The following is a 144,179-nucleotide window of genomic DNA, read 5'->3' on the forward strand; positions in this document are numbered from 1 at the left end:
TTCCACTAAGTAACAAACACTGTGGTCAGCTGACAATCCGAAGGCATCTTTATTCCTTGCTATTTCGTTTCCACTTAACAGTGGAATCAAGTACTGAAGAAGGGCATTTTGGTGGTTTTAGAATAGGTCTGTTTCTTATATTCTACTCATGTTGTGTTAGGAAGTGTTTAGGTCATGGACTCAATTTCAACAATCTAGCTTTTCTTTAGGTTTTCCTTACATGTTTTTAGAGAATTGGGAGGTTTTCTACTTAACCAATGATTTAGCAGGGTAGATTCAAATCACTTGCAGATGGATCTGAAAGGCTATTATAATGTATAGTGTATTGTTCTGCTGTTCTGATGCCTCTTCTGTATACGGTGCATTAAAAAAGCCATCTCTGTACACAAACCCATTTTGTCAGGCTCCTCAAATGGCTGCAAGGAAACCTTCCCCAGTGCAGGTGCAGGTATTGCTAGAGAATATTCCGTCTGAATCTGTCCTAAAACAGCAGAATGGGTATCTGATAAAAGAAAACAGATTATGTGTTTCCATTTTTCAATCACAGGACCCAGGACAGACCTTTGAGGGCGCTGGGATCATCTCAAAACAAGCTCTTTGGGGGAAAAAAAAAAATCAGAGAGTGGGCCTCCCAGGAGATTGCCTGAAGTTGCTGTTATTGCCAAAATAATATTTCATCTATATCATTACTGAGGTTCCCTTCCCATTAGTGTCCCAATTTAAGCTTTTGAGACTTCTGTCTCTGGCAGCTTTTTATTTTTTTATATATATATTTGGACACTATCTTGAGGCCTTTGAGCCAATGCTTTTTAACAAAAAATAATGCGTTCCACTCTTACTTAAGGTTGCTTTCCTTTTTGTATCCGTGGCGTTAAAAAATTGGCGTGAGGATTCGGGTTAGGGATGCGGTCAGGGTTTGGATTAGGGTTGGGGTGAAGATTAGGGTTAGGATTGGGGTTAAGGTTAGGGGTTAAGGTTAAGGTTAGGGTTTAGGCTGGTGTTGAACAAATATAAACCAAGGTCTACAGGATGCTGTTTGCTATATGAATCTGCCGTATCCCCTTAAATCTCTCTCTCTCTCTCTCTCTCTCTCTGTCTCTCTCTCCATACCACTACCTCTTTCTCTCTCTCCTTCCCTCCTTCATCAAGAAAAGAAAAACGACATTCTGCAGCAGAGGTAGCTGTTTCTTTCAAAGCAATCATCACAATTGCATGAACTCACAATGAGCCTTCCTATAACAGCTTTTAAGATATTGAAAATACAAAAACCTTTTTTTAAATTTTAATATTAATTTTAATGCATCTCTGTGTAATATCTGTGTTTCAGTAGAATGACTTATCTATATGTGAAATATAGACTGTAAAACTATTAATACAGTCTCACCTTTTCCAGGCAAAAAAACTTTTAATAAATCATTTAGTCATTTAAAATAAGGTCTCTTGATTTATCCGACAGTATGTGCAAAGCTATGTACTCTGTACAAGTCGGAAGCCATTCCAATGTGGATGATTTCTTCTCAGTTTGCTTTTTAAAATGTTTAAGTACAAGCTCTGTATTTTAATGTAAACATAATCTGAGACTGACTGAGGGGCTATTTAAACTTTAATAGAAGCTACATGTACTGTAATTCTGTAACAAAACCAAAACTGCATATGTAGCTTTTGCAGTTTCCTTAACCCATTGTGCCATTGTTCTTATTTGAGGACGGGCTACTTTGTAATTTTTGTTAGCATTTTTAACTGGCATCTACCTGTTATTTAATATTTTCTCTTAAACTATATTTTTATGATAACTTACTAATTTTGTTAATTGCAAAAGTTAAGTCTAAATGTAATATGTCAAGTGACATAAATACAGTTTGTATTCAGATTTTTTCAAAGAACATTTTTATTTAGTAATTAACGGGTTAAATAAAAATAAATAAACATATAGAAAAGCATGGGCATGTCGTAGATCTCATCCATGGTATTTGATGACTATTGTGCATTGTCTTGGTGCTCTGAATAGTACCAAAGCAGTGATTCAGGTTGAAAATGTGATTCTGTAGCCTTCCTAAACTGTCTTTACATGCTTTACGTGTTGTCCTTTCTTGACCTTTGCAGAAACAAACGGGGACGTTAATAAATTGTCTATATAAACCTAAGCGCCTGCTGCGTCCTCATTACTTGCAAACTTGCAATGCATCACAAGTAGAAAATTGGAACCGTACTTAAATTAGCCAATGGAGCTGAAAAATAGTCAGTGCTTACTCAACAAATATTGCACCACAGCAAGAAGAAAATGAAAGCACACACATATATATATATTTACAGATGGCCTATGAGCTATGCGGTGATAACAAGTGATCTATCATACCTGTGGCTCTTATGCATTAATCATTTTCCTGTGTCCCTCCAAGGAATGTTACAGAATGTCACAGCTGGATGCTGTAATATACCCCAAATGGTGTAATAGCTCTATCTCTGGTATCTAATCAGTAAAAGGCTGCATTAAATTATTATGCTTAGCCCCATTAACTTGAACTTTTTAGGGTAATAACCGTCTCTTCATTGCCTTGTGTTTAGCTGTGTGTGTGTGTGTGTTCTTGGGAATTTGCACATGTACCTGTTTAACCTCATAAATGACATAGTGCCATAGCTCCTTGTTTAGTTTCATGGGATGATAAAGCCATACGACTTGCTTGCTCTCTGGAGTAAGTGCTCAACCATGACGTTCTAGGTGGGTCTTTTAGCTGCTAAGGTATTTCAAATTGATTTTGTATTACATGCATTACTGATCATTCCATCATATATATATATTTTTAAATCAGTACAATAAAGTCACGCTACAGCTCTCTGTTTATGAAACATAAATATATTAGATGTCATGCAGAGAATAGTGGATCATGTTTGGATTGGAAATAATGAGTGGGTACACATGAGGCAGGCAGACAGACGGATAGTAGGTGTATTTGCTAGCTGGGATGGCAGAAATATATGCAGTTTTTTCTCTTCCGTCAAAATGAATATTCTACCTCCTACAAGGAAAAGTATAGCATGCCCTTAAGTAGTTGTGTCATTTGGCATTAAGGATTGAAACCCACATTCATTTCAGTGTCATGCTAGCTGGAGTGTGGGACAACTCTATTTCATTTCAATCGTGCAAATGCATGTGCTTTGGTTACCACTGAGAACAATGGAAGTTTCACACTTGGACAAGCGGTGCCATTGTGTGAATGCCCATGCGTCTCTAAGTGATGTAAAAAAAAAAAAAAAAAAAAAAGGCAAGCAATTTCTCCAGCCAACATGTTTTGCTCCAGGCATCAAGAGTCCATTACAGTATAATAATGTTTTCACAGGCTTGAAATGACAAGGTTTCCAAACTACCATCTACTATGCAAAAGGCTGACACAGGCTTCTGGGCCCCCATTTAGACACATATTGGGGGTCTGTGATTAAACCTAACTGTGGCAAAGTGGTTAACAGTGTGCAGGTGCAGGTGATCAATAATCAGACAGAGAACGATAATCCAGGTGCAATGGTGGTTTATTTTTATAATCCAATTGCCTGATGGTGAAACAGCAGCAAACAATAACAGTGTTAACAGGCAATACAGCGGTATGTATTGCTCTGTTTATAACTGGGACCCAGTCGCGAGGCGGAGCCTATAACGACTGCTCGAGAAGTCAGAGGACTTTGTCTTTTCAGGGGCCCGGAGGCCATTAGGGCTAGCCTCGACTCCGTGGGGAAGGCTCTCTCGGTTGGAGTCCGGCCCATCCTTTTCTCTCTCCCTTGTCTAGAGGCCGAGCCTCCAATCCTAAATTGCAAACAACACTCCTTTCCTCTTGCAGCCCTGGCTCCCGCCCCGTGAGACATGATTTAAGCTGACAGGTATCACTTAAAACAGAAAGGAACCTGTTCAAAACATGTTCATTGTATAATGGATATTTAACACATCTCATCACCTGTAATAGTAACAGTTTAATACAGTAGTAGAAAGTGGCTGAAAAAAATCCTAGTAACTATTAATCACGGCACACTAATGATCCAAGCAGAAACTGCAATAGAAAAAATATACAGAACAAATACCATGTCATATTAAATGGTTAAATATTTTGAAAACAGATTCCATGAAGTTGCCATTTAATAAACAGAAATATTGAGATATGTAATGTATTCATACAGGAAGGGTCTGGTTTGCAGATTGGACACAGGAGGATAGCATAGAGATAGAGCAAGATGGAAAGTGGAAATCAAAGAGAGAAGATGCAGTTTCTTAGGCAGAAATGGGACTAGATTTGCAGCGGTAATCAGCAATAAAACAGAATCTCGGAATTTGATATTATTGAATTGCTACTGTGTAATGTAATAACTATACTTGTTGTGGAGAAATGAAATTGAAACAAAGACAATAAGATCATTTATTCACAAAAAAGTTTTTGCAAGTAAAAGATGCCACACTGAATATCACCATGTGTCTCTGCATTAATTTTCAATATGATATTAGATCAAACATTTCCAAAGTGAAAAAAAAACCCTAGAGCTTCCCCGTGCTTGGAAGTTGGAAGTTATTCACAATTTTTCCATCCCAGTTTAAGGACTTAAAAATCTGGTAAAAAAAAAAAATCAATGTTTTTTTCCATTCTTTGCCCTTTATTAACACACTCTCCAGTGAAAGAACAAGAACAGAAAAAATGCAATTCCTGGTATGAGAGCAAAACTAATGATGACCTAATCAAGGATGCGTTCTCAGTGTTATGCATGGCAATAAACTTATTACTTAATAACCTTGAGCTTCTTAAATGCAATATCATTAATTCATCATGGATTTTGAACTGTCTTTGGCAATCCCCTTTAAATTAGTCAAATATAACACTTGCTGACATAGGAGACAGAAAATGATAATTGAAATTGGAGTAGAGTTTAGTAGTTGATACAGTGTGACCAACAGTGACTAAAATTAAAGGTTGAGGCACATCAGATTTGCCTTTATTAAAGTTGTTATTGAAAGATAATTTTGGAAGTAGGCTCCTCTTTTATGAGCAGCATACCAAGTAGCTACCCAGCTCACGCCAAAGATGATCATGTAGTAGAATACACATCAATGAAGCATGGGCTGCTAGTGTGTTTAAGCTAATTGCGTGCTGGTTATGTATGCATTGCACATTCTTCTTATGGAAGTCATGAACGAAGCACAAGCCTTTGCAGACATTTTTTGTACTTAACGAGGAAACACTATTATGCACTTGCTTTCTGTAGTGAAAAAGATAATAGCTAAGAAAGTGTTTTCTGTGTATTATACTGTACAATACATTTTAAAAAGAGTTTATTATCTGCATACAGGTCTGCAGTACTGAAAGAGTTAACTAACATTTTGGAAGATTTCATGTTACTGAACACGCATATGTCATTGCTAGTATATGGCTACTACATGTTCTTTTATCGCCATATGCAGACTTTTAATATTCTAAAGCACTTTTGCATTGACACATTTGTAATTATACATGTTCTTGCATTGCAGCTACACATAATTTTGTGTGATTGCTGTGTTACTATAGTGTAATTACAGTGCAGTTACTGTATTTACTATATGGCTCGAGAACATGTCTGGGTACATCTATTGACAAAGGGACTCACAACATTTCTTGTAGGAAAGGGGCTGAGCTGTGGTCCAGCCTCGGAAAGCCATACAGCTATATGATTAATAGAGGGAACATGAAGCTCGAGACTACACTGTAAATTAACTGGATATAGATAACCTCTGTTAGGGGGATATATTTGTCAAAGTGATAGTGCCCCGCTGCACTGAGAAATCCAATAGGGCAATCCTTGGTCACTGACATCTTCAGGGAAAAATCTTTCGGAAGCTATTGTGAACCGTAGATTAAACCTCTCCCCTCCCTTCATCATACTTTGCCCCCTGACTTGTATGAGGTAAGCAGTATCTGCTCTTGTCCGCTATCATCTTTAATCTCATTTAACAGAGAATATATATATATATATATATATATAATCACACCATCAACCACAAAATCCTAATAAATTCCATCTGATTACCGCAGGAATAACACCTGAATATCTTGTGCGCTTCCTCTGAGTTCTGAACTCTTTCATTTGGACAAGGTTGTTGATAGACATTGCATTGAAAGATCCACGAGACAATCTCATGCCCTTCCTGTCCAGTAATGAGTACTCTCATTAATGTATGCTGGGATTCAATCATCTTCATCCCTGATGCATTCTTTTAATATGCAGGGCATCATTATGTTGCTTAGATATAGCACAGCATCTTATCACAGTCAGCATATGGTGTCATTAAGAAACTTATTAGAAAAACCAAAAACTGGCAAGCAACCAAATTAATATTCACTCAATATGTTTTGTAACATTTAATAAGAAAGCAGAATAAGAAACTACAATTCAGCTAGTTGAATCTGCACCAGTGAGAGGCATGCGTAAAATAACAGCGCAAAACTTCGATATTATGATGCAATTCATACATTTGCATACGAAAGTAGTTTGAAACGAACAGTCGTAACTAAACTACTGCAGCAGGGATAAAACTAAGTTACGGGAGTTAAAATGATCTTAATACATCGCGGGTAGGTCTATGAAGTCACAAAAACCAACGAAAAGTCAAGATACGAAAGAAAAAACAATGTTACATAGAGCCCTATGTATTTACTTATTCTATAATAATCATTAGGTGTTGGTTTTCAGTCATGATAATTGTCAATAATTAACAATGAATGGGTTTCATATGAAATATGTTGATTGCCCAAATACTTTTGTCAAAGTATGAAAAAGGTTTTGCATGTTATGTAATCATTTGTTGTTTTATTATATATCTGAATCTCTACTTTATCTTTCAATATAAATTAACTCCTTTTTTTAACTGCCCCAATACTTTTGTCTGTGACTGCATATATAGGACAATGCACAAAGACAAACTGTAAGCTGAATGACAATTTTAGTGATGATCTGACAAACCTGACAATCAGTTACCAGTGAAAGCGGATCATTCCGTATCTAATGAAAGGTCATATTGTCAATGTCACTGTCTATCGGGAGAGCCTGAGTGCAAAAGAGCTGGAATGATAAGTGTCAAGGAGCCCTACACACAGGACACCATGAAGGATAAGTGCCAAGGGGCCCTACACACAGGCCACCGTGAAGGATAAGTGCCAAGGGGCCCTACACACAGGACACTGAAGGATAAGTGCCAAGGGGCCCTACACACAGGACACCGTGAAGGATAAGTGCCAAGGGGCCCTACACACAGGACACCGTGGCTGTAGATAACGAGACTTGGGAGAAATGTGATCCACTGCTGAGGTTATCTCCCCTTAGCTAATAGTCCCAAAAGAGCCACAGCCAACCCAAATACTGCAGCTCTACTCTGAGAGCATTTAACCCGAGGCTAGTGAGAAACCAAATGAATGATATGGATTTAAGCACTAAGTTTGATCTGTACTTTGCGGATGACTCCTGTTAAGAGGCAGAGATCGCAAACAGTTGTAGAAAATGGATCCTAGATTCAGTGTGCATGCAAAACTGTCTAATATCCTAATATTTGTTATCAAGAAAAAAGGAGAGTACTGTATGAAGATAAGAGGATATTACATTTCTAAGGTCTTCCAGTTTTGATTTAGAGTCAAATTGCTAATGCTCTTAAACACTTTCTACTGTCCCTCTTATTAGCATTCGTACTGTACCATAATTTCTGCTTCCTTTCTCGTTGTTTATTTTATTATATGCAATGTGATTTCTGAGGATAGTCAGTGTAACCCAGTTTGAAAGCCATCTTACTGGCTTAAGGCAAGATCTCTACTGTAGGCGGTGTCTTTTCAAGTTGCATGCAGGAAGGCATAAGGAGTTAATTTGATAAAGTAAGTATATTGTATCTTTAAATACTGCCACAAATGTGCTTTCTTTCTTTAAAAAACAATCGCCCTGGTATTTGGCTCTGCTGTGAAACTGCATTAGCTTTGCTGCGCTGTTTAGTCTAGCAGCGTTATGTGCCAAGGCTTCTGCTTTTACTCTCTCTGTAAACTCAGATCCTTAAGATGGTGGCATTTCCTGAAGCATTCAAGGGGGAAGCTGATGTATCCAGTAAATATCTGCCATGTGTCTCTTTAAAATGCACCTTATTCATGTCAAAGATTTGGAGACCTTTACCTTTGCTAAGGGCTTTAGATACAAGGGCCTGAATTAAATCACAATGTATAGCATTGCAATAGCAATATACAGTACTGATTCAACCCAGGCCAATATCTCAAAATGCATTACATAACTAAAATACATACACAACATGTATCTCACCCACTTACTCGACAAACAACAATAGATAGATAGATAGATAGATAGATAGATAGATAGATAGATAGATTTAATGATTCAGTGTAGCATTTTAATTTAATTAAGTTTGTGCAATACGTTTGTCTTTGCACAGTTTATCGAACGTCACATTTAGAGTTTCATGCTACACACTAAAGACCTGCATTCGCTCTGATTTCTGCAAAGAAGAATTTAAATCAGGTGATTAGTTTTGATTGCAATAATCAATTATAGGAAGTTTCGACAATCAATCTGTCTACCCATCCACCCAGTTCCCTCTGTCCGCTAGCTATCAATCCATTGGGCAATACACCCAGACAGGGATTTGATTTTGTTTGATTTGTGATGGACTGTGATCATCATAGAGTTGTATTACTATTGTGATAAATATGCTGGAAAGGACTGTGGGTAAAAACCTGTGGATAGTTACTTCAAGAACACAGGCTTAGAGAAGATTGGATTATGCTGTGTCGATGTTTTCCTACCTGTAGATCCAAAAAACAAACAATATCATTGACCTTTAAGCCCTCTCACGTTTTTGTTTCTTAGATATATATAGATATATCAAGTATTAGATTGTAACCTTTTTCATTTTTTCCCCTTTGCTGTCTTACACTGAGCAGACTAAATACCAAAAAATCCCATTCATGTTCATCAGGTCACTTAATAAACACACAGTTGAATAGAGATTCACCTGTTTAGCATATATGCTACATTAAAGGTCTGATGACCAATGCTTTATCCCCCAAGTGAGGCAGTAGGAGGTGATGGGGTACCAGGAAGCAGCAGTTTATAATGTAAAAATGATGTGTTTCTTTCACTCACGCTGACAATTTAGAACATTTAACTTAACTTGCAAGGAAGACTGTAGAGATGCCATTACTTTTCAACACACACACACACACGCACACACACACACACACACGCACACACACACACACACACGCACACACACACACACACACACACACACACACACATCCCTCTTGCTATGTATCTGTCCTGCACTTTTTTACACCCTCATTAGCTGCTGACGTGCAGTTATAACTCATTAGCATACAACCACAACATTGCTTCCATAGTCAAAAGTCTTGACAGTTAGTGATCAGCCAGTACCTTGCCTCAAGGCTTTCTCGCAGCCCTACAGAGAAACAACATCATCCAGCACAACACATGACTGCAGCGACTGTGAGCAGATTGAGCAGAGTTCCCATGTAGGTCTTGATTAAAGAGCATCTTTCAGGTATCTATGACATAAATGGTGTGTGTAAACGATGAACTAATACAACAGGCATTTACAGCCACAATAAACCCTAGTTAAGTGACAGGATTGTGATTGGGCTATTGAGACATAATTTAATGAATCTTCTATTAAATTATGCATAAGGTCTCCATTAGTTGACTGCACTGGTAATTGCACAGGTACCTTCATTCACTGCTGGATCACCGTTGTTAGAAGTAGATTTAGCTTTCACATTACACAGTCTATTAAAACAACAGTTTTCTGTGAGAGTGAACATATTAAAACAGATTCAAAAGTGTGAAAGATTTGTTTTGGAAATATCCAATGCACAGAACTAGTGAGTTGCGCTTTGAGCAAGAAGCATAACCATCACATGTTTAAGTGTGCACTTGTATTACAGCTGACTGGAGTGTATGGGGACAGAAACCCAACTGATTGGGCATGTCCTTTATGTTCGGCAACATTGCTAATGAAATGTAGTTAGGCTTTCTAATTTATTATAAGGGAACTGCAGCAAATGCTGTTACTCTGCACCCCAAAGCTTGGCTGAAGCTGCTGAGAGCATTGATTATTGTGTACTGGTCAATGTACTTGCAGGATTTAAAAGGTTTAATTAGAGATAATTATCTCTGCCACACACACTGTAATACATGATTCAGCAAGCTTTCAAACACTTTCTTCTAATTGATTTTCTGGGTTGTGTTCTCACCCCTGCAGGCAAAAGTAAATGAAATGCGGATCAGGGGGAGGGAAATATGCACAAGAAGTTATAAATATGAAACATTTCACAGAATGAGCAGAAATTCTTGCAATACAGGTCCTTTTCTTGCACAAGCACAGCTGCAAGCTGACTAAAGCACTGGCTCTCTTCTGCAGCCTCCAAAGTAACATTTAAAAGTATGGTTTAAACGTCTAACTACATTGATGTGAACGTGTTCCTGGTTTAGGATTTCTTTTTACATTAATTCAGGATATGCATATATTTTAGATACAGCACTACAATTTAATTGCTGCTAGACCACTGAAGTGAGTTACAACACATGGACTTATATTTTCCCCTATGGGCAAATCACAGGCAAATTGCCACCACCATTACCATTGTGTAAATGTGTAACACAGGTATGCGTAAAATCAAGCCCATGAAGTAAATCTATAATAATAATAATAATAATAATAATAATAATAATAATAATAATAATAATAATAGAAGCCACTGTCATTGTAACATCCTAGGAGCATCACAATGTCAGGACAAAATGCATTCATGCAGCATTAAAATAAATTTAAAATTACGTCTGTAGTCAGAGACCAGTTATAATAACATTTTGCCACACCATTGTGAGAGCTAAAAAGCCATTACTCCCCTGCCAATAGATGTGCTTCTTATTTAAAAGCTACAAGGACATGATAAAAGCATTGAAATACCAGTCAGGTCATGCTTATAATGGAAAACACCTCTGGTCATGGAATACAGCCACTGGCTGTCTATTTAAAAGTCTACTAACAAACCTAAAAATGCACTACTTGAGTGCTGTTCTATCTTTGCTATTGAGCCCAAGCGATTCTTGCTTTGCTGCTGCTGTTGCAAAAAAAAAAAACCCTGTCATTCTATTGTTTGGAAAATTGTATTTTACAGAGAAAGCTATCTAGAAGCATTATGAGGCTCTCGCAAAAAAAACAAAAAAACAACTGATCAGTGTTAGAAAACAAATGAATTAAATAAATACCTGTACTGTAAAACGTAAAACATCAGTGGTCCAGACGTATCTGTTTCTTCTTATTTAACTGATGCCTGAAATGTCGTTCTTCTTACAGCTCCAGCACAGAGTTTATGATTGATTGTTTAAAGTTATTGATGTAAAACATACGTTAAACTTGCTTGCAAAATATGCAACGTCTTATAAAATGGATTATTGATGCCTGTGTGACATTACTTCCATTACCAGCAGTTCAATAATTTCATGGGTTGGGAGTATCCAGTGATTGATTTCAAGATTGTTCAACATTTATTAGTCCGCCCAAACTAGACAATAGGTAACGCATTCATTTTCAGAACAGCAATCCGATTCCATGTTGGAGCCAGATTGAATTGTGATCTCAGAGGTGTTCTTCTATAAGTGGATCTAACCCGAGCCTCACAGCCACTTCGAGAGGGGAGAATAAATAACTGCAGCTTATTGATTTAAGAAGACAATGTGTGAATAGCTCAGTGAGATTTCACTTATTCACACATCTGAGCCTCTTGAAATAAGCAAATCTGTAGCTGTGCTTGTGGCAGCTGTGACAGTCCACATGAGCACAGCTTCACTTGTAAACCTTTCCACCTATGCAAATCAATTTTAAAGAATGATTTGGAATAGATTATATTAGTGTCACCAAAGAGTCTTGTAAATGCCCTCCCCTCTCCCCCCATATCTTAATGAACTAATCAGCTACCTGCGACACCAGCTTCAGTCTGGCCCGCTGTTTTGCTAATGCCATTTAAAAGAAACCCCGCTTTGTTTAACAATACATTGCATTTAAAAAAGGATGAAATCAGTTTTAATTATATATACAGCACAAGCTGCTCAGTGGTAAGCCACTGGGTTCAGTCAAGACCCTGGCATGCCCCAGAAACTTGGAAATAGGTACAGAGTCCTTTTAAATTAGTGTTTTAAATTAGGAACAAACAACTTGAACTGAGACCTTTATTTTTGTGACAAATAAAAGCTTTCAAACCAAATTCAACACTTTTTCTACATAGATCAATGTGTGGAAAACAAATATCATAAAACAAAACAAAAAAGATTTTCTGTCCGGTGCAATCTGTTTTATATATATATATATATATATATATATATATATATATATATATATATATATATATATATAAATCTAAGAGCTGCATTTTTACAGCCGATTAATTCTTCACCATGTTTTATGATTGAAATAAGGATTAAGAATAATGATCTGTACCACTGGATACTAATGAAGGGAGTAACACCAAATCTTTAACAAACTTCAAAAGAAAAAATATTCTGCACCAGCATGCTGTAATCACAAGTGCGGGGCTAAGAAAAGATATCTCTATCAGGTCACAGTGACCTGCCCATGAACAAGACTCAGAACCTGGCTCAGAACGCAGAACATCATATTGCACCGCTATTCCCTTCTGTATGCCTGATGCTTTTAGGGAAGAACTGGCAAAGGGTGTTTTTAAAGCAAGGTGTGATTTGCCCATTGAGGTGTCTGAGAAGTCTTCTGTTTCCTTCAGTGTGATGCAATGATTATCCATGAACGGGTGAAGCACCACATAGTTTACTGTCACTGAAACAAAGACAGCCATGTCCTCCTTGCCTTTTTTTCACGATTGAGGGTCCTCATCACATACACCCGCCAGCTGGCTGTGAATTTAGGTACCGTTCTTATTCAGCAAATACGGAAACTCGATGGCTTTGCTCGTGCTGTAAAGCAAAAGTTAATAAAGGAAACAAGACTGGCTATGAATGGAACCAGATTTGACTATGCAGCTTTTGGAAACATTGAGAGTGGCATTACTTTTTTTTGAAGTCATATTTTAAACTGTACATGTGTTTACAGGATCTAAGCATGTTTCTTTGTTAATTCATGCTCAAAGAGACTGGCAGTCCAGGAGACTGAAACCCATCCCAATCTATCCACACACCAGCTATTGCACTGAGAAATTAAATGAGAGATTTCTCCTTGAATGGATTATCAATATAACATCCATTCCGTATAGAAATAGTGTGCAATACACAAACTGCAACAAACATATTACACACCTTCAGAGGACTGTACTCTAGTGTTAGACCTGAGCGATCAACACTTCTGAAACGCATTTTCAGTATTCCAAATGTGCGCTCAGTGACACTTCGAGCAGACGTGATGGCTCTGTTATATCTGTGTTCAGCAGGAGTGATAGGATGTGACATGAGTAGGGCCCTGGAAAATTCACTATGTCACGAATTTCACAGAAACCGTGGTTAGGGCTCTGGACTCTTGACCGGAGGGTTGTGGGTTCAATCCCTGGTGGGGGACACTGCTGCTGTACCCTTGAGCAAGGTACTTCACCTAGATTGCGCCAGTAAAAACCCAACTGTATGAATGGGTAATTGTATGTAAAAATAATGTGATATCTTGTAACAATTGTAAGTCGCCCTGGATAAGGGTGTCTGCTAAGAAATAAATAATAATAATAATAATAGCAGCACAATAGGCTATGGGAATTACATGCCATTTTAAAGGTAACGCTGCCGACACTTTTACAGCTACAGGCAGTCTATTATATGTCTCACTTTTGTTTTCCAGATCTGCCTGCAGTAAGTGACGGATGTCAGTTCCTGTGTTGCTTATTTAATCTCAGCTGCTGATGACATTATCGCTCACAGAGGGTTAAGTATTTGATTATATTTCATGGTACTGTGTTCCAGATTGTTCTGCCTCTCCTACGTCTTTGTATCTGAAAAAGAGGAGATTTTTTAAAATTCATATATGTTTTTAATAATAATATTGTTTAGTTCCTTAAGTTTTAATCGTTTTTTCGTCTTAGGTTCTTTTTTCTTTTCTTTCTTTGATTTCCTCTTTGCCCCACTAAATAAATCTGGCTTCAGCAGGTCTTAACGCAATGCTCAATTGTTTATTTGGGACCCCATTGCGCTGTCATCAGAATCGCTTCGGCAAATATGTTAATAATACCACGCCCCGAAATCTATGCTGACCCGTAGCGATGGAGCAGGCGTTCCATCAAGGCGCAAGACAAGTCTTCAGAATACCATTCGTGCACAGTGTTTTTTTTTATGTCTTTGCTTCATTTATGTGTCACAGAAGGGTTAACACATAAAAATAAACACAATGCTCTTTACAGTACCTCATAGCTTTGTTGTTTCAAGTTTTATTTGTATTATTATTTAGTAACAGAAAAAAGGTGATATTTTATTACGAATAAAATGCAGTTTGGGATTCCTGGAACTGTTCCACACTGCTGCTATCTATATATTCTTTATATAAGATCTATTAGCAGGCTTTGTGTATAGGGCCCGGTATATCATGCAGCACTCTTTACTAACAGTATCACTTTTTGATTTCAAGACGTTGACAAGCAAGCTACAGTCTGTTGCATTGTGTTTGTACTCACCCATTGTTCTACCACTGCAGCAGAGAGAATCACTTTCTGCTTAACACACAGAAAGAACAGCTGCAGGAGTCAAGTTTAATAACCAAGGCAAAATACAAATACAGGGGAAAACATGGATGTGAACCTGCAGTATGGTGATCACATATAGAAGTCAAATTCGACACTACTTGTTGGTACAAACTCACGTCCTGTGCTGTAGGTCAGTTTTACTCCAATAGCAAAGCTGTAATCAGGTCACGTGACCTACCGCGCAGGAAGTGTTCAGTCAAGGAAGTTTTTTTTAGTTTTTTAGTTTTTTTTCACAGCGTAGCACATTAAATAATCTCCAACGAACCATAGGATTGGAAACCTTTGATAATGCTGCTAATGCTTTCTTACAGAAGGCAAGAAAATCAATTTTTCAAACTTTAAGTTTATTCTTGCATTCAACCGTATAATGAGACAGCAGAACTATGGCTGTTAAATTGTAGCTATAGGCAGCAGATGCCAGAGTGTTTGAGGTCATGCTGCAGCTCAGCAACCCAGTCTCTGTGTAATTCAATTCATTTCCAAACTGGACCAATCTGATTCGGCCCAGGCCTGTCTATGGAGATTTCCTAGTATACAGTAGCTATGGAGCTATGGTGGGTGGCATGAATTTAGCTAAGACCTACACAAGATTGCTGCTGGGTTGTCCTATTGTATAATAACTATATAATCACAGCCAGTATGTATATTAAGGTAACCACCTATTTATTTATTGCATTTTTTATTTTATTTTTGCTGACATGCAGGAGAAAGTGATTTTAATATGCCACCCTTTTAGCAATGTGGTAAGTCATGTCTGCCCTGAACAGAAAGGACTATTTTGCCTTGCAAATTGATACCGGGACAAAATTACGGTGCTCAAATCTGTGATGCACAATTTCCATAGACACAAGAAAAGAGGAGAGGTTGATTCATTTTTGTGCAATTCAGAAAAATAAAGAAGACAGGGAAGATGCTATAGCTGTATCTTGCCACAGGAGGGAGGGGATATTCAGTGTGAGAAGAGGAGCTGCTCATTAGCAGAGGGAGCTGAAACCAGTGTAGGCACATAAAGGGTGCTCATAATCCCATAACAAGCGCAAGAGTGAAATGTACTCTGAAACCAATGTAACTTGAATGACTTTGGCTGCTCTCGAGCCTCTACAATATGTTTTGCGCACGCACGTTAAGTGGATAAAGTGGTGATGTCATGTTTTTGGACGACTTGAAGTAAGAAAGCGAATGTGTGCATGTACAGGTTCAAAAGATTCCTATAAAATCCCCAAATTTATCTGATTATTAGGGAGCCCGGGAGGGGACATGAGAGAAAATATATATAGGAAGAACAACAACCTATTCCCAAGTGATGGATATTCATTTGGAGTAAGTAATTTGGCTGTAACTCTGCTGTCGTGATCATTGTTCTAGTCCGTCACAGCTTTTCTCTTAATTAAAAAATAGAATTCCTACTGCTGCTAATACTCCAGCCATCACAGCAAATCAGATGGTTGAAAGGACGTTCCATCTTCAGCCCTGTAGACGTGTTGGGCAAGTCAAATGCATTGGTGGTCACGTTTCTTCTGACTTAAGTAGAACAACATTTTTCTTCTCCATTTATATAAAATGTTGCCTTGGTAATTTTTGTCTCTGCATTTTGGGAAGCTTGCCCAGCTGCATTTTCCCAACAAAGGAGGCTGGATGGACACACAACAAAAGAAAATGGCCTTCAACTGGGCTATTCAGAAAGACAACAGCTAGACCGCTTTAACCCTGGTCCTTTCTCCTAACCCTCAGGTATCTATAACCTTGAACCTAAAAGATCTTTAGGAATAAAAAGCAAGCACTTTCTGAAGGTCGATAACTAACCCCCTCAAAATCTTTCAATCATTTAAGAAAAAGATTTATGTGGTTCTCAACCCCAGTCCTTGGCCACCTCAAACACTGTCGTTAAGGTTTTTGTTTCAACTGGAACCTATTGTAAATATTTGTTTGAAATGTATTGTTATGAGTTCTGCAGTACACTAAAATAACAGCACCTCCAGCCAGCTGGGGCTGGATAATATGATAAAGTCACTGTGCATCCCCACACTATCGTCTGTTCAATGTAAATTGAGCCAGAAGGTGTCCAACAGCAAGAGGCAATCTCACCACACCAGCTTAGGTTTAGCAAAGCTCAGAAATGTATGGATATCAAAATCAATTTGTGAAACTTCTTCTACTTTTTTTACATTTTTACAATTAACACTTGTTCAGTAAAAAACTAAAGTCTTCATTAACAGTTTGCCAAAATATTCAGCGTAAAATTATTGCCTGTACAAAAGCTTTTCTCATTAGCAAAAAAAACCCCAAAACTTAAAAGCTTCATCTGTTTATGAATATGCAGTTTCACTCTTTGTTAACATTTTTTAAATGATGACACTTTGTGCAAAGTTCAAATTACTTGTTCTTTGAATTACAGTACCAATGACCAATGAAGTGGCATTATTTAAAATTGTCTGTAACATAGTCATCGACGTAAAAATATTTGTATAGCCTTCCATTAGCACCTCAGTCACACACTCAGTCACACACTCAGTCACACACTGAATGATGTATCCGTTGTTCAGCGCTCTTTGATTTTGTAGAAATGATGGTTAAAGAAGGCAACTAGGCCCTTGTTGGAAACAGGGGGCTCCAGAGCTAAATTGTATTTTAAAAAACTAGCTTGGAGATTTCCTGCACACAGATTGGCTGCTAACATTCCAATACCATAAGAGTACAACCTATGGTTCAGATCAAATTTTATTCCGATCAGTAAAATCACAGTTTCAAAATACTAAAGAGACATTTTATAAGCCTAGTAACACACTTGTATATAACTGACTTATCCTGTTGCTGAAGTAACTCAACTGTGCCTTGGGTCACACAATTCACCTGAAGCGTGGTCTGCATCAGCACGGCCTACACATCCTAATGTGTTATTGCTTGCTTTTCCCACCATGTGGATGTTCGAATGCAAAATGATCTTCCTTGAATCAATGGCCAGCTTGTGAGAAGACAGCAACTTCGACGGGCGAATCAAAACATTACAAAACGTCGCTGAGAATCATTTATTTTTATTTTTAACTTTTGTAGGAGGATGGAGAAATAATCATGCTTTGATGATCACCGCAATCTTTAACTAATGCCAACATTTCAAATTCTCCGGCTCAGCGTACGCATTGCAGTATACAGCTCAGCATATCCTTCTCAGCGCAATTGCTTCTCGAATGCTGTACCAGTTAAGTATCCAGAATGTTTTTGTTGCTGATTTAATTTAAAGGTTGTTTTTATTTTAATGGCGTGCTACAATGTGAAATCTGCCTGACTGGTCTCTGGTAACCTGCTGGTTTTACCACCACAGCACAACTGTAAATGAGTCTCATGAATCTCAATGAGCTTTTCTTTCCCTTCTAGAAACTGAACAAATATAAAAATAAATACAGGGGGATTCAGACTCGAATCGAAGAATTACATGTGCACGCAATTTAAAATAATGCTTAGCTACAGGAGATTTTGCTAACAGTTTATTTGTTTCTCCCACACTATCCTGCTTAACTCCTGGTTCTGGTCTATACTGCTTTTTCACTACCTACAGTCGCATGCAAATTTATTACAACACCTTGAGATTAGTCATTTATATCCTTTATATACAAACCTGCATGAAAACCTCTGGGTGTGAGAATTTCAATTTCCAGTCATTAATCAGTGATATAGAAACAATAGGCACTCGTGTGAAAATGTTACACCGCTTTGTGCTTTAATTAGGCATCTTAAACAACTTCTAAAAAGTCTCCTGCATTTGACCATTTGTGGCTATCCTTTTCTCTTACTATTTGAAATTCATTGCATGTTTGGCCTATTAAAGTCATCAATTAAATTAGGCAATCACTTATATGCCTATTTTGACAAGTGGACACATTTTTTTTGTTTCAGTGGTTTCATATTCACAACAAATCAAAACCACAGACACAATGAGGTGTTTTAATACCTGTGCACACTACTGTACATGCCTCAAGCGTCCAGTTATTGTGAATGATAAACAGGGTGGCATAGGCTCCTACTCTTTTCAAACCTTCCCTTATACACATTTAATATTATCCCAATAATGTTGCAGTTCTATATGCTTTTCCCATGGCTTGTACAATGCATTTTGTTTTTGACCATGTTTTGCCATACGTTTACAGATATGTTCTTGAAAGCGAGTTTGTATATGTTTGGCAGTCTAATAAACACTATCAGCTTCTAATCAGCTCATACTTCTCAGTGATTTACCTTGCCTGCCTCTTCTTCACCATGCTTTTATAATGCTTTGCTACTGTAATTTGTTACCGTGGTATATAACAGTCAACTTTTATTAGGGACATACCTTCCTTTTTCTTTTTTTTTATGAATTTGTCACACAAAGGAAGACCCGATATGATACAACCGACTGGGCTTTTTCAGTTGTGCATGTGTGTCACTTTAGGAAGTCATGCACACAGTTTGGCTAGTGCCTCAGTCAGTGTAAATGTCTGATTTAATGTCTGATTCTGGAAATGTTGAGACTTGGGCACGTACCAGCGTCTCTCTCTGCTTTTCTTCCTCTGCATTAGTTAGTAGCATACATTTTGATGTCTGATTTGGATTCTGTGTTTCACTTCACAGACTTCAGCAAATGGCCTTGAAGCTATTATTACTAAGAACTAAGCTACTTATTGTGGCTCTAACTACCAAGGCTTCTACGCTCCTGCAATATTTTAAATTAGTATAATGTATTTTCTAGTAAACAGTGTTAATCAAGGGCAGAAGCAGCAAAATTAAAGATTCTACATATTTTTGCATTTTAGGTTTTTGTTGAGATCACCGCAACATAATAAATCTGAATGTTCTTCATGACTCACAGCAAAGAGTTAACATGTGCCAATATGAGAATGACTACCAAACCGCTATAGATCTGTACCCTTGGCTAACATCCAAACTGACCTCCCTTTGGTTAGCAAAGCCTTCTGGCAGCAGCCTCGTTACCACTAGAGCACCTTCTCAACTATTCACTTCTCCAGGGTTGCAGCAACACAGGAGAATTTATAATTTATGGCGCTGCTATGAATTATGCACAGTACTGATACTTAATGATGCCGTATTCACATATCTGACTCTTTGAATAAGCACAATCTCTCCCACCCCCTCCCCTTTTATATACCTAAGCAGTAATTGAAATAAAACTGACCCAATCACTCTGGCTGCACTGCAAAAATTTGACATGTGCACCACATCTAAAGCATTAGCACCCAGCCATATTGATTAGACTGTGCTCTCTTTACCCAGTATCACACCGCTGGATTTGATTCGATTGCGAGAAGATTGGCAGGAATCTCTGAAGCTGAAGTGAAGGCTGTACCATGGAAGTGTCTTTTAATTAAGATCTTGAGACGTACCCCTGACCTTCCATTACACAGAGCAGCTACCGCCAGTTAATTATCGGGTTGCCCGCATGGAGTAATCCAGCTGATCTGTATCGGGTCCATTAAAACGAAAGAAGGTAAAGTGGACTGATTACAGAAATCTGATATCTAAGAAGACATGGTTCAATAGCTTAACAAAGCAAAGAAATAACACTGGGGATGACTTGTATGGGAATCTTTTTTGCCCCTATGCTTAGGTACAGCTTCACCTTTGTAGTTTAATGGATTTCAGTAATAAAGATACATGTGGTAACAGCCCTTTGCTTCAGCCTCTCTATACCAAGGCATAATGTTAACAAAACAAGAAAAGACCAAGGACAGTGTTGTTTTTAAAATGCATGAGCTCACCGTTGAGTAAAAACTGATCTAGTGTGCTAAGACATCTGTGCCTATTCAAACTAGTGTATTTGCCTCAAGGAAAAAAAGAAATATGTTTTTTTTATTATTATTTGCTGGGCAACAACAGCTGAAAGTGCAGTAGCCATGTCAATTGCATTCTCTATGTGCTCATTCGGAATCCGTGACTCCTCACAGAGGACTTGTACATTAGTATTACACATGTCTACTCTAATCAGTGTAGGTGCTTAACCCTCACCCCCCTTGCTTTGAAATATGGATCATACATACTCAACATTTGTATTGATTCCTTCCACTGCAGAAACATTAAAACATTTAAAAGATCCCAATGCTATTAAATATTTAAGGTAACCTGAAGCCTGGCAATGTGCGTCATGTCAGGACTGTCAGACTCGGCTAGGGAAACATTTCTGTGCCCTTTATAAAATCCACATGAAAAATCAGGCTACTTTTAAGGGTATTCCCTTCTGAATTCCAATATTAATAGTGCCTGCAGGAACCTCCTCCACTCCAATGCTCTTTACAGCCCCAAACTCTGTGTACTGCTTCATTGAAAAATGAATCGCTTCTTGTTTATCGGGGCAAGGTGCTGGAATAGAAGAGTTAGTTAGTGCTCACCATTTTAAGATGTTTATTTTTTTTCTCTATAAATGTCCTGGCTTTGATCTTGCTTGCAAACTCCTTGTTGTTTGGTCTTTGTCTGTGATTCCAGATACCATATCAATGAAAAATCCCTCTATAGGGTACTTTGGTATGAAAGTCTTGGCAACTTAATATAAACATGTACTCCCTTGATACTAACAGGACTTATTGTGTACGGTTTGTTTGTTTTCCTGGTTGAAGAAACATATTAGTAGTAGTCATATTTTTTCGTGATTATAAGTGATTATAAAGAATAGCAAACCAAAATAATGGCACAAGTGTGTAATAACTGTACTGCAAAAGCAAAGCAGCCCCATACAATTGGTGAGGCAGACATGTAAAGACAGACAGACAGGCATAGAAAGACAAACTGAACTGAAAAGACAGGCAGACAGACTATATCTGTTATAACTGATTATAAACACTATCAAAAAACAATGGCAAAAGTGTATAATAATAGTATTATTATTTCTAATCATATTCTATAATTGTTAACAGCATACTTAATAACATGTTTATGGATTGTTTATAATCACTTATAATGGATACCTAAACCAAAGCATTACCAACATTCTGATAGTGTGAACTGGACAAGTGTTTTGTTCCATTATTTATTATTGCAGTTGACATGGACAGAGAGAATTCAAGCAGACCTGAAGTCTTGGTGTGTTAACCAGTAGACGGTTTTGGCAAAAACGCTGTACTGAAGCAGCTGTGCACAGACACTGTCTGAAACCCTGCTCACCATCACTCAGAAACCAAGAGACGCTGCAATGGAAACAGGATCCCAGGAGGAAGAAAATATAAGCATTATCATGCGAGATTGCAAAATCCATCCTACTGTACCTGTCAACACTATCTGAACACACAGGTTTTTATCTATAAATAATATATTTTAGGCAAGCCTTAAAGTAACTAAATAAGCATTTTTAAAATGCGTTCATTTTAAGTAAATGTTCAACCCAGTTATTTATTAATACATTTAGGCTCTAAAGTTCAGTGCATACTGAATAGCAGGATAACATTTTGAAAAGTTGAATGTCTTTCGTCTTTCAAAGCAGCCCACATACAGTAGATGACTGCCTGTGTGCCTATGCTGTTATAAATTAAAGCACAGGGAATAAAGCAAGATGGAGGCTTTTATAGCAACATGCAGTGTGCAGCAAAACAGACACAACCCACCCAACCTCTCATGTACTAAGAAACATGTCAATCATCTGTACTTAGAATACCCAATATAAGTACAATGCAGAATTGCCTGTCTGTGTCTCTTTTCACAGAGACCTCCCTAATATACTGTAGTGTAGCTTGTGAGACACATGGTCATAAGGAGTTCTGACAATGGGACAGGCCATACACTCAGTTTTGGTTAATTAAGTAGTTTAATCTTTGAGTCATTGCTCATTGCTCTTTCAGTAACCCAATTGATTTCTCGTGCACCTGTTAGCATAAGACAGCGGAGTGAGCTGGTCAGCAAGGAGTATTCAAATACACAGTGACCTTTTCTGTTGTATATATTATAGACAGAGAAGATCAATGTTATTTGTTTATGGAGGCCTGCATATTTGACCTTTGTAACTGTAAAGATTATCTGAACCAATAATCCATCAGTGAGTTATTATTAGACATTATTAAGGGCAAAGGGCTTGAACCTTAGAGCAAGCCGCCCAAATTGACACCAACATGGAGTGTTCCAAACAATGCTGATAAAAATGTTCCAGGGTTCCTGAATCAGTAAATAATGCTTTGTGAGTCAGGAAGAGTTTGTTATGTAGGTGTCCCAGAGCCATGATTTGATATCCTTCTTCATTTCTTATTGTGCAAGATGATCAGGACACATGTTTCCACACCATGAACAAGAAAACTGCATGTGCTGTAATGTTACAGAGCTCAATGAGATTAGTGACTCCCATAGCAAGGCAACTGGACAAGGAAAGGAGGTGTAAACAGGTGGCCATGATATCTAAATGGTTTGATTCCCTTCGGTACCTAACATACATGCTGTCAGTTGTTTGTGTATCTGGATCATCAGCACTGTTTAATCTACAGATTCTATTCACAGTGGCCAAAACATTCAGATCAGAGATTTTAAGAATTTGTTCTGCAATTATAAGTATGCACATTGACATATCTGCAGTACTGATCATCCATATGTATCGTTGATAATGACCGACTCCACATGCTAGTAGGTAGGTCCCTACTGGCCCATATGAACGGGATGATACTCTTTGATAATGTTCCATTCAGTGGGCTAAAATAACAAGCAGATCATGTGGAATTCTACAGACCATGTCTTAAAAGCATGTTTGACAGCTCACAGACTGGAAGGGTACACTGAACTATGTGAACATTGCTCGTTTCATTCTACTGACTGTATATTTACTGAATAGATCAGCTCCAGTTTCTGCCTGGTTAGTTACAGAAAGCACGAAGATCAATCGATTGACCTTGCTGTAGTTCTACGGGTCAAGATGAAAGAGATTATTAAAAGGTAAAAAAGGAAAGAAAACCCAGTATTCTCTCAGCTTTTTGTGTAAACTGTAAAAGTTTAACAAACCGCAAATCTAGAATACACAGCAGTTATTTTTATTAACCCTTTGATTAACATGCCATTGCAAAACCCTCAGCATTAGTACTCACCCAAGTGTGCTTTCTCAATATGAACAAGAATTGAATTGGCACACTTGCAGCAACAACACTAACAAGTCTATCACAACATGACTTCAAATCAGCTTATTGAGTGGCGAATGCAGTATTATTATGAACACATTGTGAGGTGGATTACAGAAGATTGAGTGATGGGAGGCCCCTCAGAGTTCATTCACTTGACGAATGTTCTCCAAACAAATCTTTTGCTGGTAAAACTTCATACAGTACTAGTATAGAAATATAAGTGACCACACAATAAATATCTCTGCATTGGAATGGGTTAAACTGAAATCAGCCAGTGCCGTGTATAAAGCAGCAGTGAAAAGTGGTGCAGCAAAACCAGAGAATAGTAAAAGAACACCGGGTTGACACCTACAGAATTATCAAACAGAAGCAGGCAAAAACTGTTCCAACACTATCTGCTAAAGGTTTTGTTACGCCATGATTTAAAACCCAATATCATTCTTTTAAAACCCAATATCATTCTGAAGTATAATCTTGCAGTCTTTTTCTGGAATAGTTATTACATTTAACATTAACCAAACTTCTATACATGATCTTTAAAACACGGTTTATTGACAAATTCCCCCCAAAAAATCAAAGGCTTACTACATCAAAATAGGAAGCACTGGGGGAAAAAAAACCCTGCTCCTCGCCTGCAGTCTACACTGGCTGTTATTGACAAGTCAGGCACAGTCTGCTCGGCTGCTAGAGTTGATGCATTGATCTGAGTCCCAGGGGGCTCTCCACAAATACAAGAAGTAGAGAAAGATGATGTTAAGCAGTGTGTTGTTTTTCTCTTCTGTACAGTTTAGAGATGGTGAGGCGTGACCAAAAGGAGTATCAGAGCAGCCTGTTATGTTAGAATGAACCAATACCATCTCCATTTCGACATGGATTTTCAATATACTTCAGTGCTGAGGCCTGTTAATTTGCCCATCTGCAACAGAGTGTTTACAGCAAGCGAAGAACAGAAGCAGTGCGGGTCTGTGTGGGGTGGGGCTGGGGTCTGCTCAAATGATCTGAACGGTGACGGATTGAAATACCGGTTGTTGTTTAAATTAATTAAAAGAAGAGGACTTTGAGCAAACCAAATGAACTCCCTAATGTGTTACCCCTTATATGTATTATGTATGAAAAAAAACTACTTTTATATAACTGTACCCTTGAACCAAACTGTATGCAGGTTTGTTTTAGGCCTTGTGGGGAAGTGTATAAAAGACCAGGGTTCTGCCACAGTTTCAAAAATAAATAATATTATTTTATTGGCAGGATCAAGTTTTCACCAAATCAAAAAGAATGAATAATCAAGCAAGCATGCTATCAAAAAGAATGAATAAACAAGCAAGCATGCTATCTTCTATACACCTTAATCAGCAAGGCACCCACCAGCCAACCAACCCAGCCACCCATCCACCAACCAACCAACCCACCTACTCACCAATCCTCCCACCAACCAACCAACCAACTCAACCAACCAACCCACCAACTTACCAACCAACCAACCCAGCCACCCATCCACCAACCAACCAAACCCCCCCACCCACCCAACCAACCAACCAACCAACCAACCAACCAACCAACTCAACCAACCAACCAACCAACCAACCAGCCAAACAAGCAACCAACCCACCAACTCACCAACCAACCAACCCAACCAACCACCCACCCAACCAACCAACTCAACCAACCAACTCAACCAACCAACTCAACCAACCAACCCACCAACTTACCAACCAACCAACCCAGACACCCATCCACCAACCAACCAACCAACCAACTCAACCAACCAACCAACCAACCAACCAGCCAAACAAGCAACCAACCCACCAACTCACCAACCAACCAACCCACCCACCCACCCACCCAACCAACCAACTTGCCCAACCAACTCAACCAACCAACCAACCAACCAACCAACCCACCCACCAATCAACCAACCACCCAACCCACCAACCAACCACCCACCCAACCCACCAACCAACTAACCAACTACCCACCCAACCAACCAACTCAGCCAACCCACTCACCCACCAACCAACTAACCAACTGAAGACTGAAGTTCTTAAGCAATAAACAACCACTGATTTAGTAATGCTGCTGGTGGCAACAAGGTTTGATAGTTCTGAGCATACCAGCTGTATGAATCAGTATGTTTGCATGCCTTGAAAGATAACATGGGGCAGGGTGTAGATATAAATGCTGTATTCTGGTAGCAGGCAAAATAATAAAAATACAAAATAAAAAAAATATCATTCTCGAGTTTGTGTAACTTGTTGAAAATCAATTAGCTCCACCTGTCATGGATCCAACCACAATCTGCTGGAAGCCACAGGGGGGTAATAATGTTCAGCGATATCTACTTTTCTTCTGAATGGAACCGTAAACATTGCCTCTTTTTGCCCTTTCCATTCACTGGCCTGCAAAGTAAAATAACACAACGGGACCAGGTTCTGAATTTGATTAAGATCAAATATCAGTTGAAATAGTGTGGGTTAAAGGATCAAGCAAGCCTCTGGAATTTCCACATAGAAACTGACACATTGATATGATTTTTCTTGACAGCGTAAACCTTTCACTTCACAGTAAACAGAATACTACTACCCGTGGCACCACTGTAATAAATAAAATAAAAAGAATAACTGTGGGTAACGCTTTACATTAAGGGTCTCCAAGTACATTGTACGTACACTGTACTTGTATGCATGGTTACCTACTGTGGCACTTACATTGCAAATACCGAATAACATGTGTAAATATAGTGCCATTACAAAAGACATTGCCAAGTGCTGACACTTTCCATTTTGTAATTAAGCATGGTGTGGCATTGTGACAGCATAACTATATGAGTAATTACTGTGCTTCTGACTGTGCTTCCGACAGACTCGACTGGGCAATGCCTTCGTGAGTAGAGGGGTGTTGTGTAGTAATCCAAAGCAAGCTCTACACAAAGCAAGCTTTCACTCAGCGTCCATCTGTGTAGCCATGGCGTTGCAGTAGACGCAAGCTGTGGCACAGACACTTTTTGAGCTGGGTGCAGGCTCCCTGGGCACGCCCTCCCAGCCAATCAGGACCTCCAGATCAACTCAGCATTGGGCGAGCCTACTTGCTCAATTAGTTGCCTAGCAACGCGTCTCCTGTTGCGTGTCCCAGCTGCTTCCATAAAGGCACACATGCACCCAGGAACTAGTGACAGGGTACTCCCTGTCACAGTGCCTTACAGAAAAATAGAATCAATCTGTTGTTTATATTGTGTAACTTGTTGAAAATCAATTGGCTTGGCATGTTGCAGATCCAATTGCATTTTGTTAGCAGTCACAGTAAACTATTTTCCCCTGACAGCTTTGCATTCTACCAAGTTACATTTTAATGCTTCAGTTGTTCTCCGGCACTATGCTTTTTAATAATTGAGAGTGAACAACCATTCACTTTATAAATATTAATTTTGATGTGCTCTATGTGTTTCGTTAGCTTGTTTGCATATGAATTTTTAACCAGACATTCATCTGCAGTTTTGCTTAAAAAAATACATTATTTCTGTCCACAAACTTTGTCATGGATTTGTTAGTCAAGTCTATCTGTGAAGCTTTATATTTTGTTAGAACTTTAATGGCTCTATAAGCACAAGGTGGAAATTTCCCACTGACATGGCACACATTTTTCTTAATAAATCTCATCATGCATTTGTCATCTTAAATCACAATCTAGATTTCCCCAGATTTCCAATTCTGCAATTGCATTTGTTCATTTCTTGTTTTTACATTTTACACATCTCAGAAAATGATACCTTGTTTAACCGCCTATTCTTTTCAAGGGTAGCTGGATCCCTGTGGTAATAAAATCTACAGTATATTGAATTTTGATAATCTGAGTAATGGGTGGTTCAACTGTTAATCTGCAAACAGAAAGCATCAGTATAAACGTCTGTTTTTTCTCATGTAAAAATAAAAGCCACAACCATTGTCATTTCTATCATATTGCACTCATCTCATAGAAAGAAAAACATGTGATTTGGGTATGAACTTGGATGTTCAGCTGAGAGGGTTAGCTGACTGCGTTCATCCTTAGAGAGGCCTGATGCAGAATACAAATCCAGTAAACTTCTCAGCATGTATCTTATGCACCTAGCCCTGTTTGAATTAAATAAATGTAACTTTGAGCATAACTCATGAGTTGAAGCTTTGTGATTAGAACCCAGCATCTCAAAGTGCATGGCTGAACTTGAAAACTGACCCCTGCGAGCTTCATCAGCCCTTGAATATGAGCCAGTTCTGTCTTTGTGGGACACAAACCCCTCACACATCTCAGACTGAAAGACTTTAACATGCAGTGATTGGCACAGTGATGTTTTGACGGTGAGGAAAGGGGTCACACCTAAATAGAAGGTTGACTCCAGTTCTATGCTTCCCTCAGGGATACACCCATCACTTTCTACCTTGAAAGTCACAAACATCTCTGATGTAACCATAAACCCATCTGGTAAGTCAATGCACGTGTCTCTCAGATACTGCCTCGGGCAATTAATGTGACTCAGAAGCGCTACGTTAATTCTCCTCTATGTGTGGCCATTGGGGAATAAAATGATTTTCATTTCTGTCATATATGTGTTGTTACCTTTTTACCCCAACCTGGCACACAGTTAGGCTTCATTTTACATTTTAGTGTGAGCCGATGAGTCTAGGCTTTTTCACCTGGATTCCCTGTGTGATGAAGATGGGAAAAGACACAAATTAAGTGACGTGGAGATAGCGATGGATTATTCAATTTGGTTTACTAGATGGAATAGGAGCTTTGGAACCTACAGGGTACAGTAAATCTGCTTGGTTGCAGCAATAGCTGTAAGGGATGAAAACAAAAATGAGCAGCTTGTCTTCACATATTATATGCCACTAGCAAAATAGTCCCATTGAGACCATGCATAGGAAATAGTTGTGAAGCCCCACAGCAGAGATAAGTAAGGGAATAGAGAGGAAACAGAGCACCTTGCTGTAGCCTGGAGCTTTCAGACAAGTATTTTTTAATCAACAAATACTTCCATTGAAAAACTAATTGAAATTGAAATCTGTATCTCAACAACAAGGAGTAATGGGACTTTGAAGGCAGTCAATCATAATTGAGTGGCATTTGTATTCATGTTTGAAAGTATTATGAATGTATGAAGTGGAGTTATTTATTTATGTACCCTGGTAAATTCACATTTGACTCCAAGACTATAGGAGAGCATAGCTCTTTCTTGGTCAACCCCAATGGGAGAAGGTGCTTTCTCTTGATAATGAACCATTATGTCCTATGCTTTACAGCTACACTTCACTACACTTCACTATGATGTAACACAGTCAACCCTTGACTCCAGGTGGTATTATTACACTGTAATTGCATGTGTAGTTCTATAGAACCTATATGCACCTGCATGGCTACTGTACGTACAAAACTTGGAAACACTTTAATTTACACGTCTGTTAACAGTTACAGATTATAATTAGACATAATAACACTATACAAACCATCATTTCTTCCCATGACAATTTAAAAGACTGTTAAGCTATATCATTAAAACATTCATGTCCATAGGCACTTATAACGGAACCTTAAATGAAAGTATCACCCCATTATCAATTGATGGTCACAATACATACTCACCCAATATGGCCCAATATTTTGCTTTCTGGATTAGAAATATGCTGTTTATTCCTGATAGAGTGAACTGGACAATCCCGTGTACATGTGACAGCTGGCTGTGCTAACTGATTCGGTCCCCGCCTTTATTCAAATGTAATGCAAATGGCAGGGGGTGTTCAGGTCCTGGCTGAGCTATGATGGGAGAAGCTCTGATGTTGCTGCTGACGTCGTTGATGACTTTAGCCAGTGTTATTGTCCTTTGTTTTTTATGAGCTCTAAAAGTTATGATGGGATAAGCTGAACAATCAATTTGGTGGGAGCTGGGTGCAAACTGACATTTCCGTAAAGAGCATCTAAACCACTACTCTTTTTTGCACAAACAGTTATAGTCTTTAACCTCATCTCACCAGGCAAGCCATCATGCATCAACTCGTTTTAGAGACACATGACATTATAGATTTTGAAAAGTATTCAAATGTTTTTGTTTTTCTTTATTATTTGTTTATTTAGCAGACACCTTTATCCAAGGCGACTTACAGAGACTAGGTTGTGTGAACTATGCATCAGCTGCAGTCACTTACAACTACGTCTCACCCGAAAAATGGAGCACAAGGAGGTTAAGTGACTTGCTCAGGGTCCCACAATGAGTCAGTGGCTGAGGTGGGATTTGAACCGGGGACTTCTTGGTTACAAGCCCTTTTCTTTAACCACTGGACCACACAGCCTGTATCCGCTTAACGTGCATGCGCAAAACATATTGTAGAGGCTCGAGAGCGGTCAAAGTCATTCAAGTTACGTTGGTTTCTCGGCAACCACCTGTCTATGGGGCACCTTCCTGTATTTAAAATACCTCCACAGACCAGTACCCACATGGAAGATTCAATATTCACATTTGTAATCTAGAGGCTTGCACTGTTAAGTTAATGCCAGCTTTTGGTGGAGCTTCAATACGCAGTCTGGTACTCAGGAAACTAGGCCAGCTTGATCAGATTCATATTATATGTAACCCTGTACAGCTGTCAACGGTGAACTTTGAGCGCATCCAGTCTGGGGGGTATTTCATCTGAGGCTTCAGAGGTGGAGGGCTTGTGCAACACATTGTCCTTGCAATCACTTTCAAATGCCACCATTAGTTTTCTAATCTTTTAACTGTCTTAACCATGCAGTAAATAATTGTCCTAATGTGATTTCTGAAATTATGTTGATTTACGAAAAAATGTTAATATCCTGACGAGCAGTGCTTCTTGAGACTATTTATTTTGTTTGCGTGGGAATTTAAAAGGAAATTCCTGTTAATTGTTATAATTTATCAGGAGTTAATTTGCACTTGGAAAAGGGGGGGTTTAATTAACGAAAGAGTATATAACTCACCTCAAAACAGAAATTTAACAGACTGCGTCTGTGATGCCGACGATAAAGGACTAGAGTTAATTTCTTACAGATTACATAGATAATTAAATATTTGTAGTTATGAAAATATTTTAGCCTTTTCAATACTTGTGGTTATGAATGATATTTATTCACTTGTATTAACTATTTGTGACCTTACAGAATGTTTGTTGTATTGCTAAAATGATATACCATTATTTGCACCCAGTGTAATGTTACTACCAAGAAATTATCAATGCAGCTGTAGCCTATTTGAATTCTACAAACATATGACATTTATTTATAGCCTACAATCATACAATCGTACATGCTAAAATACATACAAAATTAGATTTCAACATAAGATCATAAATTCCAACCAATATACATAGATGGCTTAAAGTATTTTTCTTCTTTTTAATCAAAAAAAGACTTAAAACTACACATTATAAGAGTCGCATATAGTAAACTGAGCAAAATATGGGTGTAAATGACTAGTGGTGTTAAATTATTATTTCTTTACCCACATGCCAGATAATCATAAATCAGCATTTTATATGTGAAGTGTTCTAAATAAATGTACATTCTGCATGACCAAATGTACAATTTTAAATGAAGTTTACAAATTATACACAAAATAGATATTCCCATTATTTTTTATTTCCATTTGGCTGCTGCTCGCTGGTGGGAGAGCCGTCTCGCTGTACGCTGGTAGTTTCCATTACAGCGAATTATGCTTCCATTCATTTTTCTTGATCTCATTAACATGTATATTGATTAACGAGTTTTCCTTACCTAGTCGTTGAGACAGGAAGTGATGTATGTGACCTGCGACAATTAAGCTTTTTAACAGGACCTCACCAACCCAATTTCAAAGCATTAACGGATTGATTTAATTAACACATTTCATTTGAAAATCACTTGCTACTAAAGCTCTCGTTACTATACTGTGAGTTCGATACAATAACACTGGATTTTTGAAAATCCTGCCCCATGAGTCCAAAACCAGCCCTACAATCAGGCACATTCTGAATCTATTTTCTCTCTAATTCTGGCCATTATTAACAGCAGCATGCAGTTAAAACAAGTAAAGCAAATTTTAAACACATCAATCCAGCACTCCAGAAAAAAAAAAGCGCAGCGCAACAAGGGAGAAGTTGTACTAATGAGTCATGTAAAGTTTACTTCTACTCATGAGACTGCTTTTCTTATTGTAATGCATGTCAGTGTAATACACTGTGCCCTGAAGCATGGGGCTGCTTAACTGCTCTGAATGCACATACTGTACAATGGAAATCATACTTACCGTTTACATTCTAACAGGTAAACATCTCAAGGCAAGTGCAGTAAGTTACTGTTCCTGTAATCCAACACCTGCAGTACCTGCAGCACCTGCAGCCCTTGATTGGAGCTGGGATTGCTATTGTTTCTTGCATTCTAATTATGTTAACTTTTAATCAATTAAATCTGTATTAAGTTCTGCACACATAGAGTAATATTATGTTAATGTTATTAATTTTAGGTGCATTGGCTTCCATATACGTAGAGTGTTTATATGCAGATTCACTAATAGTAATTATTTTTTAATTAGCAGGTTTAAGAGCAGGTTTTGCAGAGAAATGTGCAGTGCCTGTTTCTAAGGAAAGAGTCAATAATAATATGCACACACTGTAGTCCATCTGTCACACCTGGTCTGGTTACATAAATAATACATACAAATATCACAGAAGCAAATTACAGGCGATATAAAGTACTTTTTTGTTTTAGACAAAGATGGGATCACACTCATTACAGCCCTTGTCAATTGTACAGTCAGAGTAAGTAACGGCAGAGTTGTAAAATGAAGTAGAGGACAATATGCAGTTTAATATTCTACTCCTGTCACTACCAATATCAGCTCCACAATGAACTGCTAATATGGAAACTGTCTTGTTAATTGAGAATTTTTTTTGTTTTGTGCTTGAATGAAACTGTGCATAACATCCTTAAAGGCCTCATATTGTACACTTTGGTTATCATCAATTTGTTTTCTCCTTTTCGGCTGTATATTGTCTGCAAAGATAAATAGAAATTGAATGCTCAAAATATGCTAATAGAATGTTATCTGCATTGTATTTTAGCAATGCCAATGTCAAAACATTGATTTTGTTCTCTACGTGACTTGGCATTTATTATTTTTCAATTACTTGTTAAGCGAGGAATCAAACTGATAAACGATTCTCTTAAACAGTCCAATTATTTTAAAAAAAAATATGCAGAGAGAAGCCAGAAAATGTGTTACTGACAGTAGGCACGTTACCTCCAAAAACCGATATATGCTGTCATTTGTTTTGAATAATTGATAAGATGTTGATTATAGTAAAGCAGGGATTTCATGTTCCATAGCGAAGCTTTAAAAGCTTTACTGCTCTGATCAAAGTAATCTGTGATTCGTCTGTGCTCAGTGCAATTCTCTAAAGAAACCATATGAAACAAAAACAACGAAATCAAATCTGCAGATGCTACATTGACAAGAACATAAATTGCACTTATAGAATCCCTGCTACCATATACCACCAGCCCCTAAATGCAGAGGTAACTCAATGGACATAAATAAAAGCACCTATTTATAAAAGTACATTATGTAGAATACTCCGACAGCTACTGAAATGCAACCTGGACTCACTCTCCAGATTTTAGAATGCTGTATAATTCATTCAGGTTTGTCCCTTTTATTATCTGATTTTATGATGTCCTCATAAATGTTTTATGATCTGGCTTATGACCGCGTAAGTAACACAAAATGCCATGGAATGGTGGGCATCTGTTACTGTATCTTCCGATTATTTTTCCAGCATAATTGTATTCATGAAACGTTAAGTTAAATAATACATATTATTTGACTAAAAGGGATGTATTGTGTTAATATTTCCTAATAGTTATTTCCAAACTTGTTTAATATCCTATTGTGTGTGTGTGTGTTCAGTTTGATGGCTGGTAGTGTTGTTTGTGCTTTGCTCATTATTTTCCATGCTTACTCATTATTCCTGCAAAATTGATTCTGAAAAGTGGGGGAAGTGGGGAAGCATTTCCGTGTTGCACAGGATTTAGTGCACAGTGCTTCACTTATAGACCCCACTGCACGGTGCATTACTAATATACTTACCCACCCCACTTCCCATCAATCAGCCTCAAGGAGTCTTCTCAGAAGCTGGATTAGTTAGTTTGCAGGGTGAGTTTTATCGAGGCAGAACCAACAGTGGAGAATCATACAGAACAAACATCATAGGGTTTTACACAAATGAGACATTAAAAGTTAGGACAGTGCTAATTATAGAAGGCACTGTATCCCTTTAAACAAAACTTAATTCACCAGTTTCAATTTAAAACTGAATATGGCACTGTAATTCAGGCTAGATGATAAATGGCGGTGCTGCACCACCCATTTAGAGACTCTTTGGATGGTTAATGCATTATTAAGAACTTTAATCTCACTGCTGTTGCTTATACAGCATGCTGCATCAACCCTGTTTCACTGGGTGCAGTGCATTGTTGATGGCATTGAGTCTGACAGGTAAAGATTCAGCCGAATGTATCTCTGAGTTTGCAGTGACCACATTTTGGGTTAAATTATTTACACAAGGTTGTCCTGTGACTAGATTTATTATTACCAATATGCAAAGGGATTACTCATTCACTATAGGAAAAGCCATGGGACCCAAGAGAGAACGTTGATCTAATCTACAGATTGGCCAAGTCGAATTCGACAGAATTGAGCAAAATTAATTGAATTTCAACAGAAACAACTCACACGGATCAGACGTTTTGTTCTTTTGTGTATTCGTTTTTTAACAGGCATGACATGAAACATCTGAAAGCCATGTTAATCTGTCGTACTGTTGTACAATCAAGTAGCAATCTATTCAAGAAGACACTGAGTCGCTTAAGATACGATTACATCTTCTTAACCTGTCTGTCTTTGTCTCTTTCTAATGCCACCTTTCCATCTACCACAGGGACCATGGAATCTGAAAGAAAGGCTGTAAATCCATAATCTTAAATATCGGCGGTACAGTAGGTGAATTCATTTATGAATGATATGAAAACACAATTTACCAGGTGATCTTTTACCCTTGAATAACAACTAGTTGCAGATTGGATCGCAGGCTGTAGATAGAACCAGACCTAGTCTGATATTAGAACAAGATAAGATTGGGTTTTACAGGCAGGTTCCATGGAGCAGAAGAAAGAGTGGTATTAAAACAAAATCTGACAGTAATCATAAAACTCCATTTACTGTGTACGTTACTTCTATGAAGTGTAGCAACTGGGGTATAATAACTATAGAAAAATCCATCAAAAAGTTCCACTGCTTAAGTATAGACTTACTGTCTTAAAAAAAGAGTACTTTTCATTACAGGGTGCAGTATGTGTTTCTACAGACTACATAGCAATACATCTATCCAGCAGAGCAAGGACACAGAATGCAGTTTGTCACATTCTATTAGGCCTGCTTAAAGAGAACTGTCAGAGTGTTCCACACAATACTGCTGCAATCTGAAATAAACACTAAAAGTGCCATTTATCCAATTGAAACTGATAGGTGGGCTGAGCACTGTAGTCTTATTACTGCCAAATATAATACGTTTGGAACAGGCTGGGGCTGATGGAAGCATGCTCATTTAAATTGGCAAGGCAAATGTGCATTCCCTTAGCTGAACTCAGGCTAAGTTAAGGTACGCTGAGCACTAGACAAAAATAAAAAATAATTAACGCACCCTCTTGGGGCTGTTAAAACAGCCTTAACTAGGGTTCAGCTGATCCAAATTTCAATTTCAATTTTCAAACCCTTGAGATATCAAGGGGGTCCTGGCAGGAGACCCAGATAGCAACGTTACGGACCACTTGACTAGCTAGGGAGGCTATAGGCATGACCGCTGTGCAATCCAGACCAGTGAGGGATCTGGGGGTCTAAGATGCAACACTGAAGGAACTCCAAGCAGACATGTTTACAGATCCCCATGGATCTGTCCCAGCATACCCGGGGAAGCACTGATCTATGTACCGGAGACACAGCCATGTAGACCGACTCTGATTTGAGGCTTATGAAGCACACTGTGCCATTTAAAAACAACAATCCATAATTTAGGATGATTCTAATGATCTGAAGAAGCCTGGTGAAACAAATAGATAATAATCTTGGGGGAAATATGTACAGGGAATCATCCATAGCCAAAGTTGTTTACTGTGCTAATGTTTCCAGAATACATTATGGAATTCCCTTTGGTGGTTTGTTTGGGCGTTTTAACAGATCAAAAACTCTTTTAATTTTTAAATTTTGAATCTGTATCCGTGGTGCTCATTACTATACCAGATGACAGCACTGGAGAGCTGAGAATGGGAATCTGTCAACACAGCCACTCAAACACTGACAGATCAAGAATCCTTCATGGCCATCTGAATTCCAAACTGGGAATAGAACTGTGCCAAGCAAACAGAACTCCTGCAGTTATGATAGTATTGTGGACTCTATAAAAATAAATACATACATAAACAGAACCATTCGTCTACAGACAGATGCAGACCAGACCACTTTTTCTATTTTTATTATGTCTTTTTGTTTTTCTGAAGGGAATTAGAATACTGTGTATAATCCCAGTAATATTGAATCATGGATTAACAGTCTTGAGAATGAGGCCTCAATCAAATGGAATCCCTGTTTGCAACTTTTTTTTTCCTTATTTTTTTATTTATTTTTTGGTGGGGATGGTGTGGGTGAGGGACAATGGTATTGGCTGCAGTCACGCATGGTATTACAAACCCAATCAGCAGCAGATCCTGATCCAATGATGACAATGAGCAAGTAAAAAAAAATCCCTCTTCTCTCTTCCCCCCGGAGTTTCACACCAATTCAAACACGGTTACATTGAAAATAGCTAGTGTTGTGACAAACCGACTAATCCACCCTAAGCCCTCAATCTATCTACTGTTAACATTTGTCATTACTGGCAAATCCTATGGAAGACTATTATAAGGTTGGAGATTTTTCTCGAACTGTCTCCGCTAGGAGGTTTGCAGTAAGACACAGCCTTGCTGTGACAAGTGGATTTCAGGTGGAATTAGTTTTCTTTCACAGTATCAATTCCAGCTGCAGACTGCTGTTACCAGTTTAGTAAGTAGAAGAAAAAAAATGAGGTCCCTCTCTTCAGTTGTCATGTTTTCTTGTTAGGATAGATTTTCCCTTGACTTGAGCAAACTCCTTTCAAATTTACTATCACTTAAAACTGTTAGCTTGTCAGAAGCACTTTGCTCCTACATGCCCATGAGAATATCCTATAGATACCTGGTGCTTCATTAGGTCATAGATGTGAAGAACATAGGAGAAAAGTTGAATAGAAATCCCATTCTAGTTACAGACTGGAGAAACCCCAGAGATACAAAGTTGCAGACAGGTGTGCAGTGCACCACAATGCCCTTTTAATTGCAATGTAAATGCATCCCCAAAGATTTTAAATGCAGCGTGATTACAAAGATAATATCAACTTCCTAACATTTATTTAACATGTCGTTGCGATGTAACTACACTGCTATATGGGTAATCCATGTGTTATTACAATGTAACTAATATGTGACAGCACTATAATATGAAGTGTTACAGATTTGTATACACTATCAAACCCTGCTAATGCATCTCTTATTTCAGAAGCATTGTCGAACATTTTAACTACTGTACTGGTATTTTAAACTCTCTTAAAACAGACCTCCATCATCTTCAGATGCTTCCACACCCTGTTCAGATTCTCCTTATGGTTCCTGCTGTTCTTTAAGCTTGGCCATTTTCTTTCACAGCTTGTCCTTCTCCAGTGTCATACATCTTTCTCGGTGACAGAGTTATTAGTGACTGCAGATGATTGCAAAAAGCTGGCAAAACATTATTATTTATTTCTTAGCAGATGCCCTTATCCAGGGCGACTTACAATTGTTACAAGATATCACATTATGTTTACATAAAATTACCCATTTATACAGTTGGGTTTTTACTGGAACAATCTAGGTAAAGAGCCTTGCTCAAGGGTACAGCAGCAATGTCCCCCTCCTGGGATTGAACCCACGACCCTCCAGTCAAGCGTCCAGAGCCCTAACCACTACTCCACACTGCTGCCCCAACATAGAGGGTAATGAGTTTGTCAAAGCCAGGAGATATGGAAGACTCTGCCCAGGCTTGAAATATTAAGAGTGGGATGCATGGATGGTCAATATTTGTTGAATATCATTTGTTTGTTTTATTTCAGTTTATTTATGCAAGAAAGAAGGTGCAATATCTGCTTTTAAGAACTCTTTCTATTAAAAAGAACGATACTATCTTTTAAATATTTGATATTCCAAATGAGGTAACACATCTTTTTTACAGTACATGGTGTAAGAAACTGGCATCTCATCCTATTGGATTGAATGGAAAAACAAGGGCTGGAGGCAAATTGCAAAGCACAAGTTTCCAAGACAAAGACTTGCCATTCAAGTAAGTAAGCAGCTCTGTGGTCGTGAGGCAAGTCATCTGCTGATGCCAGTGTTAGTAACTCATCAGCTGCTAGGAGGAGTTCCATTACAATGGGCACCCTGTGAACACTGGTCGTACTGGCTGTTTTTGTCTTTCACACAAACCAAAAAAAAAAAAAATCTTTTAAAATAATCTATGCACAAGCTGTCCTTAAACTATTTTTGTAATAATAAAAAGTAAACTTCATAATCGTTCATCATAGTCAAAACCCTGCAGCAATGTACTTTTAAATTGTAGGTTAATTACATTCATAACCAAACACTTTGATAATTAGTATTATTATGCTCTCAAGATAATTACCAGCTGTATTTTCAAATATACCTTTCTAATTTAGAGTGATAACCCTCTTAATTATACCACGCTATACAATATAGCTTTGCTATCACATTACAGTATGATTAGATAAAATACAATATCTTCATGTTTTAAATAATTAAACTCCAATTAAAATAAAATTATAAAAGTGGAGAATAATTCAGATTAATTTTGGTGCTTTAGAAAGCAGCTGGATTGGAATTGCTGAAATTATTATTATTATTTATTTCTTAGCAGACACCCTTATCCAGGGTGACTTACAATTGTTACATAATATCACATTATTTTTACATACAATTACCCATTTATATAGTTACTGAAGGATTCTAGGTAAAGTACCTTGCTCAAGGGTACAACAGCAGTGTCCCCGACCTGGGATTGAACCCACGACCCTCCAGTCAAGAGTCCAGATCCCTAACCACTACTCCACACTGTTGCCCTATAAAAATCTGGTACCATAAAAAATGGATAACAGAAACACATATCCCCAAACTAAAAGGCTACTGATTTTTGTCCACCCTCCCATTACTTATCAAGTAGTACTTATCAGATTATTATTAATAATCTTCAGCTGTAAAGCTAGCTATTATTATTATTATTGTTATTATTACCAATGCAATTGAAAAGTAATGGAGATCAAGGGCAACCAACCCACCTAAAGAAGGCATTAAAACACCAGGGCTTTGAGATGAAAGGCGCTATATACAATAAAGATTGATTGATTGATTGAATAACAAGGATTGACATACTGCACGCCTCCAAGGGAAAGCACTCCTATAGTATAAGCCATACATTGAGACACGATTAAAGGCTCTTTCTTGCATTTTCTTTCATAGAGACTGAAAGGATGTGCAATTATTGAAAGAAAAAACAAATACATGTTATTTGCAGATGGTGGCACATCATATCTCAAGGTTTTGACCCACTGTGAAGGTAACAATTTCATATTGCCAACGCATTGGTAAATAGCATTCTTTTTTTTTTTTTCTTTGTGGTTATTTAGTGCTTCTTGGAGGGTGAAGGACTGACAGCTCAGGAGGTGCATTCTTCATTTACAGCAACTATACAAAGTGTTTGTGTGTGTGTGTGGGTGTGTGGGTGTGTGTGTATGTGTGTGTGTGTGTGTGTATGTAACTAGTATGTGTGTGTGAATTTAACAATATTTAAGGTGGTGCTGCAACTTTGTTCAAATCTGTGACTAAAGCTAGACTGACTCTTAGGAATGTCAAGTCCCTACCATGCGAGCCCAACCCTCCTATTGCACTATTACATCTAAATTAGTCTATTCAATGTCATTCAACAGAAAAGTAATGGATGATTTTATTCCCAGTACAAAAAATAATTCAAAGAGTTACCAATTTCATTTTGACACATGCGGGATTGAATGAGCGGCATTCCTGTTCTATATTGTATTCCTTTAAGCGGCCAGTTTCACAGACCCCGATTAGCACTGATCTCAGACTAATTGATGTTATTTTAGGTAAAGTAGACCAAGACTAGTGCAACTCAGCGTCTGTCAAACTGAAAACCTGTCAGTAAATGTTAAACCCTGTTTCATGCACCTCATTGCAAACAAAACAAAAAGAAAGTTAGCAGCATTTTATTTGTGGGACACCCCTTTATTTGAACTGTTACTCCCACATGTTCAAGCATTATTTTATAATGCGCTGAAAAAACTGCAACACTTTCAATAGTATGTAACCTCTTCTCCACCTCTGTTCCCCCTGCGTACTCTCTGTGGGATGGTTCGGGCCAGCCATTTAATTCCAGGTTTGAACATCTATGCAACCACAATTCTCACACTGGCACATAATGTAGGTACTTGTCCTAGTCAGCCACTCAAGGCACACACTCATACTGATCACTTCTTAGCTCAGCCAGCTTGGATAGCTCTACTTAGCTGGAGCCCCCTTCTAATTGACAAGAGGGAGTCTGAGTTGTCAGATTTTTAGTAACAGAAGCTGGTTAACTGCCCGTGGAGTCCATATTATGCATCTGTCAAGTGGCATTGTACACCCATTGCACATATTTATGCTGTTCATACATATGGTCTTCTCTCATGTTCTTTAACCTATCCATTCCTCACAAGTAATTGTCTTGCACTTACAGTGGCATGCTGGTGCAACAAAGCTGACCGCCCTCTCCAACAAAATTGCTTCGGTATGGTACTGGGCCTAGGTTTGGCATCATTTACGCCCCATAAATGGTACATCTATTTTAGAACCACTATTAGTAAGTGAATTGATTTGATGAAAACCACACTCCCATGTACAGTAAGTATTAGTATTGCCACAGACTTCATGACTCTTTTATCTAGGTGTACTGGTATTGTATTCCTTACTCAGACTTGTGGCAAGCATTTAAAAAGTTCCATATTTAGTTTTTTAAACCACAGTAAATGTGTATACCCTTTCTTCGGTCCTATTGTAAGTGACTCTGCAGCAGCAGCAGCTGTGCCTGTCCCTGAAAGTCGCTTTGGATAAAAGCGTCTGCTAAATGACTAAGTAATAATAATAATAATAATAATAATAATAATAATAATAATAATAATAATAATAATAATAATAATAATGTGCATCTATAGGGAGTGTTTGTGAGTGTGTGCGTGTGTCTGTGTGCGTGTGTGTGTGTGTGTGCGTGCGTGCGTGCATGTGTGTGTGTGGGGGGGGGTTGGTTCTAGTGATATTTATATAGCTCCACACTATGCATGGATTATTTAATGTGCACGTTTCACATGCTTCATAGTTCGATACATTCAACCAATTTCTTTCCATCTATTACCAGTGCTTTGAAGTTATTCTTTCTATGTAGTCTGATATTTAGAAAGGGCTCTCTCTCTCAGCAAATAACAATGACGATCCCTTGTAAGCACTTTTCAATCTCTTTCAATCTCTTTGAGAGGTATTCTGTGACACACTGTGATATCACGATTTAGAGGCACTTCTGCTTCTCATCCCTTTCTGATTATCAGAGACACACTATTTCATATTCCAAGCCTGTTAGGTTTTTTTTATTTTTTTCATTGGAGTGATGTTCCTATTAATCTTAATATCTTCCTTATAGTGTAACTTTCCTTTTTTTGGTGAGAAAATCAGATTGACATTATCCAACCTGCATGACCTGGTAGACGTACTATGGATTGAATTTAGTTTAACTAATACTGGAACTGTATTCAGCATTCTTTTGAGGTGTCAGATCTGTGCAGAAGAAGAAGAAGAAGAAGAAGAAGAAGAAGAAGAAGAAGAAGAAGAAGAAGAAGAAGAAGAAGGCCTCTACACACATCTAAACAAATCACTATCCTAGCAGTTCAAAATATGCAAGCCAACTTCCTTATGATTTTTTGTAAGAAGCTACACTTCAAGAAGTAGCCAAAGAGATTATTTAAATGTGTATGCTCCATAAATCATTTCAAATATATTATCTGCTAAAAGAAGGGAGAAGCATATATTACATTTCCCCACAATACCAGGCCTCATCAAACCGGTGCAACAACAGAGGACTGACACTCTAAATGAGCACATTTCTGCAGCAGGAATTTCCATTTGGTGGGTGCCATTCTGAATACGGCTGCGTTTTATCATACTGTTAACACAATCTTGCTTGTCTATTGATGCAGAGCTGTAACGAAGCTCCAAATTAGAAGGCAGTGCAAGAGTAGCACGTGCAATCCTTTAATGGGCATCATTTGTCAAACGTTATTTCGTAGGACTTTGCACTGATGATAATATGCAGATTACAGCAAAATTAAATGGCTTGTAAAATAAAAAAAGCAAGTGAAAGGAATTATTTGCAAGAACCTCAATCAAGGGTGGGAGAGACAGGTTGACTTGGCCCCAGTGGGCAGAGATAACAGTAATTAATCTCGTCGGAAGAGCTTCTGTTAAAAGGCCCATGGTGTTTGACAAGAGGCAAATCCTTCTTTTGAATTTTAATGAACTGTTTCTGAATGTAATTTGTTTTAATATGTATGTACTGATGCTAACTTAAGAGTTCTAAAAATTACCTCGACTGAAATAAGCTTTGTGATTTTTATATTAAAAAACCGCTCAAATTGCAGTCGACATTGTAAAATTGTACCAATACGCATATTAATCTTTATTTTATATAGCGCCTTTCATAATGGACCACCATCACAAAGCGCTTTACAAGATGCAGTAACAACAAGAAAATCCATTATACTTTAAATACAGAGAAATGCATAATACATGATATACAGTTAAAAAAAAACAAACAAAAAAAACACAATGCATAATACATTAAATACACTGTAAAGTGCATAATACAGGATAGTAACAAAATACATGAAATAGTAGCAGCAACAAAGCAGCTAATAGCAGATATCAGGCTTAAAGAGTATGGAAAGCAAGACAGAACAGGTGGGTCTGAGAGTTGATTTAAAGCGAGCGACGGTGGGAGCATCACACACCAAAGCTGGGAGAGAGTTCCAGCGTCAGAGCCATGAAGCTAAATGATCATTCTTCAAGTGTGGTGCACTTTTGCTTGGGGAATACAAGCAGGCCAGAGTCGGAGGACCTCAGCTTGCGGGTAGGGACATAGCTGGTCAGCAGGTTGAGGAGGTACTTGGGACCTGTGTGATGAAGGGCATTGTAGGTGAGCAGGAGAATTTTGAAAATAATCCTGAACTTTACAGGTAGAGAGTGCAGCTGGGCAAGACGGGGGTAAGAATCTGGTAAAGATCCTGGCAGCGGCATTCTTAACTAGCTGCAGTCGGTTTATGGAGCGTGCCGGGAGACCACCATATAGAGTGTTGTAGTAGTCGAGTCGAGAGGAGACAAATGCATGACAAAGTATCTCTGCATCTGGGAGGGAAAGGTAGGGACGGACTTTGGTGATGTTTCGAAGATGGTAGAAGGAAGATTTGACCACGGAGGACATGTGGGCCTCAAAGGAGCCGAGAGCCGGAGCATAGGAAAAATGAAGATGTTAAAATAATAAGTTAAAGGTTTTTGCAAGTCTAGCTTGGGTGGGGGGAGTCCCAAGACTGAATCTGCTGAAATGAAATTCATCAAAAACAATAAGTTCTAAAAAATGTTTATTTAATCATACGTCTTTATACAACTTTCTTCTTCTTCTTCTTCTTATTATTTATTTCTTAGCAGACGCCCTTATCCAGGGCGACTTACAATTGTTACAAGATATCACATTATCACATATCACATTCTTCTCCATGTGATTTCTTTCAGATGAGCTATACATATTTTTTGTATTGTTTAGCAATGTAATAATGAAGGCTAATGGCCAGCCTACAATTAGTTATTATTTTGTTTATTATTTTGGCACGCGTGCCATGTTTATTTTGTTCCTGTTTTTGTGTTTGTTTTTGTTAAATAAACGTGCACACCAGCTCTTAAACTGCAGCTTTCGGTCTCTGGGTGTCTTTCCTGCCGGTAGACAGTCTGGGCTGTGATGCTACCCTGTCACACCATAATTTCTGCATTGTTCAGAATCATTATGTTAAATGGCTATGCTGTGCACTAATGTGTTTTTGGAGTTCAGGGTTGAAGTATTCTGTTATTAGTTATATTTAAAGTAAGCCACATGACACAGGTTGTTAACGACCACACTGCAGAGGATTCATTCACTGCGTGGGCTTTTCATTACAATGCTGCTCTCCGACGGAAAACTTGACGTGGGCTATAATTGCATTACCCTTTCACGAGAAAAAGAGATCCCAGGGGATAAATGAAGGATGATAACAGTAATATTTAGATCAGATAAAACAATAGTAATGTGGGTAGCAATACAGTACACAAGATTTTCAAGGTTGTTTCTTAAAATTAAATACAGACATAAATAAAGACTAATGAAATAGCTGATATTTAACACATATACCGTCCAGTTCTTCTGCAGAATTCCCTAATTAAATGTATCAAGGCCTACTGTAAAACCTAATTCAGCTCTGCTGGGTATGGATCTGTATTAAGCTTGCCAGTAAGCTGCCCAGAGCTGCTTGTCCTCTGACACTGTAGCTCTCGGTTGGTTGCATGGCGGGCCTGCAGAGTGAAAAGAAGCGGTCGGCTGACAGCACACGCTTCGGAGGACAGCGTGTGTTTGTCTACTGGGGTGGTAGCGGTGAGCTGAGCCTAAAAAATACAATTGGACATTTCAAATTGGGAGAAAAAAAAGAAAGTACACTCTGAACTTAAACATTAACATATTATAAGTCATTAAATCTAAATAGAAAATGAAGCATGATATTAAAGTACTCTGTTTTTATGGAACTTGTGATTTAAACATTTAGAATGCTTTGTCAGCCATTGGCATTCTGAGTATGAGATCTACACTCTCAGGGAATTCTAAGTGTAGTTGCTACTAATAGGTTCCAATGGGGATGTGACTAACAATATCGTTTATAGCACATTTATAGATGTTAATTAATTACAGATAGCATTGTAAAAAAGTTAAAATGAGCATTTGGGGTTGATCATCACCCTAGAAATATTCAAATATTGAAGCATAAAAATAATATATTTATTTTTGGCAACAAAAAAAAGCAAAACATGTCAAGTGCTTTGCTACCCTGGCCAATTTCACATGCGCTTGTAATATCATACTCTCAGGTACAACTGCAGCTGCTTGCAACACACCCTGGGGATGAACGTGTGAAGAATAGTTAGTATCTTGTTAGTGGTGACAGGCATAGTCCAAAAATGGCTGGTGCAAGACACTCAGATTAAAAAGGTTGAATTAAACAGATTGTATGGATGACTTTGAATTGCCCCTATATATATATATATATATATATATATATATATATATATATATATATATATATATATATATATATGTGTGTATATATATATATATATATATATATATATATATATATATATATATATATATATATATATATATATACACACACACTACCGGTCAAAAGTTTTAGAACACCCCCATTTTTTCAGTTTTTATTGAAATTTACGCAGTTTAATGTCTCAATGTACTCTGAAATTAAAGCATAGAACAAATAAACAATTGGAGATAAAAAAGAAATCATGGATTAGTTTTGTTTAACAAAATTTAATCTAAATTTTTGACTCATCAAAGTAGCCCTTTTGCAGATATAACAGCCGAACACACTCGTGGCATTCTTTCTACAATGGAAATCAAATATTGTTCGGAAAGTTCTTCCCAACACTGTTGCAGAGGTTCCCACAAATGTGTTGCACTTGTAGGTTGCTTTGCTTTCACCCTTCTGTCCAGTTCATCCCAAACCAGCTCGATGGGGTTTAAGTCTGGAGACTGTGCTGGCCATTCCATGATTTGAAGCCTACCGTCTTGTTCTTTTCTTCTAAGGTAGTTCTGACATAGCCTGGAGGTATGTTTTGGGTCATTATCTTGCTGTAGGATGAACCCCTGACCAACTAGGCGTATACCAGAGGGTATTGCATGGCGCTGCAAAATGCTGTGGTAGCAGTTTTGGTTCAGGGTGCCACTCACTCTGTGCAAGTCGCCGACTCTGGATCCAGCAAAAGAGCCCCAGACCATCACGCTTCCTCCTCCATGTTTGACAGTTGGTGTACCACACCAAGGAACCATCCTTTCGCCTACTCGACGGCGTACAAAAACCCTGCGTGATGAACTGAAGATTTCAAATTTTGATTCATCGGTCCATAAGACCTTCTTCCAGTCTTCAGTAGTCCACTGGCAGTGCTTCATGGCCCAGGTAAGCCTCTTTTTCTTATTTTGCCATCTTAGCAATGGCTTTCTTACTGCCACTCGACCTGTCAAACCTGCAGCTCGAAGTCTTCTCTTCACAGTTGAAACTGAGACTTGCTTACTTTGACCAGTGTTAAGCTGTGCTTGAAGCTGTTGTCCTGTGAGCCGCCTATCACGCAAGCTGTTGACTCTCAGAAACTTGTTTTCTGATTCTGTTGTGGCTTTGGGTCTGCCAGACCTCTTCCTGTCAGAGTTTCCTCCAGTTTCCAAGTGCCTTTTGATGGTGTAGGAAACTGTACTCACTGACACCTTGGCTTTCTTTGCAATTTCTCTAAAGGAAAGACCTACACTTTTAAGGGTTATAATGGTCTGTCTGTCTTCCTTTGTTAATTGCCTTTTTCTCGCCATTATGAGAGCAATATACTACTTCCTGCAGTACAATACTGTCCAAATAATGCTTAAGAGGGTGTAGTAACACAGTCTGTTCCAACACTGCTTTTATACAGACAGAGGTTGGGACACCTGTAGGAATTGTTAGCATCAACTTTCAAGGCTTAATTTACTTCCATTGCTGCAGAACAGCTGTAAGTTGTTAACCCATTACTTGTTCCCTGAAAAAGGCCTTTTTGTATAACTCTGAAATGTACATTATTTTTCAGTTTTTGGTAACCAAAATTTTTTTTTTAACCTCTGGCAGTTTACCGCTTACCTTTGTACCATTTCAGGTTATTCACTGGACTTGAACTGCTTAAATTTCAATAACAACTGGAAAAATGGGGGTGTTCTAAAACTTTTGACCGGTAGTGTATATATATATATAGATAGATAGATAGATAGATAGACAGATAGATAGATAGATAGATAGATAGATAGATAGATAGATAGATAGATAGATAGATAGATAGATAATTATAATTTTTATTAAGAATTGTAATCCTCAACCCTAATGAGATTGTGTACATAACGTACAAAATGTATGCAGTTAATTAGAAACCCAATGGACATTTGATTGGGTTATATAAGTAAAGCAATGTTGTTATATTACAGGGTTCAGTTTGATTTTGGTTAATCCTAATTAGAAAACCGTTTTGCAGTTGACAGGGGACACAGTTCATAAAAAGACTTTTTCATGAAGTCTCCGATAGGCTATCTAAGGGAAGCATATAGATTATGCAGCAGCCCATATTGTTTGAAATAAAGCGATTATCATTGGTATGAACGGCGCTATTTGAGAGACTGTAATTACCAGCGAATTGACTATGTGACAACTCCATGGTAACAACGAATTAGAAATGAATTCATTACATTGTAACAATGTGCTTCCAAGATCAGCTTATTTATAAAACTTTTTTTTTTATCCCACCAGACTGCAGGGAAGGCAGTTCACTCTTGTTATCAATCCTGGAATTATGAAGTACTATACTGTACCATACAGCTATACAGAATTTATGTTGCAGTTATTTTTGAAACAGGAATGTAATTCCGAAGGCACGGTTGGAATTGATAACTCTGGTCTGCCATACCTAAATAGTGTTACAAAGTATTTGTGATTTTTTTTATTATTATTATTTTTTATTGCTTTGTGATATTACATTATTGTACTGCCATACGGCAATGTGTACATATTTTACTGTTATACAAAATGTATGTAACATAATTGCTTTGGTCTCCAGAATTCCACATTGTAATATTATATTTATTCAAAACAGCTGTAAATTGGGGCTCCGAGACCAGTGATTAATGACACATGTGTTGTTTACTAAATATTAAACATACACACAATCTAAACAGTGGTTAATGGGCTTGTAATCGGTATTTGAGGACATTTCAAGTTTTAAGTTATTTAGTCCAAATATTAGTTATCCCCTTAACTGCTACACTGTAAAATGAAATATTTAAGACATTAAACATGAGCCATAAACGACCAGTTTTGAAGGCAGCATGGTGTCAGGTTTAAATTGTTTGAGAATATTCTTAAGACGTTAACGGAAATAAACATTACAATGTACAAACATGTTTTAAAATGTGTTGCATTGTATTTATGCTCATTCTATTGCAGTGCAGTGCCTTAAAGTTTAATGTACATATTTATTGTGCTATGCGTTGCTATTTATATAATTTCATCCCAAGGTTACTTTTCTTGCAGTTTTGTATAGATTTATATTACCAGGAACCCATCTCACCATCACAATGGAACTGTACATAACTCAATACAGCATTATAACACAGAATAATGATCATGTCATGTATTTCATTTCTTTGTGCATTTCTAAGAAAGCAAACTATAAGCAAAAAATGATTTGTATTTTTAAGGTAGATTAAACAAAAAGTGATCTTGGGAATGACTACAATAATGTATTATTATTATTATTATTATTATTATTATTATTATTATTATTATTATTATTATTATTATTATTATTTTAAATTACAGGTCTGATGAATTACATGAAAAATGCATCACTTGGTAATATGGGCATGCTCAACAGCTCTGGGCATGCTCAATACCTGTTTCAGTAGTCCCTGGCTATTTTTTTGTGCAACCCGGCCTCTGTCAAATCATTTGAGGGCAAGATTCAGTTGAAATAGTTGTATTGCCACAAATAATTGTACAGGATTTTTTTTTTTTTAATTGCCCAAATAATTGTGCAGGATTTATATTCTGCCTGCCTGCTGTGTTATGAACATCAGTTTTATAGATGTTGGGAAATAAAACACCATTTTGAACTTATAAAACAAAATAATTCTTCACCAAATAAAACGATAAATTATTTATTTTACAAAGTAAATAAAATAAAATGATTTTCACAGGGCTCCAGTTAATTTTTTTAAAAAGGCTTACCAAGCAACAAAAAAAAAAAAAATAAATAAAAATAATAATAAAAAAAAAGCTCCTCAGGCTCCCGTTGGTCGATGTATGATAAGATTGACAGATGAACCAACCAACGGTCAACCTGCTCCCATTTAGGCTGTATTTCGGCTTGGGGTCCTAACAAAAAAAACAAAAAAACTTTTTTTTTTTTCACGAAACGCATTGCGAATGTATTCATAGTTCTATAAAATAAATGATCTTGTCGGTACCACTTTCTCGCTATAAATATGTGAAATATCTGTCTTTCTAATATCCGTTGTTCCTACGGCCTTTCCACTGACAACAGACATCACGGAAAATAACATGTATTCTTCTGGGAACATATTTAATAATATTCCTTATTTAAGATACATTCATATTTACAAATGCACATGTTATTTTTACATGTTAGTGTCAGTATACGAAAGACGTCTATAAAACTTTAATGTTATTTTTAATATAACGTTAGTATTAAGTCATGTATTTGAAACCTGACTCTCTTTTTTGCCCTATTTAAGTAAAATAATGTATTTCTTTCTACTATCTTTTGCTGCTTCAGCGCTTAAAAACAAATAAACCACTAACATTTTCAAAAATGAGCTTTATACTATTTTAATATTTTGAACGATATATTTTTTTAAATGCTTTGTTCGTTATTGTAGGGGGTGCATATTTCCATGTAAACATTGTAACATCAATAAATAAACTCGCATTATAGTATGGGATGCATTTTCTGACGTTACACCCGCATACAAAGTTTCCTTGACAATTTCTTGGAATGTCATTAAATTAGTGCGCACACACACACAACAACAACAACAACAACAACAACAACAACAACAACAGCAACAACAGCAACAGAAAGTCAAAGTTTTTATCTTTTTTTTATTATGAAGTGTCTAAAACAGCTTCTCTTGTTTTAGAGAGAGAACTTGCAGGTACATGAGGAGGGATACAAAATCTTGGTTAACATCATGACAGTAAATAAATAACTGCCAAATTCAAGAGCTCATACATTTTTCCTTCATGGCAAAATAAATTGCAAAAAGATATGTTGTTATTCCTGAAAAGCCCATTTACCAACCTAGTTTTTGGAAAACTCTTGAGAAAGATAAAATGTAATACATTGTAAATGAATAAGATTGCCTTCAATTGCAAAGCTCTATTGTATTTCTTTCATCTCAACCTCTGACAATACTGCAGAGTCCTCACAAAGTATGTGAATGTGTGTGTGTGTGTGTGTGTGTGTGTGTTTATCTTTAGAATATGTTCTTCTACCTTCCAAAACAGCATTGTATATAACGCCTAAAATCTAAAATAATAAAGCATGTCTCAATGCTAATCGTTACATGTTTCTGTTAGAACATAAGAACATAAGAACATAAGAAAGTTTACAAACGAGAGGAGGCCATTCAGCCCATCTTGCTCGTTTGGTTGTTAGTAGCTTATTGATCCCAGAATCTCATCAAGCAGCTTCTTGAAGGATCCCAGGGTGTCAGCTTCAACAACATCACTGGGGAGTTGGTTCCAGACCCTCACAATTCTCTGTGTAAAAAAGTGCCTCCAATTTTCTGTTCTGAATGCCCCTTTATCTAATCTTCATTTGTGACCCCTGGTCCTTGTTTCTTTTTTCAGGTCAAAGAAGTCCCACGGGTCGACATTGTCTATACCTTTTAGGATTTTGAATGTTTGAATCAGATCGCCGCGTAGTCTTCTTTGTTCAAGACTGAATAGATTCAATTCTTTTAGCCTGTCTGCATACGACATGCCTTTTAAACCCGGGATAATTCTGGTTGCTCTTCTTTGCACCCTTTCTAGAGCAACAATATCCTTTTTGTAACGAGGTGACCAGAACTGAACACAATATTCTAGGTGAGGTCTTACTAATGCATTGTAAAGTTTTAACACTACTTCCCTTGATTTAAATTCAACACTTCTCACAATATAGCCGAGCATCTTGTTGGCCTTTTTTTTATAGCTTCCCCACATTGTCTAGATGAAGACATTCCTGAGTCAACATAAACTCCTAGGTCTTTTTCATAGTTCCCTTCTTCAATTTCACTATCTCCCATATGATATTTATAATGCACATTTTTATTGCCTGCATGCAATACTTTACACTTTTCTCTATTAAATTTCATTTGCCATGCGTCTGTCTTAGGTGTTATGATCTTGAAAGTATGGGTTTATGTCTCAATGGACAGACTGTGCTAGCTAGGTTGATTGTGTGCCTGAAATGACGAAATATAACTCACTGCAAGGAGAAGAACTACAGTGCACATCAATTGGATTTATTCTTTAAACTTCCAAAGCTATACTTCATTTATTGCTTCCTTTAGTGAACTCTCGTTTGCTGCCATTTCCAACTCATTCAGCAACCTCTGGCTTTGTTTATTCTGTTAGCTTTATTTGAACAGTTGCTTAGTTTGCTGATCATGCATTGTCACAATATTTATTTCCAGGTCTGAAATGAATGAGTTGCCGGTCACTGCAAAAACATCTCCCAGTCCAACGGCAATTGAATATTATAAAATAATCAACATCTATATTAAAAAAAAAAAAAAAATGTAAACCTACTCATGACAGTAGCATGCACAACAGACGTCTTCACAGTTAAGCGTGCCAGCAGGTCTGCAATAAAAAATACAGAGTCGTTTTAACACCCTTGCAAGTGGTCTGATGAGGAGACTGCATCAGTTAAAGAAGAGTTCAAACTTAGAAAAGGAAATGCAGCAACATAATGAATGAGTCTATTCAAGATGAGTTGCTTTTTTTCAGATGACTTCAGTGTGGTCCAGTTGAGCATCATCCAGTATTCATCAGAATAAACAAAGAACGACAACAGCAAAACTCAATTTAATGATTTACAGTTTAATGATTCACAACTAATTGAAGCCTACGAAGTGCAAAGATAACCTTTAAAGACATCCCATGAACCGCTGAACAGCAGTTATTTCCAGATCTTTGATACAACTTCATTGTCACAGGGTTAATATCAGCCATTACAGGGGGAAACAAATCAACAACGCATTAAAAGAAGCATTAAAAGGCAGGATTGATAGAGGAATGAGTCCTCTCTAGAGGGGGATGTACTTTCAGCAACAAAAAGATCGATTATTTGATGAAAATTTGAACAATTCTCCTCCTGCGTGGCTTTTAAACATCCTTTCAAGGACAGTGTTAGATGATGTAATTACACATCACTTATGATCTATCTTTTCAAGTCCTGCCAGAAGTACTCAACTTGCCAGTTTCCTTAACAAAAGGCACCGTCCTTCTTCTAATGAACCTTCACAGTTAGTGAATAGTGTTGTTCTTGACAGGAGAGAGTACAGAATTTATGAAATGCATATTTTATGCTCTAAGTTGCTGTTCAGCAGTGCCTTATCAAAAGCCAGTCACAGAACAAAGCAAGCTGGTTTGGTGAAAATTTAAGTTTTAGCCTTTTATCTTCGTATTACTGTGAATCAATAATCACTTGCCGTAGCCGAGTATGGGGCTGAAACTGCGGAGAGAAAATGATCATTTTGTCTGGCGTTATTATATAATGGGATGATAGCAGTCTCATCAGAAGTCTATTTCAACCCCTGAATTGTTTATTTAAAGTTGTCTGCTTTACCTAATCACTAGGAACGATTAGGTTTAGCTTCAGTTAAACTGTGTTATGTAAATGTTTTTTATCAAGACTTGCTGCATTGCTGGCTGATTCTGTGAACGGTGTGCTTGATACTATACATACAACTGTAATTTCATTGCCTTCCCCTTGTATTGTTTTTTTTTTTGTCAAACCCTTCATTATGTTAGCTGTTTGCCATATTGCAGCAAGTCTCTGTATAAATAAAAGTCCCTTTTGATTATGTACCAAACAGCAGATATATCTGTTGACACCTGTGATTAAGTATTTTTGGTTCGTGTAGCAGTCAGGGTTTAAAGATGTTACACGCTGTCATTTGTGGTGCGTTTTTGTTTGAGGAATATTTGTTATGAATCCGAATATTGATTCAGATTCGGGCTTGGTCCAAGCTGAGGACAGGGGGGCAAACACTTTAAAAAATGCTGTATTATTATAGTATGTTATATAACCACATCTATATTAAATGTGCGTGCTGGAAGAGAAACAGCATATCAGTAGATTCAAACTGAGGTTGTGAGAGAGAAAGTGAAAACACAAGTCACACAGCAGGGCTGAAAATCAAAAGGTACAAACAATGAAAACAACAGCATAAAAGCAAGCTGAAAATTAAAGGGCACAGGCTATTGTTTAAGCATCCATTTATACAACAAGAATAATCATGTTTTTAATAGTGCTGTTGATTATCAACTAACAAACATAGTTGTTTGGTTTTTGTGTAATGCCTTAGTGTTTTATAACCCTGTGCTGCGTGCTATTGTTTATTGAATTGCTACCCGAAAAAGGGTTACCCAAAAAAAATATCTCTAGGTTTTGCAAAGAGTTATTTAAATTGTACTTTAAAAATGCATTTTCAGTGGAAGATTTTATTATATATATATATATATATATATATATATATATATATATATATATATATATATATATATATATATATAATAAAATAGATAGATAGATAGATAGATAGATAGATAGATAGATAAAAGTTAGGAGTTGCTTTCAATATCAAAACAGTTGCAGTCCCTGGATTTAAACAGCAAAAACGTCTCAGTGGTCTTTATAAATAGACTTTTTTTTATTTTTTTATTCAAGCATTTAATTGAGATCTTGTTGACTACATTTCTCTGGTTACACAAGACAAGAATACATATTTCGAAGCAGCTTAGCCAGGATAAAGTAAGTAAATAAATTATTGTTAAATACATGGTTTAACATATCAGGTTTATCAATGGTACGAACTGGAAAACTGTTTGCTGAAGGGAAAGATTCAAATACTATGTTTAGGTTGAATTAAAAAAAACGGACCTATTCACAAAACTCTGCGGATTGTTTAAATCCCATTTTGAATAATAAAATCAAGTTAATGAAACCGTGTTCATTTTTTTCAGAGAGGGTTATGATCCAAATTTAACATGGATTTAACATGGATGTTTTCAGAAAAAAAGAGGACGCGATTCTCTGCTGCTGCAAATATGTTTTATTGAACAGTGCTGCAAATTTAAACTGCTGAATTCCACGCTCGTTTGTTTGTAAGTACAGAATAATAAACATGACTTTGAGCATTCCAGGAAAATGACAATCAAGCAATTCTGAATTAAAAAGAAAAGAATGTGGCACCCCACAGTGTTCCATTTGAAACCCACAAATTCCATCAACCCCTACAGCACACGGTGATAACTCATCTGTCTCACAAAAGAAAATTAGAGAGTCCTTGAAGGGTTAAATGTAAATGTCTGTGGCCATTCTACATTTAAGCACAGTTCATTTGGTCAGGCAGGCTATGCCCAACACACTTCACCTCCTTCAGCTGGGAAGATCCTATACATGATTCAGTTAAAAGGCCACTCATCAGCTATATTCACACTCTAGCAACAGGACATAGTATTGTTTTGTTTATTGATAGTTAAAGTCATGTGAAACCAAACTATGATCGCTATGACAAAGTACTGCAAGACATTTTTACATGAATCTAGTTTATGTGGTAAAAAAAATTATTATAGACTAATTACCCATCATCCCTCTGTACATTTTCTTTTTTTTTAAAAAGATAGTAAAACACTATGGTTAATAAGCTGTCAATGGTGCAAAAAGCCAAGAAGGTGATTAGACTGCACTGGAAAATGAAGCAAATTGGTGGTTCAGGCAGGGAACTCACTTTTAACCTTGTGTAGTGTAGACATATGTATAATGTAGTAATGTTGTCTAATTCTAAGCTTTAATAAGTCATCTAGCGCATGAGTTTCCTGACTGAACTATGAAGAACAAACAGGACCAAGACCACAACAAATTAGTAAAAAGAGATACAAACATTCTTGAAACTAAAACACGTCATGGCAATGAACACTTAAAAAAAAAAAGTGTTCTTAGAAAATAAAATATTAATAAACGATGGAGGATGTATAGTTGAGTAAAAACACGTCAGGAGGCAGAACCACATATTGTGAGCATGTGACCTGTTCAGAGAAAACAAAGTCGGGGGATTTACTGTCCTGCACCCAGCACAAAAAATACCAGCTCACATTTATTGTTATTTACTATATTATTATTTCTTTTTTTTAGTGCACAGATACAATAGTAAGCCGATGCATACTGTGATAATAAGAGGGATGTCTTATGTCTAGAACTGTTTGGCATAACAATTAAAAGACAAAGAAATACATATAGGACACAAAAATTGTCAGACCAATTTTTGTTATGGATTCTGAATCCTTGTGAGGCTGAAAAATTTGACAGGCGGTGTTTTTTTTTATTATAAATGAAGTACTGGACCAGTGTAATGAATACACTCAAGACAATTCCTGCACCTCATTCCAATATTGTTTGAAGAAGTCAAAACGTCCTGCAATTCAAATCAATATTGCTAAAAAAAGAAAAAAAAACAACAAGAAGAAAAACAGAACTGGGTTAGGGCAAGTAAAATCTCTTCCCACTAGGTTGCCAGAATTTCCTCAGAACAGGCCACACTTTGCTTGGTGATTCCAGTTTGACCCAGGGCCCAAAGTTCTGTTAGTAAGGGAGCTGTTCTTGGGGAGGTGAGGCCCAAACCCAGCCTAGTCTCCAAGGCAACGGGCACTAACCCCCGGAATGGAATTCTGCAAGAGCAGGGAGGTGACAGGTATTTGAAACACTGGTGAGTGATGCAACCCTGTATATATCCTGGTTAGTTTGGTCTGATTGATTGAAGATTGTCCAAACTAATTTCTTAACACAATAAAAAATAAAACATGTCTGATTTGGTACTAAACATGGGTAATAAAGCATAAACCGTGTTCAATTGATTCAAATTATGTTATTATCAAACAGCTGGCTCAATACATTGTACATGATTCACTTTTATTAAGGACACTTATCCCGAATTGTTGGTGATTTTACTCTGCAACATTTTACACCCTTTTTCAATGTATATGAAATAATGTCCCCACCTTGATCGTCCCCACAATGATCCCCCACCCCCACCACCGTGTTGCTAATACCATGACAGCTCCTGAATGGAGCTTGGTACTTAAATAAAGCAGCGATTGTTGGTTTGTTTATTGTTTTTGAAATGTGTGGCCTTCAAGCTCAACCTTCTTTTATGATATAGTATCGTAATTAGGTTCTTGATTTGAAAAGGCTAGCGATGCTTTCCTGCAATATTACATTTAATAAGCAGTTCACCGGATTTCCTCCTGCTCCCACTGAAAGTCCTCACCAGACATTTGGTAAAACATCATATTAAAGGGTTTGTAAAACTTCCGTAGTCTGTGAATAACATCGGGATCTATTTTGGGGTGAGTTCTACCCTTGGATTTGCCAAGGCACCTTGGAGCACTGCTGTCCTCTGGCTTCTTCAGGCAGGGAAACCCCTTGGTCTTATTGAAATAGAAGTGTTTGTCTGTTACAATCCTTTTGAGTCCTAGAAAGTCCTGCACTTTGGCCATTTCCCCTGCTGGATCAATAATAAGCCTCTCTCCGCTGACAAAAAGCATCTGCGAAAGCGGAAAATACTGCAGCCAGGTCTCCAGGTGGAGAGCATAGATCCCTATCCGTAGGGCACTCCACGATGCATCAATCAGCCCTAGTGTCCTGTTTTTAAAAGCCAGCACCTCGAAGCTGGGGATCTCTGGCTTCTTGGACAGAGTCTGTGTATAGTCGGAGATGGCTCTGGTCACTGGGTTTCTGACCACCACTATCAGTTTGGTGTCCCTCGCCATTGAGTGAATGCGCCGCGGGGCTTCGTTAGTTACGAAATAGCTCGGCGTTTTCTCCATGGTAATTTGACCTTCAAGTGTCGAAGGCATCAGGTCCCTGGAGAGACAAATACAAAAAAAAGACAAAAAGAGAGGTTATGTTTTTGATTATTATCAGAAAAGAATCGGTTTTAAAGCATTACTGCTTTAATGCATTTTTTGTTGTAACAGCAAACTCCTAAAATGCTGAAAGAAGAGTTAGACCTTTAGTACGTGTTGCAACTCTGTACGTTTTTTTTATCTAGTATAGAAATGAGAGATGTACTGTAACTTGATCCAATACAGTAACTGTGACTCCAGTAGCAGCGCTTCAGGCTTTCAGTAACTTGCCACAAGCATCCCTGTAGCTCCATTAACTCTTGAGCTCCCTATTGACACCATTGTCCTATATTACAGTACATGATTATGAATTCCAACACATTCATATCGGTGTCTCTCATTCACTTTGAGAATAGGCACTTTTTCTTACTTTTTTGTCAGCACACATTAAAACGAATGAGCAGATTAATTAGGACCCTCCTGTTTGGGCATTTGCATGTCAAACAATATAACAAGAAACAAAAAGGGTCTCTCAAGCACGGGAAATGCAGTACGTACAGTTTTAAAAACATCCTCTTTGGGACCAGCAATGGAATCCAGCATTTCGGTGGCATATAAATGCAAATTATATTTACTGATTGCAAATGACTGACATTCTTTCTTCAGTGCCCTCTCAAAAGCATGTCTACATTTCCCCTGATACACAGTGTCTGCCAAATGTAACATATGCCACACAGCTTCTGTTTGTCTGTGCAACAGCTCATTCATACCACCGTCTACTGTGTGGGAATGCAATTCATGCAGAATTTAAATTGAATATACCCTGATGTTGTCTGTACTAAGATCATTGAAGCCAAAAGGTCCAAGGAGACCAGAGACAGGAGGTCCAGCAAGTAACACCTAGGAAACAAATGATTGTAGGACCTACAAGGTGTAATACAGATGAGCCTGGTGTTTTGTTCATGGTTTATGGATTTTGGAACAGTGGATATCTAACAAACAGTGAAAGCACACTTCAGACAAGGCCAGCTAAGAAAAGTGTCCGTCAGGTGTTTAACGCGACGCCTTCGAAAATTAAAGAATGCATTACATTTCTACAAAAACGTCAATACGTTTTATTGAAATTGTCAAGAAAGGAAGTGCTTTTATTTAAAAAATAAAATAAAATCATTGGCTTCAATCGATATTTAGTTTCTGCTATTTAAATGTCTTCTCAACCTTTGTACTTCGGTGGCCCCAGTTGGAAAGCTGTTGAGTTTAGTCGACCAGGATTTTCCACATCCCTAATTTAAATGGCGTATCCCAGTTAAAGGGACATGCAATATGAAAGTGAATCTAATTTAAGAGTGAAAGGAAAATATGAAATGGCTCTGGTTACAGGAAGAGTGATCATCTCTATAGTTATTTAGTCTGGTTTAAAACTAGTCATGTATGGGTGGTTTAATTCCGCATGTAACAGTTCTCCCACACAAAGACAACATGCTATAAACCGCCACGCCCACAGTCCACAAGACAGGACCAGAAAGCCAAATTCCTGCCACTTAAATTCCTGCCATTTTGTCCAAGTTTTCTGGTTAAAGTTATCTGGAATATTAAAAGAGTAGCACTGTATTCCAGACTGGTCTTACTGCTGGGCCTCAGCAGCAGTTAAATAAGTTAAACACATCTCACCATCTGCTGCTGTTAGTTTAATTAGGTCTTCTCGCTCTGCCATTTACATATCATCTCATCCTACTATACAGTGCGCCGTACTGCAAATAGAAACAGCCCTTCCACTATTTTATTTATTTAGTTATTTTATTTAATGTGACAGAAAATATATACAGTATATATCTTTTTTTTTTTTTGCATGATACTTTGGAAGTTTTTTTTTTTTCGGGGCAGGCATATTAACAGTTAAAAAGACAATTACTAGCAGAATTCTTTTGCAGTTGATTGATTCTGTTTATTCATATCACAATTTTTCAGAAGATCCAATTGCTGTGGGCAGCGCAGCAGCCATCCGTTTGACAGGGTAAATAATTTTTGCATAAATATTGGTTGGGAAATCAAAAAAGAAAAAAAACTGCCTTTCCTCCTCCTTGGCTTCTTTACAGTAGGTTTTCGAACACTGATCAGTCTGAGCAATGACACGGGGTGCCTTGTTTATTTTACCATGCTTTGGCAGTTCTATGGGGTAGATCTGCTTCACACTAGGGTGGAGCTATTATACCCTAAAGGGCAATTGTGCATTTCTAACCACACCTCATGTATGAATGCACATTGGATTGGGTACTGCCCAAGCAACGCACCATCTAACAAGAAGAGTCTTATCTGAAAAGAGAAAACGCCTCTCCTTTAAGCTAATTGCCTCTGTACACACCCAGGCACTCAACCCCAGTGCATCCATGGCTTGAATTCCATACGTTAATCAGAGGCAAAATGGTAGAGTATATATAGATGGAAATTAAGACGCTCTCATGCAGTTGAGCAGAACAGTTAAATACATGGATGCACACCAACCAACCACATTACCTGCAGCCCTATTAGTACCTGCATTATTATTATTATTTTATTATTATATATTTCTTAGCAGACTCCATTATCCAGGGAGACTTACAGTTGTTATAAAATAACACCGTAGAAAGTATCACATTACAGAATATCACATTACAGATAAGAGCAGTTATAAAGTACAGAAAAATCAGTAATAAAAAATATAAATTTCAAAGAGCAAAAAAAAAAAGAATACAGTAAATAATTACATTTAAGAGCGAGTTCGACTATGAGCAGTTAAACATAGTGACAATATCTGCTTATACAAGTAAAGTCCATTAAGAGCACATAGTAAGTACGATAGATGCTTAAGAACGATTTCAAATAAGAGCAAAGTCATTATGAAACCTCCATTAGTTATACATTAAATACACAACATGAACCCATTTGTAGTGATTGTGCTAAATACCACAAAGACAAAATATCAATTTGTTTCATAACTTAGTGGTGGGAGATATATGTACATGATAATGGTGACTAATAGTGGAAATATTCAACGGTTAGCAATGGATACAACAGAACTGCAGAAATTGAGTATATATATATATATATATATATATATATATATATATATATATATATATATATATATATATATATATATATATGTTAACTTAGTGCAACATGTCCTTTTACACTGGTTCAGGTTCGCCATCTAAGCTGTCAAATGTACATAATACATATTGGCCAAACGTTTTATAAAACTTAAGTAGCTTTTATAACTAATATTTCCTTGTCAGCCACTGTCATCCTGGAGAGCCATTCCACTACAGCTAATAAGTATAATTTAATTATAAGGTATTTCAGAACCTGTCCAGGGGATAAAGAAGTCCAATTTATAAATTGCAAGTGGTTAGAACAAAGACCTGAACGTGTATTGCTGGTATTGCATATAGAATATCAATTCTAAAGATAACAATGCTCATTATACCCAACACCCTCAAAGGCACAGTCCAGTTGATATGCTGCTTTGAGTTTGAAGTTGTGGTATAAGATGTAACTGATTTAACTGCCTTGATCACGGGTGGCAATCTCGGGACAACTGACTGCCATTTAATAGAAACATGACATGCTACAACGCTGTATAATTCATTGGTGTTTCCTCCCCACACACTGCTATGAAAACACGAAAATAAAACCGATTTAAGTATGACTCCATGTGTTAAAACATCTACTTTCCTGTAAATGTGATAAACTGCCATCAAGAACATAATTGGCAGATAGACGTGGTTGGAAGTGATTAATTAGCTTCTCGTGCAACTTTTACATTACTTCTATGAAAGATTGAAACTGTGATCCTGTGTGAGTGAGCGCTGAAGCGTGATATGAACGAAGTGGTGTGCCCTTGTTATACCTGTAACAAAAGCATGCTGTTGCTGACTGTACTGTACCAATACACAGTAATGAAGACCAGCTGTCTCTTGTGTGGGAGTGGGTCAAGGTGCCCGTAGGTACCTGTAAAGCAGAGCTCACAGATAAAGTATTCATGAAATCCATTATGGATTTGCATGCTTGAGCACATTCTAATGAACCTATCCCAACTCACACGGTGAGCACTTTCTTTGAGTGATGATTGCATAACTGGGGTTCTATTCAGCAAAAGGGATTCTTTTCTCGTAATTCCAGTTGTTTCAGTTAGCAAGGCCATAGAGTACATGCTGGTAAATATATGCCTTCTCACCTCCTGCTGCAGAGCCCCTAAGCATCTAAGGCAGTCACCTACAGGGACAAGTAACTCACATAGAGCCAAGAAGCATTTGCTATGTAGTACGTCTCGATATCTGCGCTGCCTTTCAAGTTTGTTTTCTGAAGCCTGCTGTTTGTTTTACGTTCTGTTTAACAGCCTCTGTAGTAGCCTTTTGTTTAACGTTTGATTCTAAAGCTAAATAGCGGTTGATCGTATTTTCTCCAAAGTCACATTAAAAGATGTGCAAAACAATTACCTCCATCTGCATCTAAAGTTTCTTTGGGAAATGCCTTGACATGATCCTCAGCTGAAATATACTTTGCTTTTTTGCTTTGTTGTCCATTTTTGGTGCTGAAAACTAGTTTTTAGCAACCGAAATCAAAATAAAACCTGTGGGAGAAACTGAAGCTCTGACAGAAATTTGGTCAGACACCAAAATCCAAGCCGAACTGGACAAAACTCACAAAAAAGTAAAATATATTCAGTCTTTTCTTAAATTGCTTTGTTTAATGTGGACAGAATTCGTAAACATTAGTGCATCATGCAACACTGCCCGTTATATGCCATGTGCAAAGATAGAAAGATATGGGACCAGGTCGATGAAGAAACTTCAGGCTGATATAAGTACAGGGCTGGAATAAAGGAGATCCTAATGAGACGGTGAAAAAGAAAAGGCCCACAGGGGAAGCGATATCTCCTGGTTAATTAACAATGAGTGTTAACATCACATCAGTGAGTGATACTGAATGGATGAGCCTCATGTCTCAAACACACAGCTTCGTAGCAGTTCATTGTTAATTAACCATGTGATGTTCACATATGGGTATTTGTTTTCTTACATCATTGTGTTCCCCAGGGCTTGTTCTGTGTCCGTGCCAGAATTCAGCACTCTAGATGGGCTAGCTGTGCACACCGTGCCGCTGCACTCATGAGACACGTGGTTCATGTTGCTGGGCTGAGCAACAACTGTTTTGTGTTGCTACTTCTGTTTCTTTTCTTTGAGAAAACATATTTGTAATATGTTTTTTATACACTTGTTTTGCAATAGTAATTGCTTGAGCTCTCATCTACGACCTTTTAGAAACGCGCTCATCCAGGCAATTGGAGCAGAACAGTAGCAGCAAAGGCTGAAATAAGTCATTAGAACAAAATATATTTGCTGCAAGCATCCGTTTCAATTCCCCCGTTGAGCTAGTTCAAACATGAAATTATGTGCACATTTTACCACAAACAGATTCGCCATAGTGTATTTTTAACTGTTTCAATAAATCAACATACAGGACTCTTTGTTAAAACATAACTCTCCTTAAAGTAGACCAGTATTCTTCAGTTGGACTTTCTAAGATAATCAACATATGTATTTAAGGATTTAGTATTTACTATTTCATAATAAAAATGGAAAATAATAAATAACCTAACAATATAATATAATTTATGGTCTGACGACTAATACCACCTTTTCTTTGAAACGAATTGCAAGCCAAGCTCTTCAATTAAAGAATCAATGTCTAGAAAAAATCTGTAAACTAGCATACTGCTAGGGAGGCTGTGTGGTCAGTGGTTAAAGAAAGGGGCTTGGAACCAGGAGATCCCCGGTTCAAATCCCACCTCAGCCACTGACTCATTGTGTGACCCTGAGCAAGTCACTTAACCTCCTTGTGCTCCGTCTTTCGGGCAAGACATAATTGTAAGTGACTCTGCAGCTGATACATAGTTCACACACCCTAGCCTCTGTAAGTCGCCTTGGATAAAGGCGTCTGCTAAATAAACAAATAATAATACTGCATTTTCTGGGCAAGAGATACAGCGGCAGTCAGGATACCGGATAAAAGAGAGAGGAGAATTCCTAAAAAAAATCTGTTCATACCAATAGCTGATCCAAAACATTTTAAAGGTAGCTTTGGACTTGTAAATGGGAGAAAGATAAATACATGCATATTTTTTGGTTTTGTTTTGTTTTATTTTGGACCATCTGGCTGCTACAAAAGAGGCAGCTAAGGATGTTCTAATCATGTGCAGAAGGTATAAGCTGCTCCATTAAGGACTAAGCTGAGCTAGCTGTGGAACCTGTCCTAATTCTAATAGAGGGGGTGGGGGGGTGGGGGGTGGGGGGCGGGGGGCTTTAGCAAGCAGACCTAGGGACATCTACCCAGTCACGTCACAATTGAAATAAATCTAGACTCAGTACAGTACCTGGTTTGTCTGGTTATGTATACAAGTTGGGTGTCCTTTTTGATATACCTTTAGTGGCGACTGCCTGTTTTTTTGCACTGAGGATGTTAAAAAGTGTTGTAATGTACTGTAATTGGGGGATGTATTTCTTTCCACAAAAGGCCTACATTCAGCGTCAAGGACACATGCAGTAATTGTTTACTGCACTCAACTCATTAAGGACACACTTTAGGTCAGCATCCAACAGCGTCCCTTCCAGACCTTGTATTACCTGTTTAATCAGTGGATTTGTAAAGTAAAGGATCTATAATGTGCAGGACAAGCCCAACACAACACTGTAAGCCTGTGTTAGAGTTTACAATGTCGCACCTGAGCCTTAGCCTTGCATTCAATTCTGCACTGAGGAGACAGTATGAGTGTGTGGGGAGAGGGCCCAGTATAGCGGACAGGAAAGCAACATGACAGTGAGACAAAGGAGTTTTTTTAATTTTTTTTTTATCAAACATGTTGCTTAACAGTCCCTAACACTGGTGTGTATTCATAAATATATTATGTAGTTCCTGCAAACCTGTGCACAGATTCCTTCATCCCCCATCTGACCCTTAGAAGAGGCAAAGCACCCCCTTTTAATGTGTGAACGCTTGCAGTAAATTCATCAAAAACTGGAAAGCATGAAGAGGTGTGGGAATAAGACCCAAGGTCCAAAGAGAGAAGGTGACAAGGTTAACAGTTCTGTCAAAAGCACAGCCCTGGAGAAAAATGGATTCTGCAAAAAAAAAAAAAAAAAAAAAAAATCATAAGGTTGAGATCTGTCAGTTCATTAAATTACTTTCTTTATCACAGGGGTAAGATTGACAGAAGAGAATCTTTTTTCATCATTTTTAAATTTTTCGTTTAAAAAAAAAAAAAAATACAGCTTTCTGTTGCCATTTGGTGACTTGAACAGCGTGTTGAATATGCAATTAAGTCTAATAATATTGCATATTGTATATTTTAACAATAAATTCAATCATCAGTGCTGTATATATATATATATATATATATATATATATATATATATATATATATATATATATTTATCTGTCACTATTAATGGGGCAGTCCCAAGCAGTAGTGATACGCAATAAACAGTACTGTGTACATCAGCAGTGTTTGCTTGCATTACAGGTTGCAAATATACAGCCCTAAAAAAGTAACTTTAATAGGTTGCCTGTTCAAATAAATAAATATATAAAAATACATTTCATGCAGAGTAAGCAGTCTTAATACGTCTAACTGCACAAAAATGTCACATTTGGCATCCATATGAGTCCTGCTTTAAATTGATGCTGGAATAGAATACACTGAGCAAGTAAATAGAATGCTGATTAAATGTTAGGCCCTAGATTCATCTCTAAGGCTTTAGCCAAGAATAATTTTCAGACATCGGAGAGTCTGTCTTCACAATGCATTTGGAACAGGTGACCATTGTGTCTATAATACAAGTGCAACCAATGAGCCTTAAAAATATTACACACCTGTTAATAAATCAAACATATGTTACTGTAACACTTTCAAATAGTGCATTGCCAAGGGTGACCATGATCTTAAACGGACAGACCTGACCCTACACAGCTGTTCCCAGTCTTGTGTTTTTACCTTGCTGTTTCTAATTCGTGGCTGCTGATGTCTCCACGTAGCAATCCACACGGAATTCTTTTTCATCCAACTTCAATTACAACTTGTGATGAATCCACACTGCAGACTGCAGACTCATTCGACTTTGCTAAACAGATGTTATTTCAACAAGGGGACTCTTAATCCAAGGGGAGGGGTTAACCTAGTTGCAGGACCTACTTTCAACATCCCTGGGCCTTGAACCCCTGCCACACCACATTGGCCCCTGCAGCTCCCCTTAGCACACAGAAGACAGACTGTGCCGTGCAAGCACAGGACTGTCTTAACTGCAAAAGGATATTGTGCAATAACCCCCACCCCCCTTTTGCCCTTCAAATATGGATTAGCTAGCAGCACCACTAAACATCATTATCAAGACAGATATTTAGTTTATCCATTAGGGAACATTAACTTTTTTTAGTTTCTACAGCTAGCGTAGTGAAAAACACTCTCTTTCCATCAGACGCCATATCAGGAACATGTCTTAAATTAAAGCGAAGTTTCTTTGTTAGACTATGTCTGTCAGCCTCCGGGTGAGGATTTGTTTTAGCTTTTAGAGCAACACTTGTCTTACTCTGAGCTGTGATTCTAAGCAACAGCCCTCCAGGTCTCATCAGTCCTGAAATTCAACTCCATCAACAGCCGCGAGAAAATAAACGATCTCCCTGTACTGTACCTCTGACACACACACACAGGGCTTTTTACACGTCCTCTGAATTCATTTGAAAACAACATCATCTTTTGTTTGCGCTGCTCTTCAGAAGGAAAACCAGTAATCACACAAATAGAATGCAAAGTTCAGAACTACATACAGAGTGGTATCTTTTTTTTTTTTAGCATTGTGCATGATATGCTGCTACTGTCACCTCATATGCCTTTCCAGCTTTTTTAATATATTTGTTGTGTTGTAAAGACAGTAATTTAATTTAATGTCTGCCAATGAGTGCATTAATACCAATACCAATGAATTACTTATTAGAGTGATGGCAGCTGTAGTACAGGCCTTTCACACAGAAAAACACAGAAAAATTAACTGCCTTAGGCTACTCACATGTAAATGCCACAAAACAGATGTCTTTGGAGCCCCTTGGTACACTGTTACATTATACATTTGGGGATATTTTTGGTCACACTCCTATTTTCTCAGACAGGCAACGGGACCGTGGAACCAATTTCTGTCATTTTTATTTGTATCATTTTATTTTTCCTCGCATCTCTTTCGCGACTTGAGTTTCATTGTCAAATCATTGCTGGAATTTTAAAACATAACGGTATTTCTAATGGCCTTGTGGGAAAGATGAGACTGTTACATCAATGCATGAATAAATATTTGATGGGTGTTTGAAGCTATTTGCCGGCATACAGACCCACCGCTTTCTCTAGTCTAGAAGTCTCAACCAGAGAGACAGCGCAGAGCTAGGCTGTAGCCTGGCTGCTGAAATTGTGTCTCTGCTAATGTTTATTATCAATCATTCGTCATCGCAAACTTAAATCCAAACTTTTTGTAGACACAGATCACACCGTAGAAACAGAAGAGCAGATATTGCTTCACAGCGCATGCAGTTGCATATACTTTGGTACATTCCCCAGCATGGATTGTCTAAGGTTAGATATATTTACTGCTGCTTAAAACAAAATCATTTAGAAATGATTACATAACGATAAAAACAATCAGTGCTAGAATATCTGTGACTACACATTTCGAGTTTCATTTTGTACTATTAGAAATTATTGTTTTTACATAAATTCCAATTATCATATTTTTGTTATTATAATTCCAAAGCTTCAATATATGCCAGTACAACAGCCTTAGAAGCATGCATTTCCAATGTTTACCACTGTAGCAAAGCCTTCCTTCCCTGCCTTGTAAGTGATTAATGTTCTCTTTGCTTAATTGTGCTGTTTAATCAAGCCATATGTCAATACATTTTGTGCTAAATTTTCCTTATTGCTTATTGATGCATTTGTGTAAATTACTACCAGTATTAAAAGCTATTAACAAACACATTATGTTAAATCTAAAACCTTTAAAATCTGAAACTTAATTATAGTCCCCAAACATCGATACGATGGTAATTCAATCCGCTTCATAAATATTTGTTTTTATCGATGAACAAGCCAGATAGAAGTTTTCTAACAGAACAGACAGGTGTCTTTTCAGAACTTTAATTGTATTAAAAGGCGTTGTTGTTTGTTGTGGTGGTGTGGTATTCAGCTAAACAGATTAATTACAGTCTGCACTGATGGGAAAAAAAAACAGATTATGTTGCTTTTAAAAACCACTCAAGCCTTGGTTTCAGCATGTTTATATTTCAAAAACTGTATCCCACTGTGTCTAAATGCAATGCCTGAAATGGGCAGGGGAATTCAGGAGTTATGAGGTCATTACAATCCGCTACAAAGGACCCCACTTATGTTAGCCATCATAGTCCATCTCTGCAGTTGGCTCTGTAGTCTGGTAAGGAGTAATAGCTTATTTCTACACTGATTTGTAGATTGTCAGATGTATTTTAAAAATAAACCTCTCCATTCCCCTTTTAATGCTTATTTCCATTCACTCAAAGACCCAATGTATACCCAATGTAGCTGGCTTGCAGCCTGCATTATCTATTTATTACATTCAAGTTCCCAGCAAGAGATGATTCAAAACAAAAGTCTATGTGCAGAAGTCAACAAGAAAGAAAACCTACTGTCCTTCAACAGCTTTGAAAAACAGTAAGACCCAAGCACAGCCAGACGCTTGGACATTCTCTGATTATTAATTAGCAGCTAAGAAGAGATTGGCATCTCCGGAGACTGGACGGACTGGACAGCATTCAAATATAATTCAGGATGAACATGTGTAGGCATCATACCAGGCTCTACCACACAGCACTCCACCCCCCAGCCCCAGTCTACTCTACCCTGATCTGGCAGAACCATCCTCTATCGGGGTGAGAGGGCAATTTATCATGCATCATAACTCAAAAAAATACCTCTTTTGCCCACCTATGGAGTTGGATTCTTGATGTGAGTTCATATTTTACTCGACTGGTGTTGTCCTGCACCTGATTGCTACCACATGAGAAATCACATGAGAATCATTTCTTCGTGGCTTGGTTTGGCCTGGATTTGAACTCAGAGGTCAAAACAGGAACAATAGGAAAGGTATCCTGGACACTCCCCCTTCAGAATAACCTGTCCCGTTATGGGCTAATATCACAAACTTTAAGCGCTTGACGGACTCGTCAGGTTTTTCAGAGAGCGCGTTTAATTCCATCCTAAAGTAGCCCCATGAAATCAATAAAGTGTATTAGAAGACCTGTTAGCTCCATCCTACAGTAGCTGTCAGTGTCATTGACAGCGCAGGACAATGAGCTCACAGCTGCAAATGTTCTCATCTTTCATTGAACAGTTTAAAAAGGACAACTATATTATCTATAATAGCTAAATATACAAAGGATGCCCAATTACATCCTGCAACTGAAGATCACTCTACTCCTAACAAACAGACTGCATTAAACTAATATACACTATATATAAGCCATATATAAGTCATAATATAAGCTAATATTTTACTACAGGGACACCTTCTTCTAGACTACAGCTTTAAACATACTCAAAAATCTATTTAAACAGAGATGATTTCTGTCAACTGGGCAGGTGGTTTTTTGGAGAGAAATATGCATGTCCAGTAACTTCCTTTTTGCATCAGTTATTGTAACATCGGAATCTAGCAATGTGAAATCCCTGTATCTGATTTTTTTTGGCTGTGTTATCCTGGAAACTGACAACTGAATACACAGATCCAAGCCAGACTGAACTTTTGAGTGTTTCCATTCAGTTACAGTATGTTCAGTTTGCTACTATTTCAATGAAGCTATAGCTGACATTTAGAAGACAAACCATGCAACTTCCTTGAGCTGCATTCATGAAAAAATATAAAGGAAATGCCATTCGGGTAAGGGAATTCATATCTGTGTATAGCTGAGTACTGTAAACTGTTACACCAGCCCCAGAACTCTTAGTCCATTAATACAATTCTGGTAGAATGTAAAACCTGCAGAATATCGGCTGGTAATGTATCTTTAACTGGAAATGTATTGCTCCTGTACAACCTCCAGTGCATCATGGGATGAGAGTAACCTCATTGATTTGTTTATCTCATCATAACCTTACTGCCATGTTTTCTTTGCCTAATGTCTGTCGCAAATGACTACAGTACGCTCTGAGGCACAGGCATTTCTGACAAAAAAATACAAAAAAACACTGCTGTATCAAGAGAACCACAAGTGTTTTATGTTTTATTTAATTTTTTTCAGGCAGACTTTTAATTTGTTATGCAGGGGGGGGGGGACACCTGCCAGTGAGTACAGCAAAATGTCAGTGAAAAAAATAAATACAATCTCACCTGACACTCAAATAATGTCAACGATAAGAATATACACTGCAGCTATAAAAGCTTAAAACACTACCTTAGATAGAGGTCTGAGATTACTGTTGCCCAGGGTCTGTGAAACCAGCTGTCAGGTCTAAATCACCGCAGACCATCAATCAATGAGATAACTTAGACAGGAACTAACAATTGAATCCTATTTGTCAATCTCTGCTGAGGAGACCTGTTGGAAGTGGGGAGGATTTCTCAGCTAGGTGTATTCAGGGAAACTGCTGTTTTTCAAAGTCAAGTTCTGTCTGCCTGGTGGAGGACCACTTGGTGTTATGTGTACAGTTCTATAGCTCTGAATGTAATTAAAGTGCCAGCAGCCATTACCTGTATTTTTATAGCCAGTACTGTTGGAAACTAGGGACAGTGAACAAAAAAAAAAGTGTAAAAAAATTAAATTAAATGGAACAATGCATTCTTTTTGCTTCCAGTCCTATTATATAAAAAAATGTATGTTACTGGTAAATACATGTAATATGATCTTGCTTGGACCCTTGTACTTTATATACAGAACATGACAAAAAAAAAGGTGCATTTGAAGAAAAACAGCCGGAGATTGTTCACCCTTTGGTGATACAGCATGTACTGTGCTGTTCTTCATTTTAGAAAACATCACAGGGAAGATGACAGGAACGTTATGAACCCTGAAGACCCAACCAAACCTGCTCAATGTAAAGGCTCTGGTAGTGAAGCAAGCAATGGAACATGAAAAGAGCTTCAGGTGGTGATCTGCAGTAGCTAATGACCTACAGGGGTCTAGAACACTAGCATACATCCTGTTGAACCGCTTCACCTCCAGAGTGATCTGTATTCAATAGTTCAGTAGGGGCTTGGCATATTTTAATACCATAGTAACCCATGCAAGTCTCCATTTTACCAGGGTGAAACTGTAAAGTAGTTTCACATAGTATCACAAGTCAATCACCCTAAAGGGTAAACTATGCAAGTAACAGAATGTGTATAATGGTATAATAGTGTTGTTGTCTGTTTAATTTAAAAAAAAAGAAAGGAAAGAGCAGCTGGGCCTTATCCAGACATCTCAATTAGGCCTTCTGAGGCCCATCCTCAGCTACATATGGAAGTGCAGAATCTATAGATAGATAGATAGATAGATAGATAGATAGATAGATGTATATATATCCTGTTTCTTAATATATTATCTGCCTCAGAGCCGGCGTTTTCCACAGCAAAGTTCCATCTCTTGTACTTGGTAACCAAGATAACCATGAAGGAGTCTGACATTAGAGCATCAACTGCATAAAAAATATGGTGGGAAAAAAGAGTTGAGAAAATTGGGGTGTAACTCAATCAAGAGGGTCCATGTACGACCAGAAAACTGCAGGCAATAAATCACCTTGCAGTAAATTAAACAGAATTTCTTTACTTAGCGATTATCAACTGAAAAAAAAAGAATGGCATGCTGGGATGAGTTATGATACCATCTGAAACATGTTTAATAGGATATAGACTAATAAACCAAGGTACTGCAGACTTTCTCAAACCGGTCTATTCAAGAGACTTAAACTTTAACCACCTTTAATGTGGCGTAGTGGGATCTTGAATCCCATGGTAAAGAGTACATTAACAGTATTTGTAAATGCTACTAAACTAATAACATCCTCTATAATGTATTGGTGGTAACACACTTTGCAAAATCTAGTAAGTATCTATAAAGTGTAATCAAAATACTGCTGTAGTATGCCTTGTGTGATTGACCGGTAATCTCCCAGCACAACGATCCCAACTAAACCACTGCTGTTACTCATCTTTAATGTTGTTGTTGAACCAGCGTACTAGTTAAACAGCACACTGCATTGGGATGGTACAGTAAACATCCTGAATCCTACTTGATCAACACGGAGCAGTGAGACCTCTGCCATTACACATCAATCAATAATGCACACAGTGTGTGCTATGGATAAACAGAATTAACAGCACTGAAAATTCCCCCAACGTTCTGCGTTGCCTCATTAGTGCAAATATGCAAAGCACAAGCCAATTAACGCACTGTAAGCCTACTTATCTGTTGTCACTTTGTGCTGAGGCAATGCCCAGCACTAAATACACCATTGATTTTACCATTAAATACAAGAAAATGGCTAAATAGAACTGATTACAATATTGAACTAACTATAGTCACAGTAGGCTCCAGAACTATATTTAAGTTTCATTGTAGAGTGTTTCATTAATTGGGTAAACAAACTCTGGTACATACAGAGACAGTGATGCGGTATTTGTATTGCAAAAGTGAATCTCTCCCATTATTAGTTGTACAATGATGGCACTTTTCTATCAGAATCACAGTCTTAATTATGAGGAGTAATAGTTCTTGGTCATGCTATTGAAATCATTTAAACAATTGGCTGATTTATGTTGAATATTGTATAAATTGCAAGGAAGCCTACTGAAAATGGAAGCTTCCGGTATTAAGCTATTAGGCAAATTTGAAGCGTATATGACGCTTATCAGTGATAATCCGATTGACGATTATCAGTGATAATCCTGCAATGTTTTAATCGGGAAAATGAGTTAACTCTAACGAGTTTTGAATCCTGGTGATTATTATAGAGATCAAATATTAAGCTGTAGAAGAATATCTATGATAACATCACCTAATAAAATCTACTGTCTAGTCTCTGTCATGTAAAACAAATTGCATTTATTCAGTGTTTCACCATTGCTTATTTTTTTTATCCTTTTTTCTAATTGTGGCAATTGTCAGAAGTAAAGCACTCAAGCAAAATTGATGCATTACTGAAAACAAAGAAACAAGTGTTTGATAATGTATCTCTAGATGGCTCATTTATATGGTAATGTATCAAATGTATTTGGGGTTCACGAATCTAATGATTCCTATCAGGTGTGAATGCATTTACTGCTTCTTGGGACAGTGCACTTTCACTAGCATATGTTTTTACTTGGCTTCTGGAATGCGACTACCACCAATTCGAGCATACATGGATGACATGACAACCATGACTACAACAGTAGCCTGCACTAATCGATTATTGGGCAAATTAACCAATAACATTGAATGGGCACGAATGCAATTCAAGCCCACTAAATCAAGGAGCATCTCTATAATTAAAGGCAAAGTAGTAGATAAAACATTCTTCATTAATGGTGAGGCAATACCAACAGTGTCTGAGAAGCCAGTGAAGAGTCTTGGGAGATGGTACGACGGGGATCTAAAGGACACAGTTCGTGTGGGAGAAGTTAGACAACAAGCAGTGGAAGGGTTGAAGAGCATAGACAGCTGCGCTCTACCAGGTAAACTAAAACTCTGGTGCTTTCAGTTTGGTCTACTGCCGAGGTTGCTGTGGCCACTGACTGTGTACGAGGTTTCTTTGACAACAGTAGAGAAGCTGGAAGCTTTAATCAGTTCATACATCAGGAAATGGTTGGGAGTTCCACGCTGCCTCAGCAGAGTGGGACTTTATGGTAAAGGAATACTGCAGCTACCAGTCTCTGCTCTAACCGAGGAGTTTAAGTGCGCCAAGGTCAGACTGGAAATGACATTAGTAGAGTCACACGATAAATGCGTAAGGGAGGCAGCACCTGTGTTGAAAACTGGAAGAAAGTGGGCGGCAAAGAAAGCTGTGGAAGATGCAAAGGCTGCCCTTCGAATTGGTGATATCATGGGGCAAGTTCAGCATGGAAGAGGGGGTCTTGGTTTCAGTTCAACTCCTCCTACATGGCACAAGGCGGCCCCAGCTCAAAGAAGGAAGCTGGTAGTCAACGAGGTGCAAAAGCAGGAGGAGAAGATGAGGTGTATAAAGGCCATTTCCCAGGCCAAGCAGGGAGAATGGATGAGATGGGAGAGTGTGGAACAACGCAAGATTGGCTGGCAAGACCTATGGTCAATGGAACAGAGCAGGATCAGTTTCCTCATCAGGTCAACATATGATGTTCTCCCATCACCACAGAACCTAAACCTCTGGGTAGGAGAGGATCCCTCATGTCCTTTGTGTTCATCACCTGCAACATTAAGGCACATTTTGACAGGATGTAAGGTGGCTCTCAGCCAAGGACGGTTTACTTGGCGCCATGACCAGGTGCTGCGATGTTTGGCCTTAGCATTGGAAGACAAGCGTAACATGACCAATAAGTTGCCACCTGTTCCATCAAAACATTACACACAAAAGACAACATTCCTCCGCCCAGGAGAGCAACCACCAAGAAAAGGTGTTAAAACCAATCCTCGCCCAGGACAACTGGAAGCTGCTAGAGACTGGAATATGCTGGCAGATGTTGGTCAACGGCTTATTTTTCCACCTGAGATTGCCACCACTAACCTTCGACCAGATATTGTCTTGTGGTCTGGATCAGCACGCCTTGTTCACCTGGTAGAGTTAACAGTGCCATGGGAGGACGCTGTAGATGAGGCGTATGAGAGGAAGAAACTGCGGTATGCTCAACTAGCCACTGAAGCGGAACAGCGAGGATGGAGAGTTCGGGTTTACCCAGTGGAAGTGGGTTGTCGAGGATTTGTGGCACACTCTACAACCCGGTTTCTCAGAGACGTCGGATTCAGTGGCCAAGAGTTGCGTCGCACAGTGAAGAACTTATCTGAAGCAGCAGAGAGGAGCAGCAACTGGCTGTGGTTGAGACGGAAAGATTCTGGCTGGGGACAGGTAAGTAAGCTGGGCTGAGTTGAGTGGGGGACGGAGGGGGGTGATGCTGGGACGCCAGAATCACCGTCGAGCCCTCTTGAGGTGTCGTGGGCTAGTCGACGAAACACTGAGGATGGAAGGTGCCCACTTGAAAACCCCAGAGATGTACCCTACTTAGCTCAATCCAGACGGTTGTCATGCTGATGCGCTGGGGAGGCCGCACTTTGGTTGATCCCCGGAGCCAGCATCGCAGCCGTTGTGTGTGCTGATGCGCCAGGGAGGCAAAATAAGCTGATCCCTGGAGCCAGCATTACACTTCAGCCATTAACACCAGACAGAAGGATATCTACATCATCATATGGAAGGAAACGTAAATGGATGGAGACGCATATGGATCACATTAGTTTACTGTAAAGCTACGTCTTAGTTGGTGCTTATCTTGGCGAGAGCCGAGTTCAAATCAGCATGAAGTTTTAACATCTACTCTCGTGTAATGGAAATCATTACTAACACACTAGCAGAGATTTTACTGTGGACAGTCGCTGCTGAAAGTCCTGTGTGTGTGCAATTCTATTTTATCATTTGCTATGAGAAAAAAATGCTACTATGGGGCATTAAATTTACTGCTCCACGTTTTGAGGTTAGGAAACTTGACCCTGAATGCTTTTGTTGGGTGCTGTTTTATGATTGGTCTGTCCTGTACAGCTTTGGACACCCCGGCTCTCTAGTAAATGCCTTCTTCAATCCCGACTGTGCAAAGTGTACAAGTCCCTGTAACCCCCCGTAAATATCTACAGGAGAAGTTTCTGTCTTTCCAATCGTGTGAAAATGTAATAGTTTGCAAACAGTTCATTGGGGAGAGTGGTGTTAACAAGCGCTAATTCATGCTTCTGATTTTTGTTACATGTTGTTTCAGAGTTGGTTGCACTTTACGCAAGTGTTAAAAAGTGTTAATCCCCTTGTCAAAATGACTTCTGGTAATATAATACCTGCATATAAAGTATGTATGATTGTAATTCACTGCAGTGTAATCCAGCACTGAGGCCATATTTTGATCAGTAGTAGAAAGAGTCTTGTAAGTAATGCAATTTATTTTTTGGTCTAAATTATGGATCAATGTTTATTTAATAGTGGCATGGCAACCTTTAAACCACTTCGATTGGGAATCAATCATCATCCGCTGACTGTAACTGGAGCCACTCAGAGCACAGGATTTTATTTCTGGTTCCGAGCTGACCACTTTAAGTAGAAAGACGGCAGCAGCTGTACGTGGTAAATCTAATATTGATAATGTTTGAAAAGGATAACCTGGTTAAACTATAAATGTGATCTAGCTTTCTTCCCCTCAGGAAGAGTTTTCTTATCGCACAGAAGAAAACCCCAGAGTATTTACAAGTTGTTTGCAGAAGCTGAATCACCAAGGTTTGTCTTTCACGGTTAGCAAATACATCTCACCTTGTTTAGCGAGCGGGAGTGCACAAGCTGTGATTTATTTTGTATATACTCAGAAATTATACATCTTCAAAAGGCACAAGCATCCCTTTTATGGCACAATATCAAAGGGATGATCTGGTAGCATCAGAACTGGGATTTCTAGTAACCACATTTCAAGTCCTTGTTTTCCTTTTTCAGGACAGCGAGGACATAAGAAACAGCTGGCAATCTCTGAGGTACCCAACTACATGAACTCACTTTGTGATTTCTTGGTAAAAAAAAAAAACCCAAACAAAACAATATATTCTGAGCATCAAAAGAAACTTATCACTATTATAGCACATTTATTTTCGAAAAAAATAAGGTATATAAATGATGGACATTGCCGAAATATTTTTGGTTTCTTTTTAATCACTCAGTCATTCATACTTGACCATGACACGCTTGAGTGACAATGACTGAAACACATGCACTTAATCACCTAATTAGTGAGACAGTGATTGGACACTGGATATGTGATTTCAGCAACATCTGTCAAGAGATCAGCACCTTTGTGAAATCGGCATGTTGGAGGCTGGACTAGGGCATTACAACTTGGAAACAACGTGGCTGTTGGCAGTGCAGTGTTCTGTTTTCAAAAGGATTTCCATTGAAAATCTGTTTTTCAAATATCTGTCAAGTGTATGAACTGTATCACGTGCCTATCTTTGTCATTCATTCTGACCTTGCAGTGTCAAGGAATTACTGAAGGCAAAGAATACAAACTGGACAAGTAATTCACTGGACATGATCAAGGGCTGCGTAGAGGAAGAGACCTCAGGAATTACCGAAGGCAAAGTATACAAACTGGACAAGTAAATTAAGCAGCGACCCAAGACTAACGGATTCCCTTCTTGCACATAAGGGTCACTAATATCTGAAATGTCTGAGATCAATAGCATACTGTTGTGTTTGACTCACTTTTATTTTTGATTTTTTAAGTAAGCTTTTTCAACCTGGATGCTTTGCAGAAGAAATAGCTTGAGCTGTCAACTAAACAGATTACATCTTTAGAAAACCAAGCTTGTTTTCTCTTCTTATTCCTTGTGACAGCTATAAATACTCACTTGCTATAGAAGTGTGTCTACTGGTGGCCATTAAGGCCACAGTAGCAGGATTATATAAGAGAGAATCTTAACCTGTGATCTGAACCAACCTCTGAATTTTCGAAAATGTACATTGTCTATGTCAATCAATTCCTTCAGTATATATATATCAAGTTTATAATCATGAATAGTCATAGTAATTTTTGCAGTTTACTAAGTTTTACCCCTTGCTATTATTATGCATTTACCAAATTAGTGAATGTAATATCCTTCACCATTATTCTCTGTTCCTTGTTATTCTTACAGTTAGGGTTGCCATCTCTGAGGTACAAAGAAAATGGGACCTCCGAATGGATGAGGAGTTTGTTAAAAGCTGAAACTCTCTTTAGAAAGCCGATGTTCATCCAGTAGGAAACATTGATAATACTACTACTATAGTACCGACAACCAATTAATCTAACTTGTGCTCAATTTATGGTCCTGGTATTTAGTGTCCTGGGAAGGTATATTCAATTCCCGGGACACTTTCCACAAAACCAGGACGATCCAGGGAAAGCAGGGACAGGTGACAACCCTACTTACAGTATATTATATAGCATACCACAAAACTATCAAATTTACTAAAGAAAGTATTTTCACATTGACAGCTTCTGCAGAGCTTGTATTTTCCATTAAAGATATAACCACTTGGCCAATGCAATGCAGAATGCAAGCACAATCACAGTCCCTATTGGCTTAAAGGAAGACCAGGAGGGGCCAAGGCATTAACCTTCTGAACATGTCATTTTAATAATAACATTTGTGGAGTTTGTGGTAATCCTTATGCTATGTTATGCTTTTGGAATTCGAAAAAACATGAATAAAAAAAGCTGGATGAGTGCTGAATTCCCTTTGTGTTTGGACATTTTAATCATACTGTAACTACAATGATTTTTACCAGCACAACACCGTTTTCTGAATCCTAAGCCTACTGTTCAATAACGAGTTTTGATCTCTAAACAGCGGTGGGTTTAGGGTTATGAATAGAAGATACCATGAATAGCGTATCCGTAAGACTATTCTGGTTTTGTTACTTTCTGCAGGTTGTTGTTTTTTTTTAAGAGATTTGTAAGTGCAGCCTCAAGTGCCATCAGCGAAATATGTCTCCTCTCTCCACATTTTTTACTAAAGGAATTGTTTTCCGGTTATTTGTCATAGCAGTGCATTCAACATGCAGTACAGTACAGCCCTCTGGCACCTAGCTACTGTACACTACACTAGTATTACTCTACTACCTGTTATCAGATCCCAGTGAAAATAAGAAGGGATATTGTGTGGAACAAGCACTACCACCAGAATTTGATTCTGACAATGTGTGTGATTAGAATGGATGTACTAGTGTAAAGCAATGTTTCAGTCTGGTAATTTACCAGCAAGATTGAGATCGCTAAAGGAAGGTAACATCCCACATACCTGTCAACCATCAATCAATTGGTAGCCACCATATCTCACTTTGCAGTCTGTCAGAATGCTGAGCTCTCCCTCCTCCAACCACAACCTATAACTCACAGTGCCGGTCAAGAGATGTCAATAAAAATCACAAGCTCTGAGGAAGCACACAGCGCCTTAAAAGACAAGGTCAGCAAAAATAAGTCAAAATGTCTGTAATAAAATTCCATTTTCAACCACAAGAGTCAACTGAATGGTATATAGTTTTTTTGAGCTTGGGTGCTTTATGTAAACTAATTGCACTGCAAGCCAACTTCAATGATGTTTTGTGGGGTCAAAGTTCATTGAATAGAGACTCCTACGCTTTCGCTGACTTTCTTCTGTTTGGCCTCGCAATGACTCCACTGAGAATTCAGCAGCGCAGCTGTCCTGACCCATAATGAACACAAACACACATAAAAACAAGACAAAACAACAAGGTTTATGCAGCTGCTCTTCGGTATCATAAATATCAAGCTTAAAATGAAACATTTGTGTGCGCCTTAATTAAGCCCCGAAGGATGTATGCAAACGTCTGTAGGTTTCTTTCTTTAATTATTTCCAAAGTAGCTGACCCAACAATCTTTCTAATCCTACTGGGCTGCATGGAAGGAGTTGTCTGAGAAACACTCCTACTGATGGATAGAACCCTCTGTAAAAATTGCTTATGGCATTGTGTTTTCTTTTTAATCCACGTGGGAAAATGAAGCACTATGGAAAAACAGTCAACGGTAATATCTTCAGAAGTAGTTTGAAGTTGTTGTTGTTGTTGTAATAGTCCTGTTTAACTTGCATCTCCCCTCGATGGCATCACACCGCATCCTTTCACTGTTTCACTCCCATTGTAACGTGAAGGCATCCAAAAAACTTTCACCCGCTACTGGCTCTAGCAGGCAAGGCTTCCGTTCACCACATACTTGTTAACATTGTTAACATTGTAGATCTGCTAAAGTGGATAAACACATTTGGCCACAGCAGACCCACAGTTACCTCCCAGTAGACCCCCAGTTACCACTTAATAGACCCTTCATTGATAGTGGTATATGATATGGTTTGGGCCTGTGTTCTCATTCCTCTTACTTCTATTGTCCAGCCATGATGAATGGTAGCGTAACAGTAAGTGCTGCTGCATGACTCTGCTGTCCCCAAGTCTTCTGGCTTGAGAACCACTGCTTCATGCAGGGAATAATGCGGGACAGCAGTGTGGAGTAGTGGTTAGGGCTCTGGACTCTTGACCAGAGGGTTGTGGGTTCAATCCCCAGTGGAGGACACTGCTGTTGTACCCTTGAGCAAGGTACTTTACCTAGATTGCTCCAGTAAAAACCCAACTGTATAAATGGGTAATTGTATGTAAAAAATAATGTGATATCTGTATAATGTGAAATAATGTATAATGTGATATCTTGTAACAATTGTAAGTCGCCCTGGATAAGGGCGTCTGCTAAGAAATAAATAATAATAATAATAATAATAATAATAATAATAAATGGCACCCTGGCCTTGAATACTTGAAGCACTGTGTGTGTTTACTGAAGGCATTTGGAAGAAAATCTCAAATGTAATATGAAAACGCTTATACAAGATGTATTCCACGGTGTAAGCAATGTGCTTAAAGCAAAGAAGGGTAAAAGCAAAAGTGGTATGCTGGCACAAGAACGGACCTAATTCAACATACATTAGACGTCCCATTCACTAATGCATTAGATTAAGAGCTGTGTTTTGAGGAAGAATATGTAAGGTCCAGGCCCATGTTCAAATTCCCTTACAGATATCATTTCCCAGCAAAAACCAATGATGGATAAGGGAGAGTAAAGAACAAAGTTGATAGAGCCTGCCTACAGGAAACGGGTCTCTCCAAAGTCAGTCCTAACAGGACAACCTGTTAACCAATGACTACCAAGTACAGCCTTTAAAAGTTTAGCTATCACCAGTAGATCACCGTGACTGGCACTTTGTAGAATAATTGAGTCATAGAAGATGAGTCATAATTATGAAGTCTGCATCTCAAATGTTTTTTGATATACAAGGGGCTGAATGCGCAGTGGTGGTGACAGATTTAAAATAATTATCAGCACCCCCAATTAGGTAGGTAATTAAAGGGACCCCAATTAAAGGAAGTGCAATTAAAAGGGAACAGTCCTACGGAAACCTCAAGGCATTCCATGAACAGCAAGTCTTATCCCTAAAAACATAAATCAACCATATAATAACCAAATGTAGAAACAAAATATTGAAAAGAGCTTCATGCTGAGTTTGATCTTGGTTGGAGTTTTAAAATATCCCAGAGGTACAAATTAGTGCATATGGAGCAGGATACTCTTAGTTTATATCGTGCATAATGTATTGCTGAGTGCAAATTGGGAATAGCACATATTATAAATGCAAAACTGTTTTCTATAGGAATTGCTGCTGTGAAGTGTGAAACAAAATTAATGTAGGTAACTGGTAAACAGTTAAAACTGTTTGTAATAAATCTTGCCTAAAAGTGAATTTGTTAGAAATAAAAGTGTTGTGTTTCACGTTATTATTTGTCAGATCCGTTTCATTGCCTAATTTTAATAAATTAACTTTGCACTCAAGGGAATTATAACAGACTGCAATCTAACAGTAAACATGCTCGTTTTGCACTCTCTCGCTTCTTATGTAAATCCCAATTCTGGTTAATAATAATTTTAAAAAAAAATAATAATAAAAAAAAACCTCTTTGTTCTTCAAATAAATCTGTCTGCTTGTGAAGTGCTGGTCACAAATATAAACGTGCGTAGAAAATGATGATTATAGTCATTAAGATGATGTTATCATGATGTTAAATTATTAATAACTATTTCAGTTCAAAGGGCTTTTCACACTTACTGTTCCTCTGCTGGTCTGCGTGTTGTAGGGAAGCTGCATGCTGTGTATAAAGAGTATGGAATCACTGGGGTAAATGAAGAATAAAAGCCTTGCTGTAAGCTGGCCAAGCACAAATATTTCAGAGTATGCCACTTTTTTTCTACTGGTTAATATAAAACTGACAAACATGCCAATAACAGTTTCCTTCATATGATGTTTTTGATTTAAGAAATCCTCTACACATTATTTCAAGTTGGCGTCTGCTAAGAAATAAATAAATAATAAGTTGGGATCCATATTTTTTTTTTTTTACTGTTTGGACCATGCATCTTCGGAGATATTGTATAAACACCATTTGGAAACATGGGAATTAAACGAGCCCCCTCTGTGTGGGGAATGATTTCTGTATTACTGATACACCGTACGATTTTGAAGCTTGTACTTTTATGTCCCTGGGCGACAGCAGCTGTTTTGACATGGTCGAAGTAGCTCACATTTAACAGTATATACGCACTGCGATTTCATTCTACAAAGAGAAAATGTGTGTGAAAGCAACAAACAAAAAAAAGCCAGCCAAGCATTTTATGTGCAAAGTAAATGGCTTCTCTGCATTGTGGACACTCCTTTTCATGCTGGAAGCATAGCGTGCATGTGGAGAGCAGTTTCTCACAATCAGGTCTGTTTTTATTTCAGCAGAGTCAGAGGCTGAATCATTTCAGCTTGACAGGTGATGCACTCCACCCAAACCTGCTGAGAAAAGCCTCAGGGCACCTCTGAATATTTGAAAGTGCCTGGGCATATGTGGAGTGAATACCAAGGCACCTGAACCTAGCGGCCCCTGTGGGAATCCTCCTCTACACAAGGAAACTTGCTTTTGTTTACCAGAGTTTTCAATTATTATTTTTTTTTTATAAATTTAGTCGTTGCCAATTAGTTTGAAATGCCCAATTATTTTTAGGCTCAGCTCACCGCTACCACCCCTGCCCTGACTCGGTAGGGGCGAAGATGAACACACGCTGTCCTCCAAAGCGTGTGCCGTCAGCCACCCACTTCTTTACACTCTGCAGACTCACCGTGCAGCCGCCTCAGAGCTACAGCGTCGGAGGACAACGCAGCTCTGGGCAGCTTACAGGCAATCCCACAGGCGCCCGGCCAGACTACAGGGGTCGCTGGTGCGCGGTGAGCCGAGGACACCCTGGCCGACCTAACCCTCCCTCCCCCCGGACAACGCTCGGCCAATTGAGCGCCACCCCCTGGGAGCTCCCGTCCACAGTCGGCTGTGGAATAGCCTGGACTCGAACCGGCGACGTCCAGGCTATAGCGCGCATCCTGCACTCTAGCGAGTGCTTTTACTGGATGCGCCACTCGGGAGCCCCCAAGTTTTCAATTTTTTAAAGAAAATCAGCACTATCTTGCCATGGGATGAACAGATCTGCTCATACACTGGTTCATGCTAATGAATACAATCCAGCAGGTCAGAGGTTATTCAGCTCGCTGTAGCCCAGATGTATATATCAGACTTGTAAGACTCGAGTCATGGCCGCAAAAGACTCGGACTTGACTCGCACTTGACCTTGTCGGACTCGGACTCGAACATTTGGGCTCTGTGACTCGGAGATATTAATGACAAGTCATTTTGTAGTTTCTATTACATAAGTAATATTACAGTTACTAGGAAACTGCACAATAAAAACCCACCCAACAAAACATTATCCAATCACTGGTTAGCCCTGTTGTCTTTGCAGCCAATCATAGTAAGAATAAGAAATTGGAAGCGAGTTAGGTTGTAGCATAAATACACCCCCACACAAATCCAACTGCAACCATCACAGACCCAGTTTTTTTCTCTTTTGCATTACGTTTTATAATATAATGTCAGCATGGTAAACAAGTAAGTAATTACTTGGCTTTTAACAAGCCTTTCTCTTTACTACTTTAAACCGTGTTCTGAGTGTTTTAAGCATGGTAGAAATACATTTCTAAAGCTGCATTCTTGAAAAATACATCATTTGATTTTGCTGAGCTCCCTGAATCTCTGGAATATAATGTATTTGTTTGCACTGAAAAAAATAGAACATTTGTCACCTTAATAATTTTGAGTTTACTGAATGAAAAATGAATGAAAAAGATAATCATATGTGTTATAATCATACTTTTAGAGCCTCTTAATTCATATCAGAAAGTCGCTGTGTGATTTCCTAATCTTGCTTCTAATCTTCACTCATTCCCAGCACACGTCATCGCTGTTTGCATGCAATGTCAATGAATTCAGCTGGCAAATTCAGTGTAAAACTAGGCACTAAAGTCTCAAATCCAAAATTGCCTATCGTCAAACAGGCAGATATATCAGACTGATATGACAGAAGGGCTGATTGATAGCAAAAAAAAAGAACAAAATAACTTAATACCACTCCATTTACCAACATGAAAATAATTTACTATGGACGCGGGAAAAACACATTAACAATACGCTGCGCAGCGTCAACCTAGAACTGTCTGTGTGTTACTTCATTTTTTAATTCCATTATGAACCTACACAAAGGGGAAATACATAAATATAATACGTTTTTGTGTAAAAGAGAAAAGATAAAAAATACATGATCTGAAATCAAATGAACTGAAGCACAATCTCATAAATGCATCATCATTATTATTATTATTATTTATTTCTTAGCAGACGCCCTTATCCAGGGCGACTTACAATCGTAAGCAAATACATTTCAAGTGTTAAAATACAGGTAATACAATAAAAGCAAGAAATACAATAACTTTTGTTCAAGCAAAGTATAAGTGTGACAAACCACAATTCAATAATACAGCAGATAATAGTGATAGTTACATCAGGATATGATTAAATACAAAGTACTGCAGGTTAAACACTTGGCAGATTACAGTATTCTGAAGTACAGGATTAAATGCAGTAAAATAGGGGCAGATAAGAGCAAAATAAAGCACATTTACATGAAGGGTGATAGTGTCCCAGGATACAAACAGAGGAGTTCTACAGGTGCTCTTTGAAGAGGTGAGTCTTAAGGAGGCGCCGGAATGTGGTCAGGGACTGGGCAGTCCTGACATCTGTAGGAAGGTCATTCCACCACTGCGGAGCAAGGGTGGAGAAGGAGCGGGCTCTGGAGGCAGGGGAGCGTAGCAGAGGTAGAGCTAGTCTTCTGCAGGCGGAGCGGAGAGGTCGAGTGGGGGTGTAGGGAGAGATGAGGGTCTGGAGGTAGCTGGGTGCAGTCTGGTCAAGGCATCTGTAGGCTAGTACAAGAGTCTTGAACTGGATGCGAGCGGTGATCGGGAGCCAGTGGAGCGAGCGGAGTAGTGGAGTAGCGTGGGCGAAGCGAGGCAGAGAGAACACCAGGTGGGCAGCAGAGTTCTGGATGAGCTGGAGCGGACGGGTGGCGGACGCAGGGAGGCCAGCCAGGAGGGAGTTGCAGTAGTCTAGGTGGGAGAGTACCAGGGCCTGGACCTGTTTTACAGACTTAATAAAAGTGCTAATACAATGAAAGTGAAACATAACGCTTCTGTTTTGCAAAACAAATAATAAAAACAATACTAAATTTACTATTTATGAACACAGTATATATACAGTTCTGGCAATGTCTAAATCAGATTGGCAGATTTTACCTGAATTGAAGTCAAAGTAGGTGCTCTAGTCAGAGGTGAACGTAACTTTCATTTCTTACCAGCGTTATTTTCAGGTATGCATTAAGGAAGCAGGGAACCGCCCATTCAAATCTGGTATGTTATGCTGTTTTTGTGTTTTACATCTTTTAAAATCGAATTTAACATATTTTCCAATCTTTTACGTCGTTTTTAATGTAATTTAGCATATTTTTCCACCACTATAGTGGCTCGAAGTCAAGGACTCGTGACTCGGACTAGGATTCGAATGATAGTGACTTGAATCCTGATGATGGACTCGGATTCAGACTAGACACTTGGGACTCGGACACTGACTCAGACTTGAGGTTTGAGGACTCGCCTGAAAGTCTTATATATATATATATATATATATATATATATATATATATATATATATATATATATATATATATATATATATATAGTAAAAGATAATAAAACAGTAATATAAATACAAGTATTGTTTTCATTAACATTCAATATGCAGCAGAGTTGTATAAACACTTGTGGTGCAAGGCTACAGTATTTGGGTCCTATTCTGTAAAGTTATTTTTTAAACTACAACTGTTGCGTTAGTGTAAAAGGTTGCTTCTCTTTTTATGACCGCGATATATAACTTTGAAAGTTAATTAATTAGCTTTGGATGACAAACGTATCTGCGTTCAACACAATCTGAAGAAGGAGAGATTAACGAGACAATGGTTTTAATATTTTTTGCTATATTTGAAAATATTTGTGCCGATTCTGCAGTCTTTTATTCTTTAAAAGCATTTGTTCTGATCTTATTTTAGAGTTGTCTTGGGTTTATCTTTCTGTGCCACACGTACATTCGACCCTTAAGGTCTGATACACAACAAATCCAGGAAAACGATTTATTTATTTATTTATTTATTTATTTATTTATTTTTTTATTTATTTATTTGTTCATTTGTTTGTTTATTTATTTAATTTGGAATTTTACAGAATGAATTTGATAGGTTTGACCAACAGCACAATCGCACTTATTTCACGGTTACACTAGAGTAAAAGATACTCCATTTATATCTCCTTGTATTACTGCAAGGGTCATCATTTCAGGATGCAAAAGGAAAAAGTTCTGCTAAGAAATAAAAAATAGACTGTAGAATTACAGATCTTTTATTATGGTATCATGAATAACAAAGCTTGTTTCTACGGTTAAACAAAGATGCACAAATTCACAAGCCAGAGTTCTCATGTTAACCATCCTGTCTTGCTATTTAAAAAGGGTTCACTGTATACAGTTTATTCCTCTAAACACTATCAACCTGCTAATTGTTCATGGTGGATACAGGCAGCCTTTTACAGGTTGGACGGTACAATAACTCCAGCAATGGGCTTCACTGCCTTTTCTTAGCAGTGGTTTGGGATTGCATGACTGCAAGCGCTGTCAGTCATCTCCAATGCTGTCAATACCTTTCCTGACAGTCAGATTACACATCACTACAACGTGTCCGCAGCAAGCACCCAGAATTCCTCTCTGCTGTCTTCTAGGATAATCGGCTTTAAATGAAAAGGTGACCCGATAAGAGGAATGAGCCAGCAGAATGACAGGCGATACCTGCAGATACTTTCCAGGGCTGGCTTGAAAGTCATAGATTATTAATTTCTGTAAACAAATGTCTTAATCAACAAGGTGACCCTGAGGTCCATGTTAATGACCTAAACAGCATCAATAATGTTCTAAATACTGTCAACTAAACCTACGGTGGTAACACTTTACATTAAGTGTCTCTCATTATTGCACAGTAAGTACATGTGTACTTATATATAATTACAATGTTATAATGTACTTAATGTGGGAATCTTTTTGCACGCTATATATAAGTACACAATTGTATTAGAAAATGGTTAGGGGGGGTCCCCGAGTGGCTCAACCAGTTAAAGTGCTGCTGCTGGGAGTGCAGGGTGAGTCATGCAGCTTGGATGGCACCAGTTCGCGTCTGGGCTGTGCAAAGAGGCCGAACTTTGCTGGGGACTCCGTAGGGGGCGTCACATTGGCTCTGATGCTCCCAGGGTGGGAGCCCGCCCACCTCTGCCCTGGATAGCTCGGTGTAAAAGCGATTCTGGCTTTAGGCTTGTGAGATCGGAGGACGCTCATACACCCACATAACGTCTGTGCTGTGTGGGGACTCGCTGCAGACATAATTGGGCATTCCAAATTTAGGGAAAATAAATAAAAATAATAATTGGTCACTCTAAAAAAAAAGGATTAGGGTTAGGGTTAGGTTTAGAGTTAGGGTTAGCATTAGGGATAGGGTGAGGGTTAGGATTAGGGTTATATCTTGCAAAAAAATATTTACACATATTGTAACTGTATAATAACAATGTAATTGTGTGTAAGTACACATGCATTTGCTAAGTAACTACTTTGTAAATACACAGTAATTATAGTTCATAGCTCTTTGATATTATTTAAGTACTGTGGCATCCCAGAGTCATTCCGACAGGTGCTCACTGTTTTATTTCTGAAGAATGCTGGAGCGTTAGCCACCCAATAAAAATGGCTATGCAAAGAAGGATTATCTGACAGGGAAAGGTTATAAAAGTTCCTCAAACAGTGAAAGTTATATTTAAGTTAGGAAAAGGAAAATACAAAGTTATCACTGTAGACTACAGAAGCCCTGGGCTCGAAATAATATGCCCACCATTCATGTTTCATAGATCTGCTATGGTAATAGGATCAGAGAGCGAATAGTGACATGATAAAAAACATTTAAACATCTCGTTCCAATAAAGAAATGGAGTCAGGTATGCAGAGAAAGCACATTTCACCACTCCATAAACTGGTAGGTAGCGGTGAATGCTTCTCATTAGGTGAATCAATTTAGTCATTGACTTTCTTCCCCTCTTGTGCTCATTAGACTTAGATCTGACAATGATGGAGTTTCGGGTTTCTGCTAAATACTGGCAACAGTAGCGAGTGCATCAAGGTCAATGCTGCTGTGCGGAGAGAGGTTTATGATACATCATCCCTCGGTCGGTGGTTTTCCATTTTGTGGTTACTAAGAAGAAGAAAAAAGCCTTGCATTCGTGATCAAAATGAAATTAATTTCAGATTAGTCAGTGATGGGCCACAGTTTGTTCTAGCACATATTGTAAGCAATCCAAGGGGGGCGAGAGAAGCATCCCAAAAAAAAAAGTAAAATGAGTGTTTTTTTTTAAATATATACGTGACATGACATTCTGTACATCGTAGCATTAAAGCAGGTTGATTCTATGGCCGTATAACCCCCCCATAATGTGCAAAATGTCTAAGACTTTTGCACAGCAGTATATATATATATATATATATATATATATATATATATATATATATATATATATATATATATATATATATATATATAGATATATATAGATATATATATATAGAGATAGATATATATAGATATATAGATATATATAGATAAATATATATATATATGGATTGTTCACCACTGATATTAGAGTGAGAGCCATCAGAAGTTATTTGGTATTGCATGGTTTGTATTTCATAGTTAATAGTATATTGCATGCGGTGTATGACATTGAAATGCAATACTCGTTATGTTTTTCTTGATTCACAATGTATTATAAAACAAATATACAACAGGCAGGTATGTATCACTGCAGCATAGAGCAGCCAGCATACATGAATATGAATATAAACTGAAGATCATCCTGTAACGATCCTGAAGATGTTCCTATCTGTAAAAGGCAACAAAGAAAATAAAACATTCACAGATCTTGTTAAAATAATGTTCCAGTATCCTTACATAGTTGCAATTTAACCAGTTAAAAATAAAGTAAAATCACTTTTAAAAGCACTAAAAGTAAAAGTATTGTTGTAAATTCTGCGTTACCAAAAATACCTCACACAACTAAGTCTCAAAAATAAATCTGAGCAGAACAAACAAATAATGAGCTGCAACAAATAATAATTAGTAGCAATGCTAAACATAAAGCATTATTAATGAACTAGGCTTTTAGACATTTTGTTTTGTAAATGTTTATTGAGGAGAATAACGTCACTGCAGAGACACTCAAGCCTAGGCGGTTACTGTACAGTATGATAACAGCAAGATAGACACAGAAGCCTGATAACCATATTCCAAGCCTTCATTAAATTGACAGCACAGAGGAATGGAACATTGATGTTGTGTTCTCATCGGCAAATCCCTTTTATTTTGTGGACGTGCTACCTATAGCGTGTAATGATAATGTGAATAAACTCAGCACACAAGACCTGTTGGCAGGCTGTCACTCACATGCAGGCTCCTCGTTGCATGCAAACACACCTGCTAATCAGTGCATGCATGTGCATAGGGATATGCCAGAGGCTTACAGCTGTTTTTCCTTTTCAAGCAGCTAAATGTGGCCCGTATATCGGCCTGAATCATAATGCATTAGAATACAGTCATATTCACAACTGTGGTCTTGGGCAAATTGAAAATACTACCCATTGAAATACATTGAAATGTATTCTATGTTATCTTCTGGAAATTAAATAAAGTTTAGTGTTATCTACATTGAAAATTCCTTGGGGAGAAATACTTCAGTGCCATTTCCTACCAATGCAATTTAGATGCTCTTTTACTTCAGATTTACTTCAGATTTTTAGGGTGAAATTCAGACTGGCTCAGTTGATAAATGACATGCTGTTGGGATGAACTTTGATTAAATTGGGAAACATTGTCCTTATTTGCACAGTCTACAGGGACCACAGTGCTTATTCTTGCATATTGGAAGGTCTTCCAAATCACCTCTGCCATGAATCAGTTCAACAAAGCACTTCAGTTCTCCTGTACCTCCTGCACCCTGGGAGCAGAGACCTTACTAATAAAAGACATGAAATGAATGGGAGCCTGCTGAAGGTTAACTGTTAGTCCCCAGCCACTGTGCCATTAGCACAGTCTTTCTTCCACCAAACTTGCAGTGAACTTCCAGTATTTATGCTTAATTAACCAGCAAGACAAAATATTACGGTGTAGCTGTGATTCGTGTGCTCAGAGCCCCCTTATCTCTCCCAGGGTGCTGTCCCACATGGAGAAGTCATCAGCTGGTAAGTTATTGGGCATTGGAGTAAAGTTTTAGCAGCTTTATGTGATGCTGTTAACTGCATGCCTATAAATAATTCCACTTGCAATGTTAACGCACAGATGCTGCATTAGATCTGATTACTGCAAGAAGAGAGGTGTGAAAAAAAGTTTGAAGGCAGCAGCATGGGGGGGAACTGACAGAAAGATTAATAGTTTTTTGCTTTTATTCAAGATTGCAATTTGTTTAATGCATGTAACATTTTGAAAAAGCAAGCGACTGTACATCTCTATAAAGGATGCCCTTTATCCGCTGACAATACTAAGACGCATGGCTGACCGTATCTTTAGGCTTCCCTATTGTGTAACCAGAGTCCCCCAGACCAAGCCTAAAGGAACTACCATACCTCCACAGCTTGGGGTGTAATAATGGACATGCTGATGTGGTGGTAATCCAGACCAGAAAGCAGCAGAGAAGTCAGAATACAGGTTGTGGGTACAAACACAGAGCACATTTCTTTCTTCAACACATGTCAGATGCTTCTATTATCTAGCCACGGTAAACCTGAATTTACTGCACTCAAGTTTTTGGCTGTAATATTTCTAACATTAATATTGTAATATTAAAACTGTGAACAATTAAGGCAATGCATATCTGCCACGTTTCCCGCTGACAGGACTATTATCTCTTGCCCATCTGTGCAATTTCATTATATTCTATCACAGCTGCTGGGAGCTTGGTTTGAGAAAATGCTGAAATCTGGTGAGAACTGGGATTCGTCTTAAACATCTCTTTTCACACTGAATAACAGAGCTGCCACACCAATTCAAAGCTTTTAAAAACAGAACAGCAGAAGAGCTTCTTATGGTACAGCTGCCAGTTCTAAGAGGCTCTGCATACTGTGTGGCATGAAATTAAAATCAGATTAGCCTCAAATACGTTTCACCCTGAGGTTTATGAACTAACTACGATATCAACAGTCATCTTCAGACACAATTGTCTCAGCCAATCCAGTTCTGGGTAGAGCGGTCATTGTCCCACATGTACTGTAGATGCCCTTTAAAAGCTAACATTTCAAGCAGTCTAAGTGATCCAGTCCAATGTATAACAAATGTATGGTCCAACAATGGTGCTTGACATTGCTACAGAACATCGACATGCTATATATTTTGTGACAAAACCCAAGTGGTCACACGCTGTCAAAGAATACAACCTGTTCGAGAAAAACAAAACTATGTTAACGCTAAGAAAAAGCTATTGTAAATAATGGGTTTGTGGTAACCATTGTTAATTCAAGTAGGCTAGTCTGCATATTCCACTTCCCTTTTTTTAATTGAGAAAACTTAAACAAAAGGAATACACAAGGATAAACGACTAGGTAATTTAGTTTTTGTTCTACAGCAGTTACCCTCATTTTGATCCTGAACAAGGAGCGCCTCACACAGGCAGGGTTTATTCCCACTAATGCGAATTCTTGAAATGTCATTGTTGACAGATCCCTTATTTAATTACAGCAAGAGCTGCAATGATTGTGAGACCTTGTTTCAATCAGCAATGAAACAGCAGTTGTTGTGTACTCCGGGCATACTGAGGCCATTACAACCATGGTCCTTTACAAACCAGCCCATACAAATATGAATCATAATTAAAATGTATTCCTGGGTGACTAAGCATCAAGTTCCCAAGCTTGTTTTCCCAATACCTCATTTGAGTGCTGATGACAGATCTTGCTTTGTACTCAGCACTGTGCTAAACTCAATTACTGTGTATTTATAAAGGATTGGATTGTACATCCCTTCTACAGTCTTATGATCTCCAGTCTGTCAGCTTGCAGTGGCCAGCTATCCAAAGCAGTTTAATATGCCAATAATCAGCGCAGGTTAGTGCTTGAAAAGAAAACGGCCAATTGATGAACCGCAAGATAAAATGCTATCGATCTTACCCTTACCAAATGATCGTCAATGGCAATGCAATAGTTCTGCACATTTAGAATGGTATGAGCCATTTGTAGAATGGTAACAGTTTCATCTTATGTACCAATTGACACCAGTATTCCATTGACACTAGTATACCATGGTTTTATACCAGGACCAGAAAGACCTATTGCGTTGAATTTTCTTGTAATGCTGTTGTGTTTTAATGGTTCTTTTAGGGTTTCTTTGCCGTCATGGTATCCCTGCAATGGTTTGTATTCTTGTGTCAAAGCTAGTGTGTAATTCAATGGCAACATAAGCACTGTGAAACGATACTATAATTAACGTATCACTTTCTATTGGAACCAATTACCATCCTTTGTTACTGATAGGGGTCGACAGGGATCAATATTTAATTTCACATAAACAAAAAGGATTATAAAGAAAGAATTGGTTAGAGACTAAATCAGCAATTAAGGTCTAATAAAATGATAAGGATTTGCAATAACCATATACTTATAATCCAACGTGTACGCGCCTACATTTCAGTGCAGGTTTTCTCTGTCGATTAGGTTTGCTGTAGGCTTTTCCTGTTAAAGAAATTGACACACCAGCAATTACGATCTTTCACAATTAGGCTGAGTGAAGCTTGTTTTGTGGCAGAGATCCACACCGACACCAAGCAAGGATTTCAATTTCATTCTCCTGTAGTGGACATGTTGTCAAAACAGGCTGTCAGCTTGAGCAATTGGTGTTCATTGTCATGCCAATGTTCGAGATTAATTGATTAGCACAGCTGGAGTTAAAGGGAAGTGGCAGAAATGCTAATCAAGCATCAAAAATTACGTTGTATTTTCATTTATGCACATCAGACCTCCCTTGATTTATTAGTCAAAGTAAAACACACATGTCAGGGTTTTGAGCGTCTTGTGGGAAAACAAAAGGCTTTCCCCCAGGGCTTTGAATTTAACCATTAATTAATTTAGTGTACGCAGAACTGCAGCTGTTGATATCTGAATATCTTAAACGACAAGTTTTTTTTCCCCAAGGTTGGTGGGGGGGGGGGGGGGGGGGTCACTTATAAGTGACACTCATTATGAAACAAATTGTCAAAAACGCTTTCAAGCAAAACCTATTATGAGGAATCCATAAAGCTATCTGAAAGGGCATTGTGATTTCTACCACTTGTTTGTGTGCAGCATAAGAATTCTGCAGAGGTGAGAACACAACGCTCCCAAGGTCAGCAACAGTGCATCAGAAGCCTCACCATGGCCAGACTCCTTCTCTGTCCTGCGTAGGTGCCAACCTCAACTGGGCACCCAGTGCTGAATCAGCCTTAAAAACACCATCGCTGTATTCTTGCCCTCTTTATCTCCAAGCTGAGACTGCAAAACTGGGTGCCAATTAGTGCACTGTGTGTCAGTGGACGACTGCTCTTTTTTCATCCAACTAATTCCCCCTAGTCCTTGAACAGTGCTGTGGAATAGAAATGATTCCTGAACTGCATCCACCTCAGCAAGGTTTGGATCCAAGATTAAAATAATTTCTTGATAACTTAATCTCACACTAATTTCTGTATTTATCCAGCCATAAGGAACAAATGCGACAACCCATTTACAACAGTGACCTCAATCATCTGGACTGTACATCAAGACCCATGTCAAGCTGGCAACAATTAAGAACAGCTTTGTTTGGTAACTATTTCTGTATGGTTAATATTAATAAATGTCTTATTTTTAGTTTGTTTTTGCATTGTTCTTGCATCATACTCGCAGACAAGCTTAAAGTCATAGAAAAAAAAAAAGTCATTTTTTTTTATTTTTTGGGGGGGGGGGGGGGGAATTATTACAAATGTCTGAAGATGGTTGGAAGATATTGCATGCTATATTCTATTTAATCGTGTGAAATAAACCTTCAGTTTTATAGAATTCCAACACGCACCTTTATCAGACATCACCAACAGTTAGCAGAAAAGGCACATTTTTTAATTACAACAGAGATGAACAGAACATAACGTACTGCGATTGTTGATCAGGGGTAGACCAGTAAAAGCGTACACTCCACCCAACAGGAAAGGGTCAGCTCACAAGAGATGAAAGGGCTTCCCTTGCAAGTATCCCACGCAGAACCTTCTCTTATCCTTCAATCTTCGCAATCTTTGATGTAGATCATTATCACACATCATTAATAAGTGCATACGGATCATTTATGTTTGTTTTTTTTCTTTTTCTTTTAATTATCTGTGAGTCAAGAATGGAAGAGGGTATCAATCACATTTTCTTTGTGGACAATCAAAGAAAAAAATATATATATAGCAATTAGGTTGCACTACATCATTATCAAAACCCCCTTCCTTCTTTGTATATACTGACACTTTTGTCTTTTATCACATAAAAGAATGATTGAATACTATCTTAATGGTGCGCAGAGGAATCATAACGAACAAAATTACCATAATCATAAGTACTTGGAACACCCCTATTAATTTTTATTGTGTCTCCAGTATCTTAGATTTTTCTGCTATTAAATATTAAAATTACTAAAGAAATCCACCCTTGTTAACACCGTTTTCTCAATGTGAGTATAAGCTAAATAAGATGTATCATCAATCAACCCTTGCTTTTGTTTAATTGGGAGGTGAAAGCTTTTTTTTTTTTTTTTACAGGTAACTTCAAGACTAATCATTGAATTGCAAATGAGAGTCACCGAGTACTTTGGAGATTTTCCAGGAAGTGGAATTCAAAGAACATATCAGCCCTGCTTTTGCAGATTACTGGTCTAATGATAATTAATTGCTGTAGCTGCTGTGAAAATGCCTTTGCTTAACATGTTGTGCTATTGTCTGGTCCGATTGCCTTCTTTTTTAGTTTTTGCATATACACCGTAGTTTATCTGTTTAATAATGGCATACAATGTCACACCTGAACACCTATGTCAGGCACTGAAATATCAATGATACTGATCGGTTTCAAGCCACTGCAGGTGCCTGGACTATAACTGCCTCTGTCAGCTAAAGCCCAGGTCCTAAAACCCTCAAGTCCAAGCAGGTACATAGCGTACTGCAGACCGGTCATCTGTGGGGTTTTTGTTGGTTTGTTTTTTTGCAGCCTTTTATGCAGGGAAAGGTTAGATTATTTAAAAATAAATAAAATAAAAAACTCAAAATAGTCATTATAGATTCTGGACGAGAAAAATAAAAGAGTTTTGATATTATGCAGAACAATGTGGTGTTTGGGGTAAAAAAAGAAGTTGCTGTATACAATATCCTCCAGAGATAGATGCTACATCTGTTTTTCAGGGCAGGATGTTATAGTCATGATTTTTAGGATTGTTGGTATTCTGATAAAACAAATCTTCCTTTACAGAATGTTTTATTAATAATGTAATTATGTGTGTGTGTGTGTGTGTGTGTGTGTGTGTGTGTGTGTGTGTGTGTGTGTCTGTGCATAAGGGATAAGGGAGTCTGCTAAGAAATAAATAATAATAAAATAATAATAATAATCTGTGTGATATCATGAAATATGTCTGGCATATGGTTTGTGTTGAGGGTTTGACGAAACATTTGCTCTGGGGAAATTTCAATCAGCAACTTGCATTATGTTCCTCAAATACAGTCAAAACAAACTAGTATTTCATCAGGGGGGGGGGGGGAAAGTTGCACATTTGTTGACAGAAAGGAGATATTCTGTATATTAACTAACATGGCAAACCACGTCAATGTGCGCTGGCAAATGATTATCGATTATTTTCTCAATCTGTGTGCTTCGTGTTTCATTCGCTCATATAAACGGCAGGCACACATTTTTTAAATCAATCTGTTCAAAATTATAAAAGTCGCAAGCTTTGCACTTGTGCACATATGACTGAAATACACATGCATTGTCTGATGTTTACAGGATTGGTTTAAACTTTTGTTGCACGTAACTGACTTTAAGACCACATACAAGGGGAAAGCTGTTTGAGTTTATATGAAAATATAATTATTAATATTAAAAACAAACTGAATTTGCAGTATAAATATTTCCAAGTATTCTCACAGCTTCCAAGTGGAACTGCCAGCTCTCCCGAAACTCCCTGGGAGCCTATCAGGGTTATACATATGAAAGAAAGCACCCAAGCTAAACAAATCCCTAGATTCCTGAGCTTTGTCTTGCATAAAAATGCCCATTAAATTCTAAAAAAAAGGTTATGTTCTGCCATGTGTTATATGGATTTATTTTTATTTTTTAAGAGAGACTGCATATCAGCACACAAAGACACCCGTAAGAGATGCTGATGTAACGGGCAGTGCTGTGTGATACACTGCCATTACAGATGGTCCTCTGTATAGTGGTTAAGAAGCTGGCTTGCTCACCAGTTCAGGCCCAGCCTCCGCCCTGTTAGACTGGCACCGACTGCAAAGTATGTAAGCCTGTTCATGAAAGTTGGCTTGCTTTTCACATGTTTTGAAGCCACGGGGGTATTAGCTACCTGTGCTATTTCTTCTTCATTATAAAACTGTCTGCATTTCACACCCTGGTAGCTCTAAGTCACCGCTGCAGAAATGTACTGCTAGTCCTAAGATTTCTTTAGCATTATTAATGGGATGGTGAAAGAGGCAATGAGTTGTGTGCTTGCCTGCACAATATCTGACCTCTGAGAATTCTCAGCTCTCAGCTCCAGCACTAAATCCCAGCATTACGAGTTTGTTAATGAGAAAAGAAATGGGAACAAAAGGAAAGAAGAAACGATACCGTCAACAATGACACTGGCATGTTGCATATATTTTAAACAACCTGCATCTGGATGACACAGCGTGCACGATTCAATAAGGTTTAGATTTGCTGAGGCAGCACATAGACAGTACCTGCCATTATGAAACTGCACTTAATTCTCATTAGTTATAAGCCACACACCCAAAATGCACACAGTATTTTAGGTACACCAGATGTCAATGTGTTTATCAGGCAGCTGGTTTGTTAAAGCTTGGATACCTGGGGGGTTGATACAAATCTGCTGGTGTCAAAATTGTGCACATATATGACACTTGGAATAAGAAGCATTGCACTGATAATACTCCCTGCAGCAAACAGCACTGATGAAGAAAAAAGGTAAGTTCTATCTGGTGCCAGCTGAAAAACAGTTTCCTTGATCTCAAGTGGGCTCCTACGTCCGTCACACTGCACATCTGCATTCGTTAGTCATTTCAGTTACTGAATGCGTTTCATAGGTATCATTCTTTTTCTGATTTTTTATTTTCAACAAAAGTATTTGTATTTGCAAACAAGTAATATTGGGGGGGGGGGGGGGGGGCTTTACAGAAGTCAGCATCCAGCGTCCGTATTAAAATATGCTGATACACTTTTTAAAACCTCTTTCTTAGAGTCTTTCTTTGTGAATGCAGTGCTGTATTGATTTTAAAAGTTGTGCATTTTTAGTATAGGGAATTCAAATAAATAAATAAATAACAACCTCAAAATACAGTTCATTAAACAAGGCAACACATTTAAGGACCACAACGTGATGTCACAATAAATTAAACCCCATTTCAGTGAGCGTCTTGGAGTCAACAACCTTTAACTATTGGAGGGGTTGGACTTTCTTTTATCAGTTTATAAATAGCTTGCTATAATATTATTAACAAACTAAAACATGAAACCTATATGTTAATATGCAAGCAAGCTACCTGTAAACAGTTAATAGACTTTTATTTGAACAATGTGACCCACAAAATTTTATTTGAACCCTGGTAAGTAACCAGACACAGGGATGGAGGATGTGAACCACTGACTGCATACTTCATGTGGTCATGTGCTATTTATTTTTATTTGTTGTGTATAGTGGGCATATTGTGTGCAGGAACTGTGCTTACAGACCCATGCCCTAGCACCTCACAGGAAATGAAAATTCTGTCCGCATGACTAATGTCCAGGCTTTAATAGAAAAAAAAATAGTTTAAGAGAAAAGCAGCAACCACACTGAACACTTTTTTAAAAAAAGGTTTAATGATCCCCAGCCTAATCCCAATATTCTCTCATACCCAGGTTGAGCATGTCTGTTATCAGAGTTGTAAATTAAGGGGGAACTGACTTAGGACAGAGGGTAGGTGACACCACTTGACACAGGGAAGGATGAGCGTATGGATAAATCAAATGAAGACAGAAGCAATGACACTGAAGGATACATTTTTTAGAGTCACTGATCTTTTTCATGGCAATTATAAGAAGCGTAGCAAGTGAAAAGACTGACCGCACTTACCACTGTCTCCCCTATGCGATGTTGAGCTTTTATGTTTTCTTTAGTGTGAATCAATCATGCAGTAATCTGTAGCTCAATTAGTACAAGCTGCATGCCCATATAACGTAATGTGAAACATCTCCAAATTAGACTGTGCAACAATGACAGCCAACATGACTGTGCTAAAATTTTCACAAAGAACAATCTCACAAGGGTTGGAGAGGAGAAGAAAATGGGAGCCCGCACATTTGAAATTTCTCCGGAGGTGTCATTCCGAAACAACTGCGCTTCGGTAATTGAGAAGCGTAAATAATCCCATCAAAGCGGCAAAGTACATCGACAGCAGCCTAATCCTTTGTTAAATGATCTAACAAAAACGATCACCTCAAGCTACACCGATTAACATAATACCAAACAGCTTTAGTGTATGTCTCACTGGCTTAGCTGTGGTGTCCCTGGAGTTTTATTTAAAGAGAAAGTGTTATCCGCAATGTTAACCCTGGTTTTAGCCTTACAAAATGAATGGAGGCCACAATCTTGGTGTTAAGAAGCCCTTAAGGGCATGGCCACGACAGCACCGATGCTTTAGAGCCTAAACCTGTGCCGCATGTTTCCAATCTGTACGCAACGCCAACCTTAGTTTCTGTACAGTACACAGATCAGCAGGTTCACTCCTGTACTGGATCATATCCCGCCGAGATGAACAATTGAGACACAACGTCTTGTTAAAATGGGGCCCTGAAGTGGAATTTACCACTGTTGGAATTCTACCAAATACAAAATGCATTGAACAAACCAAACAAGGAGAAACGCGGGGGCTGTTCATGAGAAAGAACAAGCTCCTCTAGTCAACTGATTGACGTGTATTTGTAATTGAGGAACTCTAGAAAAACACTCACACCTGCAGAGTTTTATTGCACTACACTGCCAGAGTCATACAGTAAGTGCATTAAAATGAATAGCCTCAGCTAAGCATAGGCCACAAAAACAAAACGAAAGTTATTTCTATTAACTAGTAACCAAGCATTCAGTTAACATTAAAGCCAGACACAGTGGGCAGAATTTTCAAAAACCAGTGTTATTGTATCAAACTCGCGGTATAGTAACGAGAGCGTTAGTAGCAAGTGATTTTCAAACTAAATGATTTAATTAAATCAATCCATAATGCTTTGGAATTGAGTCGATGAGGTCGTTAATGAATGCATTTATAATAATAATAATAATAATAATAATAATAATAATAATAATAATAATAATAATAATAATAATAATAAACAACTTTATTTTATATAGCTCCCTTAAAAGCAATCATCTCAGAGCGCTTCACAGAACAAAGATAAATTCAACAAAAACAATTACACTTAGAAACAAAAAAAAAGAATTATAAAAATGCCTTTCTAAAAAAGTAAGTTTTTAAGCTAGATTTAAAAACACTCAGATGCTGAATCCCTGATCTCTAACGGAATAGTTCCACAGTTTTGGGGCATAGCAACAGAAGGCCCTGTCGCCCATAGAGCGCAGGCGAGCAGCAGGGACACACAACAGTCAAGATTGGTGTTAAAAAGCTTAATTGTCGCAGGTCACGTACATCACTTCCTGTCTCATCGACGAGATAAACTTGTTAATCATGCATGTTAACCAGATCAAGAAAAATGAATGGAAGCATAATTCGCTGTTATGAAAACCACTAGCGAACAGCGAGACGGCTGTTCAATTATATATCAATTCTGTGTATAATTTGTAAACTTCATTTTAAATTGTGCATTTTGTCATGCAGAATGTACATTTATTTATAACACTTCACATATAAAATGCTGATTTATGATTATCTGGCGTGTGGGTATAAATCGAACGACACAGATTTAAAAATAAAAAATACATCAATAAATAAATAATTCCCACTAGTCATTTATCCTCATTCAGGGGGATATTTTGACACAGCTTATTATATACAACTCTTTTAATGTGCATTTTGCAATCTTTTTTTGGTTAAAAAGAAAAAATACATTGTTTTCCTTTTTTTTTGGATGGGGCGGTGGTTGTGGTAGACTGGTCAGCTCATTTAATAATAATAATAATAATAATAATAATAATAATAATAATAATAATAATAATAAATGGACACCGCTGTTCTTTCACAAGTACTACGGTTCAACAACAGAAATGAAGCACTCTTCCACAGCACACTGGTGAAATCCCCATGCAGTTTGTTCAGTCTTAGCACAACACTGACAGATGCTCGAGTTACGAAATAATAACTCTCTCCCTGTTTTCTGTTAATTACCGGAGGCAGATTAAAAAAATTGATGACCTAAAGTCAAACACAGTAAGAACTGACCTTTTTTTTTTGGTTTCAGTTGTTTTTTGGTTTTATATAATACTGCTTTGAATGAAACATCTTAAAATTAAAGCATTGCCCCCCCACGCCCCACTCCTTTCTTCATTAATCAGCCTTCCTACTGAAACCTAGGGATTTAATGTCTTGCTTTTGTTTTGGGGCAGGCTGGGGTCCTTCAGAAAGAGACTCGTCGGCCAATTCAAATCTAATACTCCAATCAGGAGCATGCATTGCTCCTGCTATAAATCAGACACAGTGTGCCAAACTGTCATAGGGCATTGGTAGATGCAAGCTAATAAAAAGAAATGCAATCTGTTTTTATTAGTACTATTATAGGTTTCGAGGAGATAATCTGATGGCAAAAGCGGATTTTCACGAAATCCGAAAGAGAATCAGAATCAAGTTTACTTTTTGACTGACAATTTGGAAGAATCGTTTCTGGAAGACACATACAGTAACACTTCTGGTCTCTTCGATTACAGTATATGCTGGTTTTCCTGATTTCTGGTTCCTCTGTTTTATTAATTATGATTGCCGAAAACATTTGTATTTCTAAGTCCATTTTTTATAACTTGTTCATAAAAGAAACCACCAACCACCAGGCTTCAAGCATATTATATCTGTCTAGTTAACTTTCCTGTTGCTAATGAGATATTTTCCAAAGAATACTGCAAGAATACTCATCTATTACTGTTCCCAGGCAGATGTCCAGGGCTGTATTTCACTCACAATCATGCAGATTCGTGCAAACCTGTGATACTCAACCTGGTTCCTTATGAATGATTTCCACAAATCTAAGCAAATGCTAGATTAGCATTAGGAAGTTGTGCTTTGCTAGTCTGTCAGTCAGCAGTACCAGCTCCTTATGCTGTTCCTGTCACAACCTTTCCCTCGGCTTTGGCACACTAGAAGACTTCTGAATAATTGCAAGCATCAGAAAATAAATAACATGCACAAAAATATGTTTTTGAAACCCTTTGCTCTTTATCATTGCACATCAGTTCATTATAACCCATTATTGCATGCAAGGTGTAAACCATTATATTGCATTGTTTGTTTAATCTATACTGCTAAACTTTAAACACCAGTAAGCAGTTCTGCTACAGTTTTTAAACCAGTATGCTACAATGTGGCACTCAGCCAAAGCAAAAGACGTACACCTGCCTTCATTTCTGCCAAAGTCAATATTGAACAGTGTCAAAAAAAAAGATTAGCATATATCAATTGGGTTGAGAAATGTGTCAGTTTGCAGTTCTTTTGTGATGCAGTAATAAGTCTCAATACCACGTTCAAAACAGCTAAATAAGTACGTCAATTCCTTTCATTTAAGCCTTATTTTGCAGAGCAGTACTATTCCCACTTGACGTATTTAGAGGTCCACAGGATTTGCAGGATTTCACTGTCCTCATTTCTATGGAGTGCAAATGTAATATGTGTTTATACACACAGAAAATACTGAAAATAATCTGAGTGGCGCATCCAGTAAAGGCACTCTGCCGGAGTGCAGGATGTGCCCTATAGCTTGGAGATCACCAGTTCCAATCCAAGTTATGCCACAGCTGACCATGGATGGGAGTTCCCAGGGGGCGGTGCACAATTGGCCAAGCGCCGCCGGTGGGGGGGGATAGGGGTTAGGTCAGCTGGGGAGAATTCAGAAATGCATGGTCCTCCGACACTAAGTTCTGAATATGGCTGATGGCACTCATTTTGGAGGGTGCTTGTCTTGCAGCAATGAGCCAGGTTGAATAATAATTGGACATTCCAAACTGGGAGAAAAATTGGAAATAATTGTTCAAAAAAAGAAAAGAAAATACTGATTAAAGAATTTTGCACGTTCTGGCGACCCAAAATAAAACAACAGTGACCTGCATGCAATGTTATTTATGCAATAATTGCTTTAGTAATCAACAGTTTCCTACCTTGGTTTAGCTGATGGTTTAACTATGTGTATAACTGGATATCTCTGTTGCTGATAGGCTGTATTGCAAGTAAGACTCTTTTTATTAATGTAACCCACCCATGTAACCAGTGTCAAATCTGTTACACCTGCGTTTCATTTTAATTTCAAGTGGTTTCCCAAGCTTCGAAGTCACGGCACACTGATGTGAGCAGTTTTTAATTTCCTGCTTAAAACTGCTCATGCTTCAGTGTGTTGAGAGCTGTCAAAAATTGTTTGAATTAGCCACTAAGATGGATTAAATCTGTGTAAAGGGGCACTTTAACCTTAGTCTTTTCACGAGCATAAAGAGCTGGCTCAGGTGTAATTGAGAGGCTGAGAGAGAGAGAGAGAGAGAGAGAGAGAGAGAGAGAGAGAGAGAGAGAGAGAGAGAGAGAGAGAGAGAGAGAGAGATTTATAGGCAATCAAAAAGCATTTGAAAAAAAATATGTTCAAGCTGTGTGTATATAGTTTGCAAATAGTTTTTAATGTATCTGTGTCTACTGTCATGATGGGACACTGTACATACAATCATGGCAGTCAGACAAAAATTCAGCCAGGAACTTGGGTTGTGTAGCCTGAGCTCAGCTGCAAAGGGTTTCATACTTCACACAACTCCAACAGCCGTTTGAAAGATCTGATGGCTGAATTCCGATTTGAGCCAATTTCAATCATTCGGAAACAAAAAATAGTCTTTATTCTATAATACTGCCAACAACCATCTCATTAAAGGCACTCCAATTAACAAAATAGATGCCACACTTCAGTTTAATGATCCATTATCCCTCAATAAACATATTTCTATAGGTGTTGACACTCATTAGTATCAAGAGCATCCCCTAATAATAACATTTTATTACAACAACATTTATTTGCATACAGCAAGCAGACAGCTAGTGGCATGCTATAAAGTAAATGACATTGGTAGCAGACTTGTGGAGTTTCTGCACTCATTCAACACAGCCACTATATCGGATTGTATTGGAGAAGCTTACAATATGTCCATTAATACAGGGCTCGGGATTATAGGCTGATCCAGTAATCCTTCAGATACAGTCCTTATTTTATATAAACAATCTGACCCCATCAAGGCTGTACTGATCAGAGTGACGAGCTGATCAATGTTCAAACCCATCTACTGGATGAATGCCCATTAGTGTTAACTCCTATCCATTTCTCTCACCCAGGATCTGTAATAAATCTGTTCTGTACTGGCATACAAACTTAACACATTCCTTTCTGTCTTCCCTGTGAGTTTATTGATGTTACAGTGGGTTACCATACTAGGCATCTCTGTGCATTTTTGCTCACTTCTTGCTATGGTTTTACTACACTACACTTTTTCCACAGTACATTTCTTTCTTTCTTTCTTTCTTTCTTTCTTTCTTTCTTTCTTTCTTTCTTTCTTTCTTTCTTTTTCTTTCCATGCCCTTGGTAATGATCTCCTCTATATGCACATACAATATCATTCTATTATAAAAGGTGTTTTTATTCAACCTCTTACCCTTTCTTGTCAATTGGGAAACGCTCAGAGCAAAAATCATGTGAAAGAAATGACTTCTGTGTATGACAGCATGAGTGTTGAGAAATGCCCCACACGGGCCTCTTGCAGCCCCTAAGCAATAACATTTCTGCTGAAATGCAAGATGTACTATTTCAAGAAAGTCCCCTTGACAACAAACTAAAATAGCGAAATCAACTGAGAGACTGGTAGTTCTTCCCTACAGCTGATGCACATCAGGAAGAGCTCCCAAATATCACTTTTTTTTTTATAGCATTTATATCTTTTTATCCAGCAGTAACCAGGTCACAGATACTGCGTTACTGCAAGCTTGTCAGATATATGCAAATGCACCTCGGAAGCATTTTAGAAGTTGTTAGATGCTGCTAACATCCTTAAAGGTCACAAAAGCTTCGAAGCAATTGGGGTTTTTTCCCCCTTGGAATTAACATCTTTTCAATCCACCTATCAGCAAAAAAATAATGACTTTGTTTCGTTTTTTTTAAACGTGCTGTGGATTTCTCTGAGACTGCTTTAAAGATAGCTCCTGATCTGTGTCATGTTATTCAATGCATATGTTGTCAAGCAATGCTTCAGGTGATTTTTTTTTTTCATCCTGAAAGCTGGGTTAAACATTTTAATTAATTTGATCCTAAATCACCTTTTACGCACATATTAGGCATTCAATTGCCAAGCAAGAGAAATCTATTAAGGAGGGTATAAAAAAGCTGTAAGAAAAAGAGGCAATTATTATAATTTGTTTATTTAGCAGACGCCTTTATCCAAGGCGACTTACAGAGACTAGGGTGTGTGAACTATGCATCAGCTGCAGAGTAACTTATAACTACGTCTCACCCTTTGAACCGAGGACCTCCTGGTTACAAGCCCTTTTCTTTAACCACTGGACCACACAGTCTCCTTGTACTGTTAAATTAGGAACCTCTGAAGCCCAACCTAATACTTTGTTAGAACCTAAAGAGGAGACAGTTGCAGAAGCACCATGAAGTCTATATATACTGTATATCAGCAATCATTTCTCACCAAGTCTTCAGATCCTGACATATATTGAGTGAGAGTTCCTCTTGTGCACCGCATCAATCCTCAACACTACCCGATGTACCGGGAAATTAATACCATATTCAAGGTAGGCGTATAACATATTTGACACGTGTGTGCACCACATAATGCACCATATTACATTCCATGGGTTTTACAAATGCGGTATTGTTTTTAAGCAGCGTGCTTAATTAAAAGCAACTTAAATGATGCCCAATTGATTCATTATAGCTTATATTGTTTTTGCTTATATTGTACAGAAAAAAGGCAATATTTGAAACCTCAAAGGGTGGAAATAACCCCTATGCTGTCAAAAAGTGGTAGTTTGTATTAGAAGTATTTTAATGAAAGTTTATGCACCAGTTCTTTTTTTTCGTTGTTCAATATATAGACTGATAGCGGTATAGCCTACAGTATAATGTGAAGCAAGGCTGTGTAGAACACTGAAGCTGAGCTCAAATCATTTGCACAAAATAACACCACAACGGCGTCACGTCAATGTATGCTATCTATACTATTTCCACCCTGTACGGTGCATGTCAGATTTTGTTTTTCTTAAAACCGAGGACGCTCGCCAAAAAAACTGTTATCTATTTTTGGGGATGAGAAAGTATGTGTTTTGTAAAGTTACATCTTATTACACATTTAATAATTAGTTTTATATTAAACGCAGACAGGTGGTGTTAACGAACGGGAAAGTGTACTATACTAGAGAGCTAGGTACATTTTTAAATCAGAAAGCAAAATATAAAATGTCAACTACGCTGACTGCAATTTTTTTACATTGAAGCACAGCGTTTTCATGACACTATAGTGACCTTTAAGTACACCTTTGTAAAATAGTTTTGCAAAGCTATTATTATTATTATTATTATTATTATTATTATTATTATTATTATTATTATTATTATTATTATTATATTTCCTGGTGTAAATTCCAATCAGGTTTTTTATATTACTTTTAAAATAAGTAATGTTCATTCTATTACATTATTTTAGTTCTTCTATTTTTAGAATCTTTTCAAACTACTCTCTTTATAACCACCAAGATGAATTGTTGGAGTGTTTTGACTTGACCAAAAAAAAAAAAAAATCATTTAAAGCTGCAGATTACATTTTGGTACAGGTAGCAGATTTTGACAAGGTAGCAAAATGTGACGTTTATACGTGTCATATTTTGCTACCAATAACATATTTTGACAAAGTAGCAAAAACTGACGTTACACCGATAGTATAATTTGTTAATATTGTATAATTACCAACACACGCAGGGCTGTGCGCGGACAAAGCACCAATGAATGCAATCCGTCAAACAGTATCATTGTTTAAGCAAGTAGCCTAACTAACTATGTTACATTACAACCATGTCAGTCTCGGTTATTTTGCAATGGCACGTCGGCCCTTCTCAAAGCACATTAATATCCATCACCCTGCTGAAACCACACCGCACAGTAACGGGACAGGCTGTGGTCTGTATGACATCGAACGATCTGTCACATGCAGGCAATGACTGTATTATCAGAACGAAACAAAGCGACGCGTACCTGTACCAGGCGAATCCCTTCTCGTAGTTCCTATCAAAGAAGTGGGGCTCTACCCCTACTGCCCTCACGTCAGGGTGGACCCTCAGGGCTTCCAAAAGAGCCCTGGTACCCCCTTTCTTCACTCCAATAATAATGGCGTGGGGTAACTTTTTTTCCCCATATTCGGGGGTAGATGTGCTATCCCCTCTTCGGTTTAGTTCGTCGTCCGTGGTGCTGGATTCCTGGTGCTGCTCCCTCTCGAAAACGACATTTCGACCGGTGATCATTTCCGTGGGAGCTAACTGAGTTTTGAACCAGACCTTTGTCCTCTCCTCAGTTGGAAGCGTACCGGTACCTTCAATGACTGCGACGGAGACTGCATAGCCGGCTGTCCGCGTCTGCTCCGTGGTGCTTTCCACCGCGTTTTCGCTGAAATAGCCCTGTGACGATGTTGCGGAATAAAGTTTTTTCCGTAACGCACCCAAAGTGGTCTCTTCTGTCACTAGCCTGGCTTGGTACAGGTAGTTGTCTTGCAGGGGGAACTGCAGGGTATTGTAACAGCTCATCAAACTGTAGAATAAGTAGGTGACAGAGAGGGAGAGAGTGAACATGAACAAAATCTTTCGAGGCACTTTAGGGGTTAAAGCTGGAGTGCTGGACCAAAATGCCATCTCTGACAGCAGGGATCCTCACAGAGAAATGACCAGACATGTTTCCACCCCAAGTCTCGCATGGACCCTTACCAACAAACTGACTCTGTCCAGCACAGTTCTTGCTGAAACTGGAGGTAAGAACAGCCGCGAATAGTCGAAGTAGATAGCCGTAGTGTGTTATCAGACCTAGTACTAGCCGCTGTAGTTTAACTCGAAAAGCAAACAGCACGCCAGCAGAAAAACAAAACGATTAAAAACGATTAATCTTTATTAAAAAAGATTGTTAATATTCCAAAAGAGAATCCCCACGCATTCTTAGAATATCGATTTCTGATTTCAATCCTGACAGCCTTTGTCACAATTTACACGAGCACACCTTTAGACCAGAAAGGCAGCAATCTCGCCTCCTTCCAAATGAGCAGCTCGGCTTGCATTGGACAGATCCTGATGGACGAAGTCTTGACATTTTAAAGGGAAAACACTAGTAACCGACAAAGTATTTTGGAAGTAGTGTGCTAGGCAGGTCTGCGTTTGCCGCACGCCCCTCGTACTTCACCAACCCATTGCCATGCGGGAGAACCCGGTGAATGACCAGTCACTGTATCCAAAGGGTAATTAAGCATAAAATAAGCACACGCGTATGACTGAGAATGCAGAGTGAACCCGACTCCGCTGCCAGTTTTGGTCCCTTTGATAATCTGCTAACTTTGCGCGGATGAAAGTGGGCGCCCGCTCTATTAATATTCATTGACTCTCCTCACTAGCTGGGAGTGACTGTTCATAATCCTTGTGTGATTGGTAGACGCGATCCGGGCATCAGCAATGTGAGCTCATCTGAAAACTATCAAATCACTTTGAACAGCGTTTTCAGAAGCGATTGGTTTTTTTTTCTTTTTCTGTTTTCTTCCCCAATGCTATCTTCGCGACTTTGCTTATTACTGCTGTAAAATAATACGTTGGCTTTTATTTTCTTCATTATTTGCAACTCCAGCCCCTTTGTTACAATATGATTTGTGTTTACTTGTGTTTCCAGACCTTAAAATTAAATTAGAAATAATCACACAATAATAATAATAATAATAATAATAATAATAATAATAATAATAATAATAATAATAATATTCCGAATATGTGATTATAAAAAGTAGTATTAATTTTACCATATTTTTTTTAAGTAATACAAAAACGAATCATACATTTTTAAAATAAGTCTGAGAGGTATTACCGAATACAACACGAAACAGCGTATCTGTATTATATGATCTTCTGAGTAAAATGGGGTCAAACGCTCAACAAACAAGCTCTGTTCGTGGTTTGCTGGTTATCACAGCCTCGTGATCCCCACCCAGTACTGGGCCAATGTAATCTCTAACCCACAGAGCTCGAAGATCGACTTTCCCAATTGGCCTAGCATTCCTTCATACTGATGTACCCGGAGTTAGTGGGATCAAAGCCTTGTGTGATTGCTGCCGGAGAGGGACACTCATAAAACTGATCTATCAACAGACTAGCAAAGCATTTAACACGTCAACTTCAGCCTGGCTTACTGGCGGCTGAGAAGAAACAAATACACGTTTGAATTTAACATATCTGCAGCAGATACTTCCAATGTATAATAATAATAATAATAATAATAATAATAATAATAATAATAATAATAATAATAATGGATATATCTTGCTAATTATAACAGGGAAGCAATGAAGCAACAATTGGAATCCCAGTTTAAGATTGAATTGCACATTATTATTATTATTAGTAGTAGTAGTCGTAGTAGTCGTAGTATTTCGCGCATTGAAACAGAAAATAGCTTTTGTAAACATATTATTAAAAGCTAACCCACTGGTTTCTTGCAAACGAGAATACAAGGAAATTAATAAGGTCGCTTTAAGACAGCGCCAGCGATGTTAAATGAAGCCCACGCCTGCCCTCTACTGGCCACTCCTGGAGCAACACTTTAAAAATAACAAGTGAAACACTCATAGCTTTGTCCTACACCGCTTGATTACATGAAGCGGTTGATTCAATAAAGGTTAGGTTTTGTGTTGGTTGGACGGGAAAAGGGAATACAGTTTCCTATTGCAATAGAGTGTTGTTGGGTGATTCCTTTAAAAATCTAATAGAACGTTGTAAAATGCCTCAGCCAATCCAGATGCACCAGGCCATTATTTTCCTTTGAATGACCGCTTGTGTAAACAGAAAGCCTCCTCACTTTGATTAGATTCTAATACTGTACAGCTGTTGCCTACATGCATGTTGGAATACTTACTCCAGTAAAACCAGCTATGCATCGAGAGTCTTATTTCCATCCCGGTTGTCAGCAAATAAAAAAACGTATATATATAGATTTAAAGCAAATAATGAAAAAATAACATATTTTAAAGGATGATGTCTCCTTACTTTCTCCTTCCTTGAAGGAGTTCCAGACTTCATTAGCTGTTTTTTTTTGGGGGGGGGGGGGGTTCCCATTAGCTGTAAATGGGGGGGGGCTCCCATTAGCTGTAAATGGGGGGGGGGGGCTCCCATTAGCTGTAAATGGCTAACCTGAATCAGCGGGATATCAACTTTTTAAAGAGCTTTTGCACACTGTAAAAGTGATTGGAACGCCCATGTCGGTGGCACAAGCCTCATTCTCTGCGTGCTCTAAAGAGCTTGAATGCCTTTCCTAGGGAGGCAGTGTTGTTGCTGTAATTAACTGGGCTAGGCAAGCAAGGCTGGTCTTCAACACTCAGTCACCATTGGCATTGAATAGGGAATGCATGAGCCAGAATTGCGCGTTGCTTGCTGTGGGTCTGTGGCCCTTCCGGTACATTCTTTCTCTTAGTTCCCACTTTGGGGATTAACGTGATAGGCATAATAGGAGAATAAAAGCCTCCCTCTGTGGTAGCTTTGACTCTAGGCATGGCTTTGTGGGTACTTTGCACAGTGGGAGTACTACTTTACATATACTTTGCATTAACGCAGTTATCTCACAGCATGTTGCTCAGATTGCAATTTTAAAAACCCATTTATAGTACACGTTGAATCCTCAGTAACAGGATTCTCATTTTTATTTTGCTGAAACCAAAGCACACTACATTACCATGTGAAACCCTCAAAGAACGCGAATGGGCAATAGACAGGCACCATTGAACATGACACAGACAATGACTAACAGGTGTATTTATACAGTACGAGACCTGCCACTGGCACCACAGATGCAGGAATTATTCCCCCGATTCCAAAACTGAGACTGGAGAGCCCGTCCTCCCCTCCTGGACTCCTGCTTTTACATAGCTTTATTTCTTAATCTTTAGCTGGCAAAATATTTTGGTACACAAAGCAAACTTTCCCTGCTTGTCTTGGCATACAAACCTGCTTTTATCTTACAGGGGGTGGCATCACATCAAGGTGCAGCTGTGTCTGTGTCAGAACCACAAGATCAGCCTACAAGGTTGGCTCTCAATTACATGCAGTTTACAGTTTTAAGTGGGCAAGAAAGTGTTTTTTTCTCATCTAAATATATATATATAGAGTAACAGTTGACATTAAGTGTATTTACATCATAGTTACTTAGTAAATTCATGTGTAATTACACCTATTTACCATGTACTTAATGTGTAACTCTTTTTGCACAAATATTGTAAGTACACAATTGCATCAGAAAAGGGTTATGGTTAGTTACATTGTAACTATGCCTAATACAATTGTGGTTATATGTAAGTACACATGTATTTACTAAGTAACTACTATGCAAATACACAAATACACAATAATTAGAGACACAATATATATATATATATATATATATATATATATATATATATATATATATATATATATGTATATATATATATATATATAAACACACAGAATGTAGTGTTAATTAGCACTATGGCTGCAAATAACATACAGATAACATACAGTAACAGAGTAGATTTATTTTCTTGATGTTTTCTACTTGACTGGAGAGTAGTATTTGAATTGCCCTGTTTTACGATACCATTTTAAAACTGCAGATAATTGTCTTTGCACTACAGGGGCAGGTGACAGTCCATATTATTTAATGAATTCATAGCATTCAGCAGATTTCACCTCTGTGTCCTTTGAGGAAATTAAAAATTAAACACCATTGAAGATGTGTTCACTTCCATTTGAATGCACCATCCATCATATCTCTCAAATGTACCAGAAAATAGAAATATTATTGTAAACATTCTGTGTAAAGCGATTCGCGATGGGCTCTTAACTTCTGCTGGTGAAAATGAAACTCTTAAGCCGAATCAAACGTGACGTTGCGATCAATTATGTACTGTTGCTACAGAGGACATCCTTTTGTAGGCATGAACATATTGAAAAGATAAAGTTACAGCACACTCTTTTTCAGTGTGTGTGTGTGTGTGTGTGTGCAGAATAATGATTTCAGAGGAATTACAGGTAGTCATTGCACCAGAGGGTATCTGTGATTTGAAATAAATCAGATAGATGTTGGCTGGACTCATGTCCTTCCACAATGCAATACATTATCTGACAATATCATTGATTTAAATTAAGCTTGAGAGCTATACCTGCAGTCTGTTTGCTTGATCAGGGTTAAATGCAGAGCCTAGGGATAGCCAGTCCTTGAGTGATATATGTGTGATTTATATGAGAGCTTCATTGCATGTAGACACGTGTTTTGAGCATTCTGCTAACAAGGTGGAATGTTTGGGGTGTTTCATTAAACAGAGTCTCAGAATTAAATGAAGCTGCACTGTGTGTGTGTGTTTATGTCTTTGCACTGATGTCAAAACAGTTTACCGTGTTTTCACCCACAGCAAAACTCAAACACAAAATTGAATCCCAGCAAAAACTGGGATTGATTCTCCAGAAATAAATGTAATCTGTTGCTAACAGAGTACATTTCAGAGCCCCACTCCTCCAGCTGTCCACGTTTACTGCATGACTAGGAAAAGCACCTAAGAAGATGCACAGCCATGTCCCTGATAGGGGGTAATACTGGCAGCTGTGGAATAGTCAGAACAGAGATCCCAAGTTCTGAATTATTACCAATGTACCACGCACAAAACACAAGGATCATGCTAGGATTAAGCAAGACATGCAAGACTATACAATGCAAGTTTAAAGCAATAAGTATGATGCAAGGATAAGGAAGGATTTCATGCATACCTTGCATAATCCTTGCAGTCCAGTTCACATCTTGAAAATTCCTTATACGATGCATGCATCCCATCCATCATCCAAGCATAAGGCCACGCATGAAATCCCCCCTCATCCTTGTGGCTTCTGGCTTTAATTGTTTATGATGCTTGCGTAATCCTAGGATGATCATTTCATTTCTTTTTGTTCTTCTTTGGTATGGAAAGTGTCTCAAAACAAGGTAAAAACAAACCCACTGAACAATCAACAGTCATGATCCAGAAGGGCTATCAGAAAGAAGGAACAATGAGTTTCATTATAATAGGCTTATTGCGGTTTAGTGAAGTCATTCTTAATCAAGTTGAGTATTCTCTAAACTCACTGAGATCAGGAAAGGTGTACTCATGAGTTAAAAATGAGAACAAAGCAGGCTTAGTTATGCAATCTTCTGACACCACTCTGCACCAACGTCCTTGCTTCGAATATAGATTACTTTCAATCAACATGCTCACCTGGCTTCATTAGGTCATAACCTAAACTCCCACCTGAAAAAATACACTGTTAAGAAGAAAACAAAACAAAAACATTATCACTTTAGACTGGGCTGTTGCATCTGTACTGTATTGGGTTAAAATGTAAGCAACTGAAAGACAACTGGCTTATGAAACCTTTGAACAGTATTTTAATACCTTGTATGGATCAAAAACGTCTGCACATGGAGAATCTAGTGTACCATACGGTGATTGTTTTTTAACAATTAAAAAGAGACACAAAGCTTTGGGGAAGTCCTGTGGATCAACAGGGAGCAGACATCTTCTCTATAGTGCTAGTCCTTCAGTTAAATAGATATTGAACTGTCCTGTGATGTAGGGAATTTCAATAGCCTAGCTACTACACCTTATTCATAAAAAGTGTTCTATTTTGCTACAATGTATTTTGACATAACCGACATACAATAATTATCACGGCAATGCAAATTATAGGGCCTATACCATTTTCTTTGTCTGCCTGACTTGACACAATAGAAAGGAAAAACAGCAGATAGGTAGGCTTTATTGGTAGGTTTCATTGGATTACATAATAAAAAAAAACCAGGCATTGCAGTGGTTATTCATGCAAAAGTGCTAATGTGTAGAAGACCAATTGATTAATTAAAATAGCCTAAAATTGAGGATTATCTTGAGTAGGACTTGAGTCCTTGCCTTTACTAATACCCAACATCATTCAAAGGTCATGTTAGTATCTGATATGAGAAGATTCGCACAAGGTAGAAGTGGGTGTGTGAGGGTATCACATTGGCTGTGGCGTTTTCTTTTGCGGATTAAAATGAAAACAGCTGTCTGTGAGAAATAGCAGTTATTCTTAGCAACGCTCTGCATTGTGGTTTGACAGCTTGCTTAATGCCATTTCAGCGAGACTCAAGGCATCTTAAAATGTTTTACATCTTTAAAAATCAGAGTAATATTTGCATTAGAAGTATTTTATATTCTACCCCGATCACAGTTGCAATAAAGGCTTTTCAGTGGCCATGCTCTTTATACCATTTTATTGCCTTTCCATCATTAAAACACATTTTGTTATCAATAATTGTCAGCTATTATGCAAAGACGGGAACATTCTTTATGCTTAGATAGTCATTAGCCGGAAACAGTTCTATTAGTTTTAATGATATAAAATTTGAATAATAAAGCTATGCGGGAAAAAAAAAAAGTGAACAAAGTCTGGAGACACGAATAACAAAGGCAGGCCCAGGTTTCTATTCCCTTCCCATATGCTGCATGCAAATAGATGCAAATTAAGCTTTATTTAAAGCCAACTTGATATTTATAAATGAACAGTCAGATGCCACCAATCTACAAATCGTATTCCTCTTATTCCTGCAGCACTGATCAAAACATATTGAGCAAACCAGATACTGGGACTGTCAGGTGAGGGGAAACAAGCATGTCCAAGGACAGGAGACAAGCACTTTAATCAAGTCTTTAAACACTGAGACTACATTAGATGTGCAAGTTGAGGGTTTTGTAAAACCATTGAGATGGCTTGTGACTGATGTCATAGATTCAGAATACTTTTGCCCCCAGGTAATGCCAGTTCCCTGAAGGTGTTTTTCGGTGCCAACTCAACCTGCAGACACCTAGCCTGTCTTTCTACGGATTTCATTTAGTATTTTTCCGGTAAAACTTTATATAAATCTATTACTACATTTTAATTACAACACAATTATTAACAGTTATTACCCATATGGTTCTGTAGTTACCATGCAACATCATGCATAATCACAACATGAAAAAGGCTGCTAGTAGCTAGCATCTATTGTAATGTATTACAATGTAATTCCAATGCAAGTACGTGTGCATTTACAGTTTTATTGCAGTATAGTAAGAGACAGACTGTAAAACGTTACCTTTAATAGTGAAAGTTATCAAACTGGTATTAAAAATACTCAGACATTTGATTACGTCATCTTAGTTTTTTTTTCTTATTCATTTTAGAATAGTAATTGGTGGTTTTGCCTTTCAGAAAATAAAGTGCCAGTAAAAGGCTTTAAGAATCTGGCTCAGGGAGTATTCAAGTGTTAAGTCTGTTTCAATACATATCCCTTCCCTCATCTATTGCACAGCCAATACAAAAAGTACTTTGCTGCCGTATGCCTTGAAAGGGAAAAATACTTTTTACAAGTATTGTAATGCAACAATACAGCTGCCATTTCATTAGCAGGAATGTGCAGTGCATTACAGTTTGTCTCAGTCACTATTATGTGTCAGACCTGCACGGACTGAACAGTTTACAGCAGTACAAGAGGAGTCCTTGTACTCTCTCAGACACTATGTCATGCTTTATGCCCCATACATTCTACTCAACACTGCAAAGTTCATTTTGTTGTTGTTCCTTATTGCAGTAATGTACTTACAAGCAGCAAAGGTGTGTGCATAAAATTATAAAAAAAGGTTTCAAAATATAACAAAAAAAGTTATATATATGTATATATGGATCAAAATACCAACACTATTGTTGTTTTTATAGACATTCTGTTTGTCATTTAAAAAAGAAAATACAGTGGAAATAGGTTTTGGTCACTGGTGAAAATCTGAAACAAGAACAACTCCCTGTGGCAGGACGGCTGGTGGTGACATACCCAGACCAGCGCGTATATAATTCAAAAATAAATCAAAGAAAACATTTATACAAAAACTCTGCTCACAGAGCAAAATAAAAGTCTCGAAACACAATAAATCCCTCCACCAAAACAAAGCTTAGCATTTGTATTTTTTCTTTTTACTTTAATTTTTTCCTGACTCTCTCTCTCTCTCTCTCTCTCTCTCTCTCTCTCTCTCTCTCTCTCTCTCTCTCTCTCCCTCTCTCTCTCTCTCTCTCCCTCTCTCTCTATTAACCATCTGCTTGAAGGGAGAGGTTACTGCGGTTAACCCATAGACCTCTTTTACACACACAATATATAATATGTTACCCAACCTAGAGCTAAGTCTTTTTTTGAATATTTAAAATTGTGACTCTTCTAACTGGATTTGCATGTCACATTTATAGAGATTGAATATATTCTCCAAAGGCTGGCATGAAGACTGAGCTGCTGCCCAGGATCATCAAGTGGTTTGTACAAGTTTGTATGGCATGTGCGGTATTTGTGATCATGGTATATATGTGTTTAAATCCCTGCATAGTGTCTGGTTCCCCTCAAACAGGCAGATAAGCCAGCCATGTGAGAATGTAGCCAGGCCAAATTGGGTAATTAAGTCTAACCTGATTGGAGGGGAACTTTAAAAGCATGTGAGAATGCGGTCAGACTGAATTGGTTTATCACTTTCCACATATAAGGAGGCGCCGAGAGGCGCTCCTCAGCTAAGGCTCAGCTCCTTTCTGTTATGCGTGCCAGAGCGTCAGCTTGTACTCTGGGTGTTAGTTATGCTTGGATGTTTCTTTGTTCTGGATTTTGTTTGATTTATTTTGTTTGTCAGTAAAAGTGAGCTCTCCAGTGCTTAAATTGCAATCTCCTTACTCCTGCTATTCCCACTGGTCTCCAGCCTTAGCCACAGTGTTACCCTTCCATAAGGTCTTGCAAGTCGGAATAGAAAATAAATTTATCAGAATCCAGACTGTTATCAGAATATAGTGGGAGATAGGGGTGGCTGAGCGGTTTTAGGAATGAAAGAAAGATCCAACCGTGTCTTGTTAACTGAATGGTAAAGCTGACTTAAGACACAAATTCACAATTGAAGTACATTTTGCCAATTTGGTCAGGCATGCAATGCGTGATTGTATTCACATTTCGTTGAATCAGTAAACAAGGCTTATTTAGCACTACACCACTGTCCTGTGCTGGATTTTGGGAGCGCTTAACACTGTTGTTAGAAGAAGGAAGCGAGAAGTGATTGATGGCCCTGTGCTCCCATCTATCACATTGATAAACACATAAATAACTGTCTAACGCCAGACACTTAACTGTGTGCACTGCATACATTACATTGTTTATTCATCGGGACGTGCTGCTCCAGTACCCAACACCCAGTAAAATACTCTGTAAACATGAACTTGTTTGTACATGGAAAGGAAAACGTTAAATGGGTCATCGCCGATGATAGTCCATCCATATTCATAAACAACTACTGTCTACAGAACATTTTAATTACCTCTAATGTTCTGTTTTATGTAGCCTGTGTCAAGGTAGTTCACTTAGTTAGATAGACAGTGCCAAACACTCCTACAACATCTCTGTAATATGCCATTCCTTTGATGTAGCTGATTGTAGTGTCATTTTTAATGCTTCCTAATATGAAACAAATAAAATATTTTCAAGAAACTCTGAATGTGTTTAAAGGCTCCCTGTATGCTATGCTGCTATACTCCAGTTGATCTCGGTTTTACCTGCCTCAACTGCAACTCCCCGTCTCCCTCCTCCAACACAGCCTCAGCGCTCTGTCATGTAAACTCCCCAGGTCTAGACTCAGGAGAGCCGCCCCCCTCCTCCAACACAGCCTCAGCGCTCTGTCATGTAAACTCCCCAGGTCTAGACTCAGGAGAGCCGCCCCCCTCCTCCAACACAGCCTCAGCGCTCTGTCATGTAAACTCCCCAGGTCTAGACTCAGGAGAGCCGCCCCCTCCTCCAACACAGCCTCAGCGCTCTGTCATGTAAACTCCCCAGGTCTAGACTCAGGAGAGCCGCCCCCCTCCTCCAACACAGCCTCAGCGCTCTGTCATGTAAACTCCCCAGGTCTAGACTCAGGGGAGCCTTTCCTTTCATAGGACTGCTTCTATTTTCCTCTTTGCTCAAGCTCAGATCTGTTTTCTCATGGTATTTTATGGCCAAAAGCCCCAAAGCTGTAAATTAAATTAACCCAAGACGTCAGTTCTAAGCAGTGGCAGAATGATGTTGCTAAGCAACAACACAAAACTCCTTGTCTCTGTTGCAGGTTACAGAAATCATCATTGGGATCCCCTCCTCCCCTTCAACACAAACACATACACACTTCTAAGCATTCACAGTTTGTGGTCACCCAGAGTGTGTTTTGGATAGATAGCATAAGGGAACATTAGTTAGTGTTGAAATATTAGGAATCCATGTCAAAAATAAGTAATGAGATTTCAAATCCTACACAAATAAACAGAATATTAATTAGTGTAAAACTCTTCCCATAACATATTCTTTGCTATTGCTATTGATTATGTATAAAAAAAATTGAGTTTTAAATATATGCATATCTGGATGCTTTATTACTAGTAAATGCTTAGTAATTATAACTGAATTAGTATGAAGTACAATAAACATTATTTTAATTATTGCTTTTTATTATATATATATATATAGTATATAACATTAAAATGATTAATCATATACAGTAGTCGTGCTAAACATATGTTGTTGCTTACTAATATTATATTGTACCATTAAAATTGCACTGAAAAATAAGGCACTGTAAGCTTTATATTGCAATTGCAATATTCCTTTAAAGCTTTTTTGAAAGACGGAACAAACTTTAAACCCAGTTCAGTAGCTTAACGTGGAAAACGTACAAAGACTATTTACTAGTAAAGTGGAAAAAACTATTAATAAGGAAGAAAAATGTACTGGAACTAGTGTTGGCAGATATCCCAACAGGTTTCTGTCTTTTATGGCTCAGACTATGCACAATCTATTAACTTATCTCTAACTAGGTTTGGAACAACAGAAATTCATTCTTAAGTAAATGTTTGTTTGTTTTTTCTCTCAGTGGAAACATTTCTGAATTGCTTTCATTGACATCATCATTTTGAAAAAATCCAATAATCTCTTTGAAAACGGCAACCTTTGCAGTCTGGTAAACAGCCTGTTATTAAGACAAAGTGTTTGCAGAAAACCAGTGTTGAATCGTGAACGCTCACAATGTAATGCATGCTCACATCTGCAGGCTCGACAGGCTTCAGATAAACTGGAGCATATGCCCCAGCCTGGCTTTGTTGTATAGGTCAGAGCAGAAAGAATGCACTGAGCTAGAGCCAGAGCCAGAGCCAGAGGATCAGATCCAGAGCTAGAGGATCAGAGCCAGAGCCAGAGCCAGAGCCAGAGGATCAGAGCCAGAGCTAGAGGATCAGAGCCAGAGCCAGAGAATCAGAGCCAGAGCCAGAGGATCAGAGGCAGAGCCAGAGCCAGAGCCAGAGCCAGAGGATCAGAGCCAGAGCTAGAGGATCAGAGCCAGAGCGAGGATCAGAGCCACAGCCAGAGCAGGGCCAGAGGATCAGAGCCAGAGCTAGAGGATCAGAGCCAGAGCCAGAGCCAGAGCCAGAGCCAGAACCAGACGATCAGAGCCAGAGCCAGAGCCAGAGCCAGAGCCAGAGCCAGAACCAGAGCCAGAGCCACAGCCAGAGCCAGAGGATCAGAGCCAGAGCCAGAGGATCAGAGCCAGAGCCAGAGGATCAGAGCCAGAGCCAGAGCCAGAGGATCAGAGCCAGAGCCAGAGCCAGAGGATCAGAGCCAGAGCCAGACGATCAGAGCCAGAGCCAGAGCCAGAGCCAGAGCCAGAGCCAGAACCAGAGCCAGAGCCACAGCCAGAGCCAGAGGATCAGAGCCAGAGCCAGAGGATCAGAGCCAGAGCCAGAGGATCAGAGCCAGAGCCAGAGCCAGAGCTCGAGGATCAGAACCAGAGCCAGAGGGTCAGAGCCAGAGCCAGAGGATCAGAGCCAGAGCCAGAGAATCAGAGCCAGAGCCAGAGGATCAGAGCCAGAGCCAGAGCCAGAGCCAGAGCCAGAGGATCAGAGCCAGAGCCAGAGGATCAGAGCCAGAGCCAGAGAATCAGAGCCAGAGCCAGAGCCAGAGGATCAGAGCCAGAGCCAGAGGATCAGAGCCAGAGCCAGAGGATCAGAGCCGGAGCCAGAGCCAGAGGATCAGAGCCAGAGCCAGAGCCAGAGCCAGAGGATCAGAGCCAGAGCCAGAGGATCAAAGCCAGAGGATCAGAGCCGGAGCCAGAGCCAGAGGATCAGAGCCAGAGCCAGAGGATCAAAGCCAGAGGATCAGAGCCAGAGCCAGAGCCAGAGCCAGAGCCAAAGCCAGAGCCAGAGGATCAGAGCCAGAGCCAAAGGATCAGAGCCAGAGCCAGAGGATCAGAGCCAAAGCCAGAGCCAGAGCCAGAGCTACAGCCACAGCCACAGGCAGAGCACAGTGATGTTGGGGTCTCTGTGGTGAATTCTGACGTGTTTTGGGGGGTGGATGGTGTTTTTAGGGTCCCATGCACCGATCGTGTCAGTCTGTTTGTCACACTGTTTGTAAACACTATACCGGCCTTGAACTTTCACAAATCTTCTCAGACTCCTAGCCCTCCTATACAAATCTCAGATTGCCTTTTTACAAATATTAAAATGTACACATTAATGTAGTATGAGATTATTAAGATACTCTGTGTGTGTGTGTGTGCACTGGTTTTGTTATTATTTGTAGTCTTGTGTGAGAAAGTTTACTGAACTTCAAAACTTTGTTTAGACCTCAGGTCTAACACACATGGCTAAACAATTCCCTTCATTCCCTTAAACACATGCAAACAGTTCTGCAAACAGTTTAAAATGTGAGAGTTTCAGAACACCACTTTTATGTATTACACTATATTAAATGAAACACTAGTCCTATGAACTGCAGTGCCTAAAAGGTAAGGTCAATGCTGAGGTAAAATGAGGTAAGGAGACGTCAATGCTGAAGTAAAATGCTAGATTGCTAGATACCAACCTAATATCTAATCAATACTTCTGTTTCAGCCAATGTTGATCAGTCTGCCACTGTGTGGACTAATTAGATGATACAATGTGATGAATGTGTCTTAAATTCTGCTTGCCTTCATCATTTCCCTTGGGCATTCAGCTGTTTTCCTGCTGACCTTTTAAATCTCAGCTTTATTGTATGCAAATCCAATTAAATCAATGTGTCAGGTATTTGCATGGCAGCAGCTGGCTTGGAATTCAATTAGACAATGTCATTTTAACAGTGCTTGGGAGGCCTCTGTACACCCTACTTATAAAATAATCTCATGTTTCAAGCAATATTCAATAAGAACACCAGATGTTAGCAGGAGTGTTTTTAGCCTGTGGTTGTGTGTTTTTTAATCCCCTAGTAAAAAATATGATGCCCCGAAATATTACTTTTTAAGTATTTATACACTAGCAAGGCTGTGATTTGAGTGTGGTTATGGCTTGAGGCAACATATCATTTGGAAAACTATATTTCACATAACTGTCATGCTTAACTCATGCATCAGTCGCTAGATGGTGAACTTGGAACCATTCCAATTGAGTGAAACGTCATAAAAAGTTAAGGGTGGGATACAATTGAGTATTATATATATATATATTCTTATACTATGTTTTAGTGACTTTTTACAATTACCCATAAATGTACTCACACAGAGTGTATTTATATTTTATATATTTCTCATTTAAATTACCAACACAAAGATGTTCACAATATAACAATAATAATAATACAAAAAAGATCTCATAGGGATTTTTTTCTTTAACATGATGCTGATGGAGAGAATAGATTATACAGCTATGACCAAAAGATTTGCATCACCCCACACAATGAACTAATAAAGTCGAATGAAACCTGCTGCATAATGTTACGTTAACATATTGAATTACATACATGCAATGTAACTGCTGAGTAATTATAATCAGATTTGTATGCAATACAATGAACATTTTTTTAAATTATAGTTTTTTTTTAATTATCTATAACATTAAAATATCAATCGCATACAGTAGTCATACTAAACATATGTTGTTCCTTGCTAATATTATATTGTACCATCAAAATTGCATTGCAAAATAAGGCACTGTAAAGTTAACATATTGAAATGCATAGCGCTTTGTAGTTTTACATATACTTAAAAACAAATTTTGACATGAAATACTGTACTACTATTATGGCTTCGGGTAGACGGTTGCAATATCATTTTGTTAAATAAAACCTCTCAATTATGTTCGGATATTTGTTATTTTTTAAATTATGTCTCAATCCTAAAATTCTGGGTGATACAAATCTTTTGGCCATAGCTGTACAAGCACCACCTACCCGGCTCTCCCATGCTCTCTCAATCGGAATGACTGTATCACCTGTGCCAGTCACTAACAAAGTTGAATGACACCTGTGAGGAGATCAACATGTACTGTGTGTAACCCTGTTGTCAGCTTTGCCTGGAAGCTAGGAGTGAACTTTTCAGGGGCAGGACCTCCAAGGCATGATAACCTGGACATAATTACAAAAAAATCATCCTGAGCCATTAATTTATAGGTGTGCTGCACAGATTCATCTTCTCTCATGACCACTTACCAAGATCATTAGCGATAGCCCCTGCAAGACTGTTAAGAGCTGCACAAACTGGTAAGAGGGATTTAAGACGTTGCTTGCCAGATAAATAATTAAGTACCACATAATTAAGAATTGTTTATGCTATATGTGGTGTGTCGCACATCGAGACGGACAGCAGGAGCCCCAGCAGCCCCAGCAGCAGCAGCTTCATCCCCGCTGATAAAGTTTCTTGCTGTCTCAATGCACATGTTCCAGGGCAAACAGATGAGGCCAAAATATACCCAGTGGCCAGGGGAAATCAATGTAGGAAATTGGATTGATGTGTCCTGTGAAGCATACAGTGGCTCGAGATGAGAGCAATGGACTGCAGCTTGAAATTCAGAAGGGGTTTTAATTTTATTTTTCATGTACTGTTCTTAATCAGGGGAGACCATGCTGACCATTAAGATGGGTGTCATTCTAAGCACTCTGCTTGCACAAGTGAAGCTCTTGCATCAATATGCCACACTTGCAAGTTTATATGCCCATGGCTTCATGCCTCACCATTTGTTGTGTTGTTGTTTCATTCTGTCAATAACTGTACATGCCTTGACATATTTCTCGAAGGCAAACAACACTCTTTCACCCAGAGAATCTCATTAACCACCAGATATAAAGACTAATTTTGCACTTAAAATCAATTTCAAATTCCTGATGGTAAACACCCAATACCAACTTGAGTAACCAGTATTTGCATGGATTCAGCTTCCATTTCATCATTGATGAGTTAACCTGTCAAAACCCCAGCCCCTCACAGACAATTTCCGCCCGGGGGGCTGTACCCTTAAATAAATCACAATATCTTCCAAAGTATAGACAGCACAGGCATGGTTCAGGGATTGAATTCAAGGTAACCCTTTGGGCATCAAGACTAAAACCTCAGGTGTGATAAAAGTCTTACTCAGTACCACACTGGAAGGAGATATCCAGAAAAAATACATAAAAAAACAACAAACGCTTTTCATTTTTTTATGTTCTATAGTCATTTTTTCAACTTGTAGCATATGAAAAGATTTTTTTCCTGTTTGAACAAAGGGATCAAATTCTTCAGGAGTTTTTACAAAGCTAAGCCCAAGGGTCCCCAAACCTCTCCAAAAATAAACATTGGGTAAATCTTTATGTCAATTGATATACTAAGTTCTAAAAGGGATGTTATCTTCTGGCACCTCACATGCTATCCATTGCCACATGCATTTGCCTTTGAAAGGCTTTTTTTTCCCCTTATCTCATTCAAGAGGTGGGCGTGTTTGTTTGCACATCGATTAATCTGTGATGGATTGGGTTACAAACAAAGTAAAAGTATGAATGGAAAGCTTGTGACCTCCCCTACAACGTGATCAGGGAGACTTCATCGTCATCAAGGTTGTAAGACCAGAGCAGCAAAACGCAAGCTAATCGATTGCTTTTGTTTTGAATGCATGGGGGTACTAGACACATTGCGAATGGGATATCTCAGCGGTGAAATGACGGATTCGAAAAATTCCTTCGCTGTTTGACGGTAGGAAAACAACGATTTTGATATCGAGTGAGCTTTTTTTCTCTTTTGCTTTTGTAATAATATTAAAAATGAGTTATGAAATATAATATTTACGTGCAGTTCCGTGTTCCGCCGGCGGGACTAGAGGGCATAAGTATTAATCCAAATACATATTGGAGGAACTCAAACTAATCGAAGTTTGCCTTCAGCTAAAAGTGAATTGAATTGAATTGTAAATCCCTTACAGTAATTCAGTGTCGAAAAAAGACTTCATACTGCGGGAGGCACTACAGTAACAACTGAGATCAAGAGTAAGTGTACTGACGGGTAATAAGGTGTTAACCTTCATCAACACTTCTGTCATTAACCAAGCATTAGAACCATGATGGTGAGGGCATGCAGAAGGGGTGGGGGAGGGGGGGGTGCACCTGCTGTCACTGCCCAGATCAGAACGTGTATAATTAAACACAACCAGCTGGCACATGATGGCAGGACCTGCATGATGATGAACTAAGATGCAGGTGGTCGGCCTAAGCAGTGCAACCCGGGGTGATGCCACCTAGAAGGTAACTAATGAGTCTTGTATTAAATGCACAGTAACGCGGTACATGTATAGAATTGTAAAAAGACAATCATCCCATAATAATTGTATTGTATTTGTGCCTGTCGAGCTTGATGTTATAAATGAAATGATGAATCTAGTGGTAAAATTATTATCGATCTACCTATCTATATACACTATAGAACACCTCAAGATTTGTCATGCATATCCATTATATACCTACTTGCATGAAAACCTCAGGGTGTGAGAATTTCAATTTTCGGTTAGTAATCAGTGATATAGAAACAATAGGCATTTGTGTTTGAAAATGTTAGATCACTTTGTGCTTTAAATAGGCATCTTAAACAACTTTTAAAAAGTCTCATTTGTGGCTATGTGTTCCGTTTCTCTTACTATTTAAAATTCATTGCATGGGTGGCCTATTAAAGTCATCAATTAAATTAGACAAGCAGTAATGTGCCTATTTTGACAATTTTCCAGTGGTTTGATTTTATATGCATCAATTAAAACAACAGAAGCAATGGGGTGTTCTAATACATTTGCACACTATTATCTATCTATCTATCTATCTATCTATCTATCTATCTATCTGTCTATCTATGTATCTATCTATACAGAGAGAGAGAGAGAGATCATGTAAGGTAATAGTAATACAATGTTTTAAGCAAGCTGTACATTAGAGTTGCAGAGGGCTGTAATTAACTCACTAGTATGGTATACAGATTCACAACTGAAAAGGTTATCCACTGATTTAGGGTAAAAGGTAAATCGTGCTTCTGTGCCATTAAGACAATTAAGTGGGGGCCCATGCATTGCACCTTTAAATGCAGTCTCCCGTTTGTTGGATTGCTCTGTAAGTTATTGGCCTTACAATGTTTTTTGTTTGTTTGTTTTGTGGATTGTATGTCTAGAATCAAGAAGGCTAATCCCAGTGAAACTTCAGATGAAAGTATAGTATTTTAAAAAGAAAGAATAAAAGAGGATGTGCCTGAGGGTATAGTGAGGTTGCACATACTCAATATCTTAGGTGCCTTGGAAAAGTATATGGTTACATGCAGAGCATATTTCCTCTCGCTTTGCAAAGGCACTGTTTCAGATAATAAAATGAAAATGCCCTAGTGCAACACTTGGTGGAAATTCTTTAAGGTATGACCCTCCAACACACACTCACACACACACACACACACACACACACGCACACACTCCCACCCCACCAAGAACATGTCCTGGCATAACAATGATTCCACACAGAATGTGTCTTTAATTTAGTTTGAACCCTGTGCAGCTGCTGAGATTCCCCCGTCTCCCTCTTCATCAACTTAGTCAAAACGTGTGAACCTCTAATGTCAGTCCTAACAGCTCCACAGAGCAACAAGCAAATACATCTCCTCATGGCTTTTTCACAGCTATGAATCTGTAAGCCAGTGCAAAATAAAGCATGCTGTGCATACACATTATTATTATTATTATTTATTTCTTAGCAGACGCCCTTATCCAGGGCGACTTACAATTGTTACAAGATATCACATTATACATATTTTTCACATTATACAGCTATCACATTATTTTTTACATATAATTACCCATTTATACAGTTGGGTTTTTACTGGAGCAATCTAGGTAAAGTACCTTGCTCAAGGGTACAGCAGCAGTGTCCCCCATAAAGGATTGAACCCATGACCCTCCGGTCAGGAGTCCAGAGCCCTAACCACTACTCCACACTGCTGCACAAGCACTACAAACACTGCATGGAGGAGCCCGTTCTAGAACTGTCAACCTTGTCTGTGTGATGGCAGAACAACAAAATAAGTCTTATTTTGGCCAACGTGGGGGTTATGGTTGCTTATGCAGACTCATTAAATTTGCTGTCAATGCGGTGGTATCTGAGTGAGTCACTGGCTTTGGCCTTTGCCAGCTTTTTCTTTTTTCTAGGTCTTTCCGAAACACCCTTTCTTTATGAACGCACATCTACTGGCAATGTATGGCTGCATGGTTGTTTTCTTTTTTTTCCATGAATCCACCTTTAACTCCAAAAAAAGAGTTTATTTCCATGTAACCTCTGTCTCCTTCCATTGGAGAGATGCTGGTGGGGGCATTTCCATTCACTGAACATGTTTATGGGCACCTTAAACATTGTCTCGATATTTACCAACATGACAGACAGGCATGCAGTTAGAGAGGTGGACAGACAGACCGGCACTAAAACAAATAAGCAGGTCACATCTTTAACTACCTCTAGCCTAGTGAAGTGTAGTCTGGCAGCATCTAAACCAATCTTGAGGCAAAACACAGACATAAGAGATGGGGTCACTGGGTTATGTTTTTTTCAGTAAGCACATCAAGTATCTGACAGATCTGTACAGCTGAATTAAGGCACCAGTTGGACTGCCCATAAAGAAACCAAAGGGTTATACATCTGGACATTAAATAATATGAATAATTAACTTGGGCCTTTTATTACTGAAAAAGTATACAGTTTATAGACATTTCAAATAGCTGGATAGTTAGAAAGTTAATGTTTAACCTATGTGTATGCATGCTTTGGAAAATCATCCCGACTCCTTGATCCTCTTGAGGCTGACATCATTGTATATTTATGTAACTGGTGTAAAAATAAAATATATTTCTGAAGTGTTTTTACATAAAAGTGACTCATGAGGATACAATTGTTTTTAGACTGTAACTGAGGTTTTAAAATTGCCTTCTTTCAATTGTAAAACAAATGGTATTGAAATAATATTTTTTAATAAAAACAGCATTTATATAACAGCATTGTGTTACCCGTAATATATTTTAATAATAATAATAATAATAATAATAATAATAATAATAATAATAATAATAATAATAATAATAAAACACATACACTAAAAGAATAAGAACAAGTGCACTATCTCTAGAAAGATCAGTGTATTATTCAAATCTTATTGAAACAAACAAGAACACTCCTAGATTTCTCTTTCTGTTTACAACAAAATGAACAAATCTGCATTCAGAGTTTGTTCTGTCAAGTGCTCATCAATGCTGTATGACTTTATGTCTTTCTTGCTTGTTTTACTGTTTTATTGTTTTTGCTTTTGTTTTGTTATTCATTGTTATGGCTTATTGTTACTTTTTGTAATATTTATTAATATTTTTATACTTGTAAAGTGCTTTGCAGCGATCTATCATGAAAGGTGCTATATAAAAATAAAGATTGATTGATTGATTACATCACAAGTTTATATTCATGACAAAGTGGTTTTGATGATTTAGCTGGGAGCTGAGAACTGTACACGTATATTACAGATGGTTTGACATTGATTCCATCCATGAAATACTGCTTGGCCATGAACTACAGACACTAATAAGATTTGCCATACTTCCCATTACTCTTGTCTAAAGAGCAAGACAAGGGTTTACATATTAATTAGCTCTCAATATTCTTTAGTGTTAACACAAACTGCCAGACCATTTAGCCTCAAAGAGAAACTGCATGTGTGCTGCGCATCCTTGAATCCCTGTTAATTACTTAAAAATAAGGAACATAACACTTTCTTTTCCATTGAGTAAGCAAGCATCATACACTGAACCATTGCAAAAAGCTGGATTATAATTAGAGAATGTTAATTCTATCACCAGTCTCTCTCCTGGCTCAATTTACGACCCTGAGGTTTGATATGATGTAAGAAGGAAGCAAGACTGAATCATTATTTCCCCCTTTCTGGTGAGAAATCTCTCCTGTAGGGCATGCTTGATCATCTTTCACAACCTTGGACATTGTTAGCGCAGATTATAGTCTTTATCACTGTCTGGGAATGTTCACTTTGTGCCCCAGACTTTAAAATAAAATGTTTTGTGTACACTGTAAGACTTCAGAAATCAATTGCTCATTGTAACAATGAAAATATTATGCATCCGACACTGCATTTAACCACAGTACGTCAAATACACTGTGTGCCACTCTGATATCCATTTGACTGGATAGATGGATGTACTATAAAAACAAACCAACATTTATATTGAACTATTCTCCCACAAATGCATATGTCTTTATATGTAGCATTGGTATCTAAGTTGTAATAGATGGAGATCTGTTTTTTTTCTAAAAAAAATTCTAACATACAATATACAGTAGTGTAATACATTTGGCATTTACTCACAATATGCATATATGCACATATACATTTATTTGGCATTGGATGGTGTGTATGTGTAACAACTGCATACCACTCGTAATAGACAGAAATGCACTAACAAGGCTGGTGAAACACAAACAGAAGATGAGGGTCTTCTTGGGTTTAAATAGAGGAGCTAATAAATGTGTCACTTCCCCAACCGCAGCAGGGATTCATTTTCATAACATATAATGTCTGCTTTTAGTTTTGCATTAGAGGGTCAACAGCAGCCTTAGATAATTGCAAGACTGAAACTTATGAGTGTTCATCAAGGTTATCGGGTTTTCAAGAGAGTTCAAGCAGTTTCAAGCAGTCTAACAGCAGAAAAGGCATCACACATGACTTGAATAATAATTGTGCCTGGACAGCAGCTCTTGAAGCCTCCGAGGAAAGCCATTTCAGAACCCTGGACAGCTACACTGAGACATGTAAAGGGATAAAGCAGTTTCAGCAACATGGACAGTTACACTGAGCCATGCAAAGGGATAAAGACGTTTCAGCACCATGGACAGCTACACTGAGACCTGCAAAGGGATAAAGCAGTTTCAGGACCATGGACAGTGATACTGCTACTAAAACTGCCTGAATGAAGGAGCACACTTCACATTGGAGGGAGTTTGTTTGATTGTATCTATTTGTTCTCATTGAAGTAATTGGGACATGTCCACCCCCCTGTCCACACTACCACAACTACACACAACCCAGTCATACATCCTTAAATCCGTTTTCTGTTTTGTTGAGTGCTGTAGCTGATTTAAAAAAAAAAAAAAAAACTTTGCAGTTCGATAGTTTCTATGTAAGCTGAAGTTTATCTAAACACCAGTCAGTTACTCAGACTATTCCCCTGTCCCCAAAGCGTTTCTATTCTGTTAAGGAACAAAGAATACCAATTAAAAGCAAGTGGTTTTCTTTTAGTGCATCTGTTTTCTGCTTGACCGTGTTCTGATTTGCTGCAGATTGTACCTTTTGGTTGGGAGTGTACATTGGTTCAATGAAGGCCTTGTGAATTCAAAGTTAACAGGAACAGTAACCCAATCATTGGTGAAACCTGTTATTGAAGCACGGACATAGCCAGCCTTGATTCTCATGACCTTACAACTATTTTTGGATCTGTCTTGAATTTAGAGATTGTGAAAGGTGAGGGTTTGAAAGAGTTCTAATCTGATGCACACCATCTACCAAGACCAGCATAATGTTACAATGAAGCACAGTATTTTATTTCTTCACTCTGTGATGTTAAAACACTGACTTTGCCAGTGAATATCCAGTTATATGTATAGTGGCTGATAAAGCTAAAAGCAGCACCCTACAGACTTGTGAAGCTGTCTCTCTATTAAACTGCATTTTCAAAAAAAAGTCATAACATCTGGTGTGCGACAGGATTTTACTTCAGCATTAAAAATGCTAAAACAAACAAAAAAAACATATTGATTTTCTGAAAGTCTTCCAAGGTGTTTGTTTATTAAAACACATTACAGATAAAAAGATTGCAATGAAACTGGAAATCTTTCAAGTGTATCTGGACTCACATTTGCAAATACAATTTTTAAAAAACTACTGCTTGCTTAACACAATTGTTCTGGGGCATGGCACCGAGGTCATTTCTATATACTGTATGTATTAGGACTAGAGTTTTATTACTGTTAAGCTGGGAAAGGACATGATGTAGTGATGCTCCATTGCTTTTTTTCAAGTGCCTCAAAGATGCAATGCACTAATCTGCATTTCTTGACCGAGTTATTCAATATTTTATCTTGCACTACTAACATGCCCAATGCTGATTAAATATGCTGTTTCTCCATGTGTGTGCATTTAAATGCATGTCTCATACCTGATGCAGTGCTGTAGAGTTAAGGGTGCAAGACATGCATTCAATTATTTATATAGCAGATGCCAGGGAATACAAACAAACAATGTGAATGACCTATTACCTATTTATTAGTACAGTGCTCCCTCGCTATAACACGGGTCTCGGGGGACACACAATATGAGCGTTATAACCGAAGAGCGTTAGAAACGGGTGAGGGGGAGGGGGAGGGGGAGGGGGTGGGGGGCGCCGCGAGACACATAACAACACACATCTGACTAAAACACAAAATAAAATAACTCCATCTCTATAATACAAATATAGTGAAGCAAAAATGTAACTTTCCATGAATTAACCATGCATCAAGCACCATGCAATCAATGCTATATTCTTTCAAAAAAAAAAAAAGGGCCGGGGGGGGGGATAACATTCCCACTCGTGGATCATTTTAATTAGCAGTTTTTAAACTATAAATAGCCTGGCTAAACAACAGTTGAGAGTTCAGTTCAAAGCGACAGACAAGCAAACTAAGTGCGAGAAGGAGAGTGGGTTGAGGGGATGTGGGAATGGGCTCCCTCCAGGTTCGGCTGCAGGAACGGGGCTGAAGTGAAGCTGAAGCGTCTCGTCTCCCAGTGAAAGCCGCAGCTCCTCTCACAGCAAAAAAGTAAATACATTAGGAAAGATAACCACGTAATAGGCCTAATATTTATTTGGTTATAAAACTAATCCTAAATAAGATGTCTGTCTTATAAAGTGCCAGCGCAGCTTTTCTTCAGTTCAGATACTGTATCAAAAGGGAGAGACAGAAACAGAAGTTACACTGAGAAGTTGTTTACATTTTGAACAACACCGGTACTGTATTTACTGTAGAAATATTGCATGAATCACTAGTATAGGGAATTGGGGGACCTGTTGTAGGGGCGTTATATCCGAAGTGCGTTATAACCGAGAGCCTTATAGCGAGGGAGCACTGTAAATGCTTACTGCAATAACACATGTATAGTCAAATTCTTCTTTGTGTAAGAAATACAAAGACTGACTTGCTGTTCACAACAGAAATGTTCTGCATCCTCTCAATAGTTCAAGGTGAAGCATATTTGAATATTTGCTTTTTTCAAAATCAATGGGGAAGTCTATGTCAGTTAAAATGATTAGCCTCTTAAAAGTCCTAAACATAATCATTGGATGGTTCTGTATTTAACCCCAGTTACATATGCAAATGTATTCTCAATAGCATATTGCATTAATATGTTTTTCCAATTTACATAAAGCACATTTCATGATAATGATCAATTGATTTTTTGTTTTGTATCCCGGCAAAAATGTACTGCAATCATTTGCAAGCACGCACAAGGTCACAGTAAACATCTCAGGTCTCAGAATATTACTTGGCTATTAATATGGTGTGAGCATTTCGGAATATGTAATGGGTGAGGTGTTTGAGATAAGGTGAGGAACATTAAGTTGAACATTGAAGGTTTAAGTAAAGCACTCTGGGAAGTTTTGAACCCAGGCTGAACCAGAGGGCACTGATATAAAAACTAACAGGGCAAAGCAACACATTACTTTGAAGAGAAATGCAAAAGGAACATACTTTGGAAACTGAGTACATTTACTCAAAATCCTCTTACAGATGTGTAGTACAACAGCTGTAACACATAGTGTTCTCATTCATATTTATCTGCAAGCATAAAAGCTAAATAAATACAAATCTAGACAATGTGACAAACTGCAATATTTATTTCTTTGCTAACATTATTCAAATTACAGTGGCTGCTTTAAAGAATAGCACTTGCTATAAATATTATAATCCTCCATATTATATCATTGTGAGTAATGCCATCTCCAAAGCTCAGTTTCATTGTGAAAATGCTATAAAGTATGCCTGTAGTTACGCTTTGATTTATGGGTATTTCTGCAACTCGGAGGGGGAAAAAATCCAATCTGCACTCTGGCAATTCAAAAGCCACATTTCATTTAGATATATAAAAAAAAGTTACAGATGCCTGAAACAAGATTTTAAGTCTTGAGGAAAATAGAATCGGTTTAAAGGATGTTCTGTTTGAAGTTTAGAATGATTTACTTAATATGAGACATGGAAAATGAAGCCTTATTAGCTGTATGTTAGCCAGGCCTACATCATTACCCATTGATCCTTTCCCCACATGAACAAAGAAAAGCCCCAACACTGGCCTGATAGAGGCAGTTGCATGTCTGTACAACTCAACTCGCTGATAGCAATTGGTTTGATTGGGCTTCTTTGAATTAAATGTTAGCTGTTTTTTGAAGGAAGAAAGGGGCGATGCTTTAAAGTTAAGATTGTTCCCTCTGAGTTACTGATCAAAGTTCTTTCTTTCTTTCTTTCTTTCTTTCTTCAAGCACAAAGGTTATTTATTAATGTGCCCTAGACAGAAGTACACAACATGGCAGAAAACAAAACAGACTTAAAACCTTTTTTCAGTAAGGATTGTAATAACGTTGTAGAGATCTTTGTTTAATGCTAGCTAACGTTCCTTAACTGTTTGCTTGTCTACCCTTTCATCACTTTTTAGATACAATAAGTGTATCTATTGTGAAGCTCAATTTGTGTGCTACAGTTTTTGATAAAAGCATAATCTCTTTTGATTCTAGTGTAGCTTTCCCAATATCTTTTCAAAACCCCCCTTATCATTCTGCTCTTTTCTCAGTAGATTTTATTATTTTAATGTTTCCTCTGGAACGACTGAAAGTAAAGACTCATACAGTATGGCAAAGCAACAATACTTCAATCAAGAGATAAATAAATGTATCTTTAGATAATGTTATTTTAAGATTTCTCTTTAAAAACCCAGTTTTGTAAAAAAAATAAAAATAAATAAACAAATTGCAATTGCTGTTTTGAACTTGCTTACATACCTAACAACACCTATACCTAACATAATCGATGAAGCATTATGCATAAGGGGAGAGATTGATAAAAGGCAGCACAAACATAAACTTTCCACTTCGGTCCGAGGCTGGCAGAGTCCCCACTGGTATTCAGCAATCTGTGCATACAAGTGAATCATCAAACTCTCTATTATAAGACGCCACGTTTACACAACCATCAGAGACCTGATCCACCATGCAAGTCCAGGGGAATCTATCAATGTTTTGTGCTCTTCAATCTTCCTATGAAATCCTCAAGGACAGGTATAAAACAGTCTGGCACGCCGTATGATAAAGTAAGCACATTCCTTTCTGAATATAAAGGGCTCTGGAGAGGGCTTGTAAATCATGCACCGTTAATGCTCTCATTGGTGATGAAATTGTCTATAAACATTTCTGATTGGTGGCCTTCACTCCACGCTTAATCAGCAGTCAGACCCTTCTCATAATGAGCTGTAGCTATGCAGGTCCATGGAGCCTGTGCAGTGGAGCTGATGCTAATGAAGAATTTGACTTAAAGTGGGAATTTGCATAAGTTGTAAAGGTCAGCTCATCAATTTATTTTAGACATGACAGCATTTACAAACTGCTAATTATCAGGAATACTCTTTATGTTCTTTTTATTATGATTATTATTAGTAGTAGTAGTAATAGTAGTAGTAGTCGTAGTAGTAGTAGTAGTAGTAGTAGTAGTAGTAGTAGTAGTAGTAGTAGTAGTAGTAGTCCTATTTAAACATCCGTTATGATGGACTTAACCAGCCGTTAAGCAAACCCTCAAACAAGGATGGATGTTTAACTAAATGTAAAAATAAAATGGTTTAAAAAGGATTGTAAATTAAATATTAATTTTCAGAAATGAACCAAATAGGATGGTGCAGTGCACTGCATTTAGAGGGCATTGGTCAACAAAGGCCATGATATCGCCGGGGGACTCCCAGTGAAAGAACCCAGGACCAGACCAGGGCCTTGAACATGGCTCTGCAGTCAAAGAGACCTCTCTCAGTCTTGGCAGCTGAGCTGTGAGTATGTATATCATTCCTCTTAGTGAGACGATTCCTATGAATATAATAGCCAGCCATACATAAACCTTTAGTGCTACAGCTTATATTTACCTAAGTGATTTATAATCCAGAATATGAAATGAAAAAAACAATAAACCAAACTATGCAAAGTATCTTAAAATGTACCAATAAAAACATAGTACATTAATAATATTTGAATAGGCTAAAAAAAATAATAAAAAAGGAGGTTCTTGATGTTTGACGACATTGATTACAATGTTGCCTTTAAAATCAAGAAACACAATGAAACATGACATGGGAATGTAGATGAAAAGCGTGTACAAGGAATAAAAGGGAATTAATATAACAGGAAATCTGGCTTGGCAGAATTAGATGCTTTTTAATTGTTTTACTATCTTCTGTATTACTTATCATTACCAGAATGCGGCGCCATGTCCCAAGGCAGCAATACCATGGAGTAGACTAACCCGACTTTTCAGCAACGTGCCAATAGAGAATTCGAACACTGGGCTTCAGATTTAAATCAGCCCTAACTCCAAGCCAAACCCTAATCTTCATTAAGGCTGGGATTAGGGTTAGGGCAATGGCTCAAAGAGAATGCTTTATGTGTTGGAAAGAATGTAGTGCAGTTTTACATTGACCCATCTTTCTGCACCAGGTAAAGAGCATGGCCGGCCTTTCAGCAGCTATGCCTGAAACCCAGTGGGGAACTTGATTACTATAGATTAAACTATGAACGTTATTTCTGTAATAGAATGCCGTGGATACTTAATAATCTCACTTTAAATCCCATTCATTCAGATCAGTTGCCAAAAGATATGTACAAGCATTTGTTTATTTCCCCCTTGTGCCAAGTGTTTGGGCTCAAGTATACCTTCTGCATAAAAAAATAAATAAATGAGATGGGAGCTCTGTTGGCAGCGTTGTCCTCTCCCTGAGTGACTGGCACAAATGGCTTCAGATGAATCATTTGTATTTTCTACCATCCCCATAGAAATTGCTTCTATGCTATTAGGTTTGCAAAATTACCTTTCTCATTCCTTGAAGAAGCAGACCTGTCGAAATGCTGCAAATTAACACGCTAATTAAATTGCTTTCAAGCTAGCGGTACTGTTGCATATTTAGACCACCAAATTAATAAAAAAAACATTGATAAATAAATTAGTGACGCTTTAAAGTGCACATCCTAACTTTATTTATTATCAGCGGAAAAATACCAAGACACTTTGTCCACATCAATTAAAAGAGGATTCTTGCAAAACAACAGGTAATCCATTGAGGGTCGGCTTAATTTCTACTCTTCTCTTGAAAGATGAGAAAATTAAGATAGCGTATTAAACATGCCAAGATAAATAGTGCAGTAGCTACCCATTTTGTGTATCAGGCACTTATTTTACCACTAGTAATTCAGTCAGAATAGCTTGTGTGATTTAAAAAACAACATATTATATAAAAGAAGAATGTATCACAGCATGTTGACCTGCTTGGTTATGATGCTTGGCCTTGCCTTTCAGGGGACTTGGTGCTATTTCGAAATCAGGACTGATATCCCTCAGCCGGTGTCTCATGGTTGATCACTTCTTCCACATGATGTAATTTCTTCCACCCAGATAAACTACCACATGGTAGATTCCTCCTCCCCCCTTTCTTCAAACAACAGGAAAGTTTTTGTTTTTAATCTCACACAACAGCAAAGTACAGCGAAGTACTGAACGTGTGCTTATGCATAAACACATCTTGACTTGTTTGAAGAATTAGAGTTTTCAAAATTCAAAACCGTTGCACCCCTAATTTAAACGCAGATCTGACATGGAGAGGGAAGATCTGCCTTGGCTCCTAATTATGGTAGTTTATCCAGGGAGGAGGACATGGCATGGGGGACGATCTACCATGAGACACCAGCACTGAGAGATAGGCAGGAAGACAGTTCGACAGAAAATGAGGTGGAGGTCGGTAAGCTCCTTTTCCTTCTCATTCCATTGTCTGCTTGACCTTTGGTGACGGCTGCAAGGATTCTTTTCATAACGAATGTTAGCAATATTTGATAAGACAAGAACATTGCTTGTGGAAATGTTTTTATTTTTGGAAATAAACAGAACGGCCCTCTACTCACTGAAGGGCAGAACGTCACCGATATAATACATTGGTTTTATCACAGTGATTTGTTTCAAATGACAAAAACCATGTGGCTCATTGCTGACATAAACCTGACATCACAGTGTGTGTGACTATGTAACACACTGGATGAGTACATTACTGCTCCTAAATCCCAATGTAAATGGTTCACACGTCACTATTAGTATACCCAATGGCACCCAAGGGGTTGGTGCTCTTTCTACAATTGCTAATCACGCTGCTTTCGCCTCGATAGGCAACAGGTTTTCTGAATAAACAAATAAAACAAGCTGCTTATGTGAAGTGCTTTCGCCTGTGACACCATTATTTATAAATAATACTATCTTTATTTTTACATAGCGCACCACCATCACAAAACGCTTTACAGAGGTAGGCTGTGAACTGTGCATTATATGCATAGTCACTTTCAATAGGACATTGATTTAACATCTCATTCGCAGGATGGAGCACAAGGAGGTTAAGTGACTTGCTCAGGGTCACACAGTGAGTCAGTCAGTGGTGGGATTTGAACCGGTAACCTTGTGGTTACAAGCCCTGGACTTTAACCACTGGACCAGACTGTCTCCTATGATACTGTGCATATGCATATTTGGAACCTGATTGCTCTAAGGCTATAATCTAGGGTTTTTATTCCCCAAATGTACTGTGTAAAAATCGGGTCAATTAAAAAAACAAGCAAATGTGATCCAGAAACTTCTATGACAGTTTCAGACAGGAGCAACTCAAACAGAAAAGAAAAAGAAAGAGCAAACTTAGTATGTTTCAAGGACCAGGGGTAATATTAATGGTAATGGCAATATAATGTATAATGGGGTTTGTAAGGCAACAGCTGTAAAAAGAGAAATGATAAGAAGTCAGAATAAAGTGTGTGTGTTGCAATAAAAATTACGATTACATTCTTTATTTTACAAGCCGTACTGTATGTGTGTGCGTGCGTGCGTGTGTGCGTGTGTGTGCTTTTTTTTCTTCTTGAAGAAACATCTGAAGTGAAATGACATAACCACAACATTGACAGGCCCAGTGGTTTTGGATAGGGGGAAAGAAATGATCTTTTTGTTTAGCCTTTGGTCCAAGACTTGTGTTTGATTACATCCAACTTCAAAGCTCCTTTAAACTAAATTGCTTTACAAAATGACAAATCACATGAAAATAGGTTTGGTAAGCAGCAATAATGAAAGAAATCATTCACCCTGATATCAGCTGACATGTTATATTAAGCTGTTCTTCACATTGAATGTAAGATCAATCAGTAATTTCCATGTACTTAGTTGATGAGAACATGCTGTCATGTTACTCTTTCAATATGTTTACACACAGGTTATCAAATAATAAGCACTTTATCTCTGTTACTGATGGGTGTTATCAAAACGATCCAGGTCAGGGCTATTGAAAAGCTTTGTGATGTGGTCTCGGATATGAGAGAGGGTAAAAGGAGTGTCAATAACACGGTTGAAATATGCCTTCATTTAATAGAGATCTTTTTTTAACATATTTGTAAATGTTACTTGTGCAAATTGGTGATTCCAAACTACTTCTGATTTAAATGCCTGCTGCTGCTGCAGTGGCAAAATCAGCAGTCTGGAAAGTAAGTAATGGCAGATGACTTTTTTTATGGATAAGAAATAAATAAACAAATCAACCAATCAGTGTGGAGAATTTGTCAGCATTCCAATGCATCACCTTTCCTTTATATAGTTCATGCGCAAAGAACACACTGCACACTTCTTATGTTTTTTATGTTGAATAGTAATTCTTAATTTAACTGATGACTGTACTATATTTTGATTTTCTTATATTAACTGAATAGACCACCCGATCTGCTAGCCCGGACCAGTAGCTATTTTAAAGATTTGAGTTTTTCCCCTTCCCCCAACAAATAGCACTTTCAATGGAACTCTGATTTTTATCAGTACCTTAATTGTTTAAGCACAATTAGTAAAGCTGATCTAATTCAAATGTTAATTCAATCCACTTTAATTCCATTTGCTCAAGGATTAACATTGAATTGGAATGCCGAATGAGGATAATGGTTTAGGAGACACCGTATGTTTTTCTGATGTAACTGCTTAAGCAAATCAATTGATCTGAAAAGTTTTGCTGACACTATTTCGCATTGGCATGAACAGGTATTTAAATGGTGTGCAAGGAGGCATTTATCAAAGTTCAGTCAGGTAACAAACAGCCATGCAGTATGGAAATGTAACCATACGAACATGACAAGATATCAACATTATTCCAAAAGAAATTTGCAATGACAGTATAATGGTGTATACACACACACTCCTAGTTTATCTCTTCAGTGTCTAGTAACATGGAACTGAACTTCAATTAAATGTTAATTGCATATCAAATACTTCCATACGGTTGAATTTACATTGCCACTTGCAATTTAGTTGCCACTTGCAGTATGTAGATGAAGGTGAATATATAAATATACAGGAGACTACTTTCAAAGCAGATTAGCCTGACATTATTACTGTATGTTTGATTATAATAAAACATATATATTTTAAAACTAATTTGTAACACGATAGATTTCTGAATATTTTTCATACACCCAGGAGTGCACCACTCAGCTTCTCTCCAGTCATATCCCTGGGATCCTGCAACAAGACTTTAATAAACACTAATGTATTCTGTTTTTTTTTTTTTTCATTTAAAGAACATAGAGACTAACATCATAGCTAGAATTATAAAATAACAACTCCCTATACTGTCCGGCAGAGAACCGTGACTCTAGATCAGAGACACTTAGAATACGGTACTGAAGCTGATTATGAAATACACAGAGATTGCCTGCAATACACTAGTAATTTCAACTTTAAATAATACAGAATGGAAATTAGAGTGAATAAACCTACTGGAGTGGCACGAATCCAATGTGGGGTGATGACCTGACACAGCAGGAAGGAGCTTCAGGCTATAAAGAGGGCTGTAGAAGAGATTTAAACAAACTCATGTTTGCAGAAGGCGAGAGCAAACAGAAGGGGATGCACATGAAGAAATCAAGTTAAAGGTAGATATAGCTCAGTGTCTGTGATAGGGAGGAGGACCGAGTGGTCACGGTCAGTCAGGCAACACGCTAACCAATCATTGGACTTTAATGCAGGATGCATATTTGTATTAAACTCGATTTAATAATAAAGTCAAACACAAATAGAAACCTAAAATCGCCTTAATAGCAACACCTTAGCACCTAATAGTATATAAGCTCTCATTCCCAAATCCCCACCGCCTGACCTAACTGCTAGGCAGGCTACAGCCCTTTATTAATCACCTGCCTTTTGCCAGTGGATTGATGAACTCAAAGCCCCCAGCTTCCTCCATTCAGCTGCATTTCACATGGATAGAATATTGGAAGTAGGGATCAATTTTCCTGCATGGATTGAGAATTCTAACCCTATCCCTGCTGAATTACACATAATCTACTGTTTATTAATATGCTTTATCATGCCATGCAATGCTTCCCTATGCTTTACCATGTTTTCACTATACTTTACACTTTGCTATGTTTTTACTGTGGCAACACTGCCCCCTTTTGGTGGTATGGGGGATTTATATGTATTATTTACGAGTGGGCAGGGGCTAATGTTGTTTGGGCTGCGTTTAATATATTTAGATTTTCTGAAGGGTCGTTTTATTGCAGATGAGTCCCAGCAACGTCAAGTTAATTGAATGAGAACGAGTAAGGTTTTTTTTTTTTTTAGTGGAATACTCAATTGTGATAGCCTGGGAGTCTCTTATCTCGTGGTTCAGACTGGCGAGGGCTCTTTACTTTTGTGAAGTGATACATTTGAAAACTCTCTATATCAAGTTAAATGACCTTCTAACATGGCCATCTTTCAACTCCTACATTTCTTTCATTCCTCATAATTTCACCACTGTCTGTACAGTTGCCAGATGTTGTAGAAAAAAGCGGCACTGCCTTTCAAAACAAGCCCAACCCATTTCAGAGGGAGGGGAGTGGGGGTGCTTATACAAATCCCATCTTTTTTCAGTAGTAGTTCTAGTTTTTTTGTGGTTCTAGTTTTCTCCTGATACGCAACTTCAGAAAGATAGTGTTGCCACCCAAAAACTCCACCCTGAATATATAAATACCCGTACCTGCAAACACACATACATATATTTAGTACCTAAATATTCAATCCTTCCTGATTCATTTCTGGAAATACACCTGTTTTGCAACAGCCACCCAGATTAAAACTCTACTAATCTCTGACTGTTATTAAAGTGGTTTTTTTTTTTTTTTTTAAACAGTCATACTGGTGTGCTTACCTTTAATTCAGGACACAGTGTAAAACTCATACACCACGGACTGTGTGAATGAGAACGTTTGAGGATCGCCTGGCTCCTGTTCCAATACTGCCATCTCCTGGGCAAGAAGGTTGTTGACATACACTCTGGGGGTCTGAGTTTGAATGAAGGAAGTTTGAATTGTCTCCGCTGAGCCCTCTAGTGGACACTCTGACACATCACAACAAAACCAGCACATGGCACTGAGTGGCTATGTCTCTATATCCTGTGCCATAGTCCTTCACCGCTCAGATCGCTCAATTCAAACGCACCAGAAAGCTAAGAACAATGATAGCGGGGCTCTTTGTAAGGCTGCAGTCAGGAGCCAGAGTAAGAGGATGGGCAAGTTGTGTTCTGCCTTATAATGAGAATACAAGGGCTAGTGGCAAATGAGGTATAAAGGGACGCCTTATAATGAGGAAGCACGGTAGTACTAATACTAATGCTAATGCTAATGCTAATGCTAAAGCTAATAATAATAATAATAATAGTAATAATAATAATAATAATAATAATAATAATAATCATCATCATCATCATCATCAATTACTATGTTGATTATTAAATAAAGGGCATTGTACATTTACTTTAGTCGAGTCTCAAATGGAAAACTAGCAATAAAAGTCATGCAAAGCTCGACATGAATAAAATCTGGGAAACTGATTTATTTATTTTAAAAAAATCACAGACAAAATTGAAGCTACAGCAGCCGGAAGATGTGTTGTTGCTGATGTGTTGATTTACTCAGTGTGAACAGAATCTGCTGATTTCCTGCCCACTGCTTTCTGATACTCCTCTGACCTACAATGACTTTAAGAGAGATGAAACACTCACGTCGAGCCGGGTTGTTTTGTTATATCTCAACCCTGCAGAAAGTCCATACTGCATGAAAACGTTTGAAAAGGCATGCACATTTTTTTTTCTTTTCAATGTATTTTCTTGTGTCTGATAAGCCATTTGAAAAGTAACAACCGGAAAGATTTTTTTTTAAAATGAGAATAAAAGGGTTTGTCCTTGTGCTTGTTTTTTGACACCATGACAATGCAAGCAAGATAAATACCGAGGAACACATTCAGACCTCCAGACACATTCAATATTAAAGACTCGGGTATAGGAAACACTTCGGACATTACATGGGTATCTCATTTGGTGCCCTTGTTTGCAGGTTTAAAGATATACACTCTTGCCATTTAAAACTCTTGCCATTTAAAAACTATTTTATTACCAATGTAATCAGCATTTGACGTTAGAATGTATTAAAGATAGTCGACATGCTTTGTTTAGGCATTCTGGTAAATGGAAGAAGGTAAACTCAGCATTATATTTCCTTAGGGCCACACAACAGGAAGTGGCATCATCACATTTGTAAAAGCGTGATATCCTTCTCGGAGCCTGGCGGGAGGTTTGCTAAAAATGAATGAAGATGATCTAAGATCACACCCTGCAGAAACTGCTAATCACAGCAGCTAAGCTGTTAGATTGGATGTCAGCTCATGTTATATCTCCGGGGACTGTTTAAATGGTAAGGTATTGAACCACCAGTTTAGACAGGCAAACAGTCTTAAAACAAAAGGACAATCTGGTCAAGTTAAAAGCACCCTGGGAATTCAGGCAGAACTTATCACCTCCGTATTGACCACCTGGTGAGATAGCAGGGAGCAGGGAGTCTCACTGGGTTCATGTGTTCTGTTTCAAGCTGCAATTAAGAGGAATACATTAGGAGTACAAATCCTTGGAAAACTTTTCCTTTTTTGCGCAACTGGAACAGAAAACATGAAGTGTCTCTAATCACTGTGTATTTACATAGTAGTTACTTCGAAAATGCATGTATACTTAGACATAATTACAATGTTATTATGCATAGTTACAATGCACTTAATATGTACATCTTTTTGCATGATATAACCCTAACCATTTTCAGATATAATTGTGTGCTTACATACATATGATAATTATGTGTAAGTGCACATATATTTAGTAAGTAACTACTACGTAAATACACAGTAATTAGGGGCACAATGTAAAGTGTTATCGAAAAAAGTTACATTTAGTATGTCAATATGGTATATAATTTGCACCATTGTTAGTTAGTAATTCTGTCTAGTTCTAGTAACCTAAGAGCTCTATAGTGCATTTCTATTGGATTGTGATTGCTGGTTTTCTTGAAATCGCCTCCAGATGGAGCACATGCCTTGTAAATGGGATGGCTAAACTCTCTGGCGTGAGAAATGGAGCATCCTTCTAGCTCTGAACAGCACTGCTCCTTAGGAACCAGGCTTAGCAAAGCTCAGTGTTCAGAAGTACTGATCGCCTGATTAGAGCACAGTATCATAGGTCTGATCAGGATCTGAACGTCCTAAAGAAGACTGTCAGGATTGTAACACACGTGAATACGGGAGGAAAGCACTCCCATCGAGTCGTCATGGTGTAGCGCAGAACAATGTCTGCTGGTAACTACAGGTTATGAGGGGGGTATTAATGGGGTATGAAGGTGTGTGTATTGCCTATGCAATAAGCACATGTAAAAGAAGGAGACCATATAAGAATGTGTTTGGCACATGGAGACCACTGTGGGTGTGTGTGAACCCAAGAACGAAACCTCCTCATCAGTGTTGCTCCAATGCATTCTGCATGGGATTGAGTGCCCCTTTCCCCTGTCTCACAGTGGTTGCTATCAATGCGAATCCACAGTTACGAACTGGCAATGATCTGCCAGTAAAGCTAACATATATTATTTTTGACAAAGCTCGTGTATTCAAAGGTAAAGGTTTTTAATAGAAACAAAAAAAGTGTTAGAGGTGACAACACCTTTTATTTGGTCTTTATTTGGCCCATTTCATATTGTTATCCGAGGTCAAATTGATATTCCTGTTTAAGTGGAAGGGTTTATACCACTAGTATTACAGATCCGTATTGTGTTGTAATCCCATGCCAGTAAACGCAGTCCTTCTAATTCCCTGCACTGTATCAGGCTAAATGACTCAGACATTTGAAATGCATCTAGCTGGTGACCCAGCTGACCTCCCAGTGAGTCTGTAGCAGAATCTGCTTCTTGTTGAAGTGCAGACATGCAGCAGCTCCAGCCGCGAGCCTTGATATATAAGACACTGTTCATATAAATATATACCGGGACGTTTGCTCTGTTGAGCAAAAACTTTTTTGTGTGAGCCTTTTTATAAAAATAGTGTCGTATATTTCTGTGCAAGGTTTGCATTTTTGTAGTTGTGAAAAGTAATATCAATATGTGTTTATGATCATTTTAGTCAAACCTTTTTAGATTCCATTTCCCCTGCTTTTCCTTACCCTATTGATCTAATTGATATTAAACTAAGAGAACAGTGAATATCTTTTCATATTTAATGAAGAGTGATGATTTCTAGAATGTTCACAATAGTCCCTTGACTGCTGCAGTCAAGGCTTAGGTGTCTTATAATTAATCACTTGCTTGGAGGAAGTCAGTCAGTAACCTTCAGATTGTAGAATAAGTCAAAGAACTGTCTCTTAGATCAAAGGAGCTGAAAGGTGGAAAAAGGGAAAATAGATTATGGTACACTTTTTAAAACAGGAAGGATGTCATACCACTTGATCTAAAAAACCATTTCATTTTTCATGTGTTTTCATGTCATTACATATGAAATACATTAACCTAACATGCATTTCATATTAATATAGAAACGTTTTAACATTTTGTAGTAAGACGTTTTACTATACAGTTTGTATTTTCAATGCAGATATGTCCCTTCCTGTACTGTGGGTCAAACTCCAGTGGTCTACTTACAATCAGACCTACAGCAGCACTGTTACCAGGCTGCAGCTGCTTATCTAGCGTTGCATTTGAAATATCTGCATGTCCTGCTTTTATAAAAGTTCACCACAGTATTTTTGCATGGTATTTTTGCAGTTTTTACCATGCTTTTCCCATAGTTATACTATGCCTTTACCATTTACCCTGGTTTGCCATGTTTATTAACATTTACACATTAAGTACAAGTGAAGAAGCAGAAGATTCTCAGCACAGTAGCATGAAGAAAATACATTTTAAAGCTTTGGCAAGCTCCTTTAATACATACATAAATA

General features: G+C 38.1%; 1 protein-coding gene across 1 annotated transcript; it reads right to left on the reverse strand.

The window, feature by feature from the left end:
- Window positions 1–53,932: 53,932 nt before the first annotated feature.
- LOC117418511 (heparan sulfate glucosamine 3-O-sulfotransferase 4-like) lies at window positions 53,933–107,516 on the reverse strand. The gene is made up of 2 exons (XM_034031646.3): window positions 106,169–107,516; window positions 53,933–57,097 (listed from the first exon to the last, which is right to left on the reverse strand). Exons 1-2 carry the CDS (start codon window positions 106,816–106,818, stop codon window positions 56,464–56,466), a joined length of 1,284 nt encoding a protein of 427 aa, XP_033887537.2. The 5' UTR covers window positions 106,819–107,516; the 3' UTR covers window positions 53,933–56,463.
- Window positions 107,517–144,179: the final 36,663 nt, after the last annotated feature.

The sequence above is a fragment of the Acipenser ruthenus genome, chromosome 13, assembly GCF_902713425.1.
Source record: "Acipenser ruthenus chromosome 13, fAciRut3.2 maternal haplotype, whole genome shotgun sequence".
NCBI classification, from domain to species: domain Eukaryota; kingdom Metazoa; phylum Chordata; class Actinopteri; order Acipenseriformes; family Acipenseridae; genus Acipenser; species Acipenser ruthenus.

Bases quoted from the DNA above. Each gene is read 5' to 3' on its own strand.
- LOC117418511 (XM_034031646.3), bottom strand. From the start codon at position 106,818: ATGGCATTTTGGTCCAGCACTCCAGCTTTAACCCCTAAAGTGCCTCGA. The intron at 57,098-106,168 runs GTACGCGTCGCT...TTGTCTCTCCAG, and splicing joins AAGGGATTCGCCTGGTACAG to GGACCTGATGCCTTCGACAC.